At 38.6% G+C, this 144,179-nt stretch overlaps 1 protein-coding gene across 2 annotated transcripts; it reads left to right on the top strand.

The window, feature by feature from the left end:
* The first annotated feature begins 35,839 nt into the window (after positions 1 to 35,839).
* MTNR1A (melatonin receptor 1A) lies at positions 35,840 to 92,672 on the top strand. Of its 2 annotated transcripts, none has more exons than XR_005105366.1 (2): positions 35,840 to 36,234; positions 40,969 to 47,038. XR_005105366.1 is itself a non-coding variant. In XM_037395024.1 (2 exons), exons 1-2 carry the CDS (start codon positions 36,051 to 36,053, stop codon positions 90,036 to 90,038), a joined length of 1,053 nt encoding a protein of 350 aa, XP_037250921.1. In that variant the 5' UTR covers positions 35,840 to 36,050; the 3' UTR covers positions 90,039 to 92,672. The 2 variants fall into 2 exon arrangements, 1 of the variants encoding a protein (XP_037250921.1); XM_037395024.1 differs by lacking the exon at positions 40,969 to 47,038 and adding an exon at positions 89,170 to 92,672.
* The last annotated feature ends 51,507 nt before the right edge of the window (positions 92,673 to 144,179 follow it).

Here is a 144,179-nt window from a genome sequence, read left to right as displayed (position 1 = left end):
AAGTAGATGGACGCTTGCCAAGGGGGGCATCTGTGGAGTCTGAGTATCTGCACTGGGGATTCATGTTGTATGCATCAGCTTTCAAAGGACTGAAGCAGAGGCTGTGACAGCAGCAGGCATTGTAGTTCTCTGGATAGATGGTGTCATGACAGCTTGGGTAAAGAAATGTTTTTCCCAGCAGGCAACAAAAACCCAAAACACTGAGCTGGTACCTAAAATACATTTATAAGGATGCTATGCAAAGCTGCACAGTATTGCTAAGTTACAATCAAGTACCAGTAAATTAAATAGTGACAGCTAGCGCAGAGGGGAACCTGACTTTGATAAGGGCTTGTGGCATGATTTCTTGTAAAATGTACAACTTCACAGGAGCATAGGTTGTCAGTAAATCCATGTTCTTGCATCTTTTATGTATCAGCCTAACTTCCAACATGCATGGAGTGGGGAATAAAAGTATGACACTGTGTAGGCCCTATGTGCTAAAGGCAGTTTGCAAAAAAACACCAAAAAAGTGGTTTGAGATGGAGGAAAATAAAATATTGCCAGAGAATAATTCCTGCTTTGTTTATTAACATAGCTGCAGCTGCTTTGTGCATTACATTCAAGGCAGTATTTTACCCTATGCTATCAGCATTTTGGAAACTTTGTGATGGATGAATATGCTTAAAGCACAAATTCGGTTGAGTAAAGCACTTAATATTCTGTGGTAGTCTAATGACAAGCAGCTGGCTTTCCCAATTAAAATGGTTTAATTCCATTTGGGGGTGCAGCTCTGGGTTTTGCCTGAAGTAGTTGGTGGTTAGCTCTGTTTGGTGCTGCTGAGCATCTGGCTTTACTGCTGTGCCTTCCATGTCTGGCTGACAGGCAGGTTCTCATCTGGGAGTTGCTGTGATACTTGGCTGCTCCATTATTGCAGTGAGGTCCAGCATGGCCTCTTGGTTTGCTGTGTACTGGGCTGGGTACCGGGGCCAGGAGCTTCTGCTTGAGCAAGAACTGCCGCCTCCTGGCTGTGATGTTGCGGCCACTTCTTCACCAAGGGGCTTTTCCAGTGCAGGCAATGGCACAGGGGAGCAGTCAAGTGGCAGAGAAATTCAGCCTGGGACTGGATGAGGAGCAGGGCCCCAGCATGGGAGGAAATGTCTGGTGAGCGCTCTGAAGCGGGTGGGCATGCTGTGCTCTGGGGGAATCTGGCAGGCTCAGGTACGCAGGAGCATCTCAAACACATGTGAGCTGAGGAACCTGTGCCTGGCTGTGGCTGAGGAGAAGTATGTGCCTTGCTTGTGCTTTCTGGTGCTGGTGCCAGTCCTGGCTGTTGCAGGGTGGTTTGGGGCTGGCACCGCTCCCAGGAAGCGGCCCTGGCTGCAGTGAGGTCGAGGTGATGGCCATGGCTGTGCCTCACGTCTCTGTTGCGCCTGGCTGTTGCTCGGGAGGGAAATGACTTCGCCTGTGGCTTCTGTCTGTGTTGCATGTCCTGCTGCAGGGTGGTTTGGGGCTGCGCCAGCAGCACCCCTGGGCAGGGGTCCTGGCGGTGGTGGGGGCAGGTGCCCCATGGTCCTGGGACTGGTTGCTGTGGGAGGAGGCTGAGGGAAGCTCTGGTGCCAGAGCTGTCCCAGGGCAGCTGCCCCCAGTGCCATCAGCCACCACCCAGCCCCTCCCTGGCGAGCGCTGGTGTGGCTCTCAGCCACGGCTGGGCCAGGGACAGCCCCGTCCTGCATCCCTGCGGGGCTTCTGGTTGTTCTGGGCCCCTCCTGAAGTCCTCCTGGCTTGGTTCAGCTCTGTCTGATGTACAGCTCTTGGCTTTGCCAGGCCCAGCCCTGGGTGGGAATCAACCACCCCAGCCCCAGCGTGGCTCTGTGTCATTCTGTGCCCAAAATGCCCCTCGCTGAGCAGGGGGGTCTAGCACAGCGCTTGCTCTTGGCTGCTTTTCTGGGGAGAAACGTGTTTTCTCAGGCTGAGCCCCAGGCTCTCCTGTTGTCACCTCTCTCTGCCCTCCCCAGTGAGGGCAGCCTCTGCCGAAAGCCAGGCGTGGGCAGGAGGGAAGAGCTGTCCTTGCCCATGACGGGCATCTCCAGTGGGTGTTGTGGGGCCGTGCAGGGCACTCCAGGAGCTCTGACCAGCCAGTTTCTCTCCCCTTTCACAGATACAGAGGAGATGACGATGCCTTATGCCACTGCACCCCTCCGGAGAACTGTGGGGAAGAGGCCAGGCCAGGCTCCTCGCTTGCGGAAGGACAACTTGCCTCCCTGCTGCTCCTGGCTGTGTAGAGCTCCTTGTTGAGGACAGCCCTACCTGCGCCTGCCTCAAAGTATGGATCTGGCTGATGGACACCCTGACTCCAGGTAGGTTACCTCAGCTCTGGCTATTAGAGGCTATGGATAGTAGGCACTCCTCTGATGCTGGAATGCAGCCCCATCTGATGTATGCCATGGCTTGTTACAGCTCCAACTAATGGATACTCCAGTTGTGTAGCAGCTCCAGCTAATTTCAGTTCCTGCTTCTTATGGCTTTGGCTCTATGTTACAGCTTCAGCTCCTGCACAGTTGTGGTAAGAGATGTTCCTGCTGCTTGTTTCAAGTTAAGGTAATTTTAACTCCAGCTACTGGACACTCTAGCTTGTTTCACTTTAAGGTAATTACAGGTCCAGTTTGTTGAAGCTTTTGGTTTAATCCCAGCTGGCAACTAAAGGCCACACAGCCAGTTGCTCACCCCTTGCCGCCAGCAGAATGGGGGAGGGAATCAGAAGTGAAAAAGCCTTGTGGGTTGAGATAAAACAGTTTAATAATTGAAATAAAATAATAATAAAAAAATTAATAAAAAGGAAGAAAAAAAGAGATAAATAAAAACCAAGAAAGGCAAGTGATGCTAATGAAAAGAGCTGCTCACCACCAACTAACCAGTGCCCAGTCAGGCTCCCAGTGAACACACTCATAATATGTGGGTATGACAAAGAGTGTGTTCCCAGCTGCACATGGATTTGCATCAGGAAACATGTTCAGATCCTTGAACAACTGCAATATTTGCCTTACAAGTATGTAGGCTGCAGTCTGAAAGCTGAGGAATGTCCTCATGTTGGTTGAGCTGGGGTTCAACTCGTTACACGCAATCTTTTCCTGACATTGCCTTTATCTTATTATGATGCTTCTGACAATTATGAAACATTAAAAGTGACTCAGAATGATTTTTAATGGCATGCTTAGTATCATATCCTCCTGGAATAAAATAAATCAGAAGTATTTCAGTAGGCTGAGTTTAGTTCCCAAATGCAGTAAAAAAAATAAAATAAAATCAGAGGACTGGGGAAGCAGCTTCATTTGTCATTTGATGAAATCATGCCATCAGAGACAGTGTCTGATGTCATATAAAGACCATTTTATTGGTGATATGGCTGCCTGGACAAAGTTTGAAACCTGTTTTGGGAAGGTACACTGTCCCTATTTTGTGGGTGAGGAAACTGAAGAACAGAGGTTGATTACCTCAGGACACAGAATGTGCTGCCACTTCATTGGTGGCGAGGACAGAGGGACAGAATTGTCAAGAGCAGGACAGATATACGCCAACACAGACCCCCAGGGAGCCTTTGTAAAAGTCAAAGGTTTGGACTGTGAAGGCTCGGCTCCTTGAGCCTGTGTGAGGAGGAGAGCAGATCCTGCAGTCTCCATGGGCACAGGTGGGCAGGATGTAAGATGGGAGCAGTGGTAAGGAAACAGACTTCTTCAGGCACCAACTTGAGCCAGGAGAGTCTATGAAGCCAGGCTGTCCTGAGAAAGGCTCTTCAGAGGAACCCAGGGGGGCTGAGCTGCTCTGAAAAGTCAGCTCCGGCCTGCAGATACTAGGGAGCTCTCAGTCCAAGGCTTCAGGAGAGGAGAGGATGACAGGAGACTGGGTTCCTGCAAGTAGTTTTGGAACTCATGAGATGTTTCCAAATGCATAATTTTTTTCTTCCCCTCCCACCCCCTGCCTCCAAGCACAGTGCAGTTCAGCATGCATTTAAATTTTGTAGCTTCTTTCAAGTGTAACACCCAATTCAAAGTTTGGCTTCTTCCATGAGTTTTTTCTAAGTAGAGAACAGAGACCACATGGAGATTCTTCCACCCAAAGTACATTTTTTTTTTCTTTTTTTTTTTTGCTTGAGACAAAGGAGGAAAGTAGGTGGTTTTTGTTTGGTGTTTTTTTTTTTTTTTAAGAGGTTGAGTAACCTCAATTAACTTTCTTCACGGACTTACCCTATCCTACCTTTGCACTACCCTTCCGTGTTGACAAGGTATAGATAGCCTCATGTGGAGATGTCCAGAGAAAGCAAAGCTTGCTCATCTCATCTCCAGCTATTAACAATGCAAGATTAATTATCTTCAAACTCATTGATGAGATGAGTTCAGTAACATTTACTGTACTGTTCAAACATTTACTCTTTCTTCATCAATCCCTTATTGCTACCTGAATTGCAGTCACTGCTTGGCTAATAAATGAAGAAGCTACCCCTGTTAATGAATTAACTTTTCAGATACTTATTAATGTGACAAACTAATGGACTGGAAGATAATAAATCTACCAGAAATATTAAAGAGAAAGACTGAGTTCCATCTGTTCCTTTAATGTATGTTGACATTTAGAGTGGGAAAGCACTGTAGATCAGTTAGGAGAGCAAGACGACTTGTTCAGAACATTTTTGGATGACATTGACAAAAGATAGCTTGAGAGATGACGAAAGCAGACTTATGTTAAGTGTTGAGAAAGTGGATTTTTTGTAAGACAAGGGAATGTGTTGCTGGGGTGACTTTAAGTTCACCCAGTGCCCTTCTGGAGCGTACAAGAAGACTTGTAATTAGAAACCAACCCTGGATCTGCAGTCAAATGGCTTCAGGAAGCCCTTGGAGATGCCCTGAGTGCTAAGTCCAGTTAGCCGGACGATTATTTTCTTCTAGGAACTCATTATTTATTGTATCTATTACTGCTCTAAGTACTGCAAAAGCACTGATGGCCCCAGGCAAGTGCTGTGGTGAGGTACTTTGGTTGATAATTCATTTTTTAAAAGCCCTGTGAACTAAACTGATAATTCAAGCAGAGAAAAGCAGTGTTGTTATTCTTTATATTGCAGAGGAGAGCTGCTTAGGGTACTAGAGATGCTTATAGTAGCTCAACAAAACTAAGGTTTCACCTGGAAACTTTGATTTGTCTAAGGCTGTTCCAAAAGTCAGAGGAGACCATATCTCCTTTATTCCTTTAATTACATAATGTTTCTCTGGGTCACTCTGTCTGTTTACCAGTTACTGCTGCCATCAGGATCTTTCCCTTGTACAGTGGCATGAAGAAACCTTGATACCTGCTGCTTGTGGATCTCACTGGTTGATAGACCAGCTGGCTACAACAGAAGCCTCAGTTCTTTTGCTCCTCCATGTCCCACCTTGGCAGGGTTTCCAGTAATGGTTAAAAGCAGAAAGCAAGCATATTGGGGAAGGCCACCGAGTCATCAGGCAACACATGAATTGCAATGTCACATTAAACTTCCAGCTTGACTGAAAACCAGAAAACGATGAGATGGTTAGCATGGGTTATGAGTTTAAAAATTGCCTGTTGTTTTAATGTGAGAGTCAGTTGCAACTAATGCCGGTAAAACATACCTGCACAGAAATGATGTTCTGCTTTGAGCTTCAAAGTGAGGGCATTTCCATGCCATCATTTGTGGAACAGTTGTGGCATTGGTTGCCTGTACTGCATTTTTTGTCCTCAGGTTCCTTCAAATGTGAAAATATGGCAGGAACATCTTCCTAAGTCAGCTCAAGAAAGAAAAATCAAAGTTGGTCAGCCTGGCCTGCTGCAGAGATGAGCTCTTAGTGCAGAGCAGTGCTTGCTCAACAACTAAACCCAGAGACACTTGACCCAGCGAGTTGCACGCAGCCTGTGTTTGGATGCTGGCATAAGAAATGACATTGACTTAATAACTGATAAAAAGGGGGGGAACAAGATGAACTTGAGGATTCTTTTATATATGAGGGATGGTCACATTAAGTGTGTATCTCTGGGACACACACTCAGCCTTGGTCTTGGTTGAAGTTGCAAACAGGAAAACAGAGCCATATCCATCAACCCGGAACAGAAAAACCCCTGGGTCTCCAGGTAAACTAGGCTGGCCTCCAGCAGCCAGGCAAGAGGAATCCTAAATCCTGGAGCCTGCCAGAGGTGGTAGCCTTATAAATTCCCTCACTGTGGAATGGGAAGAGGCTACTCTTTTGCCATAGAGTCCATCCAGCCATCCTTCCTCTAGCGGGATTAGAGAATTGCCAGGCAGAAAGAACATCTTAACTGCTCAATGTTTCCAATGCATTGTTCATTTACTACAAGGCTAACTCTATAGTACCTTGCCTCAAGTACCTATCCTCTCGCAATTCTCATTATTTCACACACAGCCACATGGTGTACAGTGAAGAAGTCACTAAAAGGGCCAAGACTGAAAGATGTTGTGCAAAACATACTGTGATCCCCTAAGAGCAAAAATAGCTCTTCAGCTTGTCCTTTGCAGTACACAGTACCCAGTGAGTAATAATACTGTTGAAGACATAAAATCAGTTTAATTTTAAAGCTTTGTAGGAGCATCAAAAGCCAAAACTTTTTACTCCCATTATCAAAAACATCCAAACACAAAAAGTGAGCAAGCTTTTTAAAGACCGCTAAGAGAGGCAGCTAAAAGGCAATTCTTAGCATGGAGCACAGATTGTACAAAGATGTTATATTGGCAAGCTTGTACCATTTATCTCAACAAGGCTCAAAAGACAAAAAGGAGACTGGCATGGTACAACAGGAAAGCAAGGAAGACTATGAACTCTAGGAGGCTGAATTTGTACAACAGTGAGAAAAATAAGAAGGAACAAACTCTAGCAAACACAGTGCAGAGTAAGGTTATCCAGAAACATTTGAGGAACAATTTCAGACATCAAAAAATAAAGTTTATTTTAAAACACATGAAAAGCAGAAAGTTTTGCCAGAGAATCTATAATATAAAACTATTGGAAGATCAATGTATAACAGGAACTTTGGCGATTTCAAGACTAGCAGATGTTTTCACCACTGCAGCTATGTCCACTGTGGGAAAAGTTGAGATGTTTCACCGCTTTCCAGTGTCTTAACACAAAAACCACACAACAAAAGTATATTAATGAATGAGAATAAACAGCATGAAAGACAATATGGCACTGACTAAACATTTCTAAATCTGCTATATGTGTCATAGCCAACAAACTGTCTCAGGACCGTGAGACTGGCCACTGACAAAGACAGGATACTGAGCAAGATGAGCGTACCATGGATGAAGCTTTGCCAATAACAGAAGGAGCAGCAAACAGATAAATAGAGATCGTCAAACCAGACAATCCAGTCTGCTGCTTGTAAAACGAGGACTAAAAATCACACAGCAGAAGCCTGGGCATTTGCTAATTCTTTGTACAGTCCTTTCATGTTTTCTTTGTTCCTGCACAAAAGAGCACCTGCCAACATGACCATTATCAAAAACGCTCATCCAAACAGCTCAGTCTTATCTAATGTAAAGGCAGGTCTCACATGGGCATTGTGACATTAGGAGCATAGTCAACATCAGGGGACAAAAGCTGCATGTTTCTGCTTTCATTCAGATAGTTATGGAACAGGGACAGGAATTCAGGTTTAGGTAAAAATCTACCCAAAGATAACCAGATGACTATTTCCTGAAAAAGATTTACACAGCAGCCAACCCTGAAAGTGAAAAATGGAAAAAAAAACCAGAGTCTTTTATGTAGAGTTTTTACCAAGGTTTCCCACAAAAAGGAAAACTGCTTTAGCAGTTTGGAGCTCTGGGTAAAGGTGTAGAGGAGTTGTACTAGTGCCTTCTCCCTTTTTTGGTGAATTATTTCAGTTCTGTTCCTTCATCATTTTGTTAAAATAAAAGAAACAAGATACTTTCCTTTCAAACTAAACTAAAGGTTCACTTGACCCAAGGGTGTTTGGGGTTGTTTATTTCATTGTTCATTTCAGCAAGATACAGGAGCTTTCATGCAGCTGTACTGAACAAAGTTTTTGGTTTTGTGTCTGAACCATGCAGAAGTTACTTTTACTGCCCTGTTCCTGAAATTGTTTTTCAACTCTGTTACTATATGGCAACACTGCCAATTACATCCTACAATGAAGTTTTTTCTAAGGCAACACAACACTGAAGAAATATTTCCTCCACTAGAAACAAAGCTTTGCAGAAATTGCTGCTACAGGAAAACTCTTGCATAGTTTGTCAATATGTTAATTTTCAGTTTCAAATCTTAAAATATAAGTCACGGGCAGCAAAGTATCAGTTATGATTTAAAACCTTTGTTAGTACTGCAGGTGTTAGCTCTACTCATCCATTCTTCTATCCCTCCTTCAACTGTCTTTACATATGAATCATTACAAAGGCCAGTGAAACAGATAATGATGATACCAAACTCTACAGCCTGAGGTTAGTAATGCAGCATCCCAAAGTATATAGACGATTACAATGTATAAAATAAAACTGAATTATGATTGTTCTCCCTTTCAGGGAACACCATAGGTTAAAGCAAGAGTTTGCTTCCTCCTAATATCCCTTCTAAGTACTTGGATTTCTATACAGTACAAATAAATCCAAACTCAGTCTTTTCATTAGGATTTACAAAGCCAAACATATGTTCTATTCAACTAATGAATAACTATTATGTTAGATACACTTATGACTTGTCAAGATTTTACCCACCAATATTATTATATTTTAGCTCCGCATTCATTCAAAGGAAAGATGTGACAAGTCCAGATCAGCAACACAGGGCAATGCGACAGTACTGGCACCACAGGTATGGAAAATGGTGGCAGCCATAACAGTGGCACTCAAGCCCAAAGACCTTCCTACCTTTTCAAATTCCAGTTCTTTCATGATCCATGTTTTGCTGATAGACTAGATACCAAGCAAAAATTAATTCCAAATAAAATATAAGAATAAATGCAGTTTATTATACTACAATATAATAAAAGAAAAATAGGATGCAATATGATAAAGGGAAACAGTCCTAGTTATTATGTACAATATGATAAAAGAGCAATAGGAGCAAAGCATCAAGTCATTACTGCAAAGTGGTACAGAGACTAAGAAAAGGGCACATCACCAATTACCACCTTAACACCACCCAGGCCCACCCTTTGGCTGGGCCCCATTGCAGCCGGTGCCAGGAGTCTCTTGGTAACTGGGAAAATTCCTGTGCAGTGTGTCTACCCATAGGTGAGGCTTCTGTCCTGTCCTGGATCTTGCTCACTTTTATACTCAGTGAAAACAAAAATAGCTTACACACCCAACGCATGTACACTTTTAAGTTTAGGCTAAGTGCAGGCGTGTGCTGTCTCATGATCTGCCAGGGACATTGGCCAGGCACCTGAGCATGGTGGAGTTACCACCATAACACAGCTGCAGACAGTATTTATTGTCTGAATGGTCCTGCCCACATCTTGCTTGTTCAAAGGGCTCACCTGCTCATTAAAGTTGTCCTTGAGCTCCCTGTCCAAGTTAAATGATTCCTAATTAAAGAAAAAGACTTTTTCACAAGCAGTAATCAACTTAGTAAATTTTCACCACAATCCATTGCTGGTGCTTCCTCCTGAGAATTTCAGAAGCATCTCATATAGCTCAAAACACACATGTATATTCACAATGTGTGCAAAAATATTTATTACACTTGGCAAGATGGAACTGGACCAGTACAACCTACAACAAACCACCCAGCAGGAATCTGGGGAGATTTTTCAAGGGTTCATTTCTAGTTGCACCACCTACCGTGCACGCTCCTAGAGGGGCCAGCGCCCCAAAGCAGCACTCACTGCTGGCCAGTCACCTCCTTCCCGACCATTTCTCTTTATGAGACAAGACCTCTGCTCACACTTCTCCCCTCTAAAAGTCCAGTTCTGTCTCTCATGTAGGTGCTTCGCTTCCCTAACTCTGCCCCCAGGCTCTTCCCCAGAGGAGCTCAGCACGCAGGGGGAGAAGTCGGTGGCCTGGCATTGCAGCCAGGCAGATTTCTGCAATTCCTTCTATCATTCTTCCTTTCTTTCTGCTGTTCACTAGTGCTGCTCAGCCCATCGCAGCTGCAGACCCCGCAGGCAGCCCTAGAGCCGCCCCTCACGGTGACACGTGCTCTCCAGCTCTGCCCGCACCGGAGCGCCGAACGCCAGGAGCTCCGCTGGCCATCACCAGGAGCTCTGCTGGCCATCACCAGGGGCCGCTGCTCGCCCTTGCAACCGAGGCCAGAGGGTTGGGAAAGCACTGCGCGCATCCACATCAGGCAAAATTCATCAACGTCAGAACAGCGAAATTCACCGTTCAGAAACGCAGTAGCAGCTCCTGATCTATAAGACATATAGGTTTCTTCCAGGTGAGAGATGCTTTTGTTTTGTTGGTACAGGATTTGGGTTACTGCTACTGTTGTGAAGGAACAAGAATCAGTGTACCACTATTACACTGCTTATTAAGAAGCCACAGAATTACAAGGAACGCTTGAACTGACCTTTAGACAGTGCAGATGGCACGCCAGCCTGAATTAGTGAGACTGGCTATTACGCAGCAATATTGTCATGGTTGTCTGGTATACAAATTAGCAAGGAAAACTCTTCCCGGGGGGAAAACACACACATAAACACTTCATAGAAAAGTAATGTGTGGTCATAGCCAAAACACAAGATGTGACACTGAATGACACTGGTTGGATGAAAGACACCCAAGGGACCACTGTGTTTGAGAACTTCATATGACATCAGGCTGCACAGCTGACTGCTCGTCATCTGCTCTGACACACCTAGAGCAATACTACCTTTGTGACTATTTATATTGCCAAAGCAGCAGGAAAATAAGGGAACTGCAGGGTGAAGCAATTTGTAAATATTCTTGGAAGCATCTAAACAGTATTTATTCCTAGCTAGAATTAAAATATAATTTTAATGCAATTTCTCTTTCAGCTTGCAATCACAAGGTCAGACTGGTTCCTTGTGCTTAAAGTATCAGTTCAAAGATGTCTCTACTATTCTGTTTTTACTATCAACTTTGAAACTGGCCCAGCTGAGTTGTCAGCCTCTCAGGCTGCAGGAGCCATACCCACCCTTTTGGTCTGTGTGTCTGGCTGTGCTGTGTTGCTTTGGTAGGAGAAATGCTCAACGCAGTACTCATGAGAGCTAGAATTGCAGAACATCGTGCTGGGTGAACTTCAGTGCATGTTGCTGTTCACATACCAATAAAACACTGGTGCAGCTGTGGAGAGGGGTCCCTCTTCCCAGCTTAGAGAATGAGACATCAGTGACCACCCTATTCCTGAAGTTAACAAGAACTTAAAAAGGAAACAAATTAATAAAGGTTTGTCAAATCTGACAGACACAGTCCTGACTGTTGCACAAACTGATTGGAGGTGGGCATTAGAAGGAAGAGTAGCCAGTCCAGATTCTGCTTCATTAAACAATATTGAAAAACATTATGATATATGTTCTCCAGGACATCAGTAAGACCAAGAGAAGCAAGTCACAGTGAAACCTGGACCGAAATCCATTCCTTCATCATGCTTATACACATCTCCTTTTCAGAAAACTGAATTAGAAAATACAGAGATTTTTTTACCCCTTAGTCAGTCTGGCCTCTTGTGCTGCCACGTAGCTGCTGGCTCATGTTCCTTCAAGTCAGCCCCCAAAGCAGCTCAGATCCTTGCAGGATTTCCATGTCCCACACAACTCCAGCAAGACAAGCTGCCCTTTTGCAGCTCACTTCTGCCAGAGGAGGTACTCCCAGCAAACCTCTTCCCTTCTGCCTGTTCCCAAATGAAGCCTGCCAGCCTTCCTTATACCTTTGTCTCATAGCATTAATCCTACCCAACCCTCAGGTACAGCCCAGGGCACTGAGGACACCCACTCTGAACCCCTTCATGCCAAAAGGCAGTGTTTAATGCAAAGCTTCATGGAAATAAGTTTTCAGCAGAGATCTGAAGAAAGTCCACATGACAACATGGTGGTGGGGTGGGGTGCGCAGGGAGAAGGCAAGCAGGATTTCAGGGGGTTGTGGCTTCAATTCTAAAGGTTTGAAAGGGAAGGAGTAAGAGGCCTTTTACCATTAGGTTTGTGCACAAGCAGCTCAGAAGCAATTCTAAACTAGAAGTTAGTGTTCTGCTTCATTAGTCATCTAAAGAGCGAGAAGCTAATTCAGAATGCGACAGGTTAATTCCCTTCCAAATATATGTCCTGCAGTTTGCCTAAAGCCCCTGTGCATTTCCTTCAACCATGATCCCTCTGTTTGAATTCCCACCCTGGCTAATCTTGAGGTTGAACACACCTGTCTTGCCACTGTCTCTGCAGTTTTCACAAAACAATAACCAGTACAACATTATCCTTAAAGATTCAGCCTTTCCCCCCCCGGTGAATCCCCTTCTTAGGGTCATCTAGCTCATTAAAGAAATCCTCTCCATATATTTTCTTCAGATAAATTTAGGTCAACAACAACATTTTTCAATGTCCACATGTGTTTGTTTAGAGTTCCTTTTCTTAAATTGTTCACTTTTGTCCATTTAGTCATCGCCGTATATACTGAATTTTAGAATCAGGTTGAAAGTTCACCATTTTCCAGTTCTGTCAGCCAGCAAATAAACCTGGGAAATCTTAACATCAACTCTCTTGTGACTGATTCATCCTCTAAAGCATACAGTTCATTGGTTTTATCAACACATTTTCTTTCACACCAGATATGTTGTACAGTTCCACACGACACCAAATACAGAAGAGTTTTCCTGAAATAGCAATCTAATAGTTGTAAACAACTTAGCATTTGTATAGTATGTGCTCTGAAGTGGTTGCTACCTTTAGAAGCCATAATATATCACACTAAATATTTCTCAGGGTCTTTTTCTCCCCATAAGTATGTATCTTTTGTGTATGATGCCATTTCTTTGGTCTGTAATAGCTTCTTTAAAGATGCTGCATTGCACAGCAAGAAGTGAAAGGCACCTCAGGGTCTCACTGTTTTTTTGCTGTAATTGCAAATACTCAATAGCTTCATGAAGGATATCCATTTACTGTATTGCAAGAGCAACTTTAAGGGTGCACAGAGAATACATATTTAGGGAGAGAAAATTACCTTGAAAAGCAAATACAAAGATGGAGGTGGAGGAAAGGCTACAGTAATAAAAGACAATCCACTAAGAACAACATTAAATCAATAAAGACAAAAATGGGGCAACATTTCTGAAGGACCAAATCCTGATGTGGTTGTCCTTTTCAACTACATGTTATCAATTAGGGAAAAACGTCCTTTTCTTAAGCTTTTGGCTATCATGTAACCTCCTTACAGTTAAATAGTGCCCAACAGGCTTCTTCTATAAGAAAGGATACAGGGCTACGCTAGGAGAGCATCTTGAGACAGTCTCACAAAATAGATGGATGCTACATTTTCAGGGACACCACAAAGCCACTAAGAAAATCCCGTAGCTGACAAAAACTTGAGACAAATATAGCTCTGGATGTGGCCAGAAGTGCCATCAAGAATGCATGGGACCTCCCGCTACCAAAGATACTCAGTGCACTTTGCTAGGTAGGGTACCACTGTCAGTTCCAGCCAGCACAAACTGGCCCTGCAGCCCCCTCCCCTTGCTTCCTGCTTCCCACCTCTCCACTACCTTGTGCTCCTACAGCCTTCAGCATTGCAACAAACCAAACCAAGGACTTAACTGGACACAGCAGTTGAACTTACCAACAAAAAAGCAATTGCTCCATTCCCCAAGCCAGTTTTCTACTTGCAGGGGAATAGAATGGGCTCAAAGAACAAGGGATGGAGGGCAAAAGGTGAATTCCCATTTTTCCTTATGAAGAACATCACTGTCTTCATGGCACACTAAACCAGTGAGGCATTGCTATCATCCTGTAACCCACAAAGATTTTGGAAGTGTTTTCCTAACTTTCACAGGATCTTATCAGAAAAGACACGTTCTCTTCTCCACCCTACACCTACTTTATTTCAAGCACTCCTTTCAGCTTGTAACTAATGAGGTGTCTGTCACGTTCTTCTACTGTGGAAGAAGATATCCTCTTCCTCCTTGAACATAACACCTGCTTCCCCATAGTCAGATCTGACTTTACCTGCACTTTCTTTGCAAGCTAATAGATGCCTGTCCTGTGACACGAGGCTCCATTAATGCAGGAATTAACTATAGTTAAACATTAGGGCACACTAGATAAATAGCCTGGATGCCTCTCACAGGCTTCATTCTTTCCAGCACACAGACATGTCCATCCACACCTTTTGCTTCCTCACCAGGATCTTTCCACTACCACTGCTGCCTGCTTAGCCCATCTTTTTAGACATGCAGACCTTCCACCTGGGCAGCAGTTACAATAATGTCATTGATCCCATAGGATTCAGGTGTTTATTTGCTGCATCTGGCACTTCTCACAGAGGAGCACCTGACCTGGGTATCCTTCCTTCCTAAGGCTCACCACCACTCCACCTGGACATTAACACCTCCCATTGCGAGTTCACACTGGCTTGTGTCTGCTTTGCCGGGAACTACAAGTTCTGGAAGGTATCAGAAGGAATTCTGTGTTTTACAAGATAAATTAAATGGTACAACATTTTATAAATATTTATGATTCTTTTTTCCTGAATTATTATGTGGCAAGTGTGTTCACCAGAGGACAAAACGTTATTTCCTTGATAACAGGATTGAAAAAAAAGGTGATACAAGTTGTTTGTCTTTATGGACTCATAGCTACAAGCTGCCATTCATAAATATTAAGACTGCATTTGTTCTGCAAGCAGACTGAGAAGTGTATTGGTATAGTCTATTTAATAACATACCTAGGACTTCAAGGTATTCATGTAACCAGTAGCCTGTAACAGCATACACCACCTTACACAAAGCAATTGAAGAGCAGCTCAGAAACAACCTTTCCAACAGAAACAATGTTTGTTCTAGTACATGTCACGATAAGGTTAAGACTTAGTTTAAAGGTTTTCTTAAGCGTTCTGTTGTGCACATTGATCTAAGCTTTAAGGTTCATCTGGTGTACTTTAAGATTTCCTCCAGAGGCTAATAACATACAGGGCAGCAAGAGATGGAAAATTCCTGTGTTATCGATTAAATATATATTTATACTAGGTTCATCTCCCTAATTTTGCTGTTTACTTGGGTTTAGGCAGCGAAGTCTTTTTCCTTGATTCATCCACCTATCCCATCCCACCCACCCACCCCCTGCATAAATGTCTTTGGTATTTATACTGTCTCTCACATAGCAGCAGATTTTCTATTCCACCTTAGATATCTGTCTCTCTGGTTTTCAGTTCCCAGGGCACAAGAAGGGCTTTAGAAGAGAGGATTGCAAGATGCATGTTCCCAGCATGTCCATATGCCACATGTACAAAGTCCATCTGAAAAATCCTTCATTCTAGTCAAAGCCAGGACATAACTAACCTACTGGGGAAAAGCCATAATAAGGCTCTCACACCGGTAACAAGAAAATTTTATTGCTATTAAAGCCATGAATCTCCATGCAGATGAACTGTATCATTACTTCATTTGCAAAAGCAACAGGATAGGTGTTGGGAATAATACAACAGAATAGGCAGAAAGATCAAGAGGACATGACATCTACCCAGGGCTTATCCCTCCTCTTCTGCCTCACTGCACTGCTTTCCTTGTAACATTGGCATCGGTACAACTGAACTACTGATGGAGCTGTGCCCGGGTCCCCAAGACCTCTTCTGCCCAAGCACATCCTACCCCTTGCGGCATTCTATGACTCTGTGACAGGAACTGCAGATTTCTGAGGGCCTCCTTTCCCTCTAGAGCAGGTCGTCCCAGCAGCAGTGCCCACAGAATAGTCACCCTAAAGTCCAATCACCTAAATCATCTTACTTTCTGCACCTGCTTTTATTGAGCGCAGTTTTATGCAGGTATGTAGAGCTCATTCGAATGCAGTAGGAACATACACCACAGTCAGCAAGTCTGAAGATGCTGCAGTGGTTGGAAATGACTAAAAGAAAAAAAGGAAGTGAGAGCTGGATCTTGCCCGCCAGTGACACAGAAGTTTTTGTTAAGTTATAGAGCAGCCTTTTCCATACTTACTTGAAAAGAGCATTTGTCTTTCAAAAGAAAATTACTATAAATCAAAGCAATTTCAAATGGAAACAGAAGACACATGATAAAGACCCAGCGCACGTGTGAGAAGAAAGCTCTTCCAAGTTTTTCAACCTGCCATTCCAGACAGACTCCAGACACGCAGAAAGAATCTTAAAAAGAGAACTTACCTCGCCTGGGCTACTTCTCCTGTCCATCAACTCTAGACAGCAAAATGAGAAGACTCAAGCAAAACTGCCAGGCTCTGGCAGCTATGTTTTCCACAGAAACAGACCTTGCCCAGGAGCACAAGCAAAACACAGATTTTCTGCTTTTACCCATGATTTCATTTGTCTCTTAAGAGCAAAACATGCACTGCACATCAAATCTTGACGCTGAACTCAGATGCCCTTACCTAGAATGGAGACACTAAATTTTGCTTCAGTGTAGGCTCTCAGGCCCCTGTCATAGCAAGGATATGGTTGTGGGGTTCAGGGTCTCACAGAGCCCCGATGCAATCCCACAACTCCCTTTGCAGCCCCATAAACATGATTTTCCCCATTACAAGGGGAATGCACCAGGCTTCACACTGACCTGGCAGTGCAAGGTCTCAAGGCTGTCTGTGCCTCGACCCAAGCTGGTTGTATCTTGGTTTAACAGTTCTACAGCGGTCAGTGACTGTTGCCTGACCCATTTTGGCTTGACAACCAGGAATACCCTGTGTGGTAAAGGTCCAACAGCCCCAGCAGACTCCAAGACCCTGAAGGAAGTAATTCCTTGCATCTCATGTCAAACTTTCCCTGGAGACAATGAACTTGAGACAAAGATGATGTACTTTGACACTCCCAACCTCTCTATCTCAGGGTTACTGCCACCATCAACTGTGGGACACAGGGAGTCATCAAAAGGACGACCATACCAGCAGAGAAAAGGGGCTGCTATTAGTAAGTTTTTTAGCATATCAGTTATTATTGAGACCTCTCTGACTTCATGTAGTCAGACAACTATTATTCTGGTAACACTATTATTACTGGATTAATAATATCTGTTGTATTTTACTAGATTGTTAAGATTTTGATCAGAAGAGCAATAAACTTTTGGCTCTATATGCAGTATGGTATATGCAGTGTTCCCTTTTCTCCTCTTAAGATTTAGAGTTTAATATTCAAAATGTTTTTTCAAATCTCATTTACTTTTCTCTATACACTATATTACACTCAGTATACTGTGCTCACTTCTCATCTCCAATTTCACACTTAAAGAAGATCCTGTGAATTTGTGTTGCCGGATCTCCAAAAGGACAGTTCTGAAGCCATAGCTGCCTCTTAAGGATTATACAGAAAAAAACCCATGAGCTGCTCTTGAAAAGTATCTTCGTAACAGTATTTTCAAGAAGCTGGGAAAGGAAGGAAAGGAAGGGTGAACAGTTTCCAGTTTTGGAAGTAAGGAGCAATAGAGTGGTAAACAAAAAAAGTGGATAAATTCACCTGTTGTAGAGGAGAAATGGGTAAATCCTGAAATAAGGGGCTATATTTAAGGAAAAAAAAAGGAAAAGAAAATGTATCAGTCTTTTCAAAACAAATCAAATCACCATGAGAACATCAACAACAAGAAGGAGATGAAGACAGGAGAAAAAAGCAGGAAAAAAACCCAGAAATCAGACAGAGTACAGATAGTAGGACAAAGAGCAGAAGAACAGGTTCAGAAGTCAGCGGCAGAAAACAAGATAGCATATGCATGGTGGGATGAAGTGCACTCCAAGAAAGACTGCACAGGAAAAATAACAGGTGCCATCCTTTGCTTTGAAAAACTAGTCCCCATACCGTTTAATCCATTTCTAGTGCACAGAGTAAGAAGCTCAGCCTGCACGATCTCTCCTCTGCTTACCTCCTTTCCCACAATGACTCCTCCACAATAACCCAGATCTCCAGCAAACACCAGGCTCCGCACCCTGTTCTGCATAACGCTGGGGTTCCCTTCTGCTTGCTAGTTAACAAGTACATCCAAAACTGCATGCTGTAATCTTTTTGCTTAAATTCAGAGCCAAATTTGGAGAAAAAGAACATACACAAAACAGCAGAAATCCCTTCCTCCCCCAGCCTCCTGCATTACCCACTGCAGACACTATGCTTATGTATTCCTTGTGTTTTTTTTACAGACTGGAAAGAATAATAATTCATTATAAGTTTTGATTCTGCTGCACTGAAGTTCACCTTGCACTTCAGTGACATCATATTTTCTGGGCTGCTTCCTCCAACTTGTCTCTGAAATAATCCAGTTGTGCAACTAAAGCACACAGTGCATGCTCATTAAAGGCAATGACACACATACACCCCACATGGTCGCGCAGATACAGGTTAATCTGAACAAAGTCACACAGAGATGAGACATTGAACAGCTGGTGACTCAATGAGAAAATATGGACTTTTTTTCAGGTGTGGAACTTCATCAATAAGCATTAGAACACGCCTAAAGATACTGGAAAAAAATGTGCTTAGGACATCCCTAGGCAGTCCTCTAAATCTAGGTTGTCTCTCCCATGCACAGAGAAAAATAAGGCACAGATAACTCTAGGCTCATCAGTAACAAGTAGGTCTATCAGGAAGACACAACAATTTTGTCCTGACTGTTGTCTCAACAGTTTTCCATTTGCTCTTTCGGTGTTGCACAGTAGGACTGCACCTTACATTTAGTGATTGCCGCTGCTGCAAAAAACATATGGGGAAGAAGGTGGTGGAGGACAAAGTCTCTGCTCTCTTCCTTAAGAGCCACTGATGTTTTAGCCCCAGTTCTGTGACATAGTGATCAATGCCACCAGATTTATTGGTATTTTGTGTGCACACATCACTAGATCAAAATAGAGATTATACTTATCCCAGGCTTCCAGATCAAAAAATAATTAAATAAGAAAAACGTTCTCCTGTCTTTCTCTACTGCCCACAGTTTTATCTGTAAGTTAAAGCAGGACAATGGGAGAAGCACATCTGAAAATGATTCTAGTAATCACTGGAAGGGTGTCAGCTAAATATGGAAAGGAATTTTCATTTTTAGAAATCACATTATAGATGATGGGAAACACTGAAACAGGAATAAAGAGCTCAATCTCAACAACACTTAATTTTCTGCTACTCTCAATATACCTGTAATCATGTAAATGGCATGCCTCAACTAAATAAGGGTATCCATAATTGTGCCAAGGATTTTACAAGTCACTCATTCAAACTACAACTCTATTTCCACTTTTTCTTTGTTTTCCTCAAAGATTTCTAAATATCACAGGACCTGGCAGTCCCTCCACCAAGGTAGCTCAGTGCTACATAGTGAACTTTCTTAGTGATTCCTGAGGCATTAGTAGCACTGACAAAAAGATTACTAACAGTGCATAAGACAAATGCACAGTGAACTAAGACTGACATAAAGCACATTACATACTGCTTTACTATCTTTAGATACGAAAATAAGCCTAAAAGCAATACATCCTTTGTAAAGGAGAGCAGTGTTATACAGAAAGTTGCAGAGATCTTATCAATAGCACAAAATTTAAACTTTAGAGAACAACATACCTTCAGCAAACCTTGTAGCAAATCACTGCTGAAATTCATCAGTCATGCTAATAAAGTAATTGCAGATATGATCAATGTAATCAAAATTGACGGTACTAAAAACTGCTGGCTAGCACATAACTTTAGCAGACAGAACTTCTGAACACAATCGCTGTGCTTTCCTATCCAGTTTACTGCTGCAGAATTTTTCATAGACAAAGTCCCAGAAGGTAAAATTTAGATATGATGAAACTGGTAACACAAAGCTGATCAGCGTATAGTCCCCATACAATCTGCTGTAACAACCTCGACCCTCCAAGTTACATCAATTTACTTGAAAACTTGATAGATATTAATTGCAATAAGCCTTTTATTAGCTTTGTCAGCTAAAAAGAGATAGATTACAATTGAATGTAACCTATGAAGCTGCTAACACACACAACTACACAAAACCCCTTAACAAAATCTTTATTTATTTAAAAATCTATATATTTTTTAAATTATTTAAAAACATCTTAACAAAATGGGGTAGGAAGAATGAAAGGCTTTTGAAGAGGGGAAGCTTTACAACTACCTGACATCAACCGGATCGGAGTGCTTGCTGGATCATCACATCAGGTGATTCTGATCCGTTAGCAAGAAAAATCTGTCAGGTTCACTCACTTTCAACACGTGGTACCAGAAGTAGAACAAACCTTAGAAAAATAGTGCCAGTAGAAGAAAAGTATAACCAAAAGACTCAACAAAACTGAAATTTTTGAGGAAAGTGAAGACCACTAGAGGAGGAGATGTTTATTTGCAGATCCTTGTTGCTACTTCAGCTGGAGCTGCTAAGTGTTTGACTATGAACCTGCACCTGTAGCAAATTCTTTTAGGGCAGAGAACAGAGGGTGTTATGGACTCGCCTGCCAAAGTGGACTTGGCCAGAAGTTTACTGTAGAAATCTGGCTTCCATAGGATTGATGCATTTTTTGGGTATGAGAAATCAAGACAAATTGGTTGACAAATGTCTGTTCACATAAGATCAAAGTGCAGGACTTTGCCTTTGCATGATTATATCATAACTGTAGCACAGGTTTCGTTCCTGTCATCAGCTTCTTAAGTAACTTGGATGTATGGTTTTGCTTGCCCTTCTAAGAATTCTGAGGAGGATGGAAACATGCCAGTGAGGAAGAAGGGTGTTCATATGGCCTTATGTATCAGTTCTGGTGCTAGATAAAGTGGTAGCAGTACAAATTTGTTTTAGAAACACAAGAACCCAGAGGTTATGATAATCTTCTCAGACTGCCTAGCTTAGCAGACTTCCCTGATGCTGCTGTGGTTTGATAATATTAAAAAACAATGCAATTCATGTATCAGCAAGTAGACATAAAGTATACCATAATCTGGTTCTGATGTCAGTAGATATCATCAATACTCTGATCATATTCTCCTTAAGGACTTGAATCTTCAAAGCTGCTTATGATTGGCCTGCTAATTATTTAATCAACATACAAATGAATTATTTAAAAGAATCACCATGTCCAGCTCAGTTTTCTTAAAATGAATGAAATTTAAGCATGAAAAGCTCATCTACTGTTAGCCTCAAACAGCCAAATGATTACAGGTTCAAATGAGGTTGCAACAGCTGTTAGTTTTTCAAGCTTATTACTAAACAATTCAGTACTCAGTAGAATGAACATCCAAGGGATTTTTGGGGTTTTAATGGTTTTTTTTTAAATCTCAGAAGATAGAAAGAAATCTGCACCTTCATCTGTTATGAGATGGCAAGTAGAAGGAAAAATAAAGCTTTTTGGAGCTGAGCTCCACCTCAGCTAAACATTTGGCTGGAATACGTGTGCTGTGATTTCGTAATTTCACGATGGATGCACGTGCGATGCAGGTTACCTATGTCTTTCTTGTGAAAGTGGACCCGTGAAAAGCTTCTGGGCATAATGGTCTCTCTCCCTCAGTGTACTGGACACTCACCCCAGGCACAGGGCACTCCCCGTATGGCTAAGAAGTTACCTGAGGCAGGGAATGAGATCCCCAGGCAACGCTGCCTCATCCTTGGACCGAACACACCGTACGGTACCTCCGCCTGTCGGTGCCGCAGCTTAACACCCCGTCACAGACGGGAGGCAGAGCACAGTTCACCCACTTGTGCCTTGGTCCAGCTTGCAGAGGCTCACAGTGCTGCTTCTGCTTCAGGTGTGGTAAGGAACCACAGCACCTGACTACAGGTCAGCTAGCTGCTTTTCTGAGAACTGAATACAGACCATAACGTTCCATCTTGTAGCCTTTGTTCTGCCCACTGCCTCTTTGATAGTGATATTTGATTTTGATATCAATATGATGATTTGATATTGATAAATCCAAACCCATACCAAGCTGCCATTTGAGATATACTAAATCAATATTTTGTCAAAATAAAATGTTCGTAGTCACAGTCCCTCAGCCCATCTGAGAAACAGCTCTTTATAACATTGCAACAATATAGGCTACGTAGGATTGGTTTGTGTAGACCAAAATAAAAGGGTGCATGTGGAAAGCTATTTCCCACCCTTCTGAGAAATTGCCCTAAACAAAGCCTATAGCATCTGCTAAGCAACATAGGTCCTTCAATAGCTTGTGCTTTGGCTGCCAGCGCAGGCTTCAGCCTGTGTTAGTACAACTTCATAATCCTGTAAGTAATGTTCATTGCACAGAGCCTGCACACACCTTCATTTGCTGATTAGCTCTTGTCAGCACAAGGTTTTAAAGCCTGTCTTTAGTATTTCCCAGCTGCATCTTTTTCTCTTATTTTGCCTTTGCTCAGTGTTCATCAGTAATCCAAAAATAAAATAGTTTGTAACCTTTTACTGTCAGAGAGCTGCATGGTATTTAAGTGTAATATAAAAAAGAAAAACGTTAAGAAATTATGCAAAGGCTCTGGAGACCAGAGATAGGAGAGGAAAATAGGCAAGGCAACTGAGTTTCCATTAGTGCCAGCTGTGATCACTTATGACTGTTCTTGTAAGCTAAAACCACTTCTCTCCTCATCTAAACAAGTAGTTTGTCTCTGTCTTGGTTTGTCTAGGTTTTTATTTGCTTTTTCTTTTTTTGGGGGGGTGTCTGTGTGTTGGGTTTTTTTTGTTTTTAATTTTAAATTTGTGTTTCATGTCTTCACAAGGAGACAGGTCACATTAGGACTCAGTGAAGGGGGAAAAGTGCCTCGTGGGATAAAGGTGCAATAGTGAAGTTGTCTTACTTTTCACCAAGTGTAGGAAAATTCTGAATTTTTTACTAGTTATTACTGAGGCTAAAATTTTACTGAATCAAAGGTTTATTGTGGTTTCTAGTTTGTGTGGTTTGTTCTTTTTTTTTTGTTTGTTTTGAGGGGGGAAGGGTGTCTTTTATTTGTTGTTGGTTTGGGTGCTTTTTTAAGTAAGATTGAGGAGCGGCCAAAACCTCATCTAAATGTCTTGATTTGACCTTGTTTGTGTCATAGTCAAATACACATTAATAGTTGGTTATATTTAAGTATTGCCTAGAGGATCAGTCAGATAGAATTCCAGCTGAAGTACAGTGTGAACATTTAATAAGAGATTGTGCCTATCCTAAGAAGTTGACAGTTAAAATAGATAAAATTTAAAAATGTGGGAGAGAATGTATGGTTATTTCCATTTTAAAAATGGGGAGCTAAGGTATGCAGAGACTAACTGACTTGTCCTGAGCGATGGAGAGTGTCTTAGGCTAAAACAAGACCTGAGCTAAGGGTTTTTTTGTATCCTGATATGATGCTGTAATGAAGAAGCTCATCTTCCAGGTAATTTCTATCTTTATTGCCTTACAAAATAAGGTTTATGTAATTATGCATTACACTTCTCTCAGACATTACCTCCCCCACCTAATTTACCAATTTCAACTAAAATGGCACTTTCTATGAGCTTTAAGCAGGACAGAAGCCAGCAAGGCATCAGCAGAGGTAGAGGCACACAACTAACTGGAACATACCTGGTTTCCCTACAGTTACATGTGTAGCTTCCAATTAGCCACAACTCCAGTCTTTTTGCCTGCCTGGAGTGTCGCGAGGCACAGAAGGAAGATGGGAACAGCTCACAGGAAAGTAAAACAAATTTGTGGAAAAACAAGCTCGGTTAGTTTCACTGCCCATGTAATAGCTTGATTTTTCAATGCTACCTCTGAATAGTGTCTGCATTTAAATTGAAACAAAACCAAGGAAAATCTTCACAGCTACAGGGGTAACTGAACATTGTAATCAGTGTCCCATTGACACTATGAGGCATCCACCCCTGGATGGAAGAATAAGAATCCGGTCAGGAATCGGCTCAGTTGATTCCTTCACAGGATAATAGAATACATCAGATCATTTCTTAGCATTTCTCCTAAGCCTATTCTCCATGGTGAAAAAAGAACTTTTCTGGCCAAAAATTAGGTGCTTTATGCATGTTAGTTGTTGAAAAGAAATCCCAGCTTTGATTGGGTTGTTGTCTCTGAGTTGTTTCTGTACTGCTTTTACTTGAGGGTGCATCTGTGACTTCACAGGCAGTGACAAGGGATGACTTATACACCTGTCAAGTGAGTCTCCACTTGTAAAACAATTTCCATCTAATCCAGCTCTCTTACAGCTTGATCCTCCACCTGGACAAAATGTTCTCTAGCCTGCCCTTTTGGTTCTGTGATAACTTTTAAATAAATTTAAACAGTAGCTTGACTTTTCTTCTTATACTTAGATGGTTTTTAAGCGCATATCTGTACCTTGAACTAATTACATTTCTCAATCCTTCCCATCAGAAGCCTGTTTCTTTCCCTCAGTGCCATACTGCATAGCCAGAATCTACTGTGATACTGCATTTTACACTTACATGCCAGCTGTGCACTATCCAAATTGCATTTTGCCTGTTGTCATTCTTTCTTATAACAGCATTAAACCAACATTCCTCCCCCCAAGAAACTAAGGTCATTTTAATTGCAAGCATTAACTGAAAAGTAATTTTACTACTCATTTGTAGTAACTGTTATCAGTAAAAAATGAAAACAATGACATACAATTGGAAAAAAAATCAGCAAAGCTTAAGCAGAAGTACTGCCACAGAAAGCGGGCTTACTACAAGTGAAACAAATAAATCAAACTACAATTAATCTAATGCTGAGTCATAAAAGACTATTAGGTTTGAGGAGGAATATCAAGTTTTAAACAAAATATGGGCCCTAATTGCTTGGTTTGGGGTCAGTTATTCCTAGCATTTCCACATTGCCATTCTTAATGACTTTAACTTTCCACTGTTCCTGTTTCCATCTCCTCTGCTAATGCAAGCGGTAAAGATCTGTAACTTTCACGTTCTAGATGAAGATCAGATCATTTGCACTCCGCTGTTTGTGTTACAGTGTGCACACGGTGTAGCACCTAGGAGATCACCCATTTTCTGAAGGCTTGTTTTCCCAAAGTTAGTGGCTTCTATGGGAACACAATCAACCTGGGACTGGAACTTGGGCATTTAGAAAAAAACATACAGATTTGCTGGTTTGCACATCATTTAATCTAAAAAAATAAGGAAAAAAAATCTAAAAAAATCCACTAGCAATATAGAATGCAAATTAGTGCAAAACTTGATCCTTTGGGCATTAAATACCACAAGAAAACAAGATTATTTCTGCTTCATTCAGTTCAGTAAGTGCTTTCTTATGGTGGCTCCAGTTGTTCAACGGAGTGTATCAGAGATTAGAGAGAATGTCTTTCTGAATTTATCACCTCCTTTTTTCTGGTTATAAAAACTGGTTATAAAAAGATAATTACCTCTCTCTTGCTATAGATCCAGAGAGAAAAAGATCTCTTTCCAAATGTGAGAAAATATGAAGTGAAAACCTACAAAAATGGAATGGCTTTACGAAGAAAATTAAGAAGAATGCCTTAGAATTAATCAAATCCCAACAGTTTGTATTTAAAGCAGGGGTCCTCAAACTTTTTAAACAGGGGGCCGGCACAGGGATGAAGTGGCAGGCAGTCATCTGTGGCTGCTTGGTTTCCCTCCCCAACCCCCAGCGGGGGGGTTCTGTAAATACCAGGGCCGGATTGAGGACCCTGGGGGGCTGTATCCTGCCCACGGGCCGTAGTTTGAGGACCCCTGATTTAAAGTATGTTATAGCAAGCAAAATATAATGAGTCTGGTAACAAGAGTACAGTAGTGCAAACTTCAGAATCGTAGTTTCAAAGCCCAAACTTATTCGGGCACCCTGAACACTCGACAGAGGAGGAAAAAAACCCAGTAGTAAATCATAAAGCAAATTGCCCAAAGATTATGTGAGATTTTAATCTAAATGTTTCTTCTGTGTGAACCGAAAAAGCTGTATGAGTAATGTGCAACTGCTACATTTGAGAAAATCTCGTATCTTGCTGAAACAAAAAAAAGGTTTAACGTGCTGTGAAAGCCAAAAATCATAGAATCATGGAATAGTGTGGGTTGGAAGGGACCTTAAAGATCATCTAGTTCCAACTCCCCTGCCATGGGCCCTGTCCAGCCTGGCCTTGATCACTGCCAGGGATGGGGCACCCACAGCTGCTCTGGGCAGCCTGTGCCAGTGCCTCATCACCCTCATAGTGAAGAAAATTATTAAGAAAATATCTGTTAAGAGTTTATGTTTATCCCTTGAATTTAAGTAATTCCTTAAGGGTTTTTATAACTTTGACTTGAGGTTTTCCAACAGAGGGTGAAGGAACTGTTCCTGCGTTTCTTTCAAGAGCTCTGAAGCAATTTTATAGCTGTAGAAAGAATCATTCCACCACATCAAATTATTAAGTATTTAATATTATAAATTCTTATGTTAAATAAAACATAAGTTTATAAGAGCTTAGCCTGGAAGCCTTGTGTATATGAGCAGTTATACTCATGTTAAATAGTCTCTAGCAGTTTCCTGATTAGAGACTAACTGGGTACTTTTTTTTTAATAAACTAGTGAGAATACATACACCTTATGGTAACTATCACAATTCTCAAGGGACAAAGATTTTCAGATTACTTTTGGCACTTTCACTACCACACGTATTGTCTTTGCAGGCAGTTTTGATTTGCATATTGTCACTTCTTTCTTTTTGTTTTAGAATGCAAAACACTTTCAGTGAAACCAGAAATATTTTTTCAAGGATTAATCACAGATTAATTTCTAAGCCAATGCATTTAAATGCTATCCCCTTAGTGACTGTGTGCAGTGCCAGTGGTGTTTATTGACTGATTAATCACCAGATTTATTTTTCCTGTTTTACCATCTTCTCATTTTTCTTCATCTTTTCTGTACAGACATTACAGGTTGTTGGAAGAGGGACTAATTGCTATGAAATGTTTTAGCTGTTGCTAAACAACATGTTGTTCTTCAGAGCATCCTCTGAAGAAGTAGTGCTCACAAGTCAGTAAATGCCTCTGTCTTATCGTCCCAGGCTGAGGTTTTTAAGGATGGAAGTGAAATGAAAAACTGCAAGTGCAGAAATTACATTGCAGGGTGAGACTGGTTCAAAACTAAAGCTAACTTCTGTGGCTAAGCAGGAGGACTGGGGCAAAGTTGGGCAAACAAACTGGATTTCTCAGCAAGAGGATGGGGATGTGTGGAGGGTGATAACATAAATACTCAATAAAGCTGCAAGATGTTACCTGTTAGATAAGTGTGCACACACACATATCTTGCCATGATGATGCATAAACCAGCAGATCAAATGAATACCATCGACCCTGAATAGAATGCGTGAGGAATCACAAGGTACAGTTCGTGTTACCTGGAACAAGCTGCTCCAAGTGTGACGGGGTGACGTAGTGCTGACCAATGACTTCTTATGGCCTCCCATCATCACTCCAGCTTTTTTCCTAAACACAGACAGGAAATGAGACAGCCTCTTCTTACATGTCCATAATAATATTAACTATCTCATTAGAGCCATCATCGTGCTGGGTATCTTGATTGTCAGTTTCAGAAAAGATGTCAAGCCCTTGCTGTGAAGGTAGATTTGCCCTCTTATGCATCATTGTCTCTGAAGTACACATTCCGGTACAATAGAAATAAAAAGAGCATTTCTATTCCCTGGATGTGTTGCATATTTTCCAACATTGTGATTTAACCCCAGCTGGCATCTAAGCACCACGCAGCCACTCGCTTACCCTGGCCCCCAACACCCCTCCACCCCGGTGGGATGGGGAGAAGAATTGGAAATAAGGTAAAACCCACAGGTTGAGATAAGAACTGTTTAATAATTGAAATACCAGAAATATTATAATAGTAAGTTTATAACAATAATTGTAATGAAAAGGCAGGCAACACAGAAGAGAGAAATAAACCCCAAGAAAGACAAGTGATGCACAATAGAATTGCTCACCACCCGCTGACCGATGCCCAGCCAGGCCCCCAGCAGTGATCGGCACCTCCTGACCAGCTCCCCCCAGTTTATATACTGAGCGTGATGTTCTTGGTATGGAATATCCCTTGGCTGTGTCAGGTCAGCTGTCCTGGCTCTGCTCCCTCTCAGCGGCACAGCATGGGAAACCTGGAAAGCCCTTGACTTAGTGTAAGTACCACTTAGCAACAGCTAAAACATCAGTGTGTTATCAACATTGTTCTCATACTAAATCCAAAATACAGCACCGCACCAGCTTCTTGGAAGAAAACTAACTCTATCCCAGCTGAAACCAGGACATCCATGTATAGGAGACATTTCTCAGAGCTGCTACTTGTTTCTTTGAAGACCACTGTATTCACTTGAAAAAGTGTTTTTTGATTCCTGAGCAATACGAAGTATTGAAGCCCTTCTAAAGGACCTCTGATGTGTTACTTGTTTAGTCATTTGAGGAAAACACCACATTTGTTGACTTTAAGATCCCTCAGAAGATTAAGCAGCCTTTGCTGACCTTGTGGTTTATTTCATGGCTAGGTTTTATATTGACACATGACTCAACTACCTGAGGAGTTACTAATACTAATAAGGATGAAGTCTGGTGCATCATACTGAGGAGGGAATTAACAAGTTACAGCAGAAATTGTCACTAAATCCATTTTTGTTTATTAGTGAAACAGAAAGAGTAAGAAATAAAAATAAATTAGATAAAGTGTGAAATAACCTGTTGAAGGCAGTAAGAAAAATGAATATAACGAGAATGTGAGCAAACATTCAGCAGTACACAATTTCCAGCTCAAATAAAATTACTTATTTGGCCTTTCTAGCCTCCATTTCTTCCTACACATTCTGTCCTTCTAGAATTTAAGTTTAGAAACTGCTCACAGTGGCCTATCACCTGGATGATTTAATGGAAGTGTTGTCACTTTCATAGACAAAGGGGGAAGGTAAATCAATGTCATGAGCCTTATTCTCAGCTACAACCTGCGTCTGAGCCTTCTCTAGGTAAATGGGGGGCAAGCAGAAACAAACAAAAAAAACCCAAACCAAGAAGTTGTTATTTGTAGGCTCAAGACTGAAAAGGCTTGAGGAAAGACTGCAGACAAGGGAAACTGTTTGAAGATGCCTTGCTTTTCTGATGATATTCTAATAGAAGGGCTCAGCCTGTATTTGTTGAATAAACTTTGAAAGAAACTATGTTACCGATTCCTCTTTTTATGAGCGTCTATATTATCAAAAACACTCTGTACAGCCTATGAGGATTTCAAATCAGATTAGGTCTTGGTGTTTTTCCATCAATTCTAATTACATGTATTTTCTTAAAAGGCCCATTGCCAAGTGCTCCATAGCACTACATCACGGGGTTGTATCATCACTGTTTCAGTCAAGTTTTATTCCACTGATTTCAGCAGACTATTAACAGCCTAAAACTAGAATATTGACTACACACAACAATCATACGGTTTTCTACTGTAAGCATTTTAACCTCTTCCATTTCCCCCACTCGGCACCCTACCCTACCTCACCCCTGGCTCACTCTCATCTAGCTTCATGTCAAAGACTATCAATCTCAATTCTTCCCATGCATTTCAACCATTTCCATTTTAACTTGTTTACACATCCTTTGAGTTTGTATGTATTTTTCTGCCTTTCTATGCTTGCTAAGAACCATATTGGCTCAATTTTAATAGATGAATCTTTACTGCAGTCAATTCTTTTTGTAGTCCCTTTTCCTTTCAGTAATTTTAATTCAAAACATGTCCCCTCTCTTCCCCACATTTAAACAAAAGGAAAGCCAAAGAAAACATTCACTAGGACTGAGAAAACAGTCCTGGAAGAGAATACAAGGGAATATTGAAAGGTGTTAAAATTGCTGCTGAGAAGGAAAAAAATGAACACACAACAGCAGAATATTTAAATGTGAGTATAAAAAATACAGGACCAGAAAGAGAATGTTATTTCTATTCTAAACCATTTTGTATGCTCTGTTAAAGGAACATGCTATTTCCCTCATTGTCATAGGAAGTATATGTTGAGTCCTGTACAGAAAAAAACCAAATTTAGGTGTTAAGTAGACAGCCTGCATTTGGTCAGCACAGCGAGAACACTAGAGAAATGGTGGACTGGAAGCAGCGTGAACTTCAGAGTCTGCTAAATAAAAAAGCACTGTAACAGCATACATGAAGAGGCAGCAGCCACGCAAGAAAAGAATACCAGCTGATGGTCTGAATGTGCCAGTATGTTCTGGCTTTTGGCAGAACTTTAATTTTATTGCAGGAGTATTTTGACTTCTACAGTTCATGCAAGTAAATGGTACATACCAGGCAGTGTCTGGAACTGTGCTCAGAAGGCAGGGCAGAAGAGTGACATGTTGTCATGACACTATAAAATGCTAGTGCCATGGAAATCCCTATTCTTAATGTTGTAAATGTAGACTTGAAGGAAGCAGAAGGCAGTCACAAACATCAAAATAGATCTGTTTCCTCAGAGCATAAGTATGCAGTTACACAGAGGGCCCCCTGCCCAACAGCTTTGCTTGTTACTGGACTGCCAACATTTTGGAACAAACTATGTCCATCAGCTCTCAAAAGCAGTTGTTAGGGACCAATATCCTGAAAAATCACAGGACAAAGAAATGGACAAGGCAAGGAAACAGATCATGTGGTAAAGGTACAGTCTGAGGTAAGTGACCTCACCCTATGCTTACACATAACAAGTTAGCCCCTTGGTGTGATCTACCACTAGAAGCACTGATTTAATACAGTGTTGGAGCCACTGATGGCAAAGCTGAGTATTAACTCATTTATCTCAGCAACTTTGGTGCCAGACCTCAGGAAGTATCAATTTTCAACCTGGATTTATAGCCCTGAACCTTACCCACCCCATCTTCCCACGTTCAAAGTTAGCTCCAAATAAATCTTTAAAATCAAGAGGTAGCATGCTTAAAACAGCTACAATATGCAGCATTACACATTCCCACCCTAAAACACAGATGAGCCAAGATTAATCCTCTTCTCCTTGCCAAGTTTCAAAGATAATTTTCTAGTCATCCTGGAGAAGGCTTAACAGTTAGATAATATACTACCATGCAGTGAGAAGCTACTATTGCTTCCTGTTGAGGCCATATCATATTGCAGGAGAAGGGTATTAATGCAGAGAAGACTCTTACGACATAGTTCCACTTCTACAGAGCATTTCTCCCTGTCCTAGCCATGTGGTGAATAGCATCTTACCTTAGAAACCCCGACGCCAGAGCAGAAGCAGCCCGCGCTGCACTAGAACTCTTACAGCAGCTCTCTCTGAATGCACTGAGGCAGTGCTGAATGAAGAACTAAAGAGCTGGCACATTTCCCAACAATCTCTTACATCATCTGCCCAAAAATGGTGCTTAGAGACAAGACGCAATTTACACCGTTATTTTAGGACTTACGATATGCAGGTAGAAGGTGCTACAATATGCAGGTAGAAGGTGCCACAGGTTGTGAGAAAAACCCACTTGAAATAAAAGACTTGTCACACAGATGCAGTAGGGAAAGAGCACTGTAGATCACAAAACAAAACATGGTGAAATTTCAGCACTCAAAATCATTCCTCTAAAAGACAGAAGGAACAAAAGCCGAGTTCATTTGTAGTGCGGCATCACAACCAATGCTCTGATGTCATGAAAAGCAGGTCCCTCCCACCACGGGATGAGATACAACATACCCATTGCCAACCAATTTCATTGTTGAGGAAGTGGAATTGTCCCACATGTTTACTCGTAGGTGTACTGACAAGAGCTGTGTACTGAACATCAGCTGCCAAGGCAAGTTTGTGGAGACAACTAAAGAACGATGCCAGCGCTCCAGGAGAGCAGCCCAAGAGGCTGTAACAGTGATAGTGGCTCACAGCATCACGGTAACAAGGACCTATGGGTTTCTTTTTTCCTTACGAGTGCCCAAGAACCATCAGCATCATAACTGTTCTTCAGCATAACGGGGGGAACTCTGAAGGGCTCACCATAATAAGCTTTACTATAAAGAACAGCACCAGGCAGAATCTGCACCCATGTAATTTCATGTGGAGCATTCAAACGAGCAGCTGCTCCTACTCTCCACACTACTGCCTACCACGGAAACGCGCTGCCGCTTTATTTACCTCACCCCTTTCCCCCTCAGCTCTGACATAGTTTCTGCATTTCAATACAGAAATGCCTGTTGGGATTGAGCAGAACAGAGCCTGCATTTATTTCTTTCAGGCAGCTCCTGGGCTTCTCTGCAGAAGAGAAAGGCACCAGAACTTAAAAGATAGCAGAAACTGCTGCTTCACTGCCACGGGCACCACAGCTTACCGAGTTTCTTCTCCTAGCACAGCCCTCCAAGGCCTTCCTCCCAGATCTGTGTCCAAGTCAGCCCTTTCCAAGGTATGCTACCTGTCACCAGCCTCCCCAGCCATTCCCTCTGATGGAAGGAAAGCACGCGGTACCCTGGCAAAGACTTCTCCAGGTGCAGGCAAGTGTTATCACCCTCTGGCCTCCTGTTCTGCTCTCGGTGCCACGCGCCCATGCTGGCACACTCCCAGTGCTTGGTCCCGTTAATGACCACCACAGTCCCACCCACCAGGCAGCCTCCATTTTCTTACTCGGACAACCAGCTGAATCGCTACTTTCTTCTCACGCTTTCTACATTTCCACCTATCTTTTCAGACAGGTGGTGCGGATCCATTCCTTTCCCACATGCATCTGGTGCCCCTTGCTGGGTAGCAGTAAGAGCTTCTCCACAAGGGAAGGCAAGCCAGGAGCCAGCAGCAACTGCAGTGCGGGCAGCACCCTCACCGACCACAGCACGGTCTCACAGGGTGTAAGAGCAGCAGGCAGAGCCAGGTGCTGGCAACAGGCTCAGCCGACAGCCCTAGACAGGGAAGAGATGAGTCAGGCTTGGCACCCATCCAGAGAGCCCAGGCAGGATCAACAGGACACATGACCAAAATCAAGATGATGACATTGGTCCCAGGATCAGCCAGGACACGAGGCTGGAGACAGGACTGGCAACAGGCACACCCCCAGCGTAACGCAGGCAAAGGCAAATCAGGGCTCTCCTAAGGCAGACCTGACAAGCTCTGTGTTTCTTCATGTAATAAAGTAAATTCACCAGAAGCTGGTTCACATATCTGCTAACTTTGCTGATTACGGTGAAGTCAATCCTGATTTAAATTATTATGACATGGGGTGACCGGCCCCATTTTCTTGTTCTCGTGCCTCAATGACTGCTATGCTGCTTTCATGTAAAGCATAATTTAACTTTCACTTACGCTTTAAAAATGCATTTATAGAAAAAAAGTGTAGAAAATGCAAGGAAAGAGACCAGCCCCAGAGGATGTAACAGCTGCAGACGAAGTGCCTCTAAGACTGTCTGATTGACTCTGAATGGTGGTCAGTGTGAATTCGCCTGAACTTGTGGGATCTGCTCCACCGTGGTTTTCACAGCCTGCTTGTTTCGGTGGCACCTCAAAGTCTCTAACTTCAAAATGTGAGTAAACACCTGTAAGACCTTAAAGAGCATTTTAGGTGAGGTGTCTCTGTCAAGGTGAGGGGGGAAATGGGAAGGTAGTCCTGGCTGGAGGCTGACCCACGTACTCAGCTCCCACTCTCCAGGAAGCCAAGCCAGCACATGGAGCGTTGGCACAAGGCTTCTCAGTGTATCTTGGTCTTCAGCAGTGCTTGGTCACCCTTAGCTTTCATAGGGTTTTCTGGTACGACCTCTCCAGACCTCTTCAGGAACATTCCTCTCCCTGAGCATTGCTCACCAGCACAGGCAGCCTTTGTGCCCACTGTACACCCGTGTCACAAGGTTAAAGAGGGACCAAGCAAAGTCTCCTTTCCCCTGCGGGTCTAAATTGCAAACCTATCGCTGAATGTCCCGGCAAGGAGACAAAGGACATCAGTCCCTGCATGGATCAGGTTCCCTTTCTTTGAAGCAAAATCCTGGGCTGATCTTCGTTGCCGCTCTACCTTCTGGTTTAAAATACCTGACCTTGTGAAACTTCACAGCTCTCCCTAGGCAGCCCCTCCTGTCCGCTGAAACACTTGCTGAGGTGTGCAGAGAACCAGGAAGTCCTGCCTGCCCCCACCTGTACCTGCGCTTGATCTGATGCCCCCTGGTACCGGCTTCCTCTAATTTTAGCCTTCTCCCACAGCTGGAGAACCTATTTGCTATGCACCTACAAGGACACACACGCTCGTTTTTCTCTCTCTGCAGGATCATCTGCAAGGGGGGCAGGGAGGAAAACACGCTGCCGGAATACTGAGCATTTTTTAAGTGATGGAGCAAACCCGGCGCTTCCCCACGGAAAACGCGCTGCCGTGCACCCGCGGGAGGCCGAGACGCTGCTCTCCTCGCTCAGCTGCAAGAAACCCTGGGTCGCTCGTGGGTGCCCTGACACCCACCGCCCCTACAGCCCACTCACCCAGCCCACCCACCCAGCCGTGCGGGGCTGGCCGGGGCGGGGGGGCGTCTTGTCCCTCCGCGCCCCTCCGGAGCGGCGGCAGCCGGCTGCTCCCGAAGCGGGGGCTCACTGGGGCGGGGGCAGCGCCCCAGGGGTACGAGCTGCCGCTGCTGCTTTCGCCGCGGCCCCGCGGCACGGACCGGCCGCCTGTCGCCCCCCGCCGCCGTTGCGTAACGCGGCCGGCCGAGCCAACGTCGGTCATAACTATTAACAGGCGCTCATAACGCCGGCTTTAATTACTCATCAGCGAGGGCAGCCGCCACACATAGCGCTGCCACCGCCGGGCGTGGGCTGCGTGACCGGGGTAGGGGGGCTCCCGCCCCGCGGATGCGGACCCCCCGCCCAGGTTTGGGGTTAACCCCAAGTAGCAGCACCCCAGGAGGAGTTTCGGGCGGGACAGGGGTGCGCGGGGGTGTCCCGAGGCCGCCAGCACCCCCCGCACTCGGCGGGGCACCGCGGGAGCCGCCGCCCACAGCCCCTCACTCACCGCGGGCGGGAGCGCTCGCTCGCGGGCTGGCGGCGGCTGGGGGTTACACCGCGCAGGCGAGGCCAGCGCCGTCATTACCGTCAGGAGAAATTGCCTTTTTTTTTTAATGATTATTGTTTTTTATTTTTTACCGTCCCACGGACCGCTCGAGGGGGCAAGGGGGTACCCCGTGCCTTCAACCGCCTTACCCTTACAGGCGGGAAATGGCTCCCGGCTCCCAGCCCCCGCCGCGCCCACCGCTGGGCCGGGCGGCTCGGTCGCGCTGCCAGGGTGGTGGGTGGGGGGAACAAGGGGGAAGCTGCCGGGGCGATGTGTGCGCGTTGTCTCCCCGCGCCGCCGCCATCCCCTCGCAGCGGCGGCACGTGGTGCCCTGGGGACGCGGGTCCTCAGACGCCCCCCCTCCGCGTGGCTTCGCGAGGAGCTTTTTATAGCAGCACCGCCTGGCGCCCCGATGGGGGGTTTCTCGCCGCGCTCACGTTGCCGGGCGGGTGCGATGTTAAATAAAGGCGGGGGAGGTGGGGGAGGGAGTTCGGCGCGCGCCTAATTAGGAGACGGCGTTGCCCAGGAAAGCTAAAAATAGGCCCGGGCGCCGCAAAGCGCCGCGCCGCAGGCGGCAGATCCCATCGATCCCCTTCGCGCCTCCGCGGCTGAATGGAGCGGCCGGGAAGATGAATGGGGGGACCTGAATGGGGCTGCCGCGCCTGGCGGGCGCCGCGGGGGGGCGCTGTGGTGCCGCGCCACCGCCGCCGTCGGGCGGCAGCTGGAGCCCCCGGCAGCGCACGTGCGGGCGCGGGGGCGGCTCGGTGTCACCTGGCGGCAGCGGTGGCGGCGGCGGCGGGCGGGGCGGGAGGCGCGGGGGGGAGGCTATAAAAGTGTCCCGCCGCGGCACATGCACACTTCGGGGAAACTTCCTCGCTGGAGTGGTAGTAGCCGTCGCCGCCACCCCGGGGGCTGCGCCCGCTGCCGCCAGCCCCGCTCCGCCCTCGGGCGGGCGGGCGGCCCCGCGGTGGAGGGCGGCTGCGGCCGGGACCCCCCGCCCCGCGGGAGGCAGCGCCGCGGGCCGTGCCCCGGGCGGCGGCGGCAGGATGAGGGTGAACGGGAGCGAGCTCAACAGCTCGGTCCTGCCGCGGGACCCGCCACCCGAGCGCCGCCCGCCCTGGGTGATCTCCACCTTGGCTGCCATCCTCATCTTCACCATCGTGGTGGACCTGCTGGGCAACCTGCTGGTCATCCTCTCCGTCTATCGCAATAAGAAGCTGCGGAACGCGGGTAAGGGGCGGTGGGGGGGCCGCCTGCGGTGGTGGTGGGGTGGTGGTGGCGCGGGGCCGTGGTGTCCCCCTCCCCTGCCCGGGTAACTTTGCCCGGGCGCGCTTTGCCTTCCCCCCAGCTGGGGTCACGGGCTGTGGCGGTGGCCGAGGGCTGCATCTCTCCGAGCGAGCCGGTGACCGAGCGGGTAAGGGTATTTTTAGCGCCCGCCACCGAATCGTGGTGCTATTTTTAGCTCCCGACGGTTCCCACCTCGCAAACGAGCGAGGCGAGGGAGTCTTGTTTAAGAATGAAATTCAGCCGTGGCGCTGGGGATGCTGCAGCGGCATACAGCGTGTGTCTGCTGGATGCTGTTATCCTCATGGATTTCCTTTGAGTTACAGAAAGGTCTCCAGTCACGGATACTATGGTTGGAGCTGCAAATCAAGCAAATAAAAACTTGCAGACATGGCAGGATTCAGGAAAAAAGACCCCAAACGAAAAAACCCAGAGAGTTGTTTCATTTTCTTTGTTTGCCTCCTGCTTGCTGCCCGGGTCTTTCGGCGATGGGAAACATCAGACAAAACAGATTTAGGCACGTTCTTAAAATAAATCTCTAATTTTGACAGGATAGAGTTTGTGATGGTCTGCTGAGTAAATCCTTCTTAGTTCATGGATTATTGGTCAGACAGGCAGGAACTTCTTCAGATTCATTCTGCTTTATCATGACAGACCAGCTGCTGCGCACGTGTACCAAATCTGTGTACTCAAAACCCTGTGCATCTTTCATTGAAAAAAAAAAAAAAAAGCGTGTGAAGAGACCAGCGTTGTTAATGAAAGCAGAATTTCACTCCGTGGCGACTGAGATGCTGCTTTTATTTCTTCCCCACCCCACTGCAACTGGCTGTCAGGTTCATTATTGTAACTCCCCTGAGTTCGTTAGCTAGCAGTTTAAAATTCATCCAAGGGGGAACTTGAGCCCAGGCTTTACTATAAGCTAGCCTGATAAAGGGAGCTAGTGTTGGGCTCTGGCAATTGGTGGCATACTTAACTTGCAAAGGTTAAGTCAGGTAATTAAAATGGGTTGTATGTTTCACTTTCATTCAGCTATAGCGGAATGCCAATGCACAGGATCAGGACGAAGACTAACAGATTTTATGGTGTGGGTTTTTGTTTTTTTCCCTCTCTATGGCTCCCGCTGATGGCAATTCTAAAAGCTGTGTTCTCCTCTTGCTTTCATTGACAGAAATTCCATTCACTGAAGCTGGCAGGGTTACACGCTGCTGTACTGTCTGTTTCAGAGGAGGATCAGGCTCCCAAAGTCCAAGTCAGCACCTGACTAGCCTTGTTCCCTGGGAGGTTTTCAGGAGGGAGAAAGGGTGGAGGTAGGCATGTTACTGGCGTAGCTCCAGGGGAAAGGGTGATATTCTCCTCCCCCTTAAACACTAAGTAGATACTTCAGCACTTTGGTGGGGGGTTTACAATACATACATGTCTGGTAATTAGTCCGAAATAACCATGGTGGCTGTTTTCTGGAAACAGAACTGAATCATTGGGCTCTATGCGTGTGCGTGTTATCTCCTGTAGATCTTGCGTAATCCCCCCGGAATCCTGACACGTGCTCGCTCTCGCAGCATTCCTTGTTCTTGGCTTTTCTGTCATAGTGGCTGGTGACTGTTGCCAGTTTGCTGCAGTTCTTAGCTTCTACGGCTAGGAGAACAGAGCGATCTTCTGAACAGTTCTAGACTGGAACGTGAACTAGATACTGCTTTACCCTCAGAAATAAGGATTAATGAAAACAAGTAGGTACTTGGTGCAGGATGGGAAATAGTTTATAGTCTGTTTGAGGAAAAAATAACAAGTTTTTGAAGTTTTACATTTTTTTTCTTCACAGTAAAGATTTTTATCTTTTAGTACGTGGATAAAGTGAAACTTTGGAAAAAACATGCTTAATAAGCTTCAGAAATGTGTGCAAAGTGTTTTTGGCTAAGCCTGCAGAAACCTATGCACGGACATAACTTTACTTATATGAGCACCGCTGTTAAACTTGGCATTCATTTAAAACCAGGTTGCTCAGGTAAGTAAACTTATGATGAGGCATAACCATTTAGAAAACCCTGGCCTAATTGTAAGAGTATGAAGAAGAAAGCTTCCTAAGTTGTGTCTACACTAACTGAGATTATTCAGGAAGAGATTAAATTGAAAAATAATCTGATTTATGCATACAACTGATTTGTAACTTGCTAATTATAAAGACAGTTACAACTTTTTACAGAGCTGTAATAAGAAACTTCTGGTTTTACAACAACCTATATTAAGCCTTTTGCTGGCACATTTGTTGAGGAAAAAGGACACAGGATGAAAATTCTACTGGAAAAAGGTCAGGGAGGAACAGAAGATACCTCCTGAAGAAAATGTGTCACACTGAAGACTTTCTTCCTTCCTTCCTTGCAAGAGAGGACTAACAGAAATAAGGAGTATTTAACACTTTACCAAAAAGGTGGATTTGGTGGGGGAAAACATCTTGCATCTCTGTCCCACTCTCTATTATATAAATATTTTTGGAAGATAACTACAAATTGAACCTGTGGACTTACGGTTTAAAAAGTGCATTGGGGAATAGTAGGAAGGCCTAGAAAAACCTTCTCAACAAGTGGTGTAACCTTCCTGACAGTCAGAAGGTTAGTAAAAGACACTGATCAAATCAAAGCAGAGAAGTCAGTATCTCAAAGAAGTTTGTTTCAGCAAGCGAGGAGTGTCTGATACTCCAGACTCCTTCATAGTCACAAGCATGGCTTCAGTAGATGCTCTTCTAGACACAGAAGCTGATGATGCAACTGGTAGGATCCTCTTTTATTTAATGTACTTGACTTGTAATAAGTTTTATAGTTCTGGTCTGGTTATTTTTATGGTGTCTTTGTAATCTAACAGGCGCCTGATACCAATTCAGTCCTGATGGGAGCAGTGGCAATTTAATGCTGGCCCATGCAAAGACTGAACTTGGTTTATGATGTCTGTGATCTTTTAACTTTGAAATAAAGTTCAAGGGAAACATTCAAGGCATAAGGATTTTAATGCCTGTATTTTGATAGCACCTTCATGCAGCTTGAACTTTAAACTGATGCGCTTTTATGAATAATTTGGAAGGGAATGAGAACAGGTAATTTTAAAAAGAAGCTTGGTGTAAATCATCCCAATGTGTGTCATTTTCCATTGCTAATATTCGTAGATCAGAAATAAGGTCATTCAACAGTTCCACCCTGAAAAGATGAAATACCTAGACTTAGGGGAAGGTGGATTAAAGAACTACTAGTACTTTTTTGCAACGAGTGGGGGTTTTGCTTGAAACAATTGACATTGGATTAGAGTCTCAGAAAACTGAAGTGATGAAGTGATTTGTGTAATGTTACACACCAATTCAGTGATTGGTAGTATCCTTATGCCTTTGCTGTTACCCACAACAAGAAAAACAATGCATCAAGAACAAAGTGAGGGATCAGTTGTAAGTCTTTGACTGTGGAGGTTAGTTTACTGCTTGTCACGCTAAAATGTCAGTTAATGTGCACCTGTCATTTTGGGAATGGGTATTTGGGTACTTGGTGATTGCAGGACTGGACCATTCTTAAGGTCAATGAAGAAGGCTCTCTTGAGTGCTACTACCTCTTGCTCTTTTTCTTCCTTTTGAAAACTTTCTCTTGGCCTGGTGGGTTGCTTTTTCCTGGGTGCTCTATGTGCTGAGCTCCAAAGATGCCCTGACTACCCGTCCAGCAGACCCGTGTGTTGGAAGGGAGCCTTCAGCAGGCAAGAAGAGAGCCCCAGCAGTCTCACCCTCACTCTTCAGTGCCTGTCCTGTCTGCTAACACCGGACAGGAGTTGGGATAGCTCAGGGCTGGTGCCAAGCTGGTAACTAGCACCTGCCGCATCAGGGCAGAAAGCTGCATTCATCTGCTTCTTGCCTATCTCTCTTCTGTGCAAGATGCATTTGGGTTTTTGTACTTTTTCCCAGTTTCCCATGTCCTTGGCCCCCGTGTTTTGTTGCTACAACTCTTTGTTTTCCTTACTGGTGAGGAAGGCAGACAGGGAGCCTGGCATTGCAGAGGGCCTTAGAGCAGCGAGATACAGTTAACTTCACTAGGACTGCACACGTGCTTAAACTTAAGCATGTGTATGGGCTGCTTTTCTGAGTGACGCGGCAATGAAAAAGGGAAACCCCGATGCTCGCGTGCTAAATCTGCTGCAGCTGCATTAGGTCCGAACAGGTCCGTAAAGACAGCTTTGTGAGTGCTGAAAAGAATGATGAACTCGACAGTCATCTCTGACCAAAATCTGTCAGATGAGTGAAGTCGCTTATGAAAGAACTCAGGAATACAGCTACTTATGAGTATTGTTTTAAAAAAAATATTTGTTAAATATTACAGCCATTGCAGAATGGGGGGATGGAGTCTATCAGTAATCATTTTACTTCGGAGGCTTTTCAAACTGGCCCTGGGTTTTGGTTTGAGCAGTGTAAGAATCCAGTTGAAGAGTGTCTCTCTCTGCATTTTCCAGAATATAAATTTTAAATATAAGAATGGAATTATCTTTTGATAATCATATTGGAGATCTCATCAGCCTTGTCAGAATATGATTGTTCTTGATGATGTTTTGTTTTTTAGTTGTAAAATGATAATGTTAAGTGCTCTTTTGAAGATTGTTTTATCTGATAAATGAAACTCCTGTTGTGAATTCAGACTAACAGAATCATTGTTTTTGTCACAGGTGACCCTTGGACTTCTTTTTGTGCCCTGAGAGACAACGGGTAGCCCGACAAAGGTTTTGATTCAAGGGAGATAACTTGTAGAAGATCAAGGTGTAGCACAAATTCAGGGTTCTGATGAAAACTGAGATGTTGATGGCAATGAACATTGTTTCAGACATGAATAACTTCCAGTATTAAAAATGGTAAGCCGTCTGGGAGAAGGGAAAATGTCTAGTGGAGATGCTGAACATTGCTAATTGTTGAACAGAAATGAACATAAAAATACAGTTTAAATAAAGCTGTTCCTCAGACTGGTTTTGATTGAATATTTTACTGAATGAAAGGTTTACTTCAGAAACCTGCTGAAATGGTACTGTGCTGTCAGTGACCAAAGGTAGGGATGAGTATTTCAAATCATTAATAGTCTGTTCTTACTAATATGTCTGTCAAACTTAGCTATTTACTCTTTCTGCAAGGTTCTGATGCTTTTAGAGACACTGCTTTTTTTGGTTTGCTGCTGCCAGCAGACAATGGTACTGACATGCTATACTATTTGCTGTGTCTTTTAGGTTATATTTTTTGAGGGTTGCTTTTTCTCATTTAGTTTTTATCTATAATTTTTTCATTAGCAATTTCTGATCTGCTTTTCTATTTCTTTTTACACTATCCATTTTTCTGTCTTGTTATGCTAGAAAGACATGAAATATCTATCTTATAAGACATCATCGGCAAGTCTAGTTTAGTGACAGAAAATGCCACCAACAATAGGCATCCAGTGCTTGATACGACAGTGTCTGTACAACAAGGCTTTCTTTCCTAGGGCAATAAAAATGTTGCAATGTCAATGCAATGCTGTGCATCACAGTTCTATTTTGCAACCTCAGTAAGAACCTAGTCACCCTTGCTGTTGGCAGTTTTTTCTTCTACTCTCATCCCTGAGCTGCCTCAAATTCTGCATTTACCACTCTCAAGAAACAGTTACCAACCGCTTTTTCAGGAGGACAAGTATTACTAAGAATTCTTTAGGCTAACAGAACACAATTGGTTAACAGTGTAGTGTTTGCTTATATAATGAACAAATAAACATGTATTTAACACATGTACTTAATGCTTGAAACTATAATACAACTGCTGCTATGAAAGAAGTGTTCTTTCAAAATTTAGCCTTGCTGAAGTTGCAAAGATGGGAAGTATATGCTTTTTGAAGAATAATTATTACCTTATTGATGATCATAAAAAAATTGCAGCTCTTGATTATCTCAAAGTCCTACACTTGAGTTAGGGACTTGAATTAGGTTGTCTCTGTTTTGGGGAGGGTGGTGGGTTGGGTTTTCTTCATTGTGGAGGATGACTCCTTTTCCAGTACTAGAGTTCTGAGTCAGTCCTTCAACACTTCACTTGGACCCTCTAGTCTCCCCTAACTTCTAGGCCCCCTGCCCTCTAAAACAGAAGAGGATAGAAACAGCTGATTTCAAAGCCTGCTGTGTGTGACCAAGCACTGGAATTCCCTATTCAAATACATACTAAGCAGCTGGAAATGTTTATGGTTAATTATATTTTGTTTTTCTATCCACATCTTTAAACAGACTATTTAGCTACCTTTATTGTGAAGTTGGGCAGGCTGTGTAATTTTATCATTTAAGCCTACAGCAGCCCCATTCTACGTGATGTGTACATGTGATGCTTAAAAATACAGCACCTATTTATATTGTATCACCTTGACTTTTCCTTTGGGGTGCAGATGCAAGGTTAGTGAAACTACTTGGCCCTCAGGGAGAGGTTACCAGGCAGAGAGGTACTCTAGCAGAAGTCAGCTCTTCCCTTGGTGCTGGGTGTTGCGTGAGGTCAGTCAGTAACACTGCTTTTGTTAGTCTGCCATCTCAGCTGCACCGGACTGTTCGCCTAGTGTGGTTATACTGCAACTGGCAGTACTATGTTAATTAGCCGGACAAGATGGCCACCTCAGTAGGCATTGGCCAAGGTGATGAATGGGCGTGAGTACAGGGATCAGCCTTGAAAGTTGGTATCCAGTCACACCAAAGAGAAATTCCAGCAGATACACCTTTGTCTGTGTTTTGGGGAAGAATCATGAATGTTTCTTCCCCCTGGTAGTAGTACGGACTTCATTTGATGGTCCTTTTTTTTTCTAGGCTGAGTGTTGAGCAGTTTTCTATTCCTTAGCCTTATTTTGTAAGGACATGTCAATCTTCCTTTCTCCCAAACATAGACAAGGAGTTATTTCACTTTCAGAGGTGAAGGAATTTTCCTAGCCCCATACAGTTAGGGTATGGACATTTTTGTGCTAGAGACATTGAAAGGAATGTACCTCTTTATATGAATGGTTTGCCCCATCAGTCAAACATCACAAAGTCACTCATAAAATGAAGAATTGCAATGCCTTTTTATCATCCTTTAGCACTCTTTGGAGATTTTTTTTTTTTCTTTTTCCCATTAAGTAACAGCATCCACAGACTTATTTTGATTGACACTGGATATTGTTGAGAATATGGGACATATAAAGAATCAAAGTTCGCATGAATGTGAATGAATAGTTTTATTTTGGATGAAGAATTAATGGCCAAGAAATAACATCCCCATCCCCCTTTTTATTAACAGTTTATGTGTGTTTGCATTAATATGTTCTGTCTTAATTATACTAATTATTTACATTAAAGGTATGTCGTCAGATTATCTCTGGCTGTGTAATTGCCTTCTGTGATTTGAGTATTGTAATGTACCGTAACATCTGCACCTAACATGCAGGTTCACATAATTACAACTTTAGAAAACCTAGGTTCTTCCCTACGTTTAAATGTGCTGTATTACATCTCTGAGCGTTCCCTGAATCTCTGTTACTGAATTAGTGTTCACTTAGAACAAAGCATTGAAAGGGACCTTCTTGGTCATTGCATTCAATTTCCAAGTGTATTAAGTGCTCAAACAGATCTTTTCAGAATTGGTTTTTACCTCAGGTTATAGCTCTTTTTCTTGTTATTCCAACTCAAGAAGGGTTTTCTCACTGCCTAGATCTATTTTCTGTCAGTTTATATGCTTTTGCTATTGTGCCAGCGTTACTTAACATAACTTAACATCTCTCTGTTCTTGTAATGAGTGAGAATAAAAGCATTGCCTCCTGGCTGTCACTTTGCTAGTCCAAAAGAACTGGATATCAAATTCCATTAGTCTACTCAGAAAATAATCCTTCCCCTTCTGCAAGAGAGCACTGCCCCCAGGGGTATACCTAATCTCTGGAAATACCTTCCCTTAAAAGTGAAATCCTGCTTTTACTGAAATCAGTAGCAACCCCCTTGCCAAGTTCAGCGTGTGTCTCCTTTTGCTTTTTTGGCTGTAGCGCTTGCCCATGAGCAGGCAGGCTGCTACTGCTGGCAGCCTTAAGCCCAACGTGCAGTAAGCAGGGAGTTCTTTACCATAACTTTGAAGTCAGAACAGGATTTTTGTTGGATCCCTGATATCCTTGTGATAAAGCTGGTTACAGATCAGGGTCGTGCATGCCTGACGTGTGTATCCTGATGTGGGTGCATCATGGGAAACCACTTAGAATTTCATGTATAGTAGGTATGCAAGCTGTTAAGTCTGAGAATTGATGCTTCAAGAACACCCCTGGGAATAAAGAAAGCACAAGAGACCATCTACTAATGGAATGCTGCCCTTTCCAGGGTTTGGTGTTTGGTGTGTGTTTGTGGGTGGGTGTGGTTTTTTTTTTTTTTGTGGGGGGTGTTCATTTTTCTAGTTTAACAAATGGAAATTGTGTTACTTAGGTCAAGAGCAGTTTGCTTGTACTAAAGTTGTCTGGTCAGATCTCATCAGTTTATCCTTGTTATCTTTGTCTTCTGCTTTCTAGGGACTCATAGTTCTTTAATACATTCATTAAGCAGAATAAATTTCAGAATTGGAGTTTTGCTGCTATAGCCTCATTGTACAGATTGTCTGGTGGTTCTGTTGTGAAATATGACATCATCTTGTATGTGTATGATGTTCCTTTGGAAATTTCTTATTTCAACCTGACTATCTTCAACCAGTGTCTTTTCAGCTCTCCTTTTGATTTTTTTCTTGTCTAAAGAACTGTGCTGTTAAGAACCTGTGCAGTGCCTCATAAACCCATCTTACTCTCCCTTCCTGATGATGTGACACATTTCAACACCTGTTGCTATGGATTTGTGTCTTGTTTTGGGGATATACAGAAACACATTTATATTAATGCATACGTAAATCCTACTGGTTTTTACCATGTTGTGGAAGGTACTCATACCAAAGGTTGTTGCATTTTGGGGTATACTTTGTTTTTATGAATTTACACATACAGATACATCTAGAAACCTTTCCAGTAACTGGGTATTTTTGCAGAAAGTATCTTTTCATTTTCCTTTTTTTCCCTGATGCAGCATCTACTGGCACATTGTGACTCATTTTTGTATATTGCTTGCGAATATACACACTCTGTCTAGAAATGAGAATAGTTCATATGTAGGAGAACAATATTCAGTTGTCTGACAGGAAGGAAGGACAGTAATGTTTCCTTATCTTTCTTCTACCTAGATACAGGTCGTAGGTGTAGTTCATGGTATAAATTAGAGCAGTTTCCATGTTCCTACTGACACAGCTCCCAGAGGGATTTCTATCGCTGAGTGTCACATAAACACAGCTTTCACTGGCCGAGCTCGTTCTAACTATTCTGCATGTAAGCATCTAGGACTACAGAGTTAACACAGTAATCCTCACCAGGCTGGGCAAAACAGCTTTTCGTCTCCTCTGTATACTGGTAAGTATGGAGAAGACAGCAGAACCGAATCTTAGCATATATTAAATACCTAATGTAGAGCTCAAAATGCGGTCAGATTTTCTTGCGCTTTCTTGCAGCAGAGGTTTTTAAACATTGTTTTTAGCAAATAATTGGCCATTTCTTTGGCAGCTTCTCTTAGAAATTTGTGTACATCCTACTCCTGGTTTTTGCAGCTCTTCAGATTCCTTTTTCTTTTGCCAATTCAGTGTGTCCCACTACTGGGAATCTCTGCAGTGCCTGATAAGATTGTAAATTATTTTTGGACATTCCTAGGAATTCATTGCACTGCTGTTCATCATGTATTTGCAGTTTTTCTTTGGCCTATCCATACTCACTGGGCGTTATGCTGAAGATGACATGAAGATGACCGCTCCTGTATTGAAGATTAACTTTAAACTATCGTTGTTAAATTGTTTGCTGCTGAAGATTTTTCTTCTTTTTTCCCTGCATTTTTCCTTTGAGGGTAGATCTGTCAGGTTTTGTTTGAGAGGCGCTTGTTTTCGAGTTGTTAATGACTTGGGTCTCTCCCTTATAGCATCAATTACATATTCTGTGAAAGCTGTTTTTTATACATTCTGTAATAATAGAATACCAAGATGCTGCGCTGTTCTTAGGGGTGTTACATATCCTAGCATTTTAAATGGAGGCTGAGTGCTGCTTTTGCAGTTATTCCTGGTAAGAATTTCTAATGCACACTTAGTGACAACCTAGGGGAGATTATACAGTTGTACAAATCTTGCACTTGCGGCTTGTTAATACTGCTTGCAGCAATCATTATCTAAAATGTGCTCTGAAGATGTGGCTGAATCTGACAAACATGTAAATGCAGAAGTATGAATGCCAAAAAAAGAAGCTAATGAGCTCAGTTGAAGCAACCTAGTGGATGTAGAGTTTGCAATCTGCTTGTTGTCGGTGCTTGTTTTGTACTGGGGTATCCCATTTGTCCCAAGAGTGATGCATCCCTTCATTGTAAGCTTTTCTAGTAGGTCTTCTCTTTTACTCTTCTCAAGCTATTGCAGTGACAGGGCTTTGCTGCCAGAGTTCTTAATGGAGTGTAGCTGCCTGTGCACATCTTTCTTGTGCAGAGAACTTCACAGACTACCACCAAAGCGGTGTATTGATTCTAACATCTTTTGCTTACATTCAGATATTTGTATTATCTCCTGTCCCCATATTTACTCAGAAAACTTTCTTGATCAGATTAAAATTTCACAGAGATTTACCTGTTTGTTTTTTTGAATTGCTGACCATTCCTAGTGATGACTGCACAGAATGTTTGCTTACTCCAAGACATGAAACTTGCTTATTTTGCAAATAAATCTCCAAATTATGAACTTGCTTGTGTCGTTTTTTGGTCTACTCTCTTATAAGGTATTCCAATGAGGTAAATGGAATTTCCAGTAGTAACACTGGGTGGCAGCTCCGGTATATGTTTAATTTAAGCTAAAACCCATTCGGAAGACATATTTATTAACATTGTTTTAAGAATTTATTTTGTAGGAGCATTTCTACATATTCATGTGATAAGTACAAATGTAGTATGTGACCAACTACTTTTTCTAGAAACATTAAAAAATGGTCATTTTTAGTACGTTATATATATAATATATATATATAATGTTATGCCTTCTATGTTCAGAAACTACTGAGGTAAGAAAAGAGTCAGATGAGCTGACAAGTTGGGAATGCAGTGTAACTGGGAAAGTTGGGTTAATGTCAGCTGTAGTAGGGCACTAATTAGGCAGTAACCCTAAAACCACCCTTCCTGTCACAGGTGTGTGGAGTTATCAGAAGTAAGCTACTGCTCTCTTTGCACATGTGTCTAGATGGTTGCTTAGGGCTGCTGTCTGTCTGTCCTACCAGAGATGGCTCTCAGGATTAAAAGACCGACACCCAGCCAGTGATTACAGCTGTTACAGGTGGGGCAGCAAGGGCCTTACTGCAACCTGTCAGTCATTCCAGGTGATTTTTAGTCCACAGGGGGTCATTTGGCTAGCAGTCTCAAAATGGTGCTGTGTTGTCTCATGCTTTCTTGTTTTCTATTATTTCTGTTGATCCTGGAAAAGAAGTTGGACCCTTCAGGCCCAGAACATTTTCGGTTGAGTTTTTTTTGCAGTTAGTGTCGTTTGGTAAGTATCCTGATTTTGATAAGTACCCAGACTTACTTGCCCTGACATTAATTATTTAACTTAGCTCCAACTTGGAACTCTCCTCAGCCACCATGCAGAAACAGTACAGCTATTTCAAGGATACCTCTGTACCATCCGTGAAAGGTGGACATGCATGGTACTAGATCCCATCATAATCCTTGTCACAAGGGGGCTTTCCAGAAGGACTTGCTCTTTTGTTCAGGACATCTTGATTTCACCAGGTTTCTGACCGTTTTAGATTGCAGTATTAAGAGAATCCATTTGATTCAGTTCTCCTACCTGCTCGTTATCTGACAAGCAGAATGAAACATTTTGCTACTCATAACTAAAACAAAACTGCGTGTTATACAGCATGTTCCGAAGTACTGAATAATAAATGGAAGTGGGTATAGTTAATCTTGTCTTTTTCTTTCGCCCTTTATTTCTCTGGAGTTTTCAAGCAGCTTTACGTTGTTTTTCCAGCTCTTCAACAACAAATGGCAGCAAATTCTCAAATGTTGTTATCTGTGCTCCTTCAGAAGATCAGACTTAAAAAAAATCTATTGAAGTTCTAACGAAAGGGCGTCAGTTGCCCTTTTCCTTACTGTCTTCCAGAACCATCTTCCCAGTCCTTTGTAGGCTCCGTTGACTGTATATCCATGCTCAAAGTTCAGAAGTGACCTTTTTCTTTCAGTCTGTGACAATATATTGAATATTAAATTTCTGAGCACTGTGTACATGTGACCTCTATTTCTTGTTCTCCCTGGGACTTTTGCTTTTAATATTGTTCGCTTTTTTTTTGGTCCTTTTATCTGTCGTGACTTTCCTTCCATATTTGTTCCTAGCCAAAGCTTATAATTAATTAATTTCATTAGATCCCCTCATAGATCTTGCTTTATGTCATGATTTTCAAGCTGTCAGTGTAGAAAATAACTAAATCCATTTGCGTTTATTGCTTTTTGCAGTCCCTAGGCATTTTTTTTTTCTACATGTATTTTCTCCCTCAAACCCTGTGTCATTTTAAACTATTGACTGTACTGAGGAAACAATGACTTCAAAAATTACACTTTAGCACTTAATGCTTATTCTGCCCCAACACCAAATCCCCTCAGTTTACAAATCATTGTGAAATATTAGGAATGTTCACCTGTGAAGGTAAATCTTTTCTGTGTAGGTAGATAGGCTTGATAGCATTACAGTTAATAATGACCACTAGTAGTATCTGGAAGAATGTGCAGCAATAACATAACCTCAGTCAAAACAATTTCAAAAGATAAGAATTTCATAGTAAGTAGAGAAGAAAATAAATTTGAATCCTCTGAGTTACAGTATTGCTCTGCAAGTGTCTTAGATTTACTGACCAGGACCAGTGTTCTTCACTTCTTGCTGTTTCAAGTTCTTGTTTGGGTTGTTGCCACTGGAAAACAGTCTGCTTGGAGTTACGCTGTTTAAAACAGTACCTAATGCTTTGTTAATTGTCCAGGCAGTTTACTTAATTTAAAGAGTCAGCACTGTCTTCAGAATTTCATGGTATACTGGCACTGTTCTGAGAGGAAGGGCTGTGGAAAAAGGTGAGTCTTGAAATTAGTCTCAGTTAAGTGGAGCAAGTGGTAGAATAGTTTTGAACCTGAAACTCACAGTCACCTGAAATTCTCATTTGCTAGTTTTGTGAATCCAGAAAAAAAATCACTGCAAGTTTCCTTTGTCACCAATGACTTCTGCAGCTAACTGTCATTTGGGTCTAAACTCTTTTCTTTGATAAACTGTAAAGCCCTTTGAGCAGTAATAGTATATACATTATGCAAACTATTGACACCAAAAAATAGGTGATGGAAATGTGTAATGAAATAAGAAGAGTGAGGCCTTTCTAAGTTTGGAACAAAAAATTCCAATCCTATAAGATTTTTCAAAATTCTAGTATTAGAAAAATACGGACTCAGTGTAGTTAAAAATAGTGACTCTTTAAGGACCTGTGTATTCGCTGGAGGGTGTTCTGGCCAAGCCAAATTGGACACGAGGCCTTTGGCTTTGGAACTGAAGGTATCACAGATGCCAAAGCATCTTACAGATACTCAGTTTTCAGAGCCTGCAAAGTTCTGTAAGAGTCTGTAATACTTTGTAAATGAAACTTGGACAGTGTAAAAAATTAGTCCAGGACAAGCAAGATATTAGATCACATGCTGATTTAAGATACAGATAAATTAGGCAGTTATGCAGAGGAATGCCATAGGCAGAGTTAATCATATCTTTGAAGAAGAAAAAGGACTAGGGTGACCTCTTTGATTCCCTTCCGTACAAACTGAAATAAGAATATGACTTTAAGATCAATTTTTTTCAACTGGAGTAATAACCTTGGAAGTATTTTCCAAGAAAATCAGATATCACCTGGAATTGAATGCAGTCTGTTTTATTTTGACCCATATTGTTTATATATTTGTTGACATTTCTTTGAGACATGTACAATGATGTTAAGGGAAAAATTTACACAAGGTTTACTTTAATCACAACTCAGAGTTGGGCCACCAGCTCGGTGAGTGGCAGAGACCAAAGGGCTGCAGCACAGCTCACATACACGTATCCATTCATTAGTCAATGTCCAAAGCTTTTAGGAGTTTCCTTTGGTCTTGTCAGTTCTGCGAATCCATCACCTGACTCTGTCCCAGCTGATTCATCTGTTTGGTCCAGTCTCTGCCTTGGTTCCCAGTTCCTCCTCAGATCATGGTCGTCTTTCTGCCGGCTTTAACTCACACAATCCTCCGAGCACACTTAGTCTTTGAACAATCAATTCCTATTCATATATGCTTCTGAGAGCACCTGTGGACACAAACTGATCATCTATTGTTTCTCTATTCTCCCACTGATTAACTGAACTAAGTTTTAAACCAGCCTTGGATCAGGGCTATACAAGGAACAAGGCCTGGTTCTGCCATTTAGCAGCTTCAGCACTTGAAATTTCTTAGTTCAAAATACATTTTCTTTAACAATAAATAATTTCTTTGCAGCTGAGAACCTTTCTTATGTTACAACTGTCTGTCCTGTCCGTCTCCTGTCACACCTGCTGTTGTAGTATTGTAAAAGCTCAGTGCCTAAGCCATTCTTGGACTTCACTGTTTGAACAATACTGCCTTGTTTGTAGTGTGTTCTGCTACACAGTTCTGCTACAGTTCAGTTCTGCTGTTGAATTTATTGGTTCCAATACTTTGTTATGTTCTCATGAACGACTGGAACAAGTCTTTTGTCTCAGCAGGGCAGTCAAGGATTCTTTATCTGAAATAACTGCAGGGAATATAAACTTCTACAGCACCTCTGTGACATAGGGAAGACTTGTACCAGACTATGGCTGCAGCTTTTCAGTCAATCAGCTCAGTTTTCCATGGAGAGAAGATATAGTTAATGCATTTGATTTCTTTCACGACGTCCTTGATGTTATCCGATCTAACTTGCTATTTTCTGTCATTGCTTTCTTCAGTGCCTCCTCATATTGTCTCTGAGTTTGTATCATGTCCTTACCTACTGCATGGATGCCTGTAATGTCCCTGAATTAGTCTTATAGTTCTTTTGTCAAAGTATTCCACAGCTGACTTTATCCCTCACCCTCCCCCCAAAAAGTATAATACCGTGTACCTACTGTGCCCAGTTTAGTGTAATACTGTGTCCCTAGTGTGCCCAGTTTAGCTGATTCTTCATCTTTTTTGTCAATATCCTTTTTCCTTCTTCAGAAGAGTTAATTTGTTTTCACCACCTATTTTAATAATTTGATTTTAAATGTTTGTGGTTAAGTGCATAGGCTCTTCTTATGTCTTAATAGCTATGTCGGGATCTTCAAGATCAATACAAATTGTAGTTGGGAGGGTGTGTTAGGGCTGTGCTATTAACCTTTGTCATGACAAATTCACACTACTTATGGTTCTTCCCTTTCTAGGTGTATTTCTGAGTCTATTGACCCAAGTCCATTTTTTTGGAAACTTATGTAATTTAAAGGAATCATTACAAATGTACAATGCTCAGGAATGCCCCTAGCCCACCTAAGAATTTCAGACACTGCACAATTATGTTTATTTCAGTGATGAACGCACTTCTACAGAGCATTGCCTAGTTTAGCATATTTAGGCGTAGCAAAAAGGAAACTTTTCAGCTTCAATGGCAGTGTAGAACTTTTCAAGAAAAAGTATTAAGAACAGTCCTTATTGTGGACTGTTGCTTCCATCAAGGTCGTCTCACCTCAGGCTCTTCGGATCCTTACATATCTTACAAGCACAACATCAGACTATCTTATCTGAGGGAGACCTATTATCTCTATAAACTGAATATCCAGAATAGTGAAATACAGCAGCTTCAGTCTCTTTATAAAGCTTGAGAGATATATTCTTTAAATACAGTGAAGGATACTAAGTTTCTCTGAATTCCAAGCTATATAGATTATTTATTCTGTAGTACTTTAGAGCTGAGGCAGAAATTTGTGGATTTATCTTTTGGGTAAGTCATCTATTCTGAATATGAAAGATTGTGATTTTGTTTTCCGCATTTGTGACTCATTACTTCAAAACTTGTGTCTGTATGCACACTTGGTTGTGTGGATTGTTGTATATATTCTATATATTATTACATATATTTATTTCTGACTTTCAAGTTTGGTACTCTCCCTGCTCTTTTGTGAGTGTTCTGTGAGTCTGTCAATATGTAATTCAGTTTTGATCTTCCCATACATTTTTAAAACAATTTCTGTGCAGCCTGTGACATTCTGAAAATGTACCTTGCAAGTTGCAATGATAACTTTAAAACACTTGAGGTTTTCCTCAAATTCCCTTCCTTATAAATACCTTTTGTTCACAAAAGTATTTTATTCAGTGAATATGTCCAATACACCTTCAAAAAATTACCTTGAAATGGACTGAAGATCATGTTCTTTCATGATCATTGTCATGGCTTCACGCAGCCAGCAGCTAAGGATGTGCAGCTGCTCGCTCACCCCTGCCCTCAACTCCCTGGTTGGATGGGGAGGAGAATTGGGAAAAAGGTAACACCTGTGGGTTGAGATAAGAACAGTTTAATAATTGAAATAAAATAAAATACAATGATGAGAATAACAACAACAGCAACAATAATAATAATGAAAAGGGAGACAACACAGAAGAGAGAAATAAACCCCAAGAAAGACAAGTGATGCATAATACAGTTGCTCACCACCCACTGACAGATGCCCAGCCAGGCCCCCAGCAGCGATTGGCACCTCCTGACCAGCTCCCCCCAGTTTATATACTGAGCGTGATGTTCTTGGTATGGAATATCGCTCTAGCAGCTGTCCTGGCTCTGCTCCCTCTGAGCTTCTTGTGCTCCTCCTCACCAGCAGAGCATGGGAAACTTGGAAAGCCCTTGACTAGGGTAAGCACCACTTAGCAACAGCTAAAACATCAGTGTGCTGTCAACATTGTTCTCATACTAAATCCAAAACACGGCACCGCACCAGCTAATCAGAAGAAAATTAACGCTATCCCAGCCAAAACCAGGACAATCAGGTACTGAGACAATCTCCTACTTAAGTTTGCACAGCCATTTTTGGATGAGATGACACAATGAAGATAAACATTAGAAGATGTTGGGTTTATTTTTTCTGGAATTGTTCCAAAACATCCCATTTTGAGACACTTCAATCAGGTGGCAAAGCTAGTGGAGTTCATGGGACTGTGATTCACCTGATCTGCTGGGTTCCGCTACATCACAGTCTGTTCAGTAAAACTGTAACTAAACATGTGTTACTGGATTACAGGTATTGGATACTATCAGGCAGATTAAGTGGCCTCCCTTTAAAAAGTCTTTATTTACAGCATTTCTATGTAATGCCATTTAAAATTCTTATCTCCATTTACCTTTCTTTTGATCTAGGTACATCATGAAGATCATTGAATTAAACATATGAGTTAGTCACTAGTGATACAAAGTTCAAAAGCTCATGTGAATTCTTTTACGTTTCTGTCAGCCCCTTTAACCATGCTGTTTAATTGACTTTTCTGCCTCATATTGCCTAGCTTCAGTGAAAACGCAGCTTCTGGATATTTCCACTCAAATGACAGTTCAAATAATGTTGAGTATGCCCAGAATGCATTCCCTCTCATTTCTTGCAGCAGTGCCTAAAGTTCATCATGTTTCTCATGAAGCTGGCCCTAAAACAGCAATTTTACCAGGTGAAATAAGTCTTGTCATCTCTTCCACCACATTTCCATAGCTTTCCATACTACCGAAGTCAGAAACTTCACAGCAGATGGTGGACTCTGCTGAAAGCAGGAGGTGGACTTGAGCTGCTTTTTTCTCCTTGCTAAGATTGCTCACATCAATGAAGTTAACGTTGTTTTAAAGCGTATGTGTGTGAAATCAGTGATCAGCCCCTCAGTTTGACCGAAAAACACTTTGCTGTACTTGCTGGGAAAGCCTACGGTGCTTATTTACAGGCAGCTTTGACTATTTTCTCCTAAGACCAGCATGTCTGATAACCATGCTCAGGAGGCAGCAGGTTATCTGTGAACAGCTTTACAGTAAGGAATTAAGGTCTCCTTTAGCTTGTGAATTTTTGAACTTTTAGTAAAATTGTTTGTGTCCTTGTAAACAAGTTGAAATACCAGTCAATGGTGACTATGCATGTGTGAAAATTCTACTGACAGCTATAAAGCAGTCATAAAATATAGGCATGGCATAGCTTTAAAATCACTACAGGAAAAGCTAGTAATGCTTGCTAGTATAGTTATGGTCTTTGCCACATAAACTGCAGACTTCAAAACTTCCTGGAAAGTTTCTGTTCTGCTGACATGTATTTTTATCCCATTTCTGTTAAGAGCCAATGAGTGACTTTGACTTAAAGTATTATCATAATAGAATTAACACACCTTTTACATTAAAATATTAGTTTAGGACTAGCAGCCAAATATTCTCTGTCATAAAAGCAATATCAAATCAGAGACTCCTAAAAAAATCTTGTCCCCGAAGAAACTAAATAGCAAAGCTGAGGTCACACAGAGTAAAGCACGAATCAAGCTGCTAGTGTGACTCAGAGATTTAATACAGCTGTAAACAAGGATTTTCTAAAAAGCATTGGAGTGGTTGGTGCCTCTGTTGATATGCAGTGGATTAAGTACTGAAACTATCATGACCAGTACAAGGCGAAAGCACGAATTTGGAAACAGCGTCTTGTTTTCCTCTCCCATGAGCCTTATTTACTAATTTGAAAAAGTATTTTCTAAACCATAAGAAAAAGGTGAGAGGCTTATGTTTATAACAACAGAAAAGAAATTACGTAGCACTAGAAGTAATAGTTACCAATTTCATGCTATCTATACTGCCCCTATCATGGACTGAGCTTCTATGTAGTAAATATTGCAAAAGCTCCAAAAAAGAGGCCCCTATTAAAAGGATTGCAGTCAAGTAGTTGGGAATTGGGTTAATGCAATTATTTATTATTCAAGGTCTAATGACAGCACCATTCTGGAATTCTCTGCTGATCATTCATTTCAGATGTGTGTCACAGCTATAACTTGTATTACAATTGGGTAAGAGATGTGGCAGACTGAAAGCCTGTTCAGTGTATATATGTATGTATATATACTATGTATATCTTACACTACAGGAAATATATATCCCTGTTTCATGACATCTTTTACATTGCCCAGGGCAGCACTTGTTACAATAATAATTTCATTTTAATTAACGCCTATGTACCTTTGGCTACAGATGTTTCTGCCCTCTCAGTAGGTGAGAATGCATCTACCGATATATTTGTCCTCAAACCTAATTTCAAATGGACTGAGTATCTCAAACTTCATCTACTGGATGAAAATCCAGAGCCATCTGCCCCATTGAATTCAGCTATGCTGATTTTTTACATTGAATTGAGAGTTTCAGGGTAGATTTTAGTAGCAGTGGCGTTGCCCACATTTTGTTGTGTGAAAGTGGGGTGTCTGTGCCACCATATAATTTGGTAGTTTCCTCCTTAAACTGTTTTAAATCAAACAAAGAGATCCTTAACTGATGCTGATGTTCTCAGCTCCCACAGCTGTGGGTCAGCTGCAACTGATGTTACACATCCCCTTGTAATGATCTTTGCCATCAATCTCAAGCCATAAGGAGCTGTGGTATTTTCTTATTCAATAAGACATCTGCCTACTCAAGCTAAAACAGAACCTGGTTGGATACTATCAGATAGATTAAGTGGCCTCCCTTCAAAAAGTCTTTATTTTCAGCATTTCCATATAATGCCCTTTAAAAGTCCTTACACACTTTCAGTGTGCTTTACATCATTGTAGAGGCTTCAGAGGGGACACGGGTTGGCCAAGCAGTCCTCTGGACATCTTCATTTACAGCTGCGAGCTGTGTGGCGTGGTTGGGAATCACCTGCAGTTAAGATAGGCATGTGAGAAACAGCTAGGCAGGGGTCCTCAAACTTTTTAACCAGGGGGCTGGCACGCGGATGAAGTGGCAGGCAGTCATCTGCGGCTGCTTGGTTCCCCCTGCAACCCCCGGTGGGGGTGTATGTGTGTGTGTGTCTGTAAATACCGGGGGCCGGATTGCAGACCCTGGGGGGCCGTATCCGGCCCGCGGGCCGTAGTTTGAGGACCTCTGTGCTAGAGGTAAGAGACGAAGTTGCATACCAGGAACTGAAGCTTAGCAAAGTGTGTTATCCATGTGCGTGCTCTGTATCCCCTTTTACTCTCCCTGTCCCCTTGTCAAAGTCCCTGACATACCAGGACTCTGCAGTCTGAGAGGTGGAAAGCAAGTACCCAGCTGCAGAGTAGAGAGAACAGCAGGACAGTTGTGCTCTACAAGAATATTCTTCCATCTGAAGGGTGCAGGGTGCACATACCTCCTGTACCTTATGGGCATGCACAGAGTTCTGAATATCAGTAACACTTAGTGTCTTCTTTTCCTCTCCCTGAGACGGAGGGGTTTTTCTGTGTTGTGCAAACTACTGGCTGGGGAACAGTCCGTTCTGTCCACTTCAGGAAAACCTGGGTAGGTTAGCAACTGCCTATCTACAGTTGTCTAAGGACCTTTTTAGAAATTTGGTTCATGCTGTCTTTCAAATATAGTCACCTGACAGGGGACCCTTTTTGTACAAGTGAAAAAGGGGGAGGGTGGTCACTGCTGGCTTTTTTGTTTCTTCAGACAGTGTTCTTTTTCTGTGCAGTTCCATTTCAACACAAACATTTTGAATATCATATCATAAGCATATCAAACAATGCTTATCCCTGAAGCTGACTGATGTTTTAAATGCTTTGTAGGTCTGGGGCTCAGCTGTGTATGTCACTATTGGAATGCCTGGAACTAAAAGCCATTAAAAAGATTTTTTTTGGTCTTGTTTTTTTTTTCTTGCCTAAACTGCACTTAGGATTCAAATGCTTTTGAGAGCAGAAAATACTCAGGACACACAAAAGTGCTGCCACTGAATTTGCGACAAGTCTCAAGAATACTTCAGTTACTTCAAACAGTTCAGTCTTCATCTTATTGCAACACCTCCACAAAAGCAGAGCATGATTGATGTATTAACCACCCAAGGGGGAAAAAAATATTAGGCAGTTACACTTGAGAAGAAGAGACAAATGTATTTTATTTTCTATCCAGATCCTCAAGGCACATTCTGTTCAAATGACTCGACTCCTGCTGTTAAATGAAGTATTAAAAATGAAGTTCCTGAGACATGTTTTTAGCAATGGTAACTGGAAGATTTCTTACGTCACTGCATCTGCGTGCCTGGTATGTCCATGTTCCAGTCACTCAAATCCATGGATTTATCTAAAATCAAAATCAGTTCCAATACACTGCATTCCCCTTTGGCTTATCCTTAGCTGCTTGAATTGTCACAAAAGTCATATTAATAGAGGCAGCTGCTTTTCATCAAAATAAAGTTTGTGGTGCTGTTCTGTGAGTACTGACAGGTCAAAGCTGTGCACATCAATTGCAATCCAAAGTTCTGAAAGAGCTTTCAGTGCTAAATTTTCTGGGATTTATTTGGTTTTGTTGCTTTGAAGTTAATTTCTAGGTGATTTTATTTCACAATTTTAGAATCTGTTACCCTATCTTTGAATGTTTTTCATGAGAGGTCTTATTGATCTTTTTAAGCAGCCAGGCTGCTTCTGGTTTCTAAAGGAAAACGGATTGTTCGCAAAAGATAAATTTGACCATTTCCAGCAAGCAAATGACTTCAGTGTTTTGTGCCAGTGATTCCTTTGGCTAATCATGCCTTTTTGGCTAAATAGCACTTTTTGCAGATGTTTTCCTCCCTAAATTTCCAGGACCAGAGCTGTCATAAGAGAGTATCCTCTTTTTTTCAGAAAAGACATGAATTAACTACCTGTTGGACTGTCAAGCCAAATCTGCCTGACGTGTATGCTTTGCCAATGATGTCATTGACACCTGCCTGAAGTGGGAAGTCTTTTTAGACTCCATCTGTATTGTAGTTAACCAGAATGGAAAAATGGCTCACTTCAGTATTTTCAACAGTTTGGAAACTATATAGCTACAGTGACTGCTGTCTCATTTCTGCCTGGCAGACTACAGCTGCTGAAAAATAATCTAAGACATTATAATGGCACTTGAATTCTGAATGGGACACGTAAGCATGACCTTAAAACAAATAATTAAGATGTTTAGGAACTTGCAACATGTAATGACATTTTTTTCTAGTTGGAAATTTAGATCTGTTCCACTCTATCTGCCTTTAACCTCTTAGTCTTTTATGCACTGATAACGAGACATTAGTAGCTCTCAAAATACTGGATGTGTCAAATTCTATAGGGATGAGAGCAAGTAGCTGTTGTAGGAATTTCAAGGGGTCATCCAGTCTGCCTCTTATCCTACCTAACACAGGATCAGCTCTACCAAACAGACTCTGAAAAAGTATCTCCTAGGTCGGTTGATTATTGTATTTCAGAATCTGCTTGCTTACTTCTTTGCAGTAAGGTTGTGGAGTAAAGACTGGCTTTGTATCTATGCATACAGTAGCTACTTTCTCATTCTCTTTGGGAAGTGTTTCTCTTCCTGCTTCTAATGGCATATGGAATTGATGAAGAGAGCTCAAAGTACAATCAGCAGTCTCTGAGGGGCCTGTCATTGTCACATGTCTATGTAACACGTGAAGATTAAAAACACATAATAATTTTCAATTAACACATAATCATTTTTCCAATAAAATAATGTAAGAAATATTCACTTGCCCTTTATCCTTCACCTGACTTTACAATGAAAATTCTCAAAAGAGTTTGACCAATTAAAAACCTACTTTGGATCATGTGAATTGTCTTATTGAGGTTTATGAAAAAAAAATATAAATGTCTGCATCTGTCGGAGTGCTTACAGTTTTGGAACGCAAAATCTTTAATTTCAAACTATATTATATTTTTATACTTCAAGATAGATTAGCATTTTGTAAAAGAAAAAAATGACTGATTAATATTATGTCTTTTTTTGAGAAGAATAAGGGTTTTTTATCTATAGTTGGAGAGGTAATATACGGCTTAACCTTGAGTGTTAAGAGTAAAGGTTCTATACTTGTCCATTGAAAACAGTCTTTGTCTTCATGATGAAGTTGGTTTTTTTTTTTTTTTCCTGAAAGTTGTTTCCAGCACCCTAGTGATGTTAATGATCCATAACTCTATCGGAATTTTCATAACCTCATTGTGAAAGCTCGGCAAGTTTGGTATCTTGCCAAATTCACCTTCAGGTGCAGTTCTATTGCTTTTTTTCTGGTTTAGGTTTATGGGATTTTTTTTAGTCTTTGTAATGATGACCAAGAAAAGCACCTTGGTCTGTTGATACTTGTGTAGTGATAATAGGATCCAGCCATGGCTGATTACACAAGTCACTGTCTAGAATGGTTCAGTGTGCTTTTTGCAGATGACATCTATAAATAAATAAATAAATATATAAGGAAAATAAGTATCTTTTTCATTGCTTTTTATTCTGATGATGATAGAAAGCGTAAAAGTTGTTTCTTCTGTTGCTGGTTTCAGAGAGATTTAATTATCTGTTTTGCGCATAAGATGAACAAATTACTATCTCCAGAAGAAAAACTTTCTTTTCTACCTAGCAAGCCCTACCTAATTTTACTGATTCTAGACCTGACAGACGTCATCCAGCCTTTTCACACGTCTTGCCACCGTTCTTATGTAAAGTCTTAGTAAAGACACAAAATGACACTTCTGGAAGACAATCTGTAGAACAGCTCTTTGATAGATAACTCTTAGTATTATTTAATCTTTCTTCATCTCCTGAAATCTGACTTCAGGTACTTGTTTTGAAAAAGTATTCTGACAAATTATGCAATAATAACTCTTTATATCTAACTGAATTTGAAATTATTTCAAAGACAGTGTTAAGATCATGAAGTAAGTTTTGTGTGACCCTTCATATTTGGAAAGGAGGAGCGAACAGCAGTGGCAGTGTTAGAACAATTTTAAATTACATAGCAAGTCATGATACCAGTGTAAAACTTCAGATGCTTGACACATCAATCTTTAGTAAAGAAACTGAACTCCTGCAGTTCAACCCCTAAATCAAATTTGATTCAGTTTTGTTGGGGTGTTTTCCTAAAGTCTTAACCTTAATCAGCTTCTGCTTTACAGTCAGTGGACAGCTCAGCCCATTATCTTTGCACCATTCAATCTGTCAGAATTCATTAGATTGCCATCTACAGAGAAGTCCCTCTGCAACCAATTGCTTGTTAATTCATGTACAGTAAACTCTGAGGGACTTTGTTAAAGAGCCATTATAGGCAAGGTATTTGATTTATACTTCCTTTGGCACTATTTAGCCAAAGGTTCAACAAACATCAGATTTTTACAGCTCACCCAAGCTTGGTATGAATTTTTGCTTCTTGAGATTTTGAATGTAATCCGTTAGCAGTGATTTTTGGCAGTGGGTAAATACCACAATAAAAATCTTGCATGTTATTGCACTGAACTGTTTAGAATTTTTTTCCCTGTAGGGAAATTTTCTTCATTAAAGGACACTAAAAATAATAAGTTTCAGCATCTTTCAATTTACAGGTTCCATAAGAGACATTAATTACTTGATATACAGAAAGCATATGTTTCTGAGATTGCTGCGGGGCATTGAAAATTTCTTCTCTTGGAATGCAATTTCTTCATTTTTCTTAAGCCTGATATACTTGTAAGAACATCTCCATTAGGATGACAAACATTCTCTTTAACTGAAAACTAGCTATGAGATTTCGTTCTTATATTGGAATGCTAAAACTTTAAGCAATAATGGAATTCAGTATTGTATTGAAGTTTATAAAATGTCTCTAAAAATTGCACACCTTTTCTCATTGTCTTCATAGGAAAGTCATAATAAAACAATCTGCCATATATAGGAGTTCTTTCTTCTGAATCTATCCTCCTCCACAAATATTTTTTAGGTCAGAAAATACTCAGGCAATTGCCTGAACAGGGAGAATAGAGTGTTGTATCAAAAGGATAGGCACCAAAAAGTCTACAGATCTGTGGGATCTACATACTTTTGAAATTTGAGTAATATGTTTGGGAGATTAAACAACGGTGTAGAAATCTTGGAATCTGTTCACTGGTGTTGTTTGTTTGTTTCTTTATTATGAATTTTAAATTCGTATATCCCTGCTTCTTAAACAAGAATAGGTAGTATTTAGCATTCTTATTTTCTTATATCTGTGATTTGTATCATAGTTGCTCTCTTTTTTGGAGTGTCATTCAAGTCTTCTGCTGCAGAGAACCAACCAAGTACCTCAGTTAGGAGGAGAGTTATCAGAGGCCTCTATAAAATCAATGGAAACACCTCAAGAAAGCTGGTCAGCTGAGACAGAACCTCTGAGACTTTGTACAAAACCATGATGGAAAATTATTGGAGTTGGCACTCTTATTTTTCTACCTCTGCAATCTTGTCTGCAAACTTGAGAGTCCAGGATAAAGACTTTTCATAGCTTTTTCCTTTATAAAGAAACATTTCTGATGGTAGAGTATATATTTTTAAATAAATCATTGTTTTTGACAATGTTTCTCTCAAAGAATGTGAAATAAATATTGCTACTTCTTAATAGTATGAACTCTTTATTTTGGCCTTTACTGATGATCAATTACATTTTTAAATGATCTTTTCCTCTGATTAAAAGTAGAAAAGTAAAAAGAGAGGAGTACTAAGAGAAAAACACATTTCTTGGTAATCTAGTTAGAGAAGCAGGCTGGCAGGAGCCTCATGAAGTTCATTAAGAGGTGCAAAGTCCTGTAATTTCCGCTATGAGACACTAGAGGGGAAAAATGTTCTGTTTTTAGACCATTAAGATGCAAACCAAACTGTAATGTATTCCATTTTATGCATCACTTCTCAGAATAAGAATGGAGTCACTTACAATAACATTTGTTAAAGATTTTCTAGTTGTAGCAGGAAGTGATTAATTACACTGTAGTAATGTTGTTATTGAGTCATTGAATTAGCACTCAGATCTGAAAAAACACAGGGTTCATAACTTCTTTACTAAGCAGTCAGCTGGTATTAAGTCGTGATACAGTATGATTTTTTTAATCCTTACAGAAAATTCATTAAAATACAGTAACAGTTTTGTCCAGGTAATAGCAGCTGGTTCATTTCATTCCCATCTACAATGAAATTCTCATAAACATTTTATAGGTATGTGTTCATTCACAGAAACTGCAGTTCATCTTTGGTAGGAAACATGCCTCAATTTTCATGTGCACAAAAAATTCTTTTATGTTTGTGGTTGTCTTTCTCCAAGTGAGTCCCTCAGCTTTTTTCTTGAACTCCATACTCTCTATGTTCTGCTTTTCCACCAAAACAAAACAACAACAAAACACAAGAAAAAAAGAAATTTGTTGTACTTAGACCTTTTCAGAATCCAAATATTTGGATGTATATATCCAAATACATTTTATTTGAAATAATCTGGGTATTTTAGAAAACTCAGTGGTATTGTCTCCCAGACAGGCACACAAAGTGGAAGTGTGTCACAGTCCATGGGTAGCAGGGAGCACAACAGATGTGCGCAAGGGTACTCTTCAAATTAAGCCAAAAACATCTTAACCCAGATGTTGGAATGTCTCCAGTACTAAAAGGCATATGGCATTATGGGACAGTGTTAAAAGCAGTGGGATGTACTCTGTACTGTAAATTAAATTTCAGTTATCTCCAGAGTTTTCAGAACCATAATTTTTTAATCATAGTTGCTAGTAATTTCTTTTCTCAGTCCTTGTAATTGTTACAATTATTCCAAATTGTTAGAAACGGTCCTTAGGGTTCTTTCCATTACAACCTGCTGTTTTTACCGCTGAAAAATGTGATTGAGATTCTCAAAGATACTCAAAGAAAGTAGATTTCTGTTCCTACTGATCTTAAGTGAGATCTGGGCATCCACATCCCTGAGGCACATTTTAGAACCTCAGTCCAAGGTTCTATGAAAACATCTACTACCTTATTTGTTTCTTTGCTTAGATTGACGGAATCTCAGTGGCTTAGTTTCAGGAAAAGGTGGAGGAATACTCCATGTGGGGCAGAGATGCATGCTAATCTATTTTTCATATTGATAGATACAAGCTACAGAGAAAAAGGGAGGAAAGATAAACTGAGGTGTCAGCCAGAGGGATTGCTCACCATAATTGGTTACCCCTTGTCTGAGTGCCACAGTACAGTTGGAGATGATGCTCTGCTAGTTCTACTAGGTGACAAAAGATGAATTGACAAGTGAAGAATAATATGAACTTTCATTTGGTAGGTGAGAAGACGAGGGTGTAACTACATCTGGGGGCCAGGGGAGAAGAAAAAGATGATCATAACAAGTGGAAGACTGACACCTTTCCCAAAAATTATTTGGGTCTGGGTTTTGTTTGTTTGTTTGTTTGTTTGTTTGTGGGTTTTTTTTTGGTTTTTTTTTTTGTTTATTTTTGGTTTTTTTTAAGATGAAATATAAAAAAGAATGAATGACAAAGTTTTCAGAAGTCCACAAATTCTTGATGAGGTTATATTCTAAACTGTAAATATATCTGAACATGAAGGAAAAGAGCTCTACAAACAAATCAGTTGGTTTAGTCATCTGGAAGTAGATAGTTTTTTATAGAGACAGACAAATACAGAGTTTAGACAGGATTCTTTACAGCTACTTTAAATAATTGGTGAGATTTATTATTTTTATTTATCCTTTTACAAATGTAACTTTATAGAGATTTTTCTGACAATTCTCTTAGCAATAAAATTCTGGTGCCTCTTACAAAGTAAGGGCTTGATTATTAATCAAAATATTTAACTAATTAGATGAACCAAGGCCCCACATATGTAAAAGTAATATATCTAGAATGGAACAATATAAGGAAGGGAGCACTTCATCTGTTTTATACAGCTTTATACATAATGTATAGCAAACACGACTACTTAGCAAGGCTGAAATGTTCCAGACAATTGTTTTCAGAAATGAGTAGTCAGATTACCTGAACACATATCCATGCAATTGCTGATGCAGTTATTAAATGTCATCTTCAGTTTTAAACATGCATAAATCACTCCAGTTAATGAGACTGATGTATGCTCAACAAAGGGAAAATATATCCCTGACGAATGAGACTTGTCACTGAGATTTCTGAATATGTGAAATAGCTTAATTTTGTACTATTCTATCACATTGTTTTCTAACATTATTATCCAACAACTTTGGCTATAGTATGAGTTATGATCAAATAAATGCCCTTAAAAAAATGAACATAGACTTGGTTTGTAATAGAGTCAGGTTCTGCCATAAACTTAATAGGGACTTGAACTTCTCTAATATTCATAGAGGTATCTAGCACAGCTACCTGCATTTTATTTCTTGTGCTATATTGATACCAGAGACAATTTTGCGTTATGTACCTGTATATAATGCTATATATGTGTATGTAAGCATGATTATGTGTTTGTCTAGAATTAAAGACTTAGATTTTTTCTTCTGCAGTTGCATAATTATACATTGAAGTTGTAAAATCATTAACCCAGAAAGAAACAAAGAAATGTCCCTATGGAAGAGACAGTATATATCCAGGAAAGCCTTCATTTTGTTATGTGACTTCTGCTTTTTTGTGTCCTCCTGTTTCTAGAGAGTTTGTCAACTGCAAAGACAGTGTTTTTCCAGCATTGAAATCATAACCAATAAAGCTTTTGTTATTGAGCTCTAAGCTATGTCAATTCTTAATTTCTACAAACATTTAGATGTAATTTAGAAGAAACAGGAAAATATATTTTGTTAATCTACTAACAAAGATTAAGTGCAATTCAAGCTGGATTAACCTGCATTCCACAAAATTGAACTCTGCTGTACTTGGGGTTAGGCCTCCTGTTTCATAGTACTACAAATAATTCTTAATGGCACAAAATGTTACTGAGAAAATTAGTAGTACAGTAGTTGAGAATCAGTACAAAAGTGTAAATGAAAGATCTGGCATAGTCATAGTTTCTTCCTGTTACTGCTGCAGTGTTTCTTTCTTTTCTGATGCAGCATGACATACATACTTTATATTGAAATATCGATTTCTCTTTGTCTATACTAAATACTTTCTACAAAGAAATGCTTCTGCAAAGAAGGCGGTTTCTTGATATTTTGGGAAAGTTTATTTTGAGTCTAATCTGTCTCATTTTCCCATGAATGTCTCATTCCAAGACTAGCTTTGACACAAACCCTCTTGTTTGCCAAGATCTTAGAAGTTCGTGCTTCTCTTTTCAGTAATTTTAGGACATACCTTAAGCCATCTCAGACAAAGCATGACACTAATTTTCTGACAAATAAAAAAGAAAGATTAAATTCCTTTTAGTAAATTATTTATTTTTCTTCTCCCTGTCTGTTCCATAGCTTTTTTTGGATGTTCATCTTTCTTAAGGTACTTACAAATGAGGTACTTAAACCCAGATGCCATCTGAGGTGTCATATGGTATTTGAGACGGATGTCTGCACAGGGCTGGGGCATATAAAGAGAACCTGCAGGGCGACCACCTCCTGAGGGAGCAGCAAGAGGCTAGTTAGGGCATCCTAGGGTCTCACAAATGACAGGAGATCTCTGAGTTTAAGGAACTGAAGACCACCTCCTATCAGTTTCCTGAATGTTCATTATCAAGGAGATAATTTTTTTTGTTAAGTAAGAAATTCACAGTATCATCTAAGTTGCAGGGCACCTCTTGAGATCACCTAGTCTGACATCCTGCTCAAGCAGGCTTAGCTGAAGTAGGTCGCCTAGAACAGCGTCCAGATGGGTTTTGAACATCTCCACAACCTCTCTGCCAGTGACTGACCACCCTTACAGTAAGAAAGTGTCTTTCTATTTTCAGAGGGAATTTCATGTGTTTAAATAGTGCCTACTGCCTCTTGTCCTATCATGGGGCACCACTGAGAGGAGCCTGGCTCCCTCATCTTCATTCCCTCCCATCAGATATTTATACACATTGATAAGTTCCCCCTTGAGCCTTCTTTTCTCCAGGCTGAACAGTCTCTCTGATCTGAGGAGTCTGAGCTTCCTGAAGACCACTTTTACTGGTAAAGACTGAGCACTTCAGCATTTCATTTGCCATCAGTTCACCTACCCCATTCAGCAGCAGGCCCATGTTTTCCCTTTTCTTCCTTTTGCTGTTTAGGTACCTGTAGAATCTCTTTTTGTTGCTCTTCTCATTCCTTGCCAGATTCAACTCCAGCTAGCTTTTCTAACCCTATTGCTGCATGGCTGGACAGCAACTTTACGTACCTCCTAGGTCAACTGCCCCCGCTTCCACTTCTTGTACGCTTCTTTTTATGTTTGAGTTCAGTTAGTGGCTCCTTGTGTATCCATGTGCATCTCTGCCACCACTGGTTGGAAGACATGAAACCACTGGCAAACCATGGTTTCCTAATTGTTGGGACAGACCTTTACTGAGCTTGGAGGAGATGATCCTTGAATATCAGCCAACTGTCAACCACTCTTCTGTCCAGGGCCATATCCCCTGAAAAGGTTGAAATCTAGGTCTGTGATCCTGCTTTTTGCTTTTTTCCTTCTCTTAGGATCCTGAACTCCACCATCTCATGGTCACTGCAGCCAAGGCTGCCTCGGACTTTCAAGTTGCCAAAAAGTTCTTCTTTGTCCATAGATATCAGGTCCAGTATAGCATCTTTCTTTGTTGGTCCCTCAATTGCTTGCACCAGAAAGTTTTCTTCAATGTACTTGAGAAAGTTAGATTGCTTGAGCCCTGCTGTTTCATTCTTCTGGCAGATCTCAGGGTGGCTGAAGGCTTCCATAAGGACCAAGGCCTGTGAATGTGAGGCTTCTTCCAGTTGTTTGAAGGCCTCATCTAGCTTGAAGAAAACCTTATCTACTACTTCCTGACCAAGAGGTCTGGACTAGATAGTACAACAGCAGACTATGTTGGTCTGCCCACTAATGGTGACCCAGAAGCTCTCAGCTGACTCCTGACCCGTCCCAAGGCAGGGCTCCATGCATTCTAGCTGCTTTCTGTCATGTAAAGGGCAACTTTCCCTCCTTGCCTTCCCAGCCTGCTCTTCCTAAAGAGCCTGTATACCTCCACTGCAGCACTCCAGCTGGGTGAGCTAGCCCACCATCTCACCATTACTCTAATGAGATCACAGCCCTGTAGCTGCACACAGACTTCCAGCTCCTCCCGTTTGTTCTCCATGCTGCATGTACCAGCATAGAGGCATTTCAGAGAGGCATCTGAGTGTGCCAATTCCCCAGTACAGGCTTGAGAGCTTTCCCCACAAGGCTGTTCTGTAGGCATGTCCTTCTTTACATGCCTATGTTCAAAGGGTTTCCACTTCAACTCTGTTGCTTTGTTGAGTGCTGTGTCCCTTCTGTTCTCATCACCTTGGGCCCTTGACGTGCCTATCTTATTCCTTTAGTTAGCTACAATTTTTCACACAACTTTTAGAATCTTTGCTGCAGAGTCTTAAAGACCCTCTTTCAAATTTGATTGAAAAGTTTCAAACATTAGAAGAGGAGACATCCAGACAGGATTTTCTTTGAAGCACTTCTCTTGAGGCTTTATGATATCTAAAGTTCTTATTTAAAAAAGAATTTCTTAATATTTAGAGCCCGAGTTTGATCTAGCCAATATATTTGTCAATAAATTTTACCTCATCTTGTTTTTCATCATAATCTGTACAGCAAAAGACTATCAATAGGTATAAATATGAAAAATTTCCAGAAATGTTCTACTTTGCTTTTTTCATATAGATGTGAAAATACTTTTTCCTCTGCTCTTTCTTGTACTGTCATTTTGGCTCTAACCCAGCAACTTCAGTATAGTGTCTGATATAACAACAGTTTAACATGAGCTACTGGTAGAGTAAAATAGTAATTGGTGGGTAATATTTGTAAACCTACTACAAGCTACTAGGTGGCCAATTCCAGTTAAAACTGGACATGGCTTATGAGTTGACGTGGACAGCATGAGTCAAAACATTAAATACAGCTTTCAAAATCTGGACTAAAGTTATTAAAAAGGGATTATTTTATTATTTTAATCTCTGCAACTTGTCATCACTGTTGTCTCTACTGTCATTTTATTACTAAACCCACTCTACAAATGTTATATGTTGGTTGTGTAGCCAGCCTACAAAATTGGTTCTGTATGTACAGAATTAAAGCCTACATTACGCATATTCCTAGCACAGCTTGACAGCCCTTTCTGAGGCCTATATCATATGTTAGGGCCATTGCAAATGCAGCTAAATTGCCGGTACACTCTGTTGCAGCCAGTTCCCCACAGATCAGTAAGCATCACAGTCAAGTGTGTGTCCTGGCTAGCAAATAGATGGAAGAGTACTTTCTTTATAGATGATCTATAGCCATCTTTCCACTGCAGCTCATAGTGCAGGAAGCATGTTTCCTTACTCCTTAGAAGAACACACTGAGTACTGTCAAATATTGCACACGCTTTCATGATACCCTAGTTTAAAAATTAGTATTAAAGATTCAGTGCTACCATACACTGGGTTGCTGCTTGTACACCCATTTGGTCAGTTTTGGAGTACTATTGAAGAATTTTCCGTAGTAATTTATTACAATTTAAAAAAATTATTTATACATAAGGTTTTTCTTTTTTTTTTTTTTTAATAGAAAAGACTAGTGAGTACTTGATTGACTGGTGTCCAGTATGTAATTTCTCTTATCAAAAGTCAAAAACATCCAGTTACTTACTTCTGCATATTCACAAGTCATATCTCCTGGCTGCAATATTTTGAAGATGGAATGCATTTAAACTAAAGATGCAAGCAATATGAGAGAACTGCACTGTGTTCAAGTCATTAAATTACAACTTTATTAAAATATTTTTTGCAGACTCATTCATGGATGCACATCTAAAACACTAAATCTACAGAATATTGGCTCATAAAACATTCATGACTTCAAGTTGGACACCCATCTGTTTTTCCAACAAAGGTTTTTTTTAGAGATGTCATCACCACTTCATACTTGAATTTTCTTTGAGCTTTGAATTTTGAGAGCATGCCAGTTATTAGTCTCCTTGAAATGAGTGGAGTTTGGCAGGTATGTAAATACTATGTGTGATTTATTGCATGAGAAAATAAGTGCCTAGAATAAGGTCTTCCCATATATGTTAATCCATGCTTGAAAGCTATTTGGTTGGGGTTTTTTTGAAACATACTACAAATGTAAATTTAAACTCCATGAAGCAACAGAAATCTTCTTTATGACAAAATTATTCACTGAATTAATGGCATCCTTGAATTAAACAAAACACATTTCTAATGATGGCTCTGGCTGGCTCTGTAGAGTTTTTCACAAGTAGTATGCTACTAGCTCTCAAAAACTCAGTGGGCAGAATACTGCTGTCAAATATGCAAATTCAAACTGATTTGATCATTTTGTCTCAGAAAAAATTAAAACTAACTGAGGATCCTTAAGAGTTAGTCTCCCTTGGATGTGACTAATTCCAGAGACATATTTTGCATATAGATAAGATCTAGACCTTAACCAAAGCCTTTATCTGTAAATTTTCTAGCTTAGTGGAGAAGGAAAGGGTTTAGAAGCTTAAGTAAAATTCCTCCAACCTTGATCCCTGTCTATATCAAATATTTAGGTGTATTGTGGCTAATATACATGCTTTGAGGACCCTTATCAACTTGGCTCTACTGTGTATCTTTTCCCTCCATGCAGATCTTCTTACACTGAGTCATTCTGATTTAGCTGACTACAAGGACTGTTTATTATTTCCAGTGTATAACTCTTTGTTCCAGTTCACAGTCATCTACCAAGAAAAGTATTTTGGATTAGCAATAACAGCTAAAAAAATAAAGATTTTTCCTAAATTATAAGTGTGCTCTCTCTCTAAGTTATTTTGATTTAGATATACAGAGTAAGATCTGAGCCAAAATAAAATGTTGCTAATGAACAGGATTCCAACTGCTGACATAACTACAATATCCTCTGAAATAGTATAGTATTTTTATGTGTGTAGCAAATAAATTTGAATTATTGTTTCACAGATCTGTAGCTCAAACAACTGGCCAGAAATATCATGCATGTGGAACTGCTGCAGCTCCCAATAGCATGGGATTTGCGAGTACCAGAAATAAATAGACCTCTCAAAGCAAAATGTTTCGTAAAATGAACATCTGTTCAGGTTATAGAGCAGGAAGTTGTTCTTAGGGTGAAATACTGTAACCTATGAGGTTGTACTTATTACAGTAGGTAGCACATGTTGTTATGAACTGAGAATTACACATGCTTATTTTTTTTTCCCATGTTGTTTCTAAATGGTCAAGGACCAAGAAATATGGATATGTGGATATCTCATATCATGATGGACGAGGTGATTTAAAGAACATTCTCACCCAGTGTCTGCACATACAAAGAACAATACAGCTGAGAAACAGGCCATAGAACCACTGGATTATTTATATTCTCTTGACTTTCTGAAAATACAACATGCACAGATCTAAAAATACTCCTGCTTTTTGATATTTAAACTGATTTTGTTTGTTAACTGAAAATTAAAAGCTAATCTTGTCAAGGATGTGAACATCATTTTTAGAGTGAGTTTATATTTTTCACTCAGGCATTATGCTGAAATAACAGGATAGATTTCAATACAATAAAATTCTAGAACACCTGTTTGTTTTTTGGGAAGTCTATAGGAGAATAGTAATGATTGATTTATTGCCTTAATAAGGACACATTGTCAAATGTATGTGACTTTTTAAATTTTAAAACCCGCAAAATAGCTTTATTTGCAATGCCTGTAGAACCGGTGCGGTTTCCTCAAAGTTACTGTGAGTACGTTGATTAACTCAAGCAAACCCAACTGGACCTCAAAGCTTTCTTCCAATACAATCATAAGAAAATGTACAGAAATGGCATGTAACAGGATCACCTCTGTTCGTCTTGAATGTACCAGCATGTGAACACGTATCTGACAGCAGTACTCTTCCTGCAACGATATCACCATTACAATTCCTCTCTAACATGGAGCCCTTTTGAGATGTTAACATGAATGCCTATTAGCGCAAACACTGGCTCTTTCACTTTTTTTTTTCTTTTATGGCTGGCCTGTGCCGTAAGTTTACAGGGCTAAAACTTGAAGATTCACTCAGGCTAGTGAATCTGCTGTGTTACTTGTGTTCATTCTTAGCCATAACAGAGCTCATAAGTCAATTATATTCACAGGACAGTTAACTTTACAAAAGAAGATATCAGGCCTGACAGATTTGTTAACTTCAGTAACTGGGCCAGTATTAAATGACATACAAAGTTTTTGCCTGTTAGAGAAAAAAAATTACCTGAAAGATTGGAATTAGGTTTAATGGTAAACTTTTTCTAGAGAACATATACATCTTTTTACTCTTTCAAATATTTAACAATTGTAGCAATTTTTATAGTAATTCTAGTACAACCTCCATGAGACATTGCCATGTGTTTACATTAAGATCACCAGTATAGGATATTTATATTATAGTTTCTGAAGATTTCCAGCAGCTATATAAGAAATACAATAAAATTCAGCTTAGATTGATACATGCCATTGGCAAAGTCACCTGTGTTTTCTTAACCACATGACATAGAAATTTCAGGAAAAAAAGCTGTCCATCATTCAGTGACGGACAATGTGATATCCTTTCATATATCTACCAGACTAGGGAATATGAAACATTTTTATTCAGAGGCTGTCTTTCCCCGTATACCATCCAACAGCAATTTATCAGTGAGAGAAAGAAAGGAAGCAAAAGAGCTGGTCCTAGTGTAATTAAGCTATCTCCAAATGTCTCATTCCTTTTGGTTTTGGAGTATCTGTGCTCTGGAAGCAGAGCTTGTCTTCTAGAGCTAGTGTATTTTCCACTACTTGTGCCTTCAGCTGTGGGAAGAAGAAGGGCAGAAGAAATCAAAGAACAGAGAAGGAAACAGAAGAATGAAAAAAAGCCAGCATCATTTTGGAAGCAATCCATTAATTGACTGTCTGTAGAAGTGATGTATCTTCAATATCTTCTGCTGGCTCAGGTCAGGCTGGACATGACCATGCTGCAGCTCTCTTAAGATTACTGGAAGGCCAGGATTTGTTACAGCTCTGTCCTTATGAATGCCAACATTCTTTTGAAAATAGAAGGTTTGCTTTTCTAACCTATTAACAAAATCTACAAGACACCAAGTTGGCTGTACTAAATGCCAGGTTTTTTAAATTAACTTTTTGATCCAGTCTAGTAATTGTGAGATTTTTAAAAAATAATCCCTTTTCACAGAACTGTGAAAACTAGGTGAAGTTCTACAGCAAGCACTGACCTTACAGTATAGCAAGGCAAAGCACCATCCACTGGCAGACAGTATATAGTGTCTAGAAGAATTAAAATAAGGACTTAATTGGCAATTTTTCTGAAATATATCTTCCAAAGTGAAGGACAGGTCTCCATCATCCATTTCTCTCATATTCTGTGTGAGTTTTTTCCACATAGAATTTCATTTTTTTTCTGCATACAAAGTTCAGCTTAGGAAGGAAAATATTTCTGCTTTCTGTAAGAAGCACTATTTTATTTTCTTTAACTTTTGCCAGGAAAACCAAAAAGTTGAGATATCTGGTTTTTTACCCTTGAATTTTCTTTAAAGGTTTGTTCAGATCTTTATATGAATGAATTTACTGAGGTGCTTTTATTCACTCTTAAACACATTTGAGTGCAAATAAATGAAGTCCATTTGCAGAATAGCTAGATTTACAAGGAAACAGGTTATGCCTGATTTGTTAATTTTGGAGACTGCATTGTAATGAATTAGTATGTTGAAAATTAAAATGAGACTATGTTTAAATTTGAAAAATGCAGCTATTGCAGTCCCATTAAAGCTTTTTGTAATCATGCTACTTTTTCTGAATTTGATTGAAAAAATTCTGAAACAGTTGACTATAGCAACATTTTAAATAGCCAATGGCTAATATTTTAATTCGATTGCTTCTCAGAATTTTCTTCTAGAAAAGCATTGCTTTGATATCACTATGGTCCAGTTATTTTTTCTTGAGATGAACTGACTAAAATAATAAAATGCAGCAATTACTCCTAATGGAATTTTGCAGGTGTCTTCCCTGAAGGGCTTGTTTGTGTGCAGTAATAGTGAGCATGAGAAATACAAAATACAGGATGTATTTGTGGTGGTTTGATAATTTCACTAGACTTCTGTCATTGGCTTTTTGGGGCATTGGGATTCCCTCTCTTCATTTTTATGAAGATTAATAGTCTCAATGAGCAAGGTGCTGTAGGAGCACTAAAAGATCACTATCTAGTAACTGGTGTTCTTAGTAAATCTTTTTATGTGTGAATGATAGGCTTATCACATTAATAAATACTAATGCACTCATTTAATACTGTAGACTATAGTCCAAATGCTCTGTATTTGTACGACTAACTAAAGTTGCTCTGAGGTTGATTTGTAATTTGAACTCATGGATAACATGATTCTTAAATCTTAAATCTTGTCCTAACTATAATCCACTTCATATTAAAAATTACATTTTCATTATGAACTAGAGGCAGCAGTGATTTCAAATAATCTTCCTTATTTATGGAACCACAAATGCATGGCAGTCCATATGTCTTTTCCACAATATATCTAAGATTATTTCGAGCCTTGTATGGCCCATATTTGTTCAACAGTCATCATTATGTGTCTACATATGCATATAGCTGTTCAGCTGTGTCAATTATTGTTTGTCAGCTCATTAGAAAGCACACCGATATAAGCAATACATATAGATCAAAAGCTAGTTTTGCTATGTTGTCACTTCTACCATCTATTTTATTGCCTATTCTTCCCACTCTAAGGACTTGTTCAGCAGTGTGAAACAAATTCTTATTCTGAGCAATGCTTGCTCATCAGTGATATTGTCTCCAGGTTGGCCTGATGTTCAGACAATTAGTCATCAGAGGAAACGGTTGGTGACCAAGCTGAGGTAGGTACTTTGTCTGCACTGCTAAACCTGCTCTTGCTTTGTACATCTACTGACTTCAATACATCTACTGAATATCTCATATAACTAAGTTTCTTCTGGTCCTAAAAGAAAAAGGTTAGATGCATTTGTTCATTTGTTTGACTTGGTAGTTTGGCATAAGTTTTTAATTCCACGCAGACTTAAAAGAGACATTTTCAGCAACTGTCTTGAAGATAGAAAGTTCAACTACTGTTCTTTTCACCCTCAAGTCTGACTAAAGATACACATTCCTTTTTTTTTTTTCACTCTGCATGCTACATTCTGTTAGTAAAGGCATACCTGGGTGAGGTTTATCCCCCAGAGGAAAGGGGAGATGACTCTTGCACTCAGAAGGAGCTGCAAAGGGTCAGTAAAAGCAAGCACTGGTCAAAAGGAAGACCAGGCATGGGAAGGCATCAACAAGAAGAGAACTTGCAGCTACAGTGGGCACTGAGATGGCTGAGGAGAACAGAAATCCAATCAGGCTTAAGAAATAGGGAGAAGAGGATCACAGGAGACCATCAAAGCCCTTGAAGTGACTGAAATCAATCCTGGAAGAAAGGATCTGCTTTGAAAGTACAAAAAAAGCAGGGAATAACTGGTTTATTTTTATTCTTCTCTGTCTTAAATGGGTTTCGTCATTGAGATCACTGTAAGGAGAAGGTTAATTGATCTATTTTAGAGCTCTGATGAGCTCAACATCCTGCCACACCAGGTTTACAGGAAGCTTGACCTTGTTAATAGAATATCCCTAAAAATATCATACAAAGCTGACACTGTCCCGTGCCAGATATTGGGATTTATAGAAAAAATGCCCTTGTACTTTTCTAAAATATGAATTCAGATCTATCAGGAAATGAATATAATGACACCAAATACTACTATTACCTATCAGTGGTTGCAACTGATACATGCAATTTCAATAACAGAGTTTGAAGGAGGTTTTTTATGTGTTACCAAAATAGTTACTTCTGCATCATGGACTGACTAGTTTTATTTCACATGAATGAAGGCTGTTAGTTTGGGTTTACATATTTTTTTTAAAGAGTGAAGAATTTTCAGATCTTTTGGGGAAGCCCTTCTGCTGTTGCTTTACAAAATACATTATTCTGCTAAAGCAGACGCTTTGTGCTCATACTTGGAAACTGCCAAAGTGGCTCTTGGAGGACCTCAAGCCGTCTTTCACTTTCAAAACTGCTGAAGGGATCTTTCCACCTACAAAACTAAATACAGATGTTTCCGAAACGAAAGGAAGAAAATCTAGGAGGCTTTAGCTGAGATGTGGAAGACACTTGCCGCTCCCCTCTTTTTTAGCATTGAGTCACTTGTAGAACATTTTACAAGTATAATGTGTAAAAAATGAGGTAACTATTCCCTAATAGACTGAAGTAAAACAGAGGGACCATTCAGTGCCATCTGAAGCTAAGTTTACCTTACTGCTTGCTCACCACTGCATCCTTTTCATAATAAACTTCATGTCAGGTGTTGCAGCACATTATAAATACACTGTATCTTTGGCATACACTGATTGTACAGAACCTCTTCTTTCTGGCATCCTTTCAGCATAGGGATTTTTTTTAATATTCATTGAGGTAATTTTCCTACCCTTCTCTGGGTGCCACCTTTATTTTTAGCTCCCTAAGTTGAATTGTTGACTTCTGGTTTGTTAAATTTTGATAAATAATGAAGTATGTTGGCACACTAAAGGCCTGTTCCTAAAAAAAGATGAAGAACTCAGCAGTAAGGTTCAGAGGGAGAACAGGCAAAGTTTTTACTGAATATTTAAAGGGTTACTATCTTTAGCTGTCTATATGTAGCTTTTCAGCTTGCTTAAAAGCTTTTTTTGGTAAGATTCTCCCTAACATTTAAACAAAGATAGAAAGGACTATAAGAGAAAAAATAGGCATTAAAAAAACAAAGGAGCTCCATCAGCCAAGATATATTATACATAGTATTATAAGACAAAGATTATATTGGTGGCATACTTTTCCAAATTAATTTTATTTTCACACAGAGAAAGGGTTCATGTTTTTCATACTGGAGGCATTGAACTTGTTTTTACAATTTTGTTTGGACTCTTAAGGTGAGCAGTTAGGATATTTCTGAGTCATAACAAAAATCAATGAGTACAAGTACTTCAGATGAGATACCATAGCACAGCTTTTAACTCCTACTGTACTGAAATTACAGTAATACAAAATCCAATACATTTCACAGCAAGTATTGGTTTAAGCAATTTATTTCATTGTACTGAACAGATTTTTCTGGTGCTACAGGTTAAGTAAGAACCCCGAGGGATAAGTTCTGAAGCCATATGTAGGTACTGAAAGTCAACAGTATTTGTGTATGTCTTTCCTCTTAGCTAGTGCCATAAGCTCATTGTCTTTTGACTACATTTGTTGATAAACAGACATTTTAGACCTAAAGAATAGAAAAAAAAAATGCTTTCTGAAAAATTCTACACCACCCTTCACGGAAGAAAACCAGAGTACAGGCAAGTAACAAAACAAGATGGAAAGGAGCAATAATTCAATAAGGAAATTATGATATATATTAAATACACAGAGCCACTTATTTACTCATTTACACTACTTCAACTTGTCTGAAGTCAGTGGAGTTAGCTAAATCATTATTTTAGCCAATAGCTTCTAGTCAAAAGCCTACTTCAAAGGACGCAGTGGTTTGGCAAATTCATCGGCATGCTAAACTACATGTCTCCATGTAAGTGAGCTCTCAGTAAAGAACTTAATTTAGTACTGTTAAGATAAAAGGCATAAATCCAAACCTCATTTAATTTATAATAAGCGTTAAATATAAAAGTAAAGTATTTGCTAATTAACTAACCAGAAGATACCGAAAAATTTTGGAGCTGCATGTCAGTATTTACTAAAGAGAAGGAAAATCCTTTAAGAGGTAGACCTCACTTAGGTAAACTCATCAGGGTAAATAGTGGCAATACCTGCAGTCTTCCATGATGTAAAGAAGCAATAATACCTGGCTGTTTCTCTTACTAGTTTCTCTCAAATAATTATTGCTTGGAAACTTTATTCTGTGCTATGTGAAAAATCCCATCAGGCAGTGGAAAAAAAAGCAACAAGCAATAAATGAATTCCCCTCCTTGCTGTAACTTCCAGAGCCTGGTCAAACTAGATCCAACCTCTGTGTAAGTATTATCATTGGGACTGATGGCAAAAAATAGATTATTCAGTTAAGATTAATTGGTGATATATTCATTAGCTACAAGTGTAACAGTATATCCAAGCCAACATTCCTGTTTCCATATTCTGTCATAAGCAGTAACTGTCGGTTGACCCATAGGTCGTGATGCCTAAATGGAGGACATGCCAAACATTTTTTACTATGAAAAGCTTAGGTAGGATTATAATTATTGTTCTAAATATCATATTTAAAATAATTTAAACAATTTTAACATTTTTAAACACCATCATGAATCCTGTTTCAGAATAACTAGCTGATGTACATCAGTATTTCTCATATCATACTGTAAAGGTATCAGTATGAATTTAGGATAACTTCATTATTTGCCTGCTGTGAAGTCAGTGTCTATTTTAGGCTACTCAGAAGAAATACCGAAAAAAACCCTCATTTCTTTATTAAGAAGAATTAAAGGAATAATGACTTACAAATATTTTTTTAAAGTTCTATAATTTCTTTATGCTCAGTTTGTCCTTGTTACTTTATCTGTACTGCCAGTTCCTTTTGTAATGAAGAAACTAAATTGTACAAAGAAGCCTTAATATAAATGAAAATATTTTTATGGTCATTCAAATGTCATAAATGTTAAATTTTATCTTAAGATCTCTGTAGAATATTGCTACTAGCAATGGGGGTATCATTAGAAAACTGAGAAACTGTTTTATTCAAATCCATTTTATTCTGTTACAGCACTGGAAATTAGATTGTTTGGAAAAAAATTTATAAAAAAACACTTAGCTCCAGCAAAATTATGTATTTCTCCCAACTTTTTGATAGAATTAAAATGTAATTTTCCCTTAAGGTAGTGCAATATCTTCATTCCTTCTCCTCTAATATAAAATTTCATCTGTAGCCTTAGGTTTTATCAGCAAGCAATTTTAAAAAACATGTGTAATATAAGCAAGCAAACATTGTTTCTGAGTTAATTATACTATACAGGTGCAAAAGTGTGGTAATTAATTGCCTGCATGAATTAATTTCTTATAAATTAATTAGTTTCTTATAAATCTATCCTGTATCATATATCTAAATCCATGTTATTTTAAATAATACAAAGGGCAAAAATATGCTAATGCTTCTAAGATTTTGACACAGATTGTCAGGGCTATAATTTTAATTGCTTGCTGCAGCAATCCTGAATAGATTTCTCACACTGACATGCTCTAAGAAAGTTCTCTGAAACCTAAATTGTTGCTTTGTCATGTTTTGAATTTGCTTGATATTCAGCATAACCAGTTTAGGTTTAATTTGCATTTCTTACCATATTTTCACCACAGCATGGTGGCAGCAGAACCTTGCAGTCGGTGGGGGTGCGTACCAATTACAAAGGTGATGCTAAGAAAGGGATTCTCCTGGCAGGCTGTGGATATACGCAGACATCAGAGGATAGTGTAGGTGTTCCAGTGTTGGACTAGAACACTCTACTGTGGTCCAAGACCTGGAGTAAATTTCTCAGGGTTTATAAAACTTTTTACATAGGGAAGGAATTATGTGTCGTGGAGTCTTCACTGTTTCTTAATCCAGAGTTGTTGTTTCCCCATTTTGTTTTCAAAAAGAGGACTAGACAAACACTGGAGAAGACAGCTATTAAGAAGGTTGGCCTTGCAGCCATGCATATGCAAGTTCTACTTCTTTGTCCTTCTTTCCGTTTCTGATGCTAAATGCATATCTGATGCTATAGAAGAGCAAGAGCTTTTGATACCATCCGTTAATTTCATCAACAAACCCCACTCATATGGCAATTAAAATAGTACTTATTTTAGTGAATTCCCCATGATACTTGATACCATTTCACTTGCCCCGCTGTGATCTAGGACCATTCAACTTCTGGATTTTTGCTGTGGCACAATAGAGAAAATAGAGAAATGAAGGGGAGGCAGGAAGAACTAGAGGCAGCTGGGTGTTTGATAACGACTTGATAGGATACACCCTAAGAATCATCAAACTGTTAAGGTGGGGCTGTAATATGATAATCATCTGTATCTTCTCACCTTTTTTTAGGAACTTGGGTCAAACAAAGAAGGAGGGGAAAGAAAGGAGGAAAAAGGCTTCTGTCAGAAACATAAAAGATTTTGGATTGTATAGTGGTAAGGAGAGAAATGTGGTGATGGAGCAAATAAGAGAAGGAAGAAAAGGAATAGAGAATAGATAGAGGAAGGGAGAGTTAATATACATGTGTTTAACTGTGTGTAAGTGATATTTTCTATAGTGTTATTTTCCAGTTTCCTGGCAGATGTCCTACTATTGCTGATTTTAAGAGAAATAACTGAGAAGGCTGTTTTATGAACTAATTTCATTACTTCTGCTGTCTACTGTGGACTCTGTAGTGAAGTGTGGGGTTTGCTGAATGACCACCTATATTGTTACTAGTCATAACAGAAAGAAAATGGATTATTTTATATTCTTGAGAGATTTTTAACTTCTTTTTCTTCCCATGAATAATTCTATGGATGAACTCGGCCACAAAATCCTGTTACATGAAACTTTTGACTTTCAAAGAGATTCAGGAAAGGGATTTCATGTTTGCATTATTATATACAGTATAGAAGTCTGCTGTCATTTACGTGGTTGCACCTTCACTCTATGTTTTCTCCTGTTTGTTTTCTCAAAATACTTACTAGAACTAGCAAGGGAATAGGTTGTATCTTTGCATTTTCTAACACCAATCCTGACTGATCTGTGAGATTTTGTACAAATACAAACCATAATTATTTCACAAGCATCCCACTCTGCCTTTTCCCCTTTCATTTGTTTTAGTCTCTGAACTGTATTATTATTTTTATTTACCTAAGCTGTGATAGTACCATTTTTGTCTGTCAGTTTCTTTCCAGTCTCTAATGCAAATACAGTTGGTGGAAAAAGTACTCCTACGCTGCTTCTGCTGTGATGTGGTTCAGTAGTGCAGTCCTCTGACATCGGCACTATTGTTATTCTGATCAGTTTAATACAGTTTGCCGAACTGTGATGACAACCTGAGTGTTCTGTAATACCTAGGCAATACCTTTTTGGAAAACAGGCTGTTCCACAGGATTTTTTTTCTGTCCTAAATAAATCATAGAATTTAGAGATAGAAAAGATGAAATCAGAAGCGGTAAGATAAGCCCCCTCTGTAAAAGTGGATAAGTTACTCAGGCAAATCTATTTGGTCTCTGCAATATTGTCATCGTGTTAGAAGGGGCTGATGTTCAAAGGGAATAAGGTGCTGACCTTGAAAACACACCAGTCCAGTGAACTGTAGAAAGAACAGTCCAGGCAGGTAGCAAAGCTAAAATGGGGTCGCCAAACTCAAGACATACACCACTACATCTGTCTGCCCTGTTTTCTTACTTCCATCTGCAAGACAGCAGGGTTTGTTGACCCACTTCAATGTCATTACAAGCCTTCTTGGTATTTTCTGTTATGTCTTAATTCACCCTTGGCTGGATGGACAAACAAAAACTAAGTTAAGAATGATTTAAACAGCATTACATCTGACTGGATTAGTTGTCATGACTTCACATTTGGTGAAAAACACCCATAGAACTGAAAAAACATATTTACACACTGAATGGGGCACATAACTACAGCAATATTAATCCAGAGTATCAGGAAATATGCAGATGGCACTTCAAAATTTTGTCAAAGAGCAATTAAACTGTTTATATTATCAACATCTACTGGAGATTTGTCAATGAAGTGTTTAAAAAAATGCATTGTTCAGTTTCAAGACTACTTATTTAGTAAGAGTGACTTCGGTCTACTATTTCTATGTTATAAAACTACAAAATTGTATGACAGTGCCAGTTTAATATAACCTTGTTACCAAAGTAAATATGTATTATCTAGCTATTACTCTGATAAAATTTTAGAGGTTTCCATAAAAGAACAGAAGTCTTGTTCAATTTGCTGCTGCTTCTAAAGCAAAACATCTTGGACATGAACCTACTACATAGAGTCTTAAAGCAGAATATTTTGTGGCACTGCATAATGTAACAGGAAAGTGACCGTAGCTTGAGGTTCACTGGTAGCTCTGACTGGTGCTATTTAAAGTCCTTTTTAAAACTGCGCTTAAAAATCCTTTAAAAAGACCCAGACCGCCTCTAGATTTTTATGTTTAGGTCCACAAAAGGTCTTCAGTCAACTCCTGTCTACTTTTACATTAGGTACTTAAATGTGCAATGGTAGTCTAGGCCTTTTCTTTTCTGCTGCTTTTCTCAGGTGCTTTATATTTCATGTCACACAAATTCTTCCAGTGGATAGCACTACCCTTCTTGGCATGCTCAGGCTTTCTAGTACTAGTATTAGTTCACTAAATATCCCATGCACCTACTAAATCTACTGCCTAGTATAAACTAAGTACTATCATATAAGAGGTCCAACACAAGAGACATTTTCAAAGCAGCCCTGACGTGCCATACAAAACTGCCAGAGGCAAGGTACATCCCCAAGTCTGTAGAACTTATCCAGCATATGGATTCAGTTCCTTTCTCTGCCTGACAGTAGAAGTCACATCACTTTCATGACTGAACCACCAAGAATAGCTCTGACAAATGTTTTTAGACAGTAAGAAGGAAAGCAGTAGCTGTCTCACACACACATGTGCCATGGCACTGCAGGAAAAGGTGGTAGATGATAGTCACAGAAAACTGCATGACATTTGGCATACCTGCAAAACTACTTAATCACATCTACATAGTGTTTGGCTACAGTCAGCTTGGACCTGACAGCAAAATCCTCCATTCCTTTATTCTGAGTATTATATAATTCCTCACTGCCACTTTCTGCCAATTAGTCTTTCATGCATCTAATTTTCTCTGCCAGAAGATGGCATAGGCATTTCAAATTTAATTGTTGCTGCAGCTTCACTGGAAGTTTCTGTGTGATAATTATTATAATCTAAATTCAGTATAACATTTTCTTTTCAAATTGCATCTTTCATTTGTGCTGTGCTGATTATGTCAATTTTTCTTCAACTTGCAGCACACTAGAATAAAGTATTACAATAAGGATTATTCTGATAACATTATCTTTAGCAAATCTATCCTTCCATATCTCTCAAATATACTGTCACGTAGTTCTCCAGCTGTCCAGACCTGTTAAGACTCAGCACCCTAAATTTCTGTCAACTGCAGTTAGAAGTTAGGTTACTTAGGTCATTGCAGTACCTGAACTTGTCCATGACACTCAAAATCTCTACATTAATAACATTATAAATGAGTTCAAACCATAAATATTTAATACTCTCTCCTTAGTGCTAACAAGCTACCTGCCTGACCTCATTATAGCTGTAGGCAGTTGCCATGTCTGTAATTACAGAGCAGGTTTCATTAGTGTACCGACTAGATGATAGAGGGTCTGAAAATCCCTTCTATTATGATTCAGAGGTGTACATTTGAATGAGGTTTTAAGAATAAATACAAGGTCTTTTTTCAGCTTAAAAGGAAAAAGAAAGGTCTTCATGTGCTTAAAGTGAAAAGGTTCATTGTGGGCATTAAGCCATTCAAATTTCCCAGCACCGCTACTTGCAGCATCAGGGTTAATTTGCTAATGAGAAGCAAAACCCACGGGCCCATCATGCTATTCAAATTTAATGTGCATGTGGACTTCTTGATTCAGGCCAGGTTTATAAATAGTGCCTTCAGTTTAAAAATAGGCTTTTTAGATCTAGGGGAGTTGATATTGTGATCTGTTAAGTGAATGAAGCTCCCAGGAGTAACTGGAGCTTATGTAATATTTATTTCTACATTTTTGCTCAGCTGTTTTGTGCCATTTTGATGCTGAGCTGCAAGGACTGTTAGTTTCTGAAACCTTTCAAATCTTTCTTCTGTGAAGCTGGGACTGTCTGCATGCTTGCTTGTCTAGGTAACCTTACCTGACCTTGGGATTTTGCCTAAGAAATGGTGGTCATTGACCCCACTTAGAGGTATTTTAATTTAATAATTTTTATTGCATATGACCTTTGTGGAATCCCCAGCTGTGCTGCAAGGTACATCAACTTTCCAGTATTAAATTAATCCTGGAAAGACTATGGACAGGTCTTCTTTTTCTTGAAACATTGTGACTGATGAAGGTCCCAGGGAGAATGGTTACTGAGCCTGCAGAGGTGAGCTCTGTCTCCAGATACATGAACAAGGAAGGATAATTTATTAAATTTGCATCAGACACTCACAAGAACAGCTTTCATTCCTTGATTTTGTAGTTGTTTGTGATGTTTTACAAGTGAAATAGTGGTGCTAATGCAACAATATTCAGGGCAAAAATGTTCATGGAACATGAAACAAACCTAGTGTTAATATTTGTCACTGAGATACCATTTTGTGCATGGAAACAGCTATGAAAGCAGAGGCCTAACAAAATGTCTTTCTAAGGAAAAAGTTCAGCTCTTGGTGGCAAAATGAAGCATATCATATTGAATATTATGCTTAGCCTTCTAATTTTGCTTTCCTCATAAACTAGCTCATTGCTTTATTTCATGCAATGTTTTATATTCTAGAATCAGAGACTTATTCACTCCTACCATTCACCTGTGAAGAGGACTTACTAGTTTTCTAAACCAGCTGTTTTGCCAGCTATCTATCAATGCTGTGGCTTTTGCTAGATATAAATGTGTCAGTATGAGGCTGTGTTCAGTTTTAACAACGACATACCCCATTCAAATTCTCTACTGCTGCAGGCATTCAGTGGCATGCACCTAATCTTAGTCTTGTTTTCAGCTAGCAGCATAAAACCCCAGATTAACATTATGAGCAAGGGCTGGATTAATGAGAAACATTTTGAAATGCCAAAAAAACATCTGTAAGCTATCCTTGAAGAAAATCAGTAGAAGTATTAGAGTGATCAGAAATCAGTGCTTTAAAATTTAAACAGAAACTTTAGCACTATTAAATATATTAAAACTTATTATATTTTATTGTTATAAACTTATTATATTTTATTGTTATAAAATAACAATCTTAGCAATATAATATTTGAATGCATCACAACTCCTAGAAAACCTGATCTAAATTTATAGTGAAGCATCCTAGTCAAGTAAGCCTAGTTATGAAAAAATCAGCAATGACTGTTAGCATAACTGGCAATGTCTGACAGGTGATAAAAAGACAGTAGATAAGAATGGCATGGATCTGGTAGTTACAAACTAAGTTTGATCTTGTAACTGATCCAACATTGCAACTATTCTCTTTCCTTAAAGATATGCTTAACAAGTAAACATTAGAGGTCTGAGTCAATGGCTACTGACAAAAGTTTCATACATGACTTTAATGGTAGTTGCATGTACTGTTTAGTCTTACCTAAAAGCACAAGCATCTCCAGTTGGCATAAAGTCTTAGTTAAAGCTGGTGTAAGGTGGAACACTAATGCATAAACAGGAAATGTGATGTTATATACTTCAAAATGTATCAACATGATGAAAACATGATGGTGTCTGGAAAGCACTTGTTGTAAGAAGCCAATACATTATTTATACAGGAAATAATTTGAAACAGATGAGCAGAAATGGTGACAGAGCAACCAATATTAAAAGGTACAGAAATATTTTGGAAAAAAAGGAAGAGAAATAGTAGCCTTACCAATGTTGCTAGTAAAATTAGATCTTTTAAAAAATTCATTCATATTTCCTTATTACTGAAAAATCCTAGCTGGAGTCCCTAATGCTTTAAAACATTGTTATCTTGTACCATAGATAATTTCTTTCCCTTTTTACAATATATTATTTTGCCCAGCCTAAAATCAAAATAAGAAATGAAGAGTTAAAATACTTCACAGTCTCAGCACTTGAGGAAAGAAGTCTGTAGACCATATCTCCCTCAGTTCTCCTAAAACTGCAGGAAAAATCAGTCCTTTTTGATTTGCTGGCAAAGTGCTCAGCCTCCCAGTCTGGGTCCATGGTGGGCATTCAGCACCACTTAGACTAAGCAACTGTATTTTTTTCTATTAATATTCTGCATTTCTTGAAGTTGCTAGAAATTTCTGGAAACTTTCTAATTCCTATTAACTTCAGGACATAGCGCTAAATCTAGGGAATATCAACCCACATAGTTTGTATATGTTACGCAGATACAAGATGCTACTGTGTAGTTCTGATTTGATGCTCTTACATTCATTTTGACATCATGGCAATTAATCTCATAAGCATTTTTTTATGATCTTTCAGGGTCACAGTTTTTACACTTAGTTTATGTCGTATTTTGCTCTTGGAAAAGTCAGATTGTCTAGGAGAGCACTTGTTAAGCAGATTTTATCCAGCAGGTAGGTCTGTTTGCTGAGCAGGAAGTTATCTTTTTCAGTAAGGGTGATGAAAATATTTAATGAAATGTTGTTTTAGACTGCATCTAAAAGCATAGCCTGCTAAAGCTGGTTACCAGTAGATTATCTTTCTTCTGACACACATCTGTAGCACAACATCTGCTTAAATTTGTTAAAGTTTATTTGATTTAAGTCAAATTCAAACTCTATCTTCTCAATTCAGCCAGCTGGTGTTAATGCACAGTAGTTCATTCTTTAAGGACATAAATCAAATTTTTTCACAGAAACAGGATCTCACTCTAAAGAGAATGAATAAATTTTGTTCAAGGAACAGTTACTCCAGAGTTTTATTTTGTGTCTTTTTAAAAGGGTTCGATATGGAGTTTCAGGCTTCATTTATAGTGTTTGTTCAAACCCGACTCTGAAGACAAAAATTAATTTTTTCCTGTATCTCTTTTTTATGATGCTTACCTCTACAATACAAAGTGTTCCACACACATAAGAGTTTAATTTCATAATATGCTATTCCCACAATATGAGAATTTCATAGAATATCAATATTTTCCACTGCTGGTGGGTGCCTAAATCTAGGACCATATTTTTTGAATTGTATATTGTGTAACACATGAAAGCTCAATGTCATTTTAGATCAGACTTCAGAGTCTGAAACAATGAACCTCAAAATATACAACAAACATACAAGTCCCAAATAAATTTTTACTTGAATTTTCTGTTCTATCTTAATGACAAAGTTTCTGGACTCACAAGGAAAATGTATCTCAACTCAAGACTGAAGATAAACCCTTCCTGAAAGGCCGGTTAAAAGTCCTCTCTGCAAGCAGGTACCTGGTTTCCAGGTAGTTCTAGCCCAGCGCTTTAGTCGTCCAGCTGACATACTAACTATAAGCTGGTAGCCTGGGACTTGGTTTCCAAGCTCATGATTTTTTTAAAAAGTCGAGGTCCCAGGATATCTTGCTAGCCTTGAATTTCCGTATGAAGCAGCTTGTATTTCCAAGACTTTCAGTTTGTCACTCTGTGACAACTGACTGAAAAGATAAGCTGGGACAACCATGGTGCACCACTTTATGGAAGCCTAAAATCTGGCTGATTCAGAGACAGAATGCCTACTCTTCATAGACTCAGCTGTTTCCAAAGCACAGCTAAAATTGTTCAAAGTATGCCACCTATCTTCTTTTAACAAAGGGACACCCACCACCACCCCAACACCTGCTTCTAGCTTTGTTCTTATAGCTGAATCTTTTGGCTCAAGTGGGTAAATAATGATAATATTAGCAATATTAATGGAGAACACCAGCACAAGTTTCAGTGGATTGGCAGAGAAAGAAGCTTGGGATAGGCAGTCTACAGCAAAGCAGAAAATAAATAGGATTCATTTAAGTATTACATTTAAATAAGTGTCCCAGTTCTTTGTCCCATCTGGAGTTGATATGGTGCTATTTCATCAAACCTGCAATATTCTGGGCAGGGAAAAAACTTGCCAACAGCAACTTTTCATTCACATTCCACTTTTTGATTCACAAGATAAACACAGAGCTCTGAGTTTCATATAGTCTTTTTATCCATTTTTGTATCACTTGCCACTATGTGAAGGGTAAATTCTGAAAGCAATGTTTTTTTCCCTTGCCATCTTCTGCTTAAAGGAGCTCTACTGTCTGTGCTGAAATGATCTGGAATTCTGCCACAGCCTTCAGGATAAGCATATTTCAGTTTGGCAGTGAATTCCTGGACTAAAGAAGAAACAACTGCAAACACCATCAACAGAAAGTTATTTATAAATCCAGATACAAATTCTATGAATCCAGTGTAGCAATCTTTTAACTGAGGCCATTTGTCCCAGCTGCCATTAGTACAAATATCAAATGTGGTACTTCATACATGTGTCAAAATTTAAACAAAAAAGAATAAGTAGCATCCTGACCCAGATAATTTCTATGTTTTCCTCTGTAGGTGTCTGCAGATTTAGTATTTCTACCTGACCATTTAAAGCGTAAGGTTAGTGAGAGACTATGCTTGAGGTAATATTTAAAAAAAAAAAGTTTTGTGAATTGTATTGGTCCATAGATGCTTTAACCTTTTGTTTAACCTATTTTTACCTATTTTAATTTTTGTCTGCTCAAAAGTAATGCATAAAGCAGTTCACCAAGCCAACTTTGGATTGATAATGAAATGCTACATAATCTAAAACTAGCATTGTATTTTCTTACAGGTTGCAATAGGAGCTCATATTTAATTTTCAGTGAATAATCTCAGAATTCTAAAATATAATCTGCAATACACACATGCATATGTATACATGCATACACATGTATTTATATACCTACACACACGCATGTGTGTATACACATTTATAGCTTTCTGTAGCTATGGACATGAATAACTGGACCAATACATGTAGCAGTTATTAAAAAAAATAAATAAAAGCTGTATCAGTGTATCTTGTGACGTTCCTAGAAACTGGAATGGTGGAGGCATTCAGATGAGTTATCATTTAAGCAACTAGAAAAAGAATATATAATTATACTCAAAAGATTAATTCAAAACACATAGTTATGATGGTTTCCATTGTCTTTGAAGAACAGAGAAGGGTTCTATCAAGAACTAATACAATCCAAAATAATCTCCTTTTTTTTTAATTAAAAAATGATCCAAGATGATGGATCATTTCTTAATTTTCCAGTTTGGAGGCAGAGGAGAATGTGGCATCAAAAGTGTCTGGGAAATGTCTAGGTCACTGTCCAGGAGCACTTCTTTTACTGAAGAGTATGTCTCTCAATTCAGGAAAGACAGCTATGTTTGCTAGATTCTTAGAAGTTAAGTTTAGTTAAGTGCTAGCCAGCAGATTCAGAGACTAACTTTGAAAGTCATGTTAAAGTCATGGATGCTTGAAATGCAAATGGGAAAAAAAAGATTTTCATTTCAGGACTGGAAAAGTTTAGGGGTAATGTAAGGAAAGGGAATTAAATTAAATATGGAAGGTAAATGTGAGTTTTGAAATTTATTAGTAATTATATTACTTCTGCTGATTTTTCAAGAGAGACTATCTATTTAAAACCAAAGCAAGGCTTAAAGTTATGAATATTTTAATTTGATATGAATTCTAAGTCGGTATGATTGGAAGAATCCAAATAAATGAGATGATAAAAATATTAGGTCATGGTAATTAAACTCAAAGACAGTTTCTTTTAAAAAGTGCATCTTTAAGTTAAGATACTTCCTTTCTAGATTAAAAATGAGTGTCTTTTTCTGATATATGTCAATTAATTTTGATCTAGAAAGTAGAAACTAATTAAATTTGAAGTGTTCCACTAAGGCTGCTCATTAATATATTGAGAGCAGAAGCAACAGAAAAGAGCAAAACTAATACTTGCTTTTTTATATTTATTTTACAGGAAATGTGTTTGTTGTAAGCCTGGCAGTTGCAGACCTGGTTGTAGCCATCTACCCATATCCACTGGTTCTCACATCTGTATTTCGCAACGGATGGAATCTGGGATACCTTCACTGCCAGATTAGTGGCTTCTTGATGGGCCTAAGTGTCATTGGATCAATCTTCAATATTACAGGCATCGCTATCAACCGGTACTGCTATATCTGCCACAGTCTCAAGTATGACAAACTGTACAGCAACAAGAATTCATTGTGCTATGTTGTTCTTATCTGGGTCCTAACAGTTGTTGCTATTGTGCCCAACCTGTTTGTGGGATCGCTACAGTATGACCCCAGGATTTATTCATGTACATTTGCACAATCTGTGAGCTCAGCGTATACAATAGCAGTTGTGTTTTTCCATTTCCTGCTTCCCATAGCCATAGTTACGTTCTGTTACCTGAGAATATGGATCCTGGTTATTCAGGTAAGGCGAAGGGTTAAACCAGATAACAACCCCCGGCTGAAACCACATGACTTCAGAAACTTTGTAACCATGTTTGTGGTGTTTGTACTGTTTGCAGTCTGCTGGGCCCCTTTGAACTTCATAGGCCTTGCTGTGGCCTTCAACCCAGAAACTATAATCCCTAGGATTCCAGAGTGGTTGTTTGTATCTAGTTATTACATGGCATATTTCAACAGCTGCCTTAATGCTATCATATATGGACTTCTGAACCAGAACTTCAGAAGAGAATACAAGAGAATTATTGTCACTTTTTGTACAGCAAAAGTTTTTTTCCAAGATAGTTCTAATGATGCGGGAGACAGGATGAAAAGTAAACCTTCTCCATTGATTACAAACAACAATCAAGTGAAGGTGGACTCTGTCTGAAAATGGGAATCTTATTATTGTTACTCAACAGCATCCAAATAAAGTATCTGTTCTATTAGACCTACTGTTAAATATTATAGTGAAACATCTATTCTACACTGAAAGCACTTTGATCAAATTCTTTGCATGGTATTTGGGAACTCAAGGAGCCTTGACATACAGATCTTATTATACAGTGGTATATCTCTCATATAACACCACAATGATATCCTTGAGGGAATTGCAAAGTTATGCATGGATACTTTTTTTCCCCCTTGAATTGAGATAAAGAACTAGAAAAAGATTGAAACATAAGTATCCACACTGCATGGCTCAATAAAAGTAATCACAAAACTGTTCCTACCACTTTCTGCCTGCTTCTTCTGGCCAGGTTATGGTTCTGATTCTAAAACCTCTGAGAACTTCTTTTAAAAGATGGAATCAGGTATTTATGAAATATATTAAGAAATGTGAAGTGAGAAATCAAGGTGACTGAAAAATCATTAGGATTTTAAACAAGTACCTCTACTTATATTGCTTTGCTCCTAACATGGACAGGATTATTCATTTTTTGGAGACTAAACCTCACCAGCCTTCCTAGGAATGGCATTCTCAATTGACTTCTCAATTTTAAAATAACTTTTAGAAGGAGAAATATACCCGACTGATTATCTTCAAAGCTACAAGGGCAGGAGAATAAACAGCAAGGAAAGAAAAGAGCCAATGATTCATCAGCTCAAGCTGTTTAGGCATTAAAAAGGTGTAGGAGGGTTGGGAAGAGAAATATAAAGAACCGTTCTTTCTGAAGAGACAGTAATCCATGAAATCAGGAAGTGCTCCAGAGGAGTTTCTGGGGAACTATGTCCTAGAAACATAAGCGAGGAAGGACCACTATTTCTTACTCGTGTACAGTACAGGAGTTCTAAGCCTCGGTGAGAAGAAGATTAATGCATTTAAGAGGAACTGTGGGTGAGGATGACATTTTTGTACGGTTAGTGGAATCTTAACCTCATAAAGCCCTGGGAAATGAGAAATATTTATAGGATGAGAATTTAACATTTTTCTCAACTTGATCTCCTGAGAATAACCTGAGACTATAGGTTATTTTGTAATCTGCCACATACAAGTTTTTCAAAATAATAATTAGGTGTTTACCACATGCTGATCATAATGTAATAACTTAGAGAAATTAGACACCTTTAAATAATAGAAAAGAGATTATGCTACTTATGATACTGGTACAAGGAGGAACACGTGAATCTCAGGACAGAACCTGCTATGTGGGCATTCCACAGACAGCAGGCACCTCTTCACTGAGGGACAGCATATTGTGAAGTGAGGAAGAATAGCTAGACAGGCAGCCTCCTGCAACAATGAATCTGTTTGTAATCTGTATGTAATCCTCTGGTGGAGAAAAGCAAATCGCAACAATAGGATTCACCTTAAAATTGACCTTAAGAAGAAGGAGCATTTAGTTCTGGAAAGATGCTTCAACTGTCATACCTTTTAATGCTCAAGTGTTCTTACCTACACTGATGTACAAGTACATGAGCTTTTCCAAACCAATTCCAATAATTTCAACTGGACTAAGAATTTCTGAATAGCCATCAGGCTTCTGTTAATCTATATTAAAACATGGACTTTACCTAAACAGTTCATTTAAATTGTTACTTGCTCTACTGGAGATTTTCTGGAGCTTTTATGTTTTAGAAGCCAACAGCCTATTTCATATAATTCCTTAAACTGCATACAAATCTAACAGTGTTTTGTTTTTCTGGGATCATAGATCTATGTACCCTTGACTTAATAATGAACTAAAAGGGAACAAAAGATTCTTATTTACTTGAAAACCCCACCTGACACTTTGTCAACTGACCAGTTTCTTACCTTAAAAATAGGTGCCTCATGTCAAGTTGACAATGGAACTAATGAATAACATTGTAAAGCCCTGGAGATGAACTAGCAAGTCAATGCATTGCTGAGGTGCTTGACTCATCTTTGTTTACATTTGCAGTCAGAACCACTGTGTAAATAACCAGCTCTCTTCTATTGTGGTATCATCATATGATGCGATATGATACAACATGATGAACAGCATAGAGTATATCACAGCTTTCTTCACTGTGATTCCATCCTTGGAGGATGCTTAGCTCTGTAATTTTATTGCTTTATGTGTAGTGATTTAGAACTAGCAAGGGAGGCATGACCACCTTATAAGAAAAGAAGCTTTTCATGTAAGAAAAAACTATGTTTAAATTCTTACAAAACTTGCCTTATTTAAAGCATATTTTCAATGAAAATAATGTCTTATGATGTATTTAATAAAGTAGCATAAAGGTAGTTTAAGTAGCGTAATCATTAATAAAATTGGAATTCTCAAAGACCTTTCACTTGCCATTTCCAACAGAAAATGTACATGTTTATCATGTCTACATATTTATGAACCGGTTCAAGATACTGTATCCAATATAATGGGTTATCTGAGGTATTGAAATCCCCATAATTCACAAGTGCTAAAATATATTTTTGATGATAATAAAAATGGTTTGCTATATATAATAAAACATGTTATACCAAAGTTATATATTTTATTGAATAGACCTGTAACAAAAATGGAAAGCATTTTTCAGATCTGATATTTTGAAATATTTGTATTAAATCTAAATCACAGAAATGTGCATGTTGGTGATGTTATGAGCTGCTAAATATAGCAATAATTTTAAGAAATTAATCTCTTGTTCTTCTTTGGGGGGAGGGAAGAGTGTTAGCCTTTAGCATTTAGTTTAAATTAAGATGATTAAAATTCTGGGCAATATCTGCTGCCCTCTTCAAATTAATTTTGCATTTACTGCCATTCTGCAGTACATTTTAGGTAAGGTTTGCAAAACCACTCATTGCCAAAGTGAAAGCATAATGATGTTTAACTCTATAGTAATGATTTCTTTTAATCAGATTCTATTGCTTCAAAGGAGTCAAAGTGATTCATGTAAGACAATCAGCAGCCTCGTCAGCTGCTCATTGACAATGAGCATGACAATGTAAATCAGTACCTCACAAGATCAGACTCAAGGTCAACCTAAAATGATTGATGAAAATAATCATCCATTCTAAGGAGATGGAGTTAAAAACTTATCCAAAATTAATTGCTTCTGTGCAAGTGGATGAGCCATGACATGTTTTCTTACATTCCAAGCCATTATTTTTTCCCCTGTATGAAAGGCTAGCATAGCACAAATGCATTAGAGCTCTATCTGGAAGTTTATAGTGTACTTTTGTACTTCCTATCCATTTCTGATCTGTAGCTCTAATCAAGCCAAAGGACCTCTGTGAAGGAGCAGTGAACCCCCTGTATGTAACACTGAAGACTTCTAGTCTAATTGACCCTGACCTTATCCTACAAGAATTTATTTCTCATGTCAGAAACTTGATTATGTTGACAATCTGAATATGATCTTACCACAACACATCTTGAACCCTTACAGACAGATAGTTATTGGTGGTCATCTTCAATGCAAATTTCATGTTAACAAGAAAGTTTGGCATTATTTCAAACTTACCAGCACACAGAATATTAATGAATACATTAATATCAATTATCAGGGGATTTATGGTAGTTAAACTGTAATTGTATGCAACAATAATTTCATTTGGAATAGCTCACTTAAGAGTGCTTTGCATGTTTTCTTTGTCCATTGGGCTAGTTGAACTGCATAGATATGAAGCAAATACATGTTATTTCAATAGGCATAATATGTAGTGGTGATTTTACTATTTTTTTCCTTTTCTTATTTGTTTTAGAAGGTAAGTCTTTGAATAAGCCATAATAAACATACTATTGTAATCAATCTATATTGTAGTGTATAAGTGCATCCTTCTATAATCAGTTAATAGTGCACATTTTTCTTCTTTTGGACCACTTTTGAAATGGTATGTTAAACCTGATTAATTATGACATAGTGAAGGGAACTGTTATTTCCCTTAAACTGCACTGAAAAAAAGTCGTAAAAAAAGCTCATTAAAATACAATGCACATGTACATATGTGGTTACCCAATTTAAAATAGAATCTCAGAAACTCTTCTATTTTAACATCTTGTTCACAAACTGTGGTAATACAGACAGACTTACACTTTAATTCTTTTCTAATAACTGCACTTTCTAAGTATCCTTAATACGGTTTACAAATAATTAAGAACTACAAACATCTGTCATTGTGTCACTGAGGCTTGGGAAATCACACATGCTAAAGCCGAATTTCTTAAACAAAAAATATTCTTTTTTATAAGCCAGTGGCTTGGCTTATAATCCATCTACTATATCTTAAATTTTTCCCCTGTGCTAAGAATTCTATTATGTGGTTTTATGAATTTACTCATTAAAAATATTTTTCCTACATCAAATATGTGTTTGAGAGGTTGCAGTAAAGGATAGGGTGGAAAAGACTCAGAGTAAAAGCTTTTAGAATTTTTAATAGAAAGAAAAGTAAATTCAGCAAAGAAGTGCATATATTAATAATGGTCACAGAAAATATTTTCCCAGTTCAATAAAATACTTATCACACAAACCATCCCTATTACCAAACACTGACCAAAGTATGCATATTTTGAGAAGCATGTTATTCATAGTTATATATACCGATCACTCCAAAAGTTATAGCCAAACAGTATTTGAGAGACAATGTCTCATTTTCAGCTCACATAAACCAGCCAAGTTTCATTCATTCATGTCAGCTGAGGATTCTGGCATATTAGATTTCATAAAAATCAGCTATTTTACAGTATTACACAAGCAATGTATGTTTCATTTCTAAGAAACTTGTCAATTGTCAGCTATTCAAGTTGTGGGAGAATGCAAATTTGCCTGCTAAATATCTGCAAAATTAACCTTATCCAGTGGAACTCTCTCTGTGATTTGTCATTATCATAAATAAATATATAAAGTCAGTAGTCTTTTATTTTGCTTCATTCTTAACTGCAAGATAATAGTATCTATTTGGCAGAAAATTGAACCAATGCAAGAGATTTGGCCAGTCCAGAGACAGGAAGTCTATTTAGTGTTATTCTTTCTGCTTATATTGCATGTGTGCACAAGGGTTTTGTTTAATTGCAACAAGAATTTTACTTTTCATGTTTGTTTCCAGATTCTAAAAGTGCTTATACTCAAATGCATACTCTTTGCTCTTTGACATGTACAATTGTTTAGCTTTTCATAACGTATCTACAAGTCAGGGCAATACAATGAGATTATCACCTGTATGGTTCAGACCAAAAAGTTCTTCCACACAAGCTGTGTGCTTCTGTGGAGCGCTGTCTCTAAAAACCTTAAACAGGTACACAAAACCCAATTGCACTGCATCACAGCAAGAAGGTTCCCTAGGGCTAGCAAGCACAAAAATACAACTTCAGCATCAGGGAATCCCTAAGCCAAAGATTATTTGAATGATACCTGGAGCAATTATCAATACATTTTTGCCCTGTTCTTATCCTCTTCCTCAGAAGAAACATGGGCCAAAGGATCCTGGAGTAGATGGACCTTACATCTGACTAACTACATATGACCTGGAAATGCAAAACAGAACTAATCCAACCCAGTGCACTTGAGGAAACAAAGGGCCTGATCATAATTCATTTGTTTCAAGAAACTGGCAATGCCCTTCTTTTCCCCTACTAACCAATAACTGCTAGGATAGTAAAAACTGTGTTTTACAAATATAGCACAGTCAGATCCTAGGGAAGTAGGGTAGGTCAGGATAGGACAGACCAGGACAGCCTCTCAAATTGCTGAGTAGGCATAGTAACAGCAGAAAAACATACGTGGGCAAGAATGACATCAAAATCATAATTAACTTTTATTAAGAGTAAATTAATAAGATACTTCTGTTCACTTTTGAATGATACAATATCAGATGCTTAAAAATTCACATGGAAAAACTTAATTAAGCCCTTTAAAATTATTTTTAAAGTTACATAAGACATTATGTAGATCTATGGATTATATATGCATGCTTTACAGCCTTCAAGTCATATAAAACGATGTCCCACAAATACCCTATTAAAGTAGATGTTTACATACAACATAAGGAAATACAACTACTATAGGCATATTAAACCAACTATAAAGCCCTTAGATCCCCAAACTTCTGTTTTGGAGTGGCTGAAAGGCTAATATGTCAATAACATTCAACGTTTCTCTCACCATAAATTTTGCCTAGATTAAAAGCAGAAATATTAACTGCTTCATTAATATTTATGGTCTCAATCAATTTTGATGTTATTGTGATGCAGTTTTCCAGGACAACTCCTAGAAATAAATCTCTTTCCCAAATTAACCTTTCTCCTGTCCAATCCCAGACCACATGCTTTTGCTCCTCAGTTCCAACCAGCTGTCCCTATTCCTTCTGACCATACCAGTGAGCGTATGCCATAATGTTCTTGTCTCTGAAATGTCCCTGCCCTATTGTGATCTATTATGACTACTTGTGTTTTTTAAGAGTATTTTGATATCAATTAAAGACTATCTTACAGAAAAACTAAATAAAGTATTTTCAGTACTAGTCATCCTCAAGAATCTATGATTTAGTACAAGCATAACAATTTATAACATGAATAAATCTCCATGGGGTTCTATTATTTAAATATAAAAGTTACTTTATAGTCTTCAAAATAATTTTATTTCTTTTAAATGTGCATGAATCTCATTATTGCCCCCATCTTTTTCTCCACATGTCAAGAGCCCAGCTTCTGTACTGAGGGAGGAATTGGTCAGGAAGGGAAATCAGATTCAGGGTAGGTACCAATAAGGATTGAAGCATTTGGCAAAAAATGTGTCTGTTACCTAAGATTTTAAAGAAAGAAATTAGACCTTGTTTCAGGAAAAGCTCAGCAATAAAGAATAGTTAGTAAGAAATCATCTCTGATATTACCATCAAACGGCTGTTATGGGAAAAAAAGAGCCCATCTTATATATGCAACCAGTATTTTATTGCTAGTCTAATTAATGTTTTTATGGTCTCATAAAAAAATACAAGTTAGTCTAGTTAAAAATCAAACTAACAATCCAAGTCCAAATAATCTAGTTATTATAGAAAATCCTTATTGATGATATGATTCAAGTCATGTATATGATGGCACATTAAGTATAGTTTTATACATAAAACTTCCTAGCATCTAGCCCTTTTTCCTGTTTATGCACTCACCCTTCCACAGTACATCTGGGTCATTTTTATGCTCCTATGAGTTGAGATGAAGAAGACGCTATAAAGTTTTTTGCAACCCATAAAGCCACCAAAACCCCCAAGCCTGAAGGAAAGGACCAGCATGGGTGCAGCTCCTGTGTGTGTAAATTTGTTTATAATACTCTTGGTTTGGTTCTGAACAGCACATCTGATGGGAGTAGTAGAATAGCCACTCCCTCATCCTACAGGAGACAGCATTTGAAACACAATGATGAGAGCCCATAGTGAAAAGTCCTATGTTTAGTGGGATATTTTTTGTCATGGCAGGTCCAGAAGGTACAGTGTAGGCATTTTGTCATTTCAAATAGACTTAAAGATCTGTTACGCAGATGTCTGCTATTAGTTGGGAATCTAAGGGCCTGTCAGTCAGTCTGGTCTTAAACAGAGCTCTCCTATCTCTTCTGTTGTTTGTGGTTTACTCCTTCAAGACAGATCTTGCATTTGATTGCCATATTGCTAGAAAACTGTTGTCTGGGATAGCAGTAATCAAAAGACAGAATCCACCTTACACAATTACTTCACTGATGTTAGGAATTATGTATTTTCAGAGCAATTAGGATAGTATCCTGGAAGAACTATCTAATCAGTAAGTTTCCTTATTAATACAGAAAAGCAACAATTCCATTTTTTCTGTTTATCTTCTCAGAATGTTTCCTTGATGTCTAAGAACTGTTTTCATAATACAAATAATACTACCTAATGAATTATTTCTCAGCATGTAGAAGAATTAAAATTAAAAATCCAACTGGTTGTCAAAGAAACACTTGAGTAACATTTGGATTGAAACTTGAAATAAAATATGATCAAATCTCAAGAATAACTTTTAATTATTGAGAATAATTTTTCATACTCTTCTTAGTTAAGACATTGCTTGCATATGAACATCAATATACTGAACAAAAAAACCCAACTGTCACAGTTTTTCACAGGTAAGTATGTATGTTCAGGAAGGCAAGCCAAGAGACTGTTGAATATTCTCGTAAATAAGTCTGCAGAATGTCATTGGGTCACATCTAAAGACAAATATTACAAACTGATGATCTAATCATAGTTAAGGGCAGAATAATGATAGTGTAGGCAGATGGAATGAAAAGAGTCCCATTCATAGTTTAAATACACAAATAAGGAAAATCATAGCAGTGTCTGTAGCCACACAAAAGCATTCTGAAACAGGAGTTCAGTTTCAGCCTCATCAGTTACTTTGTTTTTCAGTTTTCTTTTTCAGCATCACAACCTTTGGGCAGTGGTACATGATACTGAGAACAACCATTTAGCATCTCTCTATGACATTCTTGGTTTAAGTTCTTCCTTCTATTTTGGAAGAATAAAATGTTAAAGAGAACCCTGATAATGCATTCCAAGTATGTTTGGATACAGCTAGGTATACAGAATTGTAGGTAGCTATGAAAATTATATTTGCATTCAGTAAAAAGTAAGTAACAGCCATAGGGAATGACTAAGGCATTTGAAAATCATATATATTACGTCTATTTTGTCAATACCAAATAACAAACTGAGCTATACTGAACTGTTGGTTTTGTATTTCCCCTGTTACCCTATTTTTCATTTCATTTTATTCAACCCTAATGCTTTTTGTCTGGTGGAGATATCAACACAAAATCTTGGCATGGACTGTGCATATGTGTATGTCTGTATTTGTGTGTGTGTGTGCATGCTGTATGGAGGTGGGGTATATCAAAGTCTTATAAATAAACCAGTAAGGTTACTTGTCGTTACCAATAAGACAAGAATTACTAGCTGCTGTATGAAGAAAAACAGAAGAATGGCTGCTACCTCATAAATCACCCTGTAGTGCATCTCCCTTTTCCCTTAGCCTGATTTTATATATGCTTGTCTCTGCCAGCTTGAGGACAGGCTGTGACCACCACTTGGCTACCTGTTCCAAGGTACACCTCCTCATCTGATGTGTTGCAGTGCTGTGCTTGGTGCTAGCAGAAGCACCATGCATACTTAGTGCAAGAGGGAAACAACTCTGAAAGTTTTTGCTGGTGTTAATGAAGTCCTGGTGAGCACAGACCACACTAACTCTCTAGTAAAAACAACCCCTGTTTCATTTTACCACCTACTAGTCCTAATTCTTTCCTTTCCTAGGCAATAGAGAGCACAATTGCTAATACCAGGCATCAAGGTATTAATGGATTTCAACTGAGTCGTGACAGTAGATCCTGTGAAGTTTTTTCTTACTTTCAAGGCTTGCAGCAAATCTAATTGGCAGAATTTCTTTACTTTTCAGACTTGGAAATTTAGAATTTTCTGAGTTTGCAGCTTCTGGAGATGAACTGAAATAGAATGTAAGTAATTTATACTAAAGTAACACCATTCCTTTTGTTGAAATTTCCTATCTCACATTTATGTCAGCATACCTTGCAGGTAAAGAAAGTTTGAATTGGTTGGTATTTGAAGATGACATCTGAATGAAAACTTTTCAAGTGTTATCAGTGAATTTTATCCAGTTGTGATAGTCAATACTAGTCCAATTTTATTACAGAAGACTGGAGGACACTGTGGTCTCATTCAGATGAAATGCCTCATCAGGGCACCACTATTTGCCTTTTTTTAAAGGACACATCATGAAAGAATAGATAAGTTATGTCCAAATTCAAGCCTGAGTTATTATATTCTTGCTGCCTAAAGGTCCCTCCTCTGTTCTAGAGCAAACCTAGTATATTTTTCCTTTCATGTACTAAAAATTTGTTTAACATTGATACGCCTTGCTACTCCATTGCAACAGGAATTACTCTCCTGGGATGGCTATACTTCAGTAATAAATGACAGAGGCAGCACAAACTGTTCCTTTAACCAGCCATCAAATACATATATGCTTTTACTTGCAAGCAGTGTAGGATACATTCTCCCCACTCAAATCCACATTGTGAATTTGATTTCTTTCTGGAAAAAGAGTGAGGCTTAAACAGAATTAAAAGGAATAAATTGCAATTGGTCCCCTGGGTCAGTTTGCAAATTGGAATTGCCAGCCCTAATTCTTCACAAACCATGAATCAAAATCACACAAAACCCTGAGAATGGTATTAAACAAAAATATGATTTCAAATAAAAATAAATATTGTTTACTTTAATTTGCCTTCCATTTTCAGGTCTTTAAGGTGAAATCCTATTCATATTTTCAATCCTTTCTTAAAACTTGGAGGATTAAATCTTTACTTTTTCTTTTTCAGTGAAGAGTGATATTCTCCTGTAACTGCTTGTAGTAAAAAACATCAAATATCATAACCATGATGAAATCAAAAGACCTATATTACAATACACATTTGAAAACCATGGAAAGTGTTTTCCATGTACTTTTCCTATGCTCAACAGCACAACAAGAAGCTTTAACAAACTTCAGTGTTCCTTTATCATTTGAATGCAAACCAGCTTTTTAATACCTCCACTCTGTCATTCTTTTCATCTATTATTTGCAAATAATCCTAGGTAGGATCAGACAGTGTCAGGAAACCACAGTGAATGAACTACATGTATATCATCTTTACTGAAAATCGTATTGGCATTCAGTATGAAGGAAAATTTATATATTAAAATACAATTAAAATAAAATAAACACTATTCCTCAAATATTCCTAAAAAATTAGGTATATTAAATATATTAAAAATATTTTCTCATAAAAAATAAACACAGATGTTATTCTTCAAACTATTTAAGTCCTTTTTCCCCTTATAGAATTTCTAATCCTGTTTTTTTTCCACCCTGAATATTTGTAATAATGAAAGAGGCAATTCTACATCAAAATTCACTCATTTTGATTATAGATCCTGTACATCCTATAATGCCTGCAGGGCATTGTGAGCGTATTCCAATTGGAAGACCTAGAGGAAAGGCTTAAGTTCAGCTAGTTCATACATCACTTCCAGCATGTGCACAATTGCATGAGCAAAATACTGATGAAACTTTCTTTCTGTAAGGTCTGTACAACCTTTTGTACAAACCAAGAGAAGCAGTTCTTAGTGCTGAACAGCCTTTCAGGAAGTATTTACTGCAAGTCAGACACAGAGGTCTGACTGTGGAAGCATGAAGGTACTTCAAGGCTCTACATAGGGACAACCCTTAGTAGAAGCCAGCAGAGAAGGCATAAGTGCTAGTATCATATGACAATCTTGTGAATTTGGTTTAATAAAATCATTCTGAAATTTACAGCAGCATACAACTCTTGACAAATTTTATCAGTACTCTTCTTATATAAGAATTCCAGGTTTAGGAATTATTTCTAAAAGTTTCAGGGTTTTAGAGATATCAGTTTCAATGTGGATCAACTTAGCCCTGCCTTTACATTGTCTACAAATTAATTGCTTTGAAAATTAAAACCCAAACAACCCAATAATATACAGTAATTTCAAATACGGATAACAACTGTTGGATAAACTTTTGCAATCTTAAAAAGTATACATTGTCATACACATATAAAAGAAATAGGGGTTTAAAAATATAGGCACGTATTAGAACTGAAGCAAGAATTCAAAATAAAACAAAAACAAACTCAGGATGCCTTCTTGAATAAAAACTATAATTTTACTCAGTCTGTTTTTGACAAAGCCTAATTCGGCTATGGGGGCAGACTAACATGCTTAAGACAGGTAATTTTTGCTTGATTATTGACACTAAGATGCAACTACCTGCATTCATGAAGCCAGTATGATTTTTTTCTAGTCCTAAGCAAACTCTCAAATAACTTCCTTAGCCTTATTTTTCTTCATGAGAAGCACAAGACACTATTTTTATCCACTCACATTCCCATGGATAATTGTGTTCTGTGCATATTGTAGATGAGAAGCCTCCAAGCTCTTGCATAGGACTTTTCCTGAAATAACAAGGGAGTGAGCCATGGGCTAAGTAAATTGTTCTGGCATGCAGCTCATAACTACAGCCTCTTCAGTATGGAACTGCACATGAAATTCTTATACATCTTATGTGCAGTTGTTTGTTTACCTGACAAATGCATACCTATATGCACAATGTAGTAAGCACTGAACTCAGTAAGATTCTTGCAATACAAATCAACTTAATCGAGGCTGGAGACATACCAAGTACAGGAGTGTAATAATTAATCTGCTGCTTATTCGGAAGTTCAAACTCCTTTAAACTAATCTAGTCACTAGAAGTGGTTCTTAGACCTACTGGTATTAAACTAAGGACCCGTTATTCTTTTGTTTTCTCTTTTTGCTAATATATCCATGCATTCCCCAACATACTTAAACCAAGGTGCTTGCACATCATTCTCCTACTCCTTTTTTACTAAAATATCAGTCTGAAAATATCCATTTAACTGCAACTATCCACATGATGTTAGTAGATCTGCTATCCAAAATTAACTTAAAACTTTAAAAAAATTAATGAAAATTTAGCACTTTCTCATTATTTAGTTAATATTGTAATTGTTGCAATCTTAGTTTTTCCTTAGACATTATTAATAATCCCTCTTCATGTCACACTGTAATATGTCATAAAATAAATTATAATATCTTTTTTAATTTTCTGAATTCTTAGGAAATGTCAATAATATGCAGGATCCTAAGCTGATTTATGTGAAAACTGAGGCATCGGTTTCTCAAGTGTTTGTGTTTGAGTAGCATTACTGCAGACTTTTGGCTTGGTGAGACTCCACTGTGACCACATGAAAAGAACATGAAATTTTAAAAGCTTTCTGGAATTTACAGAGCCTGCATAAGTTGAATATTCCTAATGTAGAAAACGGTGGAAACATCTCTGTGAGTGAAATTTTATTTACTGGACCTGAGCAAATTTTTGCAGATGTACATTTAGGACTCAGTTACGATAAACATATTTAATATGCTTTCTATTGCCTGTTTTAATTCAAGTAATTTTTGTTTCCAATGTGTTTGGCCAATGTGCAATCATTAAACTTATAGCTCATATTTCCATCACAGTATGACATACAGACTAGAGTGCAGAGGACAATTACTTGTTTAATTTAAAGTACAAAGTTAAAAATTTTCTGGCTTAGAATGCCTAAGAAAACTAGCTAAGTTCAAATAACGACCATATGAATGATTTTTTTTTAAGATTGACTGAACAAAAATTAAAATGCTTCGAAAAGTATAAATGGCTCAGTTTCATTTCCTACAAATGTATAGGTACCATAAAAATGCAAAGCACTACTCAGAATGAAAAAGACAACTCTGTTTGAGTCCAGGGATGAGTTATTTTGATTCCAGAATGCACTTATATTTAATGGATAGCAATTATATTGTGTATTATTTTTTAATACAAGCCAGCAAATTTCAGAAGAGCACTGGAATGATCCCAGACATCTAAATTGTTAAAGTGCACTTTCCAGAGGCCATGTAAAACATTACCATTGCCAGTCTGCCTGCAACCACATACATTTGCTTCAAGATGTGAAGTATGCACAAAAAATAGCAAAGTTTCATGAGCTTGCTGCTCTGAAGGAAACCAAACTTGGGTAAGATCTCATGGAAACTTATTTATTGCTGTATTTCAGTCTTAAGGTGAGGCACACCAAGAAGCCTCAGGAAGCACCATAGGAAGGAAAGCCTTCCAGCTCTCCTATCTTGAACCCTCCCTGTAAGGAATGAAGGCAGTGTGTTGATTAGCATTGATAACATACAGCTTGGCCTTGCCTCGAGGCAGTGGGTTGATTGACATGGATGATGTGCAGCTGTTGCTCGTTCCCACTAAGTAGTTAAATAGCCCCGAGGAGTGTGGGAGAGGGGGTTGGATGGAAGAGGGGTAGTATGGTTTGGCCTTTAGAGGAAGGCCAGTAGGATCTGACTGACAGTAAAAGCCTTGTTATCAGGCCTTTATCAGTCTGATAAGTTTGTTTGTGCTGCCCTAATTGGTGCCCCGTGTGAGGTGAACTGAGTTGGACTCTAACTACAGCAACTGGTGCCCAATGTAGCTGAGACAAGTGGGAGAACCTGAGACCCATACCAGACACTGTGAGAGGTGAGTCGTTGACAACTAATTGATGTAGGTGTATGCAATATTTGTCATCCATCTTAAGTCAAATTCCAACTCCTCCCTTGCTTTTATATTGTAGCAACACTGAGGTAGCAAAATGATAATTCAGACCTATGGGCCAAATTGGGTTGCGGGGGGGGGGGGGATAGTGGCTTTTTCTACCCTGGCAAAGCATGAAAACTTTGTCTTTTCTTAACTTGGCTCTCCCACCACTGCCTGAGGCTTTCTCTTTTGTGCAGTGCACCACAAGGTAAATACATTGCATATATCACTACATATACACCCTGCCAATGTAAGTATGTGTGCTACTGTGGAGCGTGGGCATTGGCAAGCGTGTTTAGTATTTTAAAGGCTGTGTGAGAGCTTCTGCGGACTCTGAGGGGGTGGCTGGCCTTGGGGGGTGCGTTAACCCCAAGCAAGCACACAGGGTGCAGACCTCCACCCCGGCAGTCCGTCACCACCTCTCCAGATGGCAGCTCCAGCTCCTGCTACAGCCTGAGCTAAAAGCACACAGGGAACCGGCCCTGTGAGTGGCTCCAGGCCCTCAGCGAACAGCAGGCAGAATCCAGCAGGCACACACAGTCCCACCCAGGTACAGGCCCACAAAGGCCTCAGCATACCAACAAATAATTACCTTCCTGCACTCAGCTGTGACAACGCTCTTTTGGATTAGCTGGGGAATCCCTGAAAGCTGGAGGGTATTCAGAAATTTACTTAAGCCAGATGCAATAGCTTGCCTGGTGCTGCCATGTCAGGCCTCCCTCTGCCAAGAGCCCCTGTCACTGTGACAAGTGGGACCCCAGCAAAATGGCTTCTCCTCAGGCGGCTGGGGATCAGGGCTTCCTCTACAGCCAGCTACCAGGTAGCTGTTTGAGAGCAATTCCCCACCCCTTGCCCAAGTGCCTGGTGCCCCTATCCACCCAAAAACTTGGACTTCAGCTACCAATGCCAGGAGTCTACGCCAGGCCTTTGCCTTTTACCTTGGACCAAGATGGCTGCAAAATGTTCCTGTGCGATGCCTGGTACATCTGTGGTTTGCATGAAGCAGAAGAACATCAGGATATTAGGAAAAATAAGACCAAGGCTTTTTTGCGGAGTGCTGGAGAAGGTGAGTACTACCCAAAAGTCAAAGCATGTTGTATATCCACAGGCATGTTCTGAAGCAGTAAGTAAGGAGCATAGTCCATGGAGAAGGGGGTTTCTGCTTGATGAAGCCACAGGCCAGGCAATGGCTTATTTATAGACATTTCCTGGGGGGGCTGGGATGTGTGTATGTCAGGAATGTGGATCTCAGAAAAATATATGTTTAGTCTGTTATGGAAGACAAACAAGAAGGCAGTTTTCAGTTAAAGTCCTGCAGAACACAGTAGGCCAAGCGGAGCACCTGCTGCTGTTTCAGCCCAGAGGCACTCTGATGAGCCAGCTGTGACTGACATCACCCCTGCTAAAGCAGGAGCTGTGGCTAGATTAGAAACAGAAATGTCACTGCTGGCAACCAGGCACAGATCTCTCAGCACTGGTGAGCGATGCTGCAGATGGCCCTCATGCCCCTGGTGTATGCCTGCTAATGTCAGCACCAAGGTGAGGGTGGCAGTGTTTTGTGCTGTTAGGAGAGCTTCCATGCCACATCAGAAGCTCTGTGTCCAGACTGCCAGGTGAAATATGGCCAGAGAGTGATGACATGCAAAAGTGGCTGGACATGGACTAGAGAACTATACCGACGGAGTCCTCAACCTGCATGAGACAGACTGATTAGATAAGGGACCTTTAAGGCTTTAAATTTGTTCACCTCTATTTATCTATTAAGTTAGTGTGAGGAGAAGATGGGTGAGTTGGTAGGAACTGCAGTGTGGGACATAGTTGCTCAAACATAAAACAGATGGTTGGTTTGCCTGTGGTTTTATCTGCAGAAAATGTGCACTCAACATATATTATTAGCCTTATGCCAATATGTAGAAATCGGGGGGGGGGGAGGGGAACTTTTGAGGAAAACAAACTCCAAATCTATAAACAAATTCTTTATTTTAAATATATCTTACAAACTAGGAAGAGCGATTGAGATGCTATCCAACACCTAGGAGAACCTACAGTGTCACAGAATTTGCACAGATGCCTTGCAGTGGGAATGGCTCTGGGACTATATTCTCAGTTGCTCCCACGAATCCTATTCTTTGCTTTATTGTGTGCATCATCACCATTAGTTTGCATAAAACTGTCATTGTATTTTTTGCAACCTCACAACTATCATTATAATAAAATGGACCATCTGTAGATATCACATAAGGATGTGTCCCTGCATTTAAGATGATGACTAGGAGGTTCATATTCACAGGCATTTACAAAACTTCATGTATTCTCTTTTCCTTTAAAAAAATAATTCCCATTATATCAGGGAAGGCTGTTGTTATTCAAAATGTATAGCTGTGCATTACTGCAACAAGGGTATTTATAATACACCGTGTAATGCCATATAGCTGGGGGAAAAATAATTCCAAACAAATATCACAATTAATTCAAAGCAAACAGGTTTATTCTACAACAGGTACCTCCAGATTTGGAGCTGCATGCCAACTAGAATTTTCAGATTTCTTAGTTTTTCTATCCAGTATGCTTATCAAGGGGACATCTGGAAATGTGTCACAGTGCAATTTATAGATGTTCTAATCTACACAAATACTTTTTGGAAGCCATAAAGTCCCTTACTGCATTTGATATTATGACATGGTCATGCATTCTGATTTTGAATGAGTTGAACGAGAGGATGGCTTCAATGCGTTGCAGATCTGCCTGTAATTTCTCTAATACTTTCCATATCATGTTGTTCTTGATATTTTTTATTTGGATTTCTGAAACAGCATCAGAAGTATTAAAATGAAGCGACAACTGCATTTAATTATGGCAAGGCTGATGTATCTGCAAAGAATCTTAACTGAGATTTTAATTTTCTGTTGCAATACTTGCTGAGAGAACATGATTTCCTCTGGCTTTTTTGTTTTACATCCTTCTACTGATTTTTCTGCTGTTTAAGGAAACACTGTATTGCATCTCAAATCAACTAGTTAAAATATCAAGTGCTACCAAATAGTTGCTTCTGGTTGACATGTTAAATTGATCTGATTAGTCACATCTCGGTGTTGCTGGTCCTGAATTTTGAATCCAGGCAGTTCTAACAAGTATTCCCTGTGTACATTAAAGTGTTATTTTTCAGAAGTTTCAGCTGCCTTTTTCATATGAGCTTCTTGTAAACATGGCCACTAATAGACACTGGTCAGAGGGTAACTGAAGAAAACAAATAGAAATAGAATATGGCTACAGCTGAACAGAAATCACTTAAATATTCAGGAAACTATCAATAGAAAGTGCTGGTAAAATCCGCCCAGCTCTAATATCTGATTGACTTGGGTAAAAGCAAAAATTAAATCCTACTGTGAAATATTTTTTTTTAAAGTTACAACAGCATTCTGGGACCTCATGTCAGTTATTCCAGAAATCCAATTTATTGCAGATATAGTGGAGGCTCACAGAAGAGGTAAACAGTTGCTGTGGTGAAAAACGCTATGGGAGCAACTAGACAGAGGATAGGAAAGTTATATGTTCATATTATTTGCTTTAGGATATTAATTTCATGCCCAAATTAAACCCACATAATGGTATTTGTATTAGCCGTGCTTTAGTGCAAAACCAAATAACTTTGTTATTATGAGTTAGCAGTTTTTCTTCTTAGAGGAAATAATGAAAAGCCCTGTTTCTTGGACATATAAGCAGATGAGCCATCACCATAGCAACCAAAGGACGTATCCATCGCGTCATTCTGTCAAATGGGTCCTGCATGTGCCTGCAAGCTCACATTCCTTACTTCCATCTGAAAGTAGGTTTTAATCCTGCCATCCAATAAAATCAATACTCAGTAGGATGTTTTCTGTCTGCTAAAATGTAGAAATAGAAAGCTACTTAAAGTATTTTTTGCCTTAAAGGAACAGCAAAGGTTGTTTATCTGTCAATATACTGAAAGTTAATGAAAAACAACTAATAGGAAAATTGTTTGCAGGAATGCTAAGGTTCCACTATACTCTTTCTTCTGTTAGTGATTCAGTCATGTCTTTGTTACAGAGATCTATCACAGGTTCTTTGGACGGCTTCCAGCAGTGAGTCTGGCTTATTTAAACACAGTGTTTCTCTCCTAGAGTTATGAAAGAGGCTTTGATTTCTCCACCAAAAGGAGGAGAATCACACTGCAAGGATGTTTTATAAATCAGACAGCAGAAACCAAACACATTGCATAGTGTTAAATGATCATCCATTTCCCTTGCAAACCTTAAAGCAGGATTTTATTTTCCTATTTTTCCTGTTTTCAAAAGTTACAAATCCAGCTTCCCTCCAACTCTAAAAGGTCATTTTTACTTTGTCTCTCCTTTCCTCTTCATCTCTCTCAGATTCTAACCTTCTCTACATCTGCCCTGTAGTAAGAACCAAGACATTTGGTCTCTGCTTTCCTGGTCTAATTCCCAAAACAGTGAGGCTGAGCTTTCCCAAATGTTACAAAAACAATGATGACTCATGCTTGTGTGGGTTCTACATTTTACCTCAAAGTCAGCTCAGGTTCAGTTTCTGTAAATTAAATGACTACTGCAACACTCTCTAGGACAAAGAAATGAACTGTTGCTTCATTAGGTAGATCTGTAGGTAACCTTTTTACTTAGTTTGCTAAATGGTTTGTGATGCGTACCAGTGGTGCCTAAGAATAATGTGGAAATCTTCACTGAAATCCTAAGTCTAACTACAGAGTGATCAGACTTCAGACTCCAGGATCACTTCTGTCCATGCATCAGTGACAGTTACCAAAGATATGGAGAATAAAAAATTATGATGGAGAGAAGGCACCATCTTGGTATACTACTACATTAAAATCATACAATGGTATACCCTCAGGATGTGTGGCTCCAGAATCTGACCATTTTTCTCCAATAATGCTTTTTTCAGTCTTTCCTCAATAAGTCCTGCCTGAATAAGACTGAAGAAGGTATATCAAAACTGTGCTCTGTTTTTCTGTCTCTGAAATACACTGTACATTTTAGGTTTATAAAAATGTGAAATGTAGTAAAATGTACATAAAATGTAGCAAGATTGTATACTCAAGTGAATTAACAGCCATATGCAAAAGTGATTTGCAAAATGTCAACTTGCCATAGTGGAATACTGGTCCTGAAACCCTATCTAAACAGCTTCTGACTGTCAGTTTCAGTTAAACTAGATGGACTGCTAGTTTTCCAAAGCATATTACACAGAATCACACCAGTGAAACTGATTTCTATAAATATGGGAGGTGAGTTTGGCAACCTCCTCTAAAAAGAAACCAGACCAGCCATAATGTATACCCTTCTTTGTTAGGTGTCATTAGCAAAAAAGAAGAATCAATTCAAGTATGATGTCTAGCAGTTCCTTTCTTAAAAATAAAACATTTTGGTTTTTAATCCTGAGCCAGAAACTTTCAGGTGTTAGGAACTTCACCTCTAAATCCAAAGAACAAATGTTTTCTTCTCAATTTCAAACTAGTTAGTAGTTACTGGGAAGATGAATACCTTATTGAGGAGTGGGAGGTAAACAACTGCTCTCATAAAAAGAAATCAGCAAGGCTAAAAAAACGGATGACAGCCTGCACAGTTTGTGCTGGCTTGGTTACTTCCCAGTACTGTTCACTTACACAGGACTCCCTTATGATTTCAGTTAGGCTGCTTCTACCACGAAATCAGATTCTCCTTAGCTGCCATCAGGCCAGGTCTGCCTAGTTCAAGGTTTGTGCCAGCAGGTATGCCATATTTCTTCCCAGTCTTGAAAAGTTGTCACCTCACACTAAGGGGACACTAGTCCTTCATCAGAGACATCAGCCTTATCAGTTGCCCCATTTTACAAATGCTGCCACTATGTGCTGACCTAATAAAATTTGTTCCACCTGACTTCTCTGCTAACAAGTCTGGTTCAGCAGAGCCATTTTGCCTCATTTTATGAGTTCCTGGTTCACTTGCATTAAGTTTCTCAAAGTCCAGATGCAAGTGGAAGCCTGGGCTATCATCAGGTCTTGATTGTGCTTGATCATTTACTTGGCCTTCCTCTGAGTTTATGCACATGAACAAAGTATCAGTTTTTCAGAGTTCCTATTAATCACCTTATCTGTACTTTAAAAAAAGTTATCTTGGCTAAAAAAATTAATTATATAAAACCAACAACTCTAGGAGGAAGGACTGCCAAGTCATCTTTATAATCCAAATGCTTTGTGTTTAGGAAAAAATAGATCAGTGGAAAAAATTATTAGCATTTTGAAGGACACACAGCATTTTTCTGAAATGTTTTCTGTAAGATGTGTTCTATATAGAGCATCAGCTATTAACTTTAAATGCAAGTGTCATGTCTTTTCTGATGAAATACTAAGAAAACGTATCTGTGGCTGTATTTAGAAAAAATAATATTGCAAATTGATTCAGATATACTGTTGCTTCCCTTTTTTTCTTAGATCTGTGGACATTAAATCATGTCAGTTTCCATTTGTAAGAATATTGCATATATGTATACCCAGATTTAGGCTGTAATTTATTATTGGTTTATATTTAAAAGCTGATAGCTTCCAGTGACCCTGCTCAAAGCTGTCGCTTTGCTGTAGCAAGTGCAAAATTTCAAAAGGTAAATGTAGCCCATGTACCAGTGACTTCCAAAGGATGTGCTGTGGTATATAGTGTGCCATAAGAATAGTAGCGATTTGGCAGCACCCTGTGTGCTCTGCCATGTGCTTTTAGTATCTTTCCTTAAGAACCTGATAGAGGTGAGCAGTAGGGATGCCATGTGAACAGCCCATGCTGGCCAGGCTTGGGGCAGTTTGGGAAGGTCTTTGTACTGCCAAGTTTAATCCAAATTAAAGTGCACTCCAATACAAAAAACTTGGAATATGTCACCATGGGCCAACAAATCTGCATAGGAATTGACAATCTTCTTATTTTCAGAGACAAGTTAATTAAAATTAAAATAGTAATATTTCACGGCCCTGCAACTTTCAGGCAGCAAACAATGGATTTCTGGCCACCCAGCAGGCCAGGTAAGGAGAGATTTGGAAACTGTGGACAAATAGCTTGTACACTTATCTACATAAATAGGTTATACGTAAAGATTAGGTTCTACCCAAGATGCTGATATTGGTAGATCTGGTCACCAAAAACATAGTACATGTGTGTAAACAGTTTCTGGTTTGCTTTTTGCTAAGTTTTTGTTTTGTATGCTGAAAACATTAATTAGGATGAAAAATTAAAATGTTACATGAATTTGCTAGTTCAATAGAAACAACGTGAATCACAATGCTCAGTCCATTGAGCCATCACTGTTTTTTTTAGACAAATAATTTAGTAAGAATGATTAAAAAAATTTAAAAAATCCCAAATCCTATGTCTGGATCTTTTAGGGCTAGCAAAAATTATGGATCAGTAAACATTATGAGTATTTAGCCAGTTCCACTTGGTTAAAGTACCTTGATGAGCCTGCCTGCATATCCCTTTGTGTCACACTATTAGCTTCCTTCCAAATTTCACAATAGAAAACACTTGGAAATTTGTACAAGTATATTTAAACTACAAGCAAATAAAACCAGGAATTATTATTGTATAAGGTGATTTGTGTTTATAGTTTGCCTGCTGGCATTTTCTTGAAATGCCTAGCATGCTTTCCAGACATGACTATAACAAATGCTTTTCTTTAGAACTTGTTTTCTAGATTTTCTTTCTAGAATTAACACTTTTCATTTTGACTCTGTTTTCAGGATGTGTAAAGTTGGCCGTTTTTATTTGTATCAGAGCATTCAGAACTTGCCTATTGAGGCTGAACTGGAATGCTGATGATGGAGATGGAGAATGCTGAAATGGAGGTGGGTTTGCGTAGGAATTCCACAACTGGAGCATCTTAGATATGTTTAAGTATTTGAGTGTAATCTAGTAAAAAGTAGTTGACAGTGTAAAGTTCATGCATATCAGTGGTATATACCATGACATTTTCTTAAAAGAACAATATTTACTACTTTCAGAGAAATTTAAGTTTACATTTAACACTTATATTGTTGGCCATTATGAAGAAATAAAAGGCCCCCCAGGGTAGTCATTCATAACTTACAGGTTTCTCCTGTGACCCAGAAATGAAGCAGTAGGTACATTGTCTGAATTAAGACTTTCATCCATCATGGGCATCTCAAAAGCTTATCTTTGTGGTTGAGGATCTCAGAGCTTTTGATACAGTTCTTTTGTTCTACAAACTTTGGCTCTGCTGACACTGACAGTGGGACTGAGTGTGTATATCCAGCTTCTGATGGCTGTGTGGCTTAAGTTGTATGCACATCAAAACCAGTATAAGATGTTCTGAAATCTTGCAGAAGATACTGTGTTAGAATAATCATACTTAAACTGACTTACTCCCATCCAGTATGTCCTCCCCTTATCTTCCCAAAACTTAGTTCCAGTGCTAAGATCCCAGCTTTCTCCAGTGCCAGTAAGAGCTGCAGCCTGCAAACTGTCATGATTTAGTTAAATTTGTCAACTTCCATCTTTGCCCATCATTATTCATACTGGGAGATGGAAATCCCTGCAATGTAGTGTAGATGGAAACAGATTAAGTGCAGTAAATAAAGCCTATGGTAATAGTTTATATTGATGCAATCTTTTCTCTTTTGCTTTAAAAATGTAAAATACAGCTCAAATGAACAAGCACTGGTTATTCATACTACCAGTGTTTAGCAAGCAGGTAGTCCCCAAAGCTGCCGCTAACAGCAGAAAAATTATATAGCCTGCCTATAAAAATTGTCAAGAACAGTTCAGCATAATGAATACTCAGATATGTAACCAGACATGGAATTTAGGTAAACTTATTCTTCACATTCAATTCCTCCAACTAGATAACTTTTTCTAAATACAGTTCATCCAGAAATCCATAGGAAGTGGAGAATTGCATATCTACATAGGAAACCAGAGAGCCAAGTAGAGCTGGAACATTTAGCATTAAATCTTTAACCACATGTTAATTATCACATTAGATAGTATTTTTTCATCATTAAAAAAAACCCTAAGGAATAAAAATTACACATATTGCTAGTACTGCATAAAGAGCATCCGATCTCATAAAGATTTTTTCTTCACAATATACCACTTCAATGGATCCAGCAGGGAAATAGCAACAAAAACTAAGCAACTAGAATGACAGTGGAAACATAGTACTTATTCATCATGATCTTCAGTGCTGTAAGATGTCACCTAGAGAATTTCTTCTAAGATTTTTCTTTTTGTAACAAGGTTTTACCTTAATTTATATTCCCTACATGTAAAATGCAGCTTTATTTGTTTAAAGTACATGACTTCTGTACCTCTCTGCATAAAAGACCCTTTTAAGAGAAACAAAGTACTTCCTTGCCTTGATCACAGGTCTTTGGGACTTATCCTGCATGTTTGCCAATAATGATGTTGTCAGTGGTTTCCTCTCCTTCCCCTGGGTTTCTGTAGTTTCCTGCTCTACATGCAGAAACTTACATATTTCATTTAAGTAGATTTAGCATTAAATCCTCTATAAACCCACAGACTGCCAGCACCTTTATGTGATATATTTAATGTAATTTTCACCTATTTTTGATGTTTGTTTTTTATCTGATCTGATAACCTTTTCCAGTTTATTATACAGCCTGGCTAAGATAAGAAATAATTGCCTAATAACAGTAGACCATAACCTAGTAGTAGTGCCTAGAGGACGAGGCTGGCTCCAAGACCACCAGCTAGAATAAACAGGATTTCAGGACATTTGGCATTGACTACTAAAGCTAAATCGCTGTTATACTGCATCACAGAGAAGCAAAGATTTGCTCTGGTGTAAGAACAGTTATACAAATGCTTTTCTTTATAATTAGTCATAGCATGAAATAAATGAAGAGCAAAACATGCTGTCCTTGTGTATAGACAGGGCCAAATAAGGCACCAGTCATCCAGTTACTTTCTCCTTTATCTTATAAGATCATAAGTTGTGAAGTGCTGTCAATTGCACTGTAAGAACGGTGCACATTGGTACACAATGAACACAGTGGTAAGTGTTCTGAGTTAGCACAGTGTCTAGGAATGTCTTGCAAAGAGGTCTTGTACTTTGAATTGTGTATGTATGTGTAGTCTACAAAGTGCTAAATATTATGTATTCATTCACTCAAAAATTTACCTGCAAGAAGAATATCATAAATACTTTTAGAAAAGCTTATCATCTCCATACAGCTATATACTGTAGTATGTGTCATCCTCTTGGGCTTCTGCACCTATAGCAGCTGCCAGTAAAAGGATTGTAGCATACAAGTTGTGTCCTCATTAGAAGTGTGGTATATTGGATGGTCATGGAGAAATGACTGAAATAATTTATTTTTACTTTGCATCTCTAAGTAGAATTGGAAGCACAATTTTCTTTTTAATCAAGTTTCTATCTTTCTTTCATTTAAGTGCATTGTGTGATTAGTTGAAAGAAATGGGTATTTTACCAGACAGGGAACTCGATGGAATTTCAGGTTCAATTGCTTTGTCTGTGGACTCCTAAATCTTGATATTCTTGATAGTCTGATTCAGCTGCCTGCCCCACCCCCCTGTCAAATTGCATCACATGTACTTTAGGATTGTACAGCATATTGTAGCAAAGGCAGGCATACAGTAGCATAAAGGAAGAGGGTAAAGTGCTCAATAAAGTACATGCTGTGGAAATAAACCTCTTAAAAAATAAACTACTCTTCCACTCGGTACATTATTTAACAAGGTAAGGCACGCTGGTTGCACCACCTTTGCTATGACTTCAGGTTGTTTCCCATATTGAATCTTTTCTGTATATGATCCAAAGAGATGGGATTTGCAAAAGCAAAGGGATTTCAGTATTTGTAGATAATGCAAATTGTCAGACAATGCAGAGTATATTCCCTAGCATGCATTCAGATGAGGTTACTTTTTCTTGTATATGGGACATTGCTACTTCATCACTTTTGTCTACTGAAGCTAGGCCATAAGCCTGTTGCTCCATTTCAGCACAAGCAGACAAGCTTTCAACCTTTAAATGCTTTTAGACTGAAATAGGCCTCCAATTTTCCACATTCTTCATACACCCTTTGAAAAGATAATTGGCTCACAGTAGTGTGAACTACGTGGCATAGATTGTCATGTATTTGCCTTGTTTGTTGAGGATGGGAAAGTTGCCTGGCTGAAAGAAATAGTTTTCATCTCCTTTTGTCTTGCCTCAGGAATTTTAGTGTCTTTGTCATAATTTAAACTTCAGGTGAAACTTCGGATTCCCACTTCTGTAAAAGAAAACACTTTGCAATACTACCTATATATCTCCCAAACTTCTATGACTGTCTGTTATAGGACTAAGAAAGCAACTTCATGAGTACTGTAACTCAAATATATTTTTCTAGCATGCATGTATTTCATATTGCAGCTGTAAAGGTGTTATGTCATTTGCTATGTACTGGTAGCTGATTTTCTGTGTAATCTTTATTAGTATTTTCAATATCAATGCTTATGTAATTTACTCATCTGCTTTTGAATTTTCTAGTGAACAGCATTTCAGACATGGTTTCCCCATGCTTATGGTGAAATATAATGAATTACAATTCCTTCCTTATTCTTTTTTTTTCTTGTCATGATATGAAAATATATTACCAGAATCCTTTCCAGTTTTTAAAGAGATCTGAAGATGTAAAAAAGCTGGAAATGTGGACAGCTGCCAAATTATAGTCGTCTTGAGGACTTTGGAAGAAGGCCATCTGGTGCAAATACCTCTGCTTTAGTGTTCAAAGTAGTAGGCATCTAAATGCTACATACCTTCCAAAATGAGATTGTTCCTGTAGCAAGGCAGGGTATCTGGATGAAACGGCACAATGCAGAGTTTCTCAAAGGGCTTGCATCACCATATCCTGCAACAACATTTTCATGGCTCCACATTTTCTGAGAAAGAATTAGTTTTATTTACAACACAAAACATCCCTTTTCTACCACCAACAGTACCAGCTTCCAGAGGCTTTCTGTTTCTAGGCATCACACTCCACTGATATTTCAGAACACAACTACATTACAAAGCTAATGCTAGCATAGCCATGTTGGCATAAGCTCCTGCTGGAGATGCAGCATAGGCTGACAGGAGAACCTTTTCAGCTGTCATAACAACACTACCTACCCTGCATAGCATAACCTAAAATGGCAAAAGCACTTCTATATCAACATATGGCTGTGACAGACACCAGGAGGGCATTGATATGCTGTTTGCTAAATACCCTGGTATAACGCACAACAACATCCTAGTTTCAAATATAATGTAAGGTGCTTCTTAAATCATTTTTCTGTGTTGTAGTGTAAAGGAATTCCAGAGGAATGGAGGCAGGTTAATTAACATTGATAATATACAGCTGTGGGCTGGCTTCAGGGGTGGTGGGTTGGCTGATGTGTGTGCTGTGGCTGGTTCCTGCTAAGTAGTTAAATAGCTCTAAGGGGTATGGAAGAGGAACAGTGGATGAAGAAGGGACCTGGAAGAAGCAGAGGGAGGAGAGTGAGTGTGCACCCTGGATGTAGGAGAGGCCCTGGGAGAAGGGTCCCCTGAGGTAGATGCAGCAGAGGCAAGAAGCAGGGTGGACTGGCCTGAAGAGGATGAAGAAACAGCATGGACAGTAGGCGAGCTGTTGAAACTTTATGTGCTGGGGCAAGGTGTGGGAGCTACTTATTGAAGTTAACCTGGTATGTGTTGATAAAAGTCTTGTTGCAGCTGGCTAGTTTGGATAGTGCTGTGACATTGTAGTGCTTTGGAATTATCATACAGAATATTCTGAATTAGTGCTGCAAAACATAGTCCTTATTGTAGAATCACAGAATGGCTGAGGTTGGAAGAGTCCTCCAGAGGTTATCTGGTTGCTTGTCAGGCATTAGCCTCAGTCAGAAAAGGGCCAGGCTCCACCTGAATCACAGCCTTACAATTAGACCTTTGAAGCTCAGAAAATGAATAGTATTAAGATGGAAATGTCAACTAAAGGCATGAACTAAACAGATGTTGTCCAGATAGAGAAACCCCTGTACAAAAAGTAGATAGAAACAGAACTTGTCATGATGCTTTTCACACAGAGCTGGCTTTCAGGAGCGCCGGTTTGGTGCCATGAAAAAAGGGTAGGCTACAGAGTGCCCTGCATACCTTCACTACCAGAAAGAAACTGGGACATGCTGAGATTTTGCACAGATTTGAGAGATGAAAAAAATTCCACACTGCCTCTGCAATCAAAAAGATATGATTTGCTTTCTGAGGCTTTCAGGAGGCTGCAAACAAGAAGCAAAAAGGTAGTGTGATGAGTGTCGGTGCGTGATGTTTATAGAAACAAACAAAAACATCTTTTAAAAGAAACAAAACTTTCAGCTGTCCTATCCATAACAGGTTGACTTGGTAGGTGTGTAGTTCTCCATATATAATACTGGATTTAAGTGTATCCTTAAAATGATGTAAATTGTAGCCAAACTTGTCTAAGTCTTGTGTATAAAAGACTAAATAGGGGAAGAATCTTCCTGACTTTATTAATATCTTTTATTGAAGGAAAAGTAATTCAAACAATGCCAAACTCACTTGGATAAATTTTTTTAACAAGTCACTAAGCCCTTTGTTAAATAATGTGGGTTTCACAGTTCTAATTATGCTGAAGTAAATAATATGAAGTAATAACGCTGAAGTAAAAAATTCTGCTGTAAAGTATCTGATTTCTAAAATGTAGAAGTATTTTGCAACCACACTTTCTGTTATGTTCTGTGTGTTTACAAAGACATATAATCACAGCCTTCAAAAGTCTGCCTTCTTTCTAGCCTTGGGATCGCGTAAACCTGAAAATTACTAAAGGTATAAGAAGTTGCTTATGGGGTGGGGGCTATGTTAAATAAAGAAATTGTTACTTCTTTAACAAAAAAGGCTACATAAAGGTATCTTTCTAATGATAGAGGAAGCTATTAGCCATGCACAGAGAACCTTTGACTAGACAAAAGAGCAAGGGAAAGATCATCACAAGTTTTTACCCTGAAGAGTTAAAAAAGGCCACTGTCAGTCAGGATGGAGTTTAATTGCTGTAGCTACTAAAAAAAGGAAAGAAGGAAACCCTACTAACAAAATGTTGCTATGGACCTTAAATTACGTCAGTTAGGGAGAAGCTTCTTACATGTGTGGTATTTAGATAAGCTGCTGTTGAGGGGATGAGTGTTCTTTTGGATATCTGAAGTGGTTTTTTGTTTTGTTTCTTTGATGGCTTTATATATTAGTCTGCTCAGCAGTGCCTGTGCTAGCAGCTGAGATTTGAAGAGAACGAGAAGGTTCTCTTCCAGAGAAGAAAGAGGTATTTTAGATATGGCTTTTGATCACTGTAGTTCTGAAGTATGTCAGGCCTAAACTAGGCAAACCAGCAGTAAAGAAAAACCTGTCCATAAAGGTCATTAATTCTCAGTCGCTGCAGAAGCCAGTCCACTTTTTAAATGATGGGAATTGCACACATAATACAGATTTATACCATAGGCTGATGTGCCTTTGTTTTGGATTGTAAAAGAAGATTGAACTTGCTAAGAGGGCAGCAATCATTCTAGCAAATTATCCAACCTCTTTGAGGAGTATTTTGGCAGAAGTCTTAATTGGAACCGTTGTCTCAGTGCTGTCATTGTATAGCTGTGTTTTAACAGTTATTTCTTTTTTTTTTTCTCCACCACATTCGGTTATCTGGCAAAGTCCACACTGAGGTCAGCCAGAAAATTGCAGTACAAGGAATCATTTGATGTAGCCCTTATTATGGTTTAGATGCTGGACCAGGGAGGGCTCTGTCAGAGTCTGTAGGTAAGATGTCACTTTCTGAAACTTCAGTCCCAGGTTTGTCTTCCAGTTGGATGATACATCCTAAGTAATTTAATTCTACATTAGAAGCTATTTTTTTTTGAGAAGAATTAGTGGCATATTACGGAAGCATCTTTAGTGCTTTGTTACATGAAATTTAAAGAACTACTATTTTACAAAAGAAATGGATGGTATTTTTCTCTGTTGTCATTGTTTCTGTTGGATATAGTTCAGGGATTAAATCTACACAACCTTTATTTTTGGTCTCTTCTGCTGTGTAAGAAAATTACAGCACAGTAGAAAAAACATACTATTTATCGCCTTCATGATTATGCATAGAAGTAAAATAAAGAAGTTTTTTTTTCTGTCTAAATATATTGGAAAATTTTTTGCAGTCTTATTTTAAAGCATATCATAACTGTTACAAAGTTAACACAGACTATTTCTTAAATCCAGTGTACTTCAAAAGCAAATATTTCATTTCTGCTAGTTAAATCTACCAATTCTCATGCTTTCATTTGGTATTGCCTCATGTATAAATTGATTTTGTAGACTTAGGAGGAGGACGTATTTAGTTCCTACAGCTTCCAAGAGCATAACATTCTACCAAGACGTCTTGCTTTATAGCTGGCAGGACACAGAACACCTCTGTCCTTCCCTTCCTTTTTAAAATAAATTCTAAAATATTTACTTAAAATCTGGAAAAGGCAGGCTCCCTTCATAATGTCATGACTTACATATAAGTAAGAAATATTTATTCACTGATTTGCATCATGGAATTGTTTTGATTCTTTTGGGATTGTATTTCAGGCAAATGTATTTCCCTATCAGTGAAGTAATCCATGTCAAATTCACATATAAAGGTAGAATCTTTAGTGAGCTTGGTGTAAGATTATGGCTGATGAAAATGCAAGTGGCCTACTTTATTTTCCAGGATATGTCTCTGATTCTGCTTACATATTTATATAGATCTAACATTGCTTACAGTCATATTCATGACAACTTAATTAAATTACTTATACATAATTGCAGGGCCTCAGACTGAATTACTCTGTATGCTGTAGTCATGTGTATTGCAACCTTGTTAACATTTATTCTGTTTTCTTGAGCATTGTGTGACAATGGTACATCCCAGCTTAGCATGGATGAAGTCTTTCCAGCAGAGCGAAAGTCTGTGTGACTAGTTACAAATGCTGATAAATATATACTGAGCAGGTCTCAGGGACTATTGAACAAATGCACATGTATATGCCTGCAAAAGATTAATCTTTAATCTGCCTCTGAAGTCTTGTCATCTCACATGGATACATTAATAAGGCAGTATGTTTGGGAATGAGTTAGAAAATCCCAGCCAGATTGTTTGACCATGCCAGTATGGCTGATGAGAGTAGGGCTAGCCATGCTAAGTTGCCTTCCATGCTTCAAGCCCAGCCAGTTCCCTCCCTGTCACATCTCCTTTTTAGATGTCCCCGCAGAATATGACTGACACAGAGCCATGTAGGTCATCAGCAGGGGCTGCTTCTGAACTCTTACCTATGCGTTGTGAACAGTGTTTAAAAGGGCAGGTCAAAATCAGGTGGCTGGTCTTTTTTGGATGTAAGTGTGATTATACAATTTGCTTATTTTTTGTAACTGATGTCTAGTTATTTAGGCATCCATTTCTATGCAGTTACTGTATTGTTTATAGAAGTGTGTCCAATACAGACACTGTTAAGAGTAGTGCCAAATATAAAACCTTACCTGACGTTCATATCCGTACACACCCCACAGTTCTAAAATTACTCCCTCAAAAAGGAAACCAAATGCTTTTTCCACAAAGAGCTAAGTCAAGGTAATTTGAATTCATGAGAAATGGTTTCTTATTTATGATGAATTTTTAACAAACAGCTACTCACCCATATATCAACTAAGAAAAATTCTTCTGAATGAGAAACAAATGTGTGAAAATAGCAATCTGTTCCTGGACAAATCTCAGGCAGAAAGAATCAACCAAGTTAGCTAATTAAATCACTCATTATGAATTATTCATTCAGCTCCAGATACCTTTTTTATAAATGTTTTTTGGTAGTAGATATTAGTTTTCCTAAGGCTGTTTTAACCAGTATGGTTATAGCAATAGCTGTTGTTTCAGTGGACTCCTCAATCCCATTTACAACTAGATTTAGTTACTGTTAGGTAGGCAATAAAGATTTTGTTTCTCTGCCTTGGACACATTCACATTTATCAGTATGTTTTTACAGGATGAAAATATCCTAGGACAGTTTTCATTTTGTCCGTGCTGACATGGGGATAGACATTGTCCATAGAACATAGATACTTTCCCCCAAGTTCTGAGAACTGACTTTATTTTTTGCACTTTAAAAAAGTGTCATTATCTAGTAGGGAAAGAAATGAGATTGATTTTGTCAGGTCTTTCAGACTGTGAAATTGGAGTGAAATGGAAAATGTTTATCCCTTTAATTGTATACTTATACTAAAATACCGGTGAGGGTTAAAACACCTTATAAAACATATAAAAATAACTAAATCCCTAAAATAGCAGTATTGTTTCTCTTCTTTTCTTGCTTCTCACTTTTCATTTCCTCTTTACCTTTTTTATTTCTTTTTGACTGGAGAACAAGAAGGGAAGCAAGAAAGCAGAAAAGGAAATGTCAAGAGTTGAAAGATGCAAAGCTTGTTATGGTCATACAATTAAAATTTTGAAACCACTATGATATTTCATTTCTTAATGGAAAAGATATACTTTTAATGGCTCTCACTTCTCAAAAATGACAAAAGTCCTGCCAGGTCTCCAGCATCTTTCCAGAATTTGGATCCTGCTCTGGCTGTGTGTTATTACGTAGGAAACCTGTAGCTCTGTGGCTTTCTGGGTTGATTATTGCAGTGTATGTGGAAATTAAACCTCTGCCTATAGAGAGCAAAATGCTTGCTTTGATCAGAAGATAAAACTCAGTCAAAATGGTATTTAAGACTCTGTCTACTGTTTCTGCACTGGCTTTCAGCTAAATATCAGTTAAAAATCAAAGTCTCATTCCTCTTCAAAATGCTCTCATTTAGTGATTCAGATTACTTTGATGTCTACATAACCCACCTGAGTGACGATGCAGTCCTGCAATAGTTACTTTCAGCAGCAGTAATGGGACTGTTAACTTCCAAGTGCCATGCGTCTGTTAGGGACATAATTCTTCCAGCAACCATTCTGCAAATGTAGGACTTGGCACTAAAGAGATCATACTGGCCATGATCCCTAGTTGCTGCAAAACAAAACCTCAGAACCACTTGAGTAAAAAACCTTCCCTAAATAAGTCTATATTATGCAAGAATCACTGCAGATTGAGGATAGGAAGGTAATCAAAGGAGGACTTGTTATATTTTCTATAATAAACAGTTACTTCAGATGCGGATTAAACATTTGAGGCTAATATTTCTTCAAACATCTGGATTTACTGATTTCTCATTTATTTAACACCTTTTCTCCATTCTTCCTAGTGTCTTGTTCAAATCCTCAGAAGTTGTTAATTTTCTGTATATGTGTTGGCATACAGTGGCATTTCTATTTGCTGTAGTTCCACTGTTTTTTAACTCCTGAAGTTCTGACTAATTTTATTGCCATATTTTATCTTTTTTTTACTACCATCCTTATCTTGCCTTGGCTTGCACTTCTTGCCATATATTCCCACCTTGTGTTAAAATTTTTGCTGAAATTTCCATCTAGCTTCCCTTTGGCTTTTTTTCTTATATCTTCCCAAGATGGTACAGAAACTGAAGTCTTTGTTCCTTTTATGATGGTGACTTGCAATTTCATTCTTCTTGCCTATGCATCTGTTTGGAAGATTTGCCCACCTGAATTTTCATTTCACAGGCTGTGTCTCAGCTGACAGACATCTACTCAGTTTTGCAATCATTTTGATACATAAATTCTAAGAATAATCTAAATTACATAAATACTTCATACTGAACAACATAGTAGGTACAAGATTTAACAGAGGATTGTTCATATGATATATTTGTTAAAACTTCTAAAAATGTAGATAAATAGAACAGTTGTGGCTTAGTATGCAAAGCAAACACATGGATGGTGTGTTCAAGTTGCATATTGCAAGATGTATATCTGGAGGTAATATGTCCAGGATGCAGGTATAAATTTGGTGTGGCAAGTTGGGAAAGCTTTCAGAAGCAGGAGGGAGTATGGACAGGAATCAACAAGTTAACTAAAATTTTATTTACAGTTCTTTTAAAAATTCCATCTTTGAGAGCCTGTTCAGAGTTATATGGGACTTGAGCAGAAACTGCTGAAATGCAAGGTCTTTATGAAAACTGTTTTCATTGGATATTTTTCTTCCCTGTTTACTGCTACTGCACTGAAAAACAGCTGCAGGCCTTATGGAATACATAGGGGCTGGAGGCAGATATAGAATTATTATTCTCCGAATTCAAACTAAATTTCTTTTGATGGACCTGTTTCATTTTTGGATGATCATAACTGTATTTTTACCACTTTTACTACGAAACACTGATGTCCATATTATGCTAAAAAAGATTGCAGAAGCTGTAAAGTCTATTCTGTATTGTGTGTTATGTGAGCCAACAGCATCCTGGCTTGTATCCAAAATAGTGTGGCCAGCAGAACAAGGGCAGTGATCGTCCCCTTGTACTCGACACTGGTGAGGTCACACCTGGAATCCTGTGTTCAGGTTTGGGCCCCTCGCTGCAGGAGGGACACTGAGGGTCTGGAGCGTGTCCAGAGATGGGCAGCGGGGCTGGGGAAGGGGCTGGGGCACAAGTGTTGTGAGGGGCGGCTGAGGGAACTGGGGTGTTCAGCCTGGAGAAAAGGAGGCTCAGAGGAGATGGTCTCACTCTCTGCAGCTACCTGAAAGGAGGTTGTAGGCAGATGGATGTTAATCTCTTCTCCCAGATAACAAGCAATAGGATAAGAGGAAATGGCCTCAAGCTATGCCAGGGCAGGTTTAGCTTTGGTATCAGGAAAAATTTATTCACTGAGAAGGTGGTTGAGCACTGGGACAGGCTGCCCAGGGAGGTCGTGGAATCATCATTCCCAGAGGTGTTTAAAGAATATGTAGATGTGGTGCTCAGAGGCATGGTTTAGTTGTGGACTTGGTAGTGCTGGGTTAATGGTTGGACTTTATGACCTTAGAGGTCTTTTCCAACCTATATGACTCTATGATTCTATGTTACAATGCTTTTTTATGACATGTGTAAGAGGTAGTTGTTCTCATAGGATTGTTTTTTAATGAGAAGTGGAAATTTGGGTGTAATATTACTGGTATTATGTAAATTATCTGAAAACAGAAACCATAATTCTTTCCTACTGTAAAGTCTGTTAAGACTTTAGCCATGGATTATAACGGGACTATTATGTTACACTGCAAATGGAAGATGATAAATCATATAACTGGGGGCTGGAAAATACCAGATCTCCATCAGTTCTAAATAATTGCACTTTGCCTAGGATCACTGATTTTCACCTAAACTATATGAAAATTCTACAGCTCATCTCAGTATCTCACATATATTGGAAATGATGAAAATCTGGACATGTAACAAACAGGGTAGATTATTTATTTTAGTAAAGTCCTCTTTTATTGCAAGCAATCAATGTAAGGCTTTGTATTTTTCTTTTTACCCTGTATGATTTGTAGTGTTTTCTAGCGTTGAGGATCCATATTTATTACAGATATCTTTTCTCCAAATGTTTCTTCTTATATCTCATTACTGATGGTTTGGCAGCCTATCTAAGATCAACGTAACTGAAAATCAAAGAACAGACTACTGCAATATCTCCTGGTGTGTCTGACTGTTGCTATTTTGTATTTTTCTTTCTTCTTTGTGGTTTGTTTTTAAATTCAGATGTGGACTTTACTCAAATGTGTTGTGGAGTGCTAGGATGCAGTTTGTCCTCACAACCTTTTCCAGAGAGGTTTACAGTCACCCTGCCTGTGCTGAAAATTGATCAAACCCTGATTTACTGGAATGTAGCACAATGTCTTCAGAAAGGATGTGTTGGCATCCAGTAACCCTGGAGCACAGGTGGAATGATGCAGGCATCATGAATCTAGTATTGCAAATGAGTACATGCACTTTCCCCAGGGATTTTGGTGGTGTCTGCTTGCTGGCCAGATTCAGAGGTGTGATTGCTCTTCAAGCTTGACATCAATTGAGCAGCTGTGTTAAATGTCCAAAAAATAAGGTCATATTGGAGATGGAGGCCACAACTTATGTGGAGGTTAAATGACTTTCAAAGATCCTATGATAATGAGATATGATCTTTTAACAACTAAGAAACCCTTATAAAATTTCTGGAAAGAAAAAGATAACAGTAGCCAAGTGGTAATGTCTGGAATCCCAGAAATGCAAAAGTAATGTAGACAGTGTCTTACAGGGCTTTCTCCATTCATTTATAGTGTGATTGTGGTATGCTTGACTGCAGAGATGAAACAGCTCTAAAGCTGAAGTGAGGGTCTTTGTGAGAAATGTTTGGCCTTGCTGCTGCTCCTTTTTAGCTTTTGTGGCAATGCAAAGGAGTACCTCCAAACACAGATATTACAGTGGCAGTACAGGGATGGAGAAAAAGACTCAGCTCCATAACACTCTGTAATTCCTTTGAGAGAAAACTTAGGTGTTATACAAGTGGATTTGTCAGCTTGTGAAGACTGTTTTTGTCTCCTGATATGTGCATCTCTGCAGTGACATTTTGTTCTGATGATAGCAGCTTATGTAATCTAAAAATGAACAGTACTAGGAAGTGAAAAGTTCTTTAGGATAATAATTTTTTCTGGTTCCTACTCTGCTTTATAATGGTGTGCACATGAGAATTCACCAATCTGTGAATTTCCTTACCAAAAAGATAGAAAACCTTTAGAAATCCTAATCTGCCGAATACTTTTTAAAGCGTAATTGAAAGTCATGTAGTCATATTGGCGACCAGTGAAAATAGCATGAACCCCCCAACCGCTTGTTTATCTATTTAAAATATTTTTAACTAAATGAAATTGAAGACAGAATGACACTCCAGAAAAGAACAGCACTTATAACTTGGAAAAGAGTAACAGTTACTATATCCACTCAGAGCCCAATAGTGTCCTGTTTCACATGAAAAAAAAAGATGAAAGGACTACACTTCAGGAGAAGTCTGATGTATTAGCTGAAGACTTTGTATTTTTAGTTGTATTAGTGTGCAATATTGCTTTTTGTGGATCAAATTACCTACTAAGAATGCAGTGGCAAATGACAGACATATTAATGTGACTTTTGAAGCTTAACTGAGTATAGCATTATTACAATGTTAATAAAAGGATAAATAATATATACAGGCTTCTGATTTGGTAATAGTAATTCTGATATGAAAGAAACCTATCCATTGCCCTTCTTCAAGCTCCATGTTCTGACACTATTGCCTGAGGTCTTACTCCAGACTAATGCTTTCAATAGGAGTAGAAATTAGTCCTTAAAGATTAACTATGTTATTAGAGTTACTGTTTCAAAATAAATAATGAGTTACTAAGTTTCATAGACTTATTTCTTTGTTCTTTCTACAAGGGAGGAAATGTATTTGGCTGGAGCTTTTCTGTGTCAGTTTTGCAATCTCAGTTTGGAATTTTGCAGTTAACTCTGAGCTTTCCAGTTCCTTCATCATTGCCACCGCTCAGGTGTAACAAGGCAGTATCTATCTCCAGGATTCAAAAACTAGGGCACCTAACCTTCATAAAACTCTTTCTTCAATTACTGCCTTCATAACTATGTTGACTCTAAATTTCTGTAAGAGTAAAAAGCAGTTGAACATTTTTAGTTAACAAGTTAAGCAGATATTACTACAAAAAATCTGAACAAGTGATATTTTTCTTTCCCCCAAAGTTTATCTGCTTTCCTAAGTTTTCTTGAAAAGGTTGAAAAGCAGGCTGTTAGCCAAATGCTTTTGCAAATTAATTAAGTTTTTGACTGAACTTTGGCATAAGATTAATCAGAGGGGTACATATTATTTAAGCTCTTTACAGAAATAGTTATTGCAGATATTAAGAATCTATATTCCGCAGACTAAAGCTTAACTTTCTTGGCCATTGATTATACAGTTTCCAGCTAAACAAAATTTATTGTAAGAAAATGTATATTGGATTTATACAATAGATCTTTTACTTAGTGTTACATTTAAAACTTTGTCTAAAGATCCCAGTCCTTTCCCTAAAAATGTAGCAGGGACATTTGTCTTTGTTTTATTAAAGACAGATTCATGAAATGCAGAAGAATGCAAGTAATTGTCCTATGTTTTTACAAATAAGTAGTACTTAATTATGAATATAACACTTTAGATCATGTATTTTTGTTTAATGCAGATAGAATAACAACAAAAGTACTTGGCAAAAATGCTGTAGTTCCAAGGGGGGAAGGTCATACATTTTGAAATAATGGAACCAGTGCTTCCCTTGCTTATTGCAAAAAGTGTCACAAGTGTCTCCTTTAAGCACTTTTCTTGCTCTAATCATAATCTGTCTATAAGAGTTTCACTATTTCTGTTGAAGAGCCATTCCTGTGCTACCTAAATTCCTGCCCTCTTTCATATACTGTTTTTGTGAGATTAGTTTCCTTTCATGAACAAGTAATGATACAGATTTCTGTGGTATGTACTTTCTGCCTTTTTGTGGCTTGTATAAACTTTCTTTAATACAAGATATTGAGTTCCCATAGAATACAGCAGAATATCTTTAATATAACCCCCAAAGTTTTTAATCTGCTGAACATCTGTGCAGATTTAATCTGCTGTTGTTGGGGGATGAGTACAATAAAGTTTGTAAGAAGTTCTATAGGGCTATATAACTGATTGTGCACATGACTGCTCATTCAAATCTGTACTTTAAACTGTACCGTGGTATGAAACCAAATGCTCAGAAATCAGAAAAGGAAATAATTGTCAATTATTTTTTTGGTCAATATATTGCTTATAATTCCTTATAAGCAAATTCTTGCATTGAGAGATGCAGAAAGGTTTTTTTTTGGTGTATGCTTACAAGTTCTTAAAAATTTACTGCCAAAATTTAGGAAGTAGACAGAGTTAACAGCCTGAAATGAAAATAAAATCAAATTTGAGAGTTTTAACTTAATATATCTTAAAATATAAATGTATTGAAAAGTGTAGAAAGGCAGAAGAAATTGTTTAATAAAATAGAAAGCCCTTCAGTATTTGAAAATTATATAGATCTCATTTTAAATGCTTATAAATATTAAATAAATATCAATACAAATATTAAACCCCCTTGTTTTCTTTTTTCTAAGACCCTTTTACACAAAACTCAAATCTATTTTGAGGAAAAAAATATTCAGCAAAAATATGTTCTTTTACTGAAAATTCTAGTTGAAAATACTGAATCCATATGGGAAATGCTTGTAACTATATCTTAAATTTATTAATGTATTACAGTTGCACTTAATACATCAAATCCTTATACTTTTCCAAAATTTCAATTAATTTATTTCTACCCCTTTTTGTTGAAGTGCAAGTGTAGTACAGCACCTTCTCTGAAATAAGCACAGATTTTTGGACACAGTGTATATATAGATTTATATAGATAGATCTAGCACAGTGTATAGATAGATAGGCACACATTGCTATCCTGCAGAGCTTACTATCTGAGCAGAGAAGACAAGATGGGAGAATAAAAGAACAGTTATCTCACATTTATAGTTGCCAAACTGATGCAAAGAGAATTGCTACAGGAAATTGCCAGTAGGAATCCTGGAGGAAAGCATCATCTCCTGGATACAGTCATACTTACCTACCTTCCCTTCAACTGGTACATTAATTCAGTCTGTGAGCCAGTGCAGCCACAGAAGTGTTTCAAAATACACAGTAATGTCTGCTAATCTATGTGAGTAAATAAATTCATCACTATTATCAGATTATTCTGCCTCGAAGGCAGAGCTCAATTAGGAATGATTTCTTGCAAATGAAAGTGGAATTTTGTTGTTTTAAATGAATGAACAAAAATACCATTTTTATCTCTGAATAGCATCTACAATCTATATTTGTTGGACAAGGACAGCACTTCACAGTAGTTAAGAAGTCTGAAACATGGGAGTGATAATCTTACCTACCAAAAGGTTGATTATGTACGTGGGGAAAACACCCACAAAATTCACAAATGAATGTGATGAAAATGAAACAAATTTCATTTCGTGAACTGCTGTGTATTCGTTATCATGCACTACAGTACTGTGCTTGTATCAATGGATTAGAAGTGAACACTTTTCCCTGATAAATTTCATCAAATCTTTGGTTTGATACAGCTTGTTTTGAAAGGCAGTGCTTTTGGCACTGAGGGGGAAAAAAAATAAAATAGGTCACAGCTCATCTAAATTCCAAAATGCAGTTAACTGCTATTTCAAAGCCTGTAGCAACAACTTTGGAGACGAAACATTAAAAGGACAGCAAGTTTAACATTACATAAGTATAAGAAAACAAGCATAAACAATTAGATTGAAAATATATTTAGTTTTGATAGTTGTCAAAAATTGTTCCCTCAATTCTCTCACTTCTCCTTTAAATGTTGCTGCAGACAAATGAAAAAAGTCTAGAGCACAATTAGAAGAGAGAAACATTCAATTTTTGTCCAGTTGGAGATGGGAAATGCTAATTTAATCAATTGCACTAGTGTGGATTTAGATGAAGCAGTTTCCTTGCCCTTTTGCTAGAGATCACCACCATCTTAGTAGCTACGACAGAACACGGTGCTTGTCAGCAGCTGAGCTTTGACATATTAATAAAAAGCTCTTTTATTAGGAGTTGGAGGCTCACAAACAGACTGTGAACCAAAGGAACTGTAAGAATGTTCAGTCCGTTCTCTGCTGTCTTTACAGGGCAACATTTGGCAGAAAGATGGTTCAGATAAGCTAGGGCAGTATGTCTAAAAATACTTTACAGAAGATAAATCTATCAGATTGTCAAGTTATAAATTTTCCTTTCTCACTTGTGGAGTCAGCTGCAGTTTTCCCAGACTCAAATGTATCTAAATGGCTGTATAATCTTTTGCTTATATCAAAAAGGTGTATGCTTGTATAAAAACTCACTTGATCTTTCTCAATCCTATGATGTGATTCAGTAACTTGGATTCATTTGATCACAGTATATATTACTCTTCCCCCATTTTGCTTTCCAGGAAATGAAACCAACAAAATTAACTTGGATTTAGAGGCATGCACCTTTGACTACACTGATCCCCACACTCGCTGTCTTCCCAGTGTTCTTCATGTGATAACTATCAGTCTTAATGCCAATTTTAACAATGCTTCGTGACATCTAGGGAAAAGATTCGGGGGGTACATTTGAAGCTTATACAGATCTAGTTGATATATATGAATATTTGCAGCTGCCTTTCACATCCTTGCTATTTTCAAGTCCAGTGCTGCAAATGTAGGTGATGCTTCTGCATTTCACGTTGGTGGTCTGTCACCTTTCCTATCTTCCATACAGCATATTTTTATTTTTCAGTTCAGTCAGCAATTCCTTATTCAACCAGTTTGGCCACCTGCCATGCCTATTCAGCACATTGGAATGGTCCATTAGAGAATGTTTTGTGAAGGTTGTCCTCCTAGAAGATCAGATAGCTCTCCTGGACCCCTTTCTCCTGCCTGGCAACATCCCCTGGCTTCTTACCTGTCAGTTCCCTGACAATGCCAAAGTCTGCTATGCTGAAGTCTCCTGCCTCCCTTCCCCAAGGGTATTAAATCTCTACTGTCTCGCAGCACGGTCACTTCAGCAAAGGCTTTCATCAACTATTATGCATATGGCAAGTTCATCCTTGACTGGGAGTAGCAGATCCAGCAAAGCACCTTCCAGATTGTTGTGTCCAGCCTGCACCAAAAATTGTTCCTAGCAATTTGCTGGATACAGTGTGCTCATAATGCAATGTATAAAAAAAAAAAAAAGTATGAGAGCAGTTACGAGTCAGCAGGCAGCTTCTTGTGTTGCTGGGTTCCTGGTTGCATTTGTCTCACATTTTTGCCCTGAACACAGACTGTGTCCACTGCCCTTTCTTTCATCCTGTCCTGTGTGCCCCCCACGCTCTAGCTTTATTGATGATTTTTTTTAAAAACCATGCAGATAGGTGCTAAGTAAATTTCCAGAACTATCTGCTTCATCTTTGATCTGATAATACAGAAGTTTTAATCTGGGGGTTTAGACAAAAAAATTATTGCTAACAATAATCCAAGGAGTTAGCTTTTATTGCTAACAATTTTAATAATCTCTTCTTGATCTATTGCATGATATTTTCACTTACAGGGAACAACTTGTTGACAGCCTCAGCTTCTATTATTCTCCTTGGATGTGCAATCCATTGCCTTGCTTTGTTTTTAAAAAAAGCTACTTGAACCCATCAAACATGAGTAATGTAATTGTCTATAAGAAAGGGAATTTCCTTAATTCATCACTGTTTTATAGTCCGCTGAAGGAAAAAAAAAATATTTTCTATATTTTTTCCAGAATTCAAAAATGTCTTTCTCTACAAATACTTTTAAACATTCAGGTTTCACTTTTTGGAAAGCTGTTACTAGAAATTTTTATATAGATTTCAATGTGCTATACAGGGAAACCATTATGATTAGCATTGTTTGTTACAGATAGGGAATCTGAGGCACAGAAAGGGGTTCTGCTTCAAACAGTGCTTATTCTCATTTTGATATTTTTCTAGCTGTGATTTAATTTTTTTAGAAGCCAATTCTGAAACATTTTGTGTTTTGTAAGGTAGTTCCTGGTAGTTTACAGAGTTGCAAAAGCTATACTTGAAGTTCCGATCTAATAACTGTTTTCTGCTCACCAGGACAGTGTACCTGTCACAGAACTTTCTGTCATTTCTTAGCCTTTTCTGATCCATCATTAACAAGGCTCTTTACGTTTTCTTCAATTGCATCACCTCTTTGTTCCCATTATCTATTTGAATTCAATGTATGGTTTCGATTTCTTTTAAATTCTAATAAATCAGTTAACAAATCTCAGGTCACATTTTTTATTACAGGGGGACTGTTTATTTTGATTAGGCTTGCCTTGAAGACTTTTCACATTGTCTTTTTAACATACAAATTAAATGATTGAAGGGATATTGCCAGAGTGTAGGGACCTTTGGGACATTTGTTCATTGTAACTTAAGCATGCTCATTAATTAGCTTTCCTTATGTATAAAAAAAACACAAACTGGAGAACACAATCAGAATGTTTTGTGGTCACAGTCTCCTGTCTAAACCTTGTGATTTTGACAAGCTTACACCTAGAATACTTCAAATATCCTTAACTGACTTTGCAGTATCTAAAGGCTAAAATTTTTGTGATCTTCAGTTTCTTATACTTAACCTCAATACTGAATGTGAACAACTGAAGTAATTATTTAGTAAATTAAGATGGACAAAACCAGGTGAGCAAACCCAAATTTTCTCTTTTGAGAATGAAAGTGATCTCTGAGTTTATAACAACCTGCAATTGTACAAGTCAAGTTTAATGATGGTAGATGCCCCAAAGATTCACTGAATGCTGTTTTAATAATTTTGTTACCACTGATTATACTGTTTATTAAAATTCACCAAGCCACTGTGTTATAATCCCATTTGTCCTATATACTATAGTTGCATGTGGCTTAATTCAGATGACAATGAAATAATGTTAGTGATTTAAGGAAAGTAACTGGCAGAGATAGCATGTACTTATCTGTTTTAAGGAGAGTGTCTGGCTAATTTAAGGTATTGGTTTTATGTTAAAGTTCTAAACCATCTATGATAATTCTAGTTGTGATCATTAAAATCAGATGGTAAGGGATTGCTAGTAGAATATTTTCCAGAATTAAGAACTGTGAATGGTTCTGTGAATGAAAAGGAGCCTGGCTGTCTTTTTGTCCTCATGCATGTAATAGGAAGAATTTTTGGTTTTGTAAGCTTTGAAAGTAGCTAAGGGCTTTCTATGGTTGGATAAGCTGAGCACTGAAAAGCGGTTTATATGACTCTGCTTTGGCAGAACAAATTGATTTGTATTTGCTTTTACTGCTTTTGTACCTCAAAAAATGATTAATTAAGGTATTGTACTGGAAAATCTTGAGGTGTTTTAATTGTTATTTCTAAATATTATGATATGCCTGAGAACCTGGAGAGATGCCAGAGACTGCAATTTTAAGTTGTACAGTATATACCGTAAATAAACCCCCGTAATCTTGAAAAAATTAGAAGTTCACAGAGCCTTTGCTATATTTACTTTTTAAAGGGAATTTCAGATTGCAGATGTTCTGGAAAAATGAATGAAACCAGTGACTTTGATTAACACATCGACTGGTTGCTTTCGCATCCATCCACTAAAGAAAGAGACAATACTGTGATTTCTTGATAGCTGTCTTCAGTAATGTGTGATTATTTTATCAGCTTGATTATCAATGTATCAAATCATAAGTGATGACACTGTGTATCATGTCACTGCTGAAAAGTGACTAGACAATGTGTGGTCTGGCCAAGCTTGCATATGTCACACTGTTCCATGCATAATGCAATTAGGTGGAGAATCAGGAAAATCTATACATTGCTACTTGGTTGTTCTGCTTGAATTCACAGAATGATTATACCCTAAAATCTAAGGTTTGGAGGGGCTTCTTTTTAAGCATCTCTAAGCAAGCGGGTTTGAAGAAAAGTTGTAAAAGACCGAACCAGAGATAAATCAAAAAGTGGTGTATTCCCTTTTGTGAAAGCAGCTGCGATCAAAGCCATGAACTATATGAATTTGCTCTTCTATTCTTGTCATAGGTTTCCCTGAAATCACCTGAACTACTAACACATTTAACATCTGCTCATGCAGTCCAGTAAACACCATTACCAGCAGAAGGTGCAGCGTGTCAGCACATGCCTTCACTTGCCTTGCCCCGAGCTGGCTGTGTCTCGGTTTAACACTGCAGTGGTCAGCAGTGGCTGCCTGACCTGTTTCAGCTCGAGGCCTGGGAATACCTAGATTAAGGCATCTGACTCATTCAAAGGATGAGAAAGGAGGATTCCCTCTCTGTGCTAAAAGATTAGCTGCCTTCTGACAGCTGCTGACTTAAACATTTCCATACATTTTAATTGGTGCTAATTAGTTATTTTAAAGTATGTTAACTGTTGTCTCTAAACCAGCCTGTTGAAGTAATGCGTAAAAGGGCATTAGTATTTACATTCATGTGTGTCTAATCTTGATTTAACATTTGCTAATGCTTTATCAAATATTTCTGAATTCTGAGTAAGTTGTAAGTGTTCTAAAAATGCAAAAATAGTATTTCAAATCTACAGATAAAAACAGAGATTTAGGGTTCTTTAAATAAATGGTGGTTGGTCTTATTTGAAAAGGTACTGCAGTTTCTGTAGCATCCAAGTCAGGAACTTAATTATGTACATTGACTGTGTCTAGATTATTTTTGAATCTACAGCAAGCAAGTGCTTAGATGGAGTCTGGATTGAGACCTTTTTATGTCAAGCTTCATGTGACTTTGCTCTCAAACCATATAAATCATCATACTTCTATAGATTACAGTGTTTTAGATTACCGTGTAGGTGCATGTCTTGCTTTGCTTGTAACTATGGCATATGTTTGCTGATACTAGTATGTTATGATTGTGTACGAATGCTGGAGAAATTCAAATGGAGTAAGGGCTGTTACTGAGACCATATCCTAGTACTGCATCATATATTGTCCTTTGTGACTGTACAGTCCAATTGCTTCCCTAAAAATTTGGGAAGATATCTACTAGGAGAAAGCAATCTTTTTTAGGAAATACAGTCTGCTTACGTTATCAGAACGCTTGCAAAAACTCACTTGGATAAAATGACTGAATAATAAGACCTTTTCTCTCAGTCTTTCTATTTCAAGCAGTTGTCTGGGAAGAGTGATGTGAACTTATCTGAGAATCAGTGGAAAAGAAAGAGGCTTCTAAAAAGCAATCCAAAGTTCTACCATAGGCACTCATGAGTGAGAAACAGAGATGACAATGCTCTTTGGTCTTCTCTGTTGTATACATCGTTCAAACATATGTAATCTCTGTCCCAATGAAGTAAACATAAGCATACCAATAGCTTGATTTCCCGTTTCAAATAATTGCAATTTGTTCAGTATGATTCTTGCTAAGTGAGGTCACAAAATGTCAACAGATTTTTAAAATAAGTATTCTGACTTTCCTATTGGGTTTGGTAATCATATGTTGTTCCCTTTTGTCATTTTGTCTGAAGTGCTTAATTGAATAAAAAAAGGGAGTCTATGACCTTGATGATTGTTATTTGGTGTAATTTACAAGAGACAAGCTAGGGAAGTCTGTGACACAAAATCAGGAAATTAGCAAAGCACAATAGTGGAGAGCAAAAGACCAGTGATGGTTAAGCAGGTTTAAAATATGAGGTAAGTACAGGTAGGAAAAAACCCCGCAATTAAACTAAATTTACAAAAGATCGAAATACAGGTTCAATTAACTTCAAAATCAATAGATCCGAAAAATCTCTAAGTGTTCTGTGATTTGCAACAGGCAAGCTATGCCTTAAGCGCAAGGTTTAACAAAATCTATACAGAAACTTTTTCAAATTCAGGTACACAAGCAGCAAACTAACAGATGACTCTTCTTTCAAAGTCTGTAGGTGTTTTTATTTTAGACTTTGGTTTCTTTTGGAATCAAGTATATTTATATTTTCCTCATGATGAAGATGAAAATTACATTAAGCAATTACATAATTTTCTCTTTATTTTCTCCCCAACAATACATCAAATATTACCCTGGTATCTGTCTGATAACTGCATCAGTTTTGTTTCTCACTTTTTTGTAACTGCTAGTCGACTTTTGTGGGATGCTCATTCATAAACATCCTTATCACCATGCAGTATCCTTTTTGAATTAGATTTATACCTTGTAATTTAATATCAAGCTAGACAGTCTGGCCACCGATATCTATCCATTGTTTTGCCTTAATGAAAAAACTGAAGAACAGTTATTCAGCAATAGATGTCTTTTAATTTTTACAAATGTTCTTATGAAGCAGTCTATGTGGTACTGTTCTCCTGAAAGACAACAGGATCCATCTTATTCCTTATATCTTTTGATAAATATTCCAAATATTTGATAGTAGCTTTTATTTGTGGATTTCTAAGCAACTGGCTTTTGTTGATCGTCCTCAGTTTCTCATATGCCATATCTTGCTTGAAAAAATGTATCTTTTTTATAGTACTATGTAATTTTTGACATATTTAGAAATCCACCATTGCTTTTGGTCCTGCTGTCCCATGTAACACATTCACTATCTTAGTTCTGTATTTTGCTGTAACTTCTTTGAAAGACAAATCTGATGCTTTTCTTCTATTTTAATTTCATGGATTTGACCAAATCCTGACTTTACAAACTTTTTTAAAAATCCTACTATAACCCCATTTACTTCATCACAATTTCTTCTGCTATCCATGTGGAAGAATACAACTAATCTTCTACTAACTGTATTTTTTACTTATTGTCCTGGTTTTGGCTGGGATAGAGTTAATTAGTAGCTGGTGCAGTGCCGTGTTTTGGATTTGGTGTGAGAACAATGTTGACAGCACACTGATGGTTTTGGTTGTTGCTGGGTAATGATTATATGAAGTCAAGGACTTTTCAGTTTCTCAGGCCCTGCCAGCAAGAGGTCTGGAGGGGCACAAGAAACTGGGAGGGGGCACAGCCAGGACAGCTAACCTGAACTAGCCAAAGGGGTATTCCATACCATGGGACGTCATGCTGGGTATATAAACTGGGGAGTTGGCTGGGGCTTGCAGATAGCTGCTTGAGGATGGCTGGGCATCAGTCAGTGGGTAGTGAACAACTGCATTGTGCATCACTTGTTCCCTTTTCTTCCTTCCCTTTGGATTTTGTTCCTCTTCCCTTCACCCTCTTTTCATTATTATTTGTTTGTAATTTTATTTCAATTATTATATTGTTCTTATCTCAACCCTTGAGTTCTACGTTCCTTCCCAGTTCTCCTCCCAATCCCTCTGGGGGTTGGGGGGAGTGAGCGAGTGGCTGAGTAGTACTTGGTTCCTGGCTGGGGTTAAACCAAGATACCTATCACTGTGCTCAGAACTCTAGAGTTTATTTTCCTATTCCATTTTATTCCTCAGTGTTCCATTACTTCAGATGTATGTATTTATTTACAAAGATTCTGCTATAACTTTTCTAGTTACATGGTTTCTTTGGTTTAAGAATTTTTTTTTAAAAGAAGACTTATTCTATGTCTCTGTTTAAGCAGTATTTAAAGACCTCTTCAGAACTGATAGATCTTCTAAAAATTACTTTTTTCTTTTTTTTTCAGGACTGAAAATCATGTGATTAGTACTGTAACTTCAGGTTTTGGCATTGAAATCTCTTTAGACTTAACTGATTTTCCTTGTAGCTGGGATAACCTTAAACTAATCTATGTGCTCCCTTAGGTTACTGGTCAGGAATGTTACCTTAACCCAGCAAATACTAAGAACTCAGGCATACCCTTATGACTTCCAACTGATTGCTTCAGTTGTTTTTTGTCTACTCATGCAACATGCTGGCACAAAATGCCACAACCTGTTTTCTTAATAAAAAAAGCAGGTTGACAAAAAGTTGCTACAATGCTCTTTTTTCTGCTGATCAATCCCCTGATTGATCTTTTCCTGATTAATCTCTATCCTAACATTTAAAGCATTCTGAGGAATTAGATCAGACTTTCTGTCCTAAGCATAACTAAGATTTTCTGTAACTGTTTTTACATCTCAATACCCAAAACATTAGTCAGTAACAGAAACGTTTTCATAAGAGCTGAAAGATGTGCTGGAGATTTGTTATTTTACAACTCTGCATGTTTATTAATAGATTACAGAGAAACATAAGAGTAGGAACCCACCACCCTTTGAAACTAATTATTTGGTCCTTAGAAGAAAAAGAAGCCTGCAGCCTTGTTGGTATTAACTTTAAAAGAGGTATTAATAAGAGAAGCTTTTAAAAAAACCTTGGTTTTATGGCTGATTATGTCATCAGTGAAGCCAAACCAGTGACAACTAATGAGTACATCTCCTTCAAGATCATTTCTGTGCCCTGTAATTTTTGGGAGAAAGGTGTCTTAGATTTGTAAGGGTTTTCTTTATATGGCCTAGTGTTTTCAATGACTACAAGCTGTGAAAATGGCTAGAGCTATCCTACATGAAGGACATAACTTTACTGAATAATTCTGTGGGAAAACATGAAGCTCTTAATAAATATGGAACAATTACTATTTAAGATACATTTTAAAAAAATCATTCAGAGAAGGAATAAGCAGTGGGTTTGGTTGATAACAATCTGTAGCACTGTGTAAATTGTTCTCAGTATGCCTGGCAGTGTTGGAAAGAAGATTAAACTGCATTAAAAGTGCAATCTCTTCCTGGAGACTGGGGTTGAGATTTGCCTTTAAATGAATAGGATCTATATAGGGAGAGAAAGAGATACTTTAAACTCCTGAATATGAGCACTATTTCCAAGCTCCCTTTGAGAAAACTCTAGAAGCTCTTGGTCTGAATGCCAAGGGGACTTTAGAGGTGTCTGTAATGCTGTTGTAGTTTGCCAGCTTTTCCCGTGTAAGTTTACACAGTTCAACAGCATGACAGCTGCTCTCAGCAGATAAGTGCAATCACTTCCTGTTGTGTTTGCTTCTATGCATAGCATGAGTTTATAGAAATTTGCCAAATGTCTTTGGATTATGAACCAATGAGTTTAAATTGTTGTCACACCTGTCAGCACATTTCCAAAAACTTTTGAATCTTAACTAATGAAAATTAATTGCTGAAGATTTTACAAATTATAAGGTTACCTCAGATATAAAAATATATGGAATTGTATACTACAATATATATATAAGGAAAACCTAACTTTTTAGGGATGAAGAGTGCTAGTCATTAAGAAAATTTATTTAAACTTTACTGTACATATACATTATATACATATTTAATTCTAGATATTATATATGTGCTCCCTATGTTGTAATTATATATTTATTTAAAGTATATGTGACTAAGCTACACAGTCTCAAAGTTTATTGGAATCATTAGAGCAACTGCTGTGTCAAATGACAGAGTTTTATTCAGGAGCCACTCTCCCTCTCGGAGAATTTCTGCCCTCTGTCTCTGGGTAAGTGAACTCTGTGATAGACACATTCACTGGGTTTGAGAGGAAAGATCTCTCTCTGGCTATGGAATGCCATGATCCCAGCAGTCAGCTGTACTTATCCATACTCAATAACTACTAAGGAAGCTCTATAGGGCTATTCACAGCTAATGTTTTTGTTGTGGTGTTTTTTTTTCCTCCTGTGATGTTCTCACACCATACCTATACACTTTAAAGGGTAGAAAACAAACGATACATGTGTCTCTGTCTTCTGGTCTGCTAAGCTTGTGAACCATTATATGTAAGAAATTAACAAATTGCTGCAGCAAAGACTAAGAAATTTCTAAGTCACAAGGGTGATTGGCAGAGTTTTTAATAAATTATAACAACTGCTCCATTTTAGGGAATTTATTTTTTATATAAAACTAGACCCAGCTTTTTTGTACTCTGCTAAAGATCAGTGGACTTCTACATTTATTTTGAAATCAGTTTAAATCAGTAAGTGATTTGCTGTCATAGAATCAGAGTTTGGCCAAACACTATGCATTTTCTGTCTGAAAAGATACGCTTTCTGAGTATGTATTTGATACTGTTTTTTCTTAATTTTAATAAGGTGAGGCAGTTCTATAAAGAGAGCTGAGGATTCTGGGCAGCACTTCTAAATATTGCTGTGAGCAGTCAGACTAAAGCAAAACTTGTTCAGTGAGTGGGATAAGGTCCTACATTCTTGTAATAATTTTCCCTCCCTGTTTTCCAGCAGCAGTTCAGATGGAAAAAAGTCCAAACTTTCTGAGTGCATAACTGCAATGAAAAAAATGCTTACTTTGTCTTCAGATAATTTTTCTATACTCTTATTAAAAATTACTATTATTATCACAAGAAAAATAAAGACAATAAGCTGTTTAGATGCTAAAGGGGACTAAGTATGTTAACTAGGTGTAGCATAAAAACTTCCTGTAGGATTATTCTGATAACATGAGTGTGGTTCCACTACTATATCATCCTCTCAAGTGTTTTGGCTTTTTAGTTGATCTATTTTGCTTTTGAGGATTGGTATACACACCTATAATTGTTCTCACTTATTGATGTACCTACTGAAATGGGAACCACTAGTCCCACACCGTCACTATAATGTTAGAATAATACTTTTTGGCTCTTAAATGAAACCTCCAGAACCAATTTACCTCAGAAGCTCATCAGTGATAAGGGTATCGTGTTGCTGTGGTAGTGTTTAAAATATCACTGTGTGGGTGGTATATTGGCATGTTACTTTTTACAACCCAAGTCCTTCTGATCAAACAAAACATAGAGTAAAAGTAAATCAGAAGTAGTTTTCTGTTTACAAGTTCAGATTTCACTTTAAAAGAAGTCGCATATTTAACATCAATATAAACAATATTAACCCACTTACATACAATTTTGTTTCTGTACTTTATCTCATGATTAATCTATAATTGATTTAAAGATTGTTTGCTGAGCAGAACACAGTCAGGGTATGAGATGCTGAGCAAAACTGAATGGCTCTATTCTCATTTTTATATCTTTCATTGTGTAAAGTCCAAGTACTGCCAAGGGCAAAGCTCCTAACAGGTTGCAATAAGGTTTTATGGCCCTAGGAAAACATGTTTTTAGATATTTATATCTATATCTCTCTGCGTGTCTGTGTCTATTTATGTATGAATGTGATTCAAGCGCAGTATTCTTCTACCTCTCTCCCCTCCAAATGGAATGTTCTGTTGCTATGACCACTGTTGCAGAGAGTCAACATCTATTTAAATCTAGTAAGTTAACATCCAGTCGATCACTGGATTCCATTGGCTGAATATTCCCAAGCCTTTTTTAATTAAGAGTATTCCTCTCCACTTACAATGCCATGTAATTTTCCCAGGCACATACTGCTAATTTAGAGCATTCTCTCTCTTGTTCCCTCTCTTTTTTAAAAGAGTAATTTCCTCCTTTAATGTCAGAGACATTATTAAATAAGAGCCTGTATGAATATATGAGTATGTGGAACATAAGTACAGAATTGTATTTTTCAGACACACAAGCTACAAACAAAACAAAGGGCAGATCAGCTACAAAAACTTTATCCCATGCTCAGAGAAATGAGCTTGGAAGAGACATGTTGTTATTAAAACCACTGAAATAACTTCAAGCAGCTCCATCAAATTAGCATTTATGGACACTTGAGATGGTTTAACTGACACTCTAGTGATATTCCAGAGGAAATTTAATGTTCTTTACTTTAAAATAAAGTGCTGAGAAGTAGTATAGACAAGGAAACAGTGTTTTTAGAGGCCAGTAGATCTTTTCTTTCAATCACCATGGATCTTTTATCAACCTTTTGCACCCTTAAATACTCATCTTGCATAGATGAAGAAAGGAATGCCTGCCAACATTTTGTCAGACTCAGCTGGAGGAGAGGACGTCCTCAGAAAATTTCTGAATTCAGATGTGGAATGAGGCACCACCGAACAGAGGGAAGTGCAGATTGGTGAAGTGGCTTCTTTTAGGACATATTAGCTATATTTAGAGTACATCATCCAGGAGCATATCACAGTCTCTAAACCCATGTAAATGATCCAGTCATATTTTAATCAGATATCAGAATGAGATCAGATGCACAAAAGCCCCCATGAATTGCTTTCCCTGACAAGGAAAGTGCTCAAGTGGACTCTAAGAGAACCACAGCATGCTGCAGCCAAATCTTAGAAGACCAGGCCCTGCCTTGTGCTATGCATCTCTTGCATGGCCAGAGAATCTCTTGAAGAGATCTTACCATGAAGACTGCTAGCCCCTTTTTTCTAATTGTCAACATTTAAGTCTTCATTTACAAAAGTGATTCTACGTTTTACAATGCTTGTTTATGTCCGATTTTGAAAATGCAGTAATCTACTTCCGAAAATCAAATCAATTTAATGTTACTCAAGTTGCTGCTGCAACATCGATTAAATAAGAATATGATCTCATCTAAAAATGTAGACCACAGCCCTTGCCTCTCTGTTGTTAAATAATTCTGGACTCTTTATTATCTCAAACTTCTGTTCTCAATTTTGCTGATTTGTTTTTTCCATATAAATCTTCCACTATAACTGCATAAGAAAAAGACTATTGATTTTTTTGTTAGTAATCTTAGATTAATTTTGGAAAAGGCAATGTAAGTTTTGCTATACATCACGTATTATTGTAAGGAATATTAATAAGTTTTACATGCCATCAAACATGTAACAACAAGAATTATTAATAAAAAATTAACTGTAATTTGTACATCATAAGCCTGAGCTGTGATTTGCAGACCAAGTAGAAAGGTGCTTGCCCAAAGGCATGGCTTTTTGCAGCCACATCACCATTACAGTTAGTTTTCATAGGATCTATGGAAATCATGTCATAAATCTGTTTTGTAAGAAACTGTAATCATATCAGGATATATGTATTTCATGTTCATACCTTATTAGTAGGAGACCCACGCAAAGAATTCAGAAATCCAAAAGGTAAGAATTCAGCCAAACTACATTCCACGAGAGACAAATTAATTTTGATGTCACTAACAGCATTAACAATTAAATGTAAAATTGCAACTGCAATAATCAAGCCCAATAAAACTGGCCAGATGTACAGGGGCATAACATATTTCTGATAAATGAAAGCAGATAAACATGACTTGGACTTTCAAACTGATAGCAATGGAACTTTACATAGTCATGAACAAGCAAAAGTTGACTCCAGCTAGTCACAATGTTCAAGTAATTTATTCACAAAGGTTTTCTGTACACAGAAAATTTTTGCTACTCCTTTTCACTTCTCCTAAGACACTGTCCTTCATGGATAAAGAAGGAAGACCCCCCTGGGAATGACAAAGCATCCCAGATGAGAAAAAAGCTAGTCTTTGATGTCAGAGAAAATAAATGAGAAAACAGTTCAGTGGAAGGTTGCTTCCCCCAGGTCCAACAAAGTGATAGTGAGGTATGTGTGGCTGTTACATTGAGGATGAAAATGAGCAAGCTGCCCAAATACTGTAATTCACAGTAATGATATGTATAAGCTCATGTCTTCATCTATACATGGAGATGGCTGGTGCATCACTATTTTTTGCTTTGCCTACTTAACTGCCCAGGTGAACTGATATATCAAGCCAGTTCCCTCTTTTTCTGTTTCCCCTCTGTGTTTCTCCTGAACTCCACGCTAGGGTGCATGGTTCTGCTGTCCTAAGTTTTCACAATTTTTCAACTGCTTTGATCGTACATATTCTAACATCTTGGTTAAATAATAGATTTACAGTCTTGTAGCAGTGGGAATCATTATAGGGCATAAATATTTTTGTTAATATCAGTTATGTAGTTTAGGTTAGGGTTTTAAAAATATTTGAAAGAATTAAGTATTATTCTCTTCCTTTGGCAAGCAGACTTTAAGAATATAAACTGGAAAAACATTAAAATTTATGATTAGCTTTTTAAGAGCTGGATTTCCCAAAGTAGTTGCAGACTTAGGTGATTTTATTTGTCTTAGAGTTATGTATGCCATGATTTAAAACAAGTTAATTCCTTTAGCCAAGAAAGATAAGGTTTGAAGGCTTTTTCCGAATGCATCTTATATCCAAGGATGCATGCACGCTCAAATAACATGGTATGTTGCCACAAATCAGAAACTTTCTCTTAGGTCTGCTTATTTCTTCTGTAGTGCAGATAGCCATGGGCTAACTACATCTAAAAAATGGGGAGAAATGGCCATTGCACTAGTAATTTACAGCTGGCTGCAAACTGGACCCTAGGCTACCATAGCTGCATAATTGCTATAACAAAAATTCAATTAACATTGAAAGAGTCAAAAAAAACCCCCAACACCACAAATTCCAAAAAAGGTGACAAATACAGGAGATTATATTTCCTACTGAAACTAGCAGTTGGAAAATGCTCGTTCAATTCGCCACTCTGCCACAGGCTAAGCAAGCCATTTACACACTTA

This window comes from Falco rusticolus, chromosome 1 (genome assembly GCF_015220075.1).
Source record: "Falco rusticolus isolate bFalRus1 chromosome 1, bFalRus1.pri, whole genome shotgun sequence".
In the NCBI taxonomy this organism is placed as follows: Eukaryota; Metazoa; Chordata; class Aves; order Falconiformes; family Falconidae; genus Falco; species Falco rusticolus.
Note: the sequence above shows the minus strand (reverse complement) of the source record. Positions and strands in the feature narration are given on the sequence as shown.

Coding starts and splice junctions, on each gene's coding strand:
- MTNR1A (XM_037395024.1), top strand. CDS start 36,051: ATGAGGGTGAACGGGAGCGAGCTCAACAGCTCGGTCCTGCCGCGGGAC. Junction 36,235..89,169: donor TAAGAAGCTGCGGAACGCGG/GTAAGGGGCGGT, acceptor TTTATTTTACAG/GAAATGTGTTTGTTGTAAGC.